Source organism: Lagenorhynchus albirostris, chromosome 14 (genome assembly GCF_949774975.1).
Source record: "Lagenorhynchus albirostris chromosome 14, mLagAlb1.1, whole genome shotgun sequence".
Taxonomy (NCBI): domain Eukaryota; kingdom Metazoa; phylum Chordata; class Mammalia; order Artiodactyla; family Delphinidae; genus Lagenorhynchus; species Lagenorhynchus albirostris.
In genome coordinates, this window is record NC_083108.1 from 62,037,451 (window position 1) to 62,160,070 (window position 122,620).

At 53.2% G+C, this 122,620-nt stretch overlaps 6 protein-coding genes across 14 annotated transcripts; 3 read left to right on the forward strand and 3 right to left on the reverse strand.

The window, feature by feature from the left end:
* Positions 1-2,355: 2,355 nt before the first annotated feature.
* On the forward strand, positions 2,356-15,605 carry GSC2 (goosecoid homeobox 2). 3 transcript variants are annotated; one of them, XM_060121215.1, is made up of 4 exons: positions 2,356-3,546; positions 10,933-11,008; positions 14,096-14,349; positions 14,868-15,605. In XM_060121215.1, the coding sequence occupies exons 1-4, from the start codon at positions 3,436-3,438 to the stop codon at positions 14,970-14,972; spliced, it is 546 nt and encodes a 181-aa protein (XP_059977198.1). In that variant the 5' UTR covers positions 2,356-3,435; the 3' UTR covers positions 14,973-15,605. The 3 variants fall into 3 exon arrangements, with proteins under 3 accessions (XP_059977198.1, XP_059977197.1, XP_059977199.1); XM_060121214.1 differs by lacking the exon at positions 14,868-15,605 and adding an exon at positions 8,259-8,367 and having other exon boundaries at positions 14,096-14,152; XM_060121216.1 differs by lacking the exons at positions 2,356-3,546; positions 10,933-11,008 and adding an exon at positions 11,026-13,994.
* A 2,509-nt stretch (positions 15,606-18,114) lies between these two features.
* Positions 18,115-27,809, forward strand: ESS2 (ess-2 splicing factor homolog). Of its 4 annotated transcripts, none has more exons than XR_009534759.1 (11): positions 18,115-18,266; positions 19,297-19,465; positions 19,557-19,658; positions 20,518-20,643; positions 21,426-21,595; positions 21,700-21,817; positions 22,094-22,227; positions 22,855-22,957; positions 24,390-24,499; positions 26,661-26,862; positions 27,271-27,411. XR_009534759.1 is itself a non-coding variant. In XM_060121278.1 (11 exons), the coding sequence occupies exons 1-11, from the start codon at positions 18,132-18,134 to the stop codon at positions 27,548-27,550; spliced, it is 1,563 nt and encodes a 520-aa protein (XP_059977261.1). In that variant the 5' UTR covers positions 18,115-18,131; the 3' UTR covers positions 27,551-27,809. The 4 variants fall into 4 exon arrangements, 3 of the variants coding, with proteins under 3 accessions (XP_059977261.1, XP_059977263.1, XP_059977262.1); XM_060121278.1 differs by having other exon boundaries at positions 26,747-26,862; positions 27,271-27,809; XM_060121280.1 differs by lacking the exon at positions 22,094-22,227 and having other exon boundaries at positions 21,734-21,817; positions 26,747-26,862; positions 27,271-27,809.
* Positions 27,810-29,499: 1,690 nt separating this feature from the next.
* On the reverse strand, positions 29,500-30,593 carry TSSK2 (testis specific serine kinase 2). The gene is given in 2 exon segments (XM_060121338.1): positions 29,500-29,538; positions 29,541-30,593. Coding segments are annotated over 2 exon segments (1,092 nt in total).
* Positions 30,594-34,818: 4,225 nt separating this feature from the next.
* Positions 34,819-36,095, reverse strand: TSSK1B (testis specific serine kinase 1B). The gene has a single exon (XM_060121002.1). It carries the CDS (start codon positions 36,093-36,095, stop codon positions 34,989-34,991), a length of 1,107 nt encoding a protein of 368 aa, XP_059976985.1. The 3' UTR covers positions 34,819-34,988.
* Positions 36,096-38,494: 2,399 nt separating this feature from the next.
* Positions 38,495-107,584, forward strand: DGCR2 (DiGeorge syndrome critical region gene 2). 4 transcript variants are annotated; one of them, XM_060121699.1, is made up of 10 exons: positions 38,495-38,754; positions 70,698-70,820; positions 85,507-85,632; positions 86,352-86,562; positions 88,312-88,388; positions 89,742-89,918; positions 97,055-97,258; positions 102,491-102,661; positions 103,373-103,609; positions 104,879-107,584. In XM_060121699.1, exons 1-10 carry the CDS (start codon positions 38,676-38,678, stop codon positions 105,133-105,135), a joined length of 1,662 nt encoding a protein of 553 aa, XP_059977682.1. In that variant the 5' UTR covers positions 38,495-38,675; the 3' UTR covers positions 105,136-107,584. The 4 variants fall into 4 exon arrangements, with proteins under 4 accessions (XP_059977682.1, XP_059977681.1, XP_059977684.1 ...); XM_060121698.1 differs by having other exon boundaries at positions 38,496-38,754; positions 86,343-86,562; XM_060121701.1 differs by having other exon boundaries at positions 38,497-38,754; positions 102,509-102,661.
* A 5,253-nt stretch (positions 107,585-112,837) lies between these two features.
* On the reverse strand, positions 112,838-113,494 carry LOC132532209 (protein FAM246C). The gene has a single exon (XM_060170513.1). It carries the CDS (start codon positions 113,492-113,494, stop codon positions 112,838-112,840), a length of 657 nt encoding a protein of 218 aa, XP_060026496.1.
* Positions 113,495-122,620: the final 9,126 nt, after the last annotated feature.

Sequence of the window (122,620 nt, forward strand, 5' to 3'; positions counted from 1 at the left end):
GCGCATGGACTTAGTTGCTCCGCGGCATGTGGGATCTTCCCGGACCAGGGCTCAAACCCGTGTCTCCTGTATTGGCAGGCAGATTCTTAACCACAGCGCCACCAGGGAAGTCCAGGAGGTCCTTTCTTAATCCTTCACTTAGGCTGGGAGGTAGCAGCCCTGGGGCAGGAAGGGGTGGGCACTTAGAGCCCTCACCCCACAGCTCAACCTCAGGAAGGTGTCCCTCTTGCTGAAGACTCCCTATCCCGGGACCCAGGCACAGCTGGGAGCCCAGCCCAGCATGGGGGCCAAAGAACCCTGAACTGGAGGGCCCCTGTGGCCCAGATCTGGCTGGGAACCACCACCCACAAGCCAGGTGGAGGAGGTGTGAACAGGATGGGATAAGCCAGTGCCCCAGGCTGTGAGGGGGCAAAGGACCTTCCTGTCCAAGGGACTACACGGCAAAAGCCACACAAAGGGCTTAGCTCAGACTGGGAAATAACCTGCCCGCAGGAGACTCCCAGCAAGCAGGTCCCATTCCTGGAGCTGCTCCTTCTGGGAGAGAGTTCCTCACCCCAGCAACCTCACACAGCACCTGGTGCCTGGGGCAGATCTGGGGGCTGAGGGTGGGCTTGAGGGTGCAAGGAATGTGGTTTTGAAGGACCAGGCTGTGTGTGTGCCCTCAGTGCTCACAGGAGATGCAGGAGAAAGGGCCCAGCAGCAAAGCTTCCCTGTTCACAGGCTGAGGCAAGCCACCTAATCTTCATTTCCCAACCTGTGAAATGAGGTGACACAAGAACCCACTCCAGTGGGCTATGAGGCTGGAATGATGTAATGTCTGTAAGGCACTTAGAACAATGCTTTGCACAGAGTGAACCCTCACAGGAGGCTGCTGGCAGTGCCCCAGGGTCCCAGGTAGTTCCTAGAGCGGGCAGAGCCCAGGAGCTGGGCCCTGAGGGGACTCAGTGTCCTGGAAATCTGACCTCTAGGAATGGCGTCTGCTCATTGACTGCACCCCAAGTCTTGTCCCCATCCCCTTTCACGAGGAGGAAGGGGACAGGCTACTCTGAACTGAAAGAAGGGCATGGAGACCTGTATCCAGGAGGGGGAGGGACCCCTCTCTTGTGCCACACAGCACAAGGTGGACAGCAGGTAGCCCAGCCAGAAAAGTTGGTTGAGCTGGGCCTGTGTCCCCTGGGGCTGTGAGCCTGGAGAATCCACCAGCCCCAGTGGACCACTGGTCCCCCACCCTGGCCCCGCCTGTTCACAGGTAGCTGGAATAAGTCGGCAGCCTCAGTTCCTGGAACTGAGACCTGAGGGGGGGGCGGGGTCTCTGAGCTGAGAGAAGACCAGCAAGGCTGGAGGGAAGTGAGCAGGTGGAGAGTGGCTAGAGAGGCAGGCAGATGCCTGGAGGGAGCTCAGCTGCATTTAACCAAGATCTTGAAGGCTGCAGGGAGGAGGCCGATGGCAGGGGACCTTGCCTTTGCAGCACTGGGGCAAAGGGGCAGAATGATGTGGGCAGATCTTTGAGCAGTCGGGAGACAAAAGAATCAACTTCCAGGGTGATCCCCCACCAACCTGGACACACAGGCCAGGGCCAGGGAGAGCCCCAGGAGGTGACTGGGTCTGCATATCAGAGGAGAGATGTGAGCTGAGTGTGGAGACTCCAGGTCACCATATGCTGCGCACAGCCAGAGCCTCTGTGCCCAGCTGGAAGCCACTCAGCCTCAGGCAGCCTTCACCATCTGGCATCGTCCTGAGCCTGGGATCATCACAAAATGTGCCCTGGACAATGGCCTCAGACACAGGCCAAGGGAGCAAAGGGTGAGGTGATGGCCAGTCCTGGGACAGGGCTTGGCCAACCTCCAGCCCCATCACAGAGGCCCTCAGGCAGCTGCCCTCCAGGGCCCCCCCGCCCCCACTTCCTTGAGGCCTCTCCTCACCCACTATTGCACAAGCGTCCTCTGGTTTTTCCATGTCCTTGTGTAGGTGATGAATGGCAATCAGAGCTTAGTACACACACACAAAGAGTCACTCCTGACAAATGGGTCTCTCTCCTTTTAGCCAACAAAGAGAAATCTGTTTTTCGGGTTGTGCCCTCAGCCTTCACAGCAAACACAATCTGAGCTGAGGATGCCAGAGTATTTTTCTCACTGACATTCTACTTCCTACGTGTTCTCAGATTCCCTGGACCAGGATCCTTTGTATAAGTCACAGAATCGGGGGGGTCTGAGGATCTCCTGCCTCCTTAAGATCTGGCAACAGAGCCAAGGAGAGAGATGCAGGCACAGCGGAGAACTAGCTGAAAAGGACAATGGGAGGGCCACAGAGAACACCTAGGATCGTGGACAAACGTAGCCTAGGCCAACAGAGTGGGTGAACCATGGAAAACATGGTGGCCCCTGGTGTGGCCTTGTAGCTCTTCTCTTCCCACGCCCATCTGGCGAATATCCCTAAGAGTAACCTCCCCTCTGCTCAGATTGGTCTAGGCCCTGACGCCTGACACTCCCCAACTGTTGTCACTTTTGTTTCCTCGGCCTGGCCAGCCACTCCCACTTATTCCTCCATTGGCTGGGCCTGGCCCGGTGGCCCCACTTGGCCACAGGACTGTCATCTCCCGAGTGACCTCCAGAGATGGGCCATCCCAGCGCCCCTGCTCAGCAGCCAGCAGTAGCTTGCCGCCCAACCCCCCGCTGAAAAGCGATCTAGGGCTCAAGCTCTCGGGCCAACAGGCCTGTCTGTCCCTGGCGGCCCTCCAGGCTGACCGCACCCTGGAGCCCCGCCTCCAGCCCACTATCCTCGCGGCCCGAGGGAACACCCCCCGACCCAGGGCTGTGATCGGGGAGGTAAAGAAACATCCGCGACCGGGGCCGGGGCGCGGGGCGAAGCTGTGCCCGCGTGCCCTCAGCTAAAGGCCGCAGACCTTCAGGGCGACTCAGCTCCCAGCCTCGGAGATCCGGAGACACTCAGGAAATTTTCCGGACCCGCTCGTGAGGGAGGAACCCAACTCGCCGGGGCGGGAACCCGCGACGCCGGCAGGGAGCTCGGGGCCTGACCTCACAGAGAGAGAACCGAGGAGGCTGGGGGGAGCGGCGCCGCTTACGCCCGGAATTCGTGCGGCGCGCGCTGATGGCGTCACTGCGCGCCCGGCCGGCGCAGGCCCGCGCATGCGCTCGGCCGGCAATCTGAAGGCCCCTCCTGCTCACTGCCGTCAGACCCAGGTCTTCGGAGTGGATCGCCTGTGCCCCGACCTCGTCTGCAGCCTCCAACAGTCAGCGCTCGGCCGGCGCAGCCACCATCGCCCAACCCTCCCCAACGTCCAACGCCCACGCTGGACGCTGCCACGGGCGCTCCTGACGCGCCTGCCTGAGGCTCACCCCTGTATCTTCCTCCCCGTGCAGCTTTTTGCTCTAAAGTCCCCAGTCTCAGCCACGGGAAAGGACATAGGGTCGCGGGATGGGACCAGGAGGTCCACCAGCCTCTCCACTGATGGCGCCGCCCAGTCCTCCACTAATGGCCTGCCTGGCCATCTCCAGCCCAGCCACCTGTTTCCAATCGTGGACTCAAGTAAGGCACGGTGACCTTGGCACATCCCCATGGAAGAGGCGCCCAGGGCAACCATATGGTGCATGCACACCCCTCTAAGTCCCCCACTCCCAGAGCCTGTCATTACCAACGCAGGAGAAGGAGTGGGGCCTGGGGCATGTCCCTCCAGAAGGCAGCAGTAAACACAGGTGGCACCCCTGGTCAGTGGGCCTCCTGCCAGGACCTTTCCTCCTCTCAGTCAGCCCCACTTCTCGGATGGGAAAACCCAGGCAGAGACAGAGGACCTCTCTGGGATCTATGGAGGCCCAGGTCTGCACAGTCCTCACCCTGCCCCACCTAATGAGGGAGCTGAAGATAAGCGGTTGGGGAGGCCGCAGGTGGCATCACATCAGCCGGCTCAGGGGTCCACACCTGGGATGGGATTCCAAGGGAGAGATGGAGGGTCTGCAAGCAGTGGCTCCTCCCTGGCCTCGGACAGCATCCTCTTGGTCTGCGACCTGCTTCCTGGCCTTGTGGGATGGGGACGGGTGTGTGCCTTGCTCAGTGGGTAGGCCGGCACCAAGTCCACAATGGGTGAACAGAGCCAGACGTGGAGTGCAGAGGGGAACAGGATGGGGAGGAGCCGGCCATGAGAAGGGAAGGGGTCCCTGAGGACAGGCAGGGGCTGTGCCCTGACCTCCCGCAGAGGCTGGCAGAGGTGGAGGCTACAGCCAAGACCCAGGCTCCACTCACACCTGCTGGGCCAGGTGCACGCATAACCCGTTGGCCTGAGGGACCGAAGGGTTCATCCCTTCCTCTGGTTCTCGGGACCGGGCTTGGCCCAGTCACCGCTGGGAAAACCGAGACCAGCCCGGGGCCTGGACTGCAGAGGTCCAGCGGCCGCTCCACCGAGGCGTCTCCCGCGTGCGCGTCCCGCTGACAATTGAGCGGCCAAAGCAGATTAACCCTCGTGCTAATCCCCGCTAATGGTTTCAGAATCCCCGGCGCCGAGCGGCTAAGCCGGCCTTTCTCCGCGGCGCGGCCGGCCCTCCCCGGCGGCCTCAGCCCGCGGCCGCGCGATGCTATCTCGGCCCCGCCGCGCTAATCCCCGCGCTCGCTTTCTTTCCGGGCCCGCTCGAGATCGGCCGATTGGCCCTTGATTACGGCTGCTATCGAGGGCCTCTTTGTGCTGTGGGCCCTAAATCCCCTAATTCCGTGATAAAGGAGGCATTAGCGGGCGTTTGCTGCTGAGAAAGGCACCGGCATGAAAGAAAGCAATCAGGGGAATCCTGATGGCCTCGCCTGTCCCGCCGAGGAGGGGGCAGGAAAGGGGGCCCGGGTGGGCGCTGCGGGGAGAGGGAGGGTGGGGGCCACTTCCCACCTTCATCCCGAGTCCGCCTTCCCCAGCCCCGAGCTGCGCCCAGGACCCCTCCCCGCCCCCACCCTGGCTGCCGAGGGACCCCGCCTCCCCTCTGGCCTCACCTCCGCACTTGATGGGACCTAACCCCCAAACCGGCCTTGGACCTTGCTGGACCTACCTTGTGCTCCGGCCTCTGACTGTCCAAAGCCCGTGGTTCCTCAGAACTTACCTGCAGATCCATTCCCTTGGCTCCTGATGCTCCTCTGCCCCCTCCTCACCCCCCGGAGTTCCTGCCCCCCATCTCTTGGCACTGACCAGCTTTGACCAGTCCTGGAAGCATCTGGGTCCGCTCTTTAGTCGGGGAAACAGAAGGGAGGGCAGCCGGGAGCGACTGGGATTGTGGAGGGAGCGTGTGCGGGGGGAGGGGGCCTGAGACCCCTGGCGGCGGGCAGGTGGGGTGCGCAGGGAAGGCCCCTCTGCAGAAGCCACGCTGAACCCCAGGATGGGGCTGAGAGCACCGGGCTGGCTGCGAGCTGGGCGCAGTGGCGGAGCTGACCCAGAGTCTGGGCAGCTGGAGGAAGGAGGCAGAGGCCAGCTGGGGCAGGTGGACAGAGGTGTCAGAGTCCAGGGGCTGGGGGAGCACGGAGATAAGGCAGCTGATCCTCTTATCCTGAGCGTTAGGAGCAGGGGAGTGCCGTGATTGGATCTGTATGCAGAGCGCACCTGAGCCACGACAGCAGGCTCATTTTGGGGAGGGTCTCAGGCCAGGAGAGTAGCCGGGAGTATGTAGAAAGGCCATTGTGGGGGCCCAGGTGGCCGGCATCTGCATTGGCACTGAGGGGGTGGCAGGACTGGTGAGATTTGGGGGTGGCAGTAGGGGAGTGTCCAGCACTGCATGCAGTTTGAGGCTGGGGCAGCTCTGAGGGCAGGTGGGTGTCATGGAGGCACATGGGTGGGTGGGCCACTTACCTGGGTGGACAGGTGTGCATTTACCAAGGTGAACGGAATTCTAGGTGTTGTTTACCTAGGTAGCGAGGTGGAAAGGCAGGCCGTTCACCAAGGAGGACCAGTGGGTGGGTGTGGACCAGCGGATGGTGTCGTGGACCCCTTCAGTGGTCAGCTCACCCATCCTGCGCCTCTGAGTGTTGGCGACCAATGGTGCACAGCTGCCTCCACCTTGGAATGTTGCCCTGGGTGGTGGAGCCACCTACACAGCAGACAAGGACTAACCGGCATAGGGACTAAAAGGCTGGTCCCTGCTTCCTCGAGACAGTTGAAAACTGAAGCAGCCTGTGTCTGCCCCAGTGCTTCCGTGGGGGTTTCCAAGGACCCAAATGCCTTGTCGCTTAACACTCCACCCCTCACCCGTGTCACCCTGTTCATCAGTTTCCCAGGAAGCAGGGCTCTCAGTGTGCAACTGGGATGGTTAGTCCCCCTATGCTTCTGTTGTGTGCCCCCAAAAAGAGATGTTGAAGTCCTAAGTGTTGGTACAAGTGTTGACCCTCCTTCTAGTTTATACCTGTTCATATCCAGTGTTTTCAGTTTTTTTAAAAATATATTGTTCAGAGTTTATCATTGTTATCCATAGGAGGATTAGTCCAAAGCAAGTGACTCTACCATTAAGAGAAGTGTAACTCTGCATACCGGTTTTTTTTGTTGTTTGTTTTTTTAGTTTTTGTTTGTTTGTTTGTTTTGACCATGCTGCGTGGCATATGGGATCTTAGTTCCCTGACCAGGGATCAAACTGTGCTAGGCATAATAATGGTCCCCTCGAAAATGTCTACATCCTGAGCCCCAGAATCTGTGAATATGTTACCTTACATGGCAAAAGAGACTTTGCAATTGATTAAGTTTATCATCTTGAGATAAGGAGATTATTTCTGGTGGGTCCAATGTAATCATAAGGGCCCTTAAAAGTGGAAGCGGGGGAGAAGAGGTCAGAATGATACAATGGTCAGAAAGACTTGACCTACTGTTGCTGTCTTTGAAGATGGAGGAACAGGCTATGAACCTTGAGAAACTGGGAAAAGCAAGGGGATGGGTTTTCCTTCATCTATGAAAAATATAACCTTTGCTGCATCTATGAAAGACCTACATCTATCATCATACTTAGGGCTTAAAGACTGAGTTGTTTCTCTCTCAGACTGGAAGCAAGGCAAAGATGTTTGATGTCTCAATTTTTATTCAATGATCTACTGGAGGTCTAGACATTTCAATAACACAAGAAAAAGAAATGAAAGCCTGGAAATTCCCTGGCGGTCCAGTGCTTAGGACTCAGCACTTTCACTGCCGGGGCCCACGTTCAATCCCTGGTCAGGGAACTAAGATCCTGCAAGCCATGCTGTGCCGAAAAAAAGAAAGGAAGAAAGGAATGAAAGCCATAAAGATTGTAGATGAAGAAGTAACACTAGCAGATAATATGTTCATGTGATATAGTCGTTTACATAGAAAACCTTAAAGTATATACAAAATCAAATTGAGGTCTATAAATTAATACATGAAATCAGCAAATTTGGATTGTATTTCCCCCAAAAAAATATGTTCTACAAAGGGCCAATAGGCACATGAAAAGATGCTCAACATAACTAGTCACTAGGGAAATGTAAATCAAAACCATAAGCTACCGGGAAGTTCCCTGGTGGCCTAGTGGTTAGGATTCAGCACTTTCACTGCGGAGGCCCGGGTTTGATCCCTGGTTGGGGAACCATCCCACGTGCTGCCAAAATACCAAAACAAAACAAAAACATAAGCTACCACTTCACATCCATTAGGATGACTACAAAATTTTTTTTTTTTTAAAAAAGGGAAAATAACAGATGGTAGTGAAGATGTGGAGAGATTGGAATTCTTGTGCTTTGCTGGTGGGAATGTAAGATGGTACTGCTGCTATGGAGAACAGCTTGGCAGTTTCTCAAAAGTTAAACATACAATTATCATGCGATCCAGCAATTCCATTCCTAAGTATCTACCCTAAATAAGTGAGAGCAGGGACTCGAGCAGATACTTATACACCCATGTTCACAGCAGCACTATGCACAATAGTCAGAAGGTAGGAACAACCCAAATGTCCACTGACGGATGAATGGATTTTAAAATGTGATGTATACATGCAATGGTACTCAGCCATAACCCCTGGTTGTCAGGGGCTGAGGGTAGGAGGAAATGGGGAGCTAGCATTTAATGGGTACAGGGTTTCTGTTTGGGATGATGGGAAAGTTCTTGAGATGATAATGATGATGATTTACAACATTGTGAATGTACACTTAAACATGGTTAAAACGGTAAATTCTATGCTATGTATTTTTTACCACATTAAAAAATAAAATAATAGAAGAGCAAAAGACTGAAATCACCAGACCCAAAGGAGTGTCACGATCCCTTGCTCAATTTCCAGCCAGTTCTCAGACCCAGACCTCGTCTGCTGAAGTCTCCTCCCGTGAGGAAGGATCCGGCAACACTGTGGAGAGTGTTTGTAGGCTTGATGCCCCTAATCCTCTGCAAAGGTACGTATGTCCCTTTCCTCAGGTAATTTTATGCTGGAGAAGAGGAAAACCCAGGCCATCTCAGAGCCATTGGATACAGTCTCCATGTTAACACTGGTCCCTGGGACCCAATGTGCCATCATGGCCTCTCCGTTGGATTGGGAATATAGAGAGGGCAGGCGATAAATGGAGTACTGACCCAACTCCATCTCACAGGGGACGCCGGGGGGCTCCTAACCTACCCACTGGCTATTCTCCAGTTTCTGAATGCATAATTGGAATAGACATATGTAACATTTGGCAGAACTTCCGCAGTGGTTTCTAATCTTTAGAGTAGGACCTATTTTGTAAGTGAGAGCTCCTGAACTGCCCCCTACCAAGATGAAAAAAATTCTTTCTCTTAGGAAGAATAGCAGAGTTGAATGTCATGGCTAAAGACTTAAAGGCTGCAGGTGGTGGTCTCTAGCAAACCCATGATTTAGTTCATTAGTCTAGCTCCTGAAAAAAATAGATGGATTGTACAACAGTTCTTTGTGATAAAACACTCAACAAACTTGAAATAGAAGGGAACTTCCTCCACCTGATAAAGGGCATCTATAAAAAAAATCCACAGCTAACATGATACATTATGATGAAGACTGAATCCTTTCCCTCTAAGAGCAGGAACAACATGAGAGTGCCCACTCTCACCACTGCTGTTCGGTGATTTATTGGAGGTTCTAGCCAGGGAACTTAGGAAAATGAAGCAGAAGGCACCAGTGTTGTAAAGGAAAAAGTAAAGATCTCTGTTCACAAATGACATTACCCTGTATATAGAAAACCTTTAGAATCCACAAAAAGCTATTAGCATTAATAAACAAATCCAGCAGGTTGCAAGATACAAGATCAATGTACAAAATCAATTGTATTTCTATACACTTGCAGTGAGCAATCTGAAAATGAAATTAAGAAAACCATTCCATTTATAATAGTATCAAAAAGAACAAAATACTGAAGAATAAATTAAAGAAGTAAAAAATGTATACTCTGAAAATTACAAACATTACTGAAAGAAATTATAGATGATCTCAATAAATGGAGGACATCCTATGTTCATGGATTGGAAGAGTTAATGTTGTTAACATGGCAGTGCTCCCCAAATGGATCTACAGATACAATCTCTATCAAAATTCCAGCTGGTCTCTTCGAATAAACTGATAAGCTGGTCCTAATATTCACAGGAAAGTTTGTGGGAACCAGAATAGCCAAATCAATGTTGAAAAAAAGAACAAAGTTAGAGAGCTCACACTTCCCAATCTCAAAACTGACTGCAAAGCTACAGTAATCAAGACAGTAAGGATAAATGTATAGATCGATGGAGCAGAATTCAGAATCCAGGAGGAAGTCCTCACATTTATGGTCAATTGATTTGCAACTGGAGTGTGGGGAACAATTCAAGGAGGGAAAGAATAATCTTTTCAACAGATAGGACTGGGACAACTGGATATCCAAATGCAAAAGAATGACATTGGATCCTCAGCTAACATCATACACAAAAATTAACTCAAAATGGATCAATGTAAGAGCTAAAACTAGAAAATTTATAGTTTATAAATGTAAACATAAATGTAAATTTATAAATGTAAAACATCAGGGTTAATCTTCATGATCTTGGATTTGGCAATGTCTCCTTAGAAATGACACCAGAAGTTTAAGCAACCAAAGAAAACAATTCAACTTATTCAAAATCTTAACATCTTGTGCTTCAAAAGACACTATCAAGAAAGTGAGAAACCACCTACAGAATCGGAGAAAATATTTGTACATTATATATCTGATAAGGAGAGGGGGATGGTGCCAGCTACAGCCTTGGGACCATGGCAGCTGCAGCCTGTCCCACTAGCCTTCCACTTACATCCAGAAAATGTGCCCAACCAGAATCCTGGGGAGTTTGACTTCAGTGCACTTAACGTGAGAGTGGGTGGGCTGAGGGTGGCAGGGCTGCAGGAAGTGCCCCAGCGGTGTGAGCTGGTGACTTGCAGCTGCCCCTTCCCTGGAGCATCACTGGTGGGAGCTGCCTTGGCCGAGAAGGCTGTGCACCCCAACCTCACTAAAGGGGGCCCCAGAACCCCTGGGCTAGAGTGGAACCAGCCTCCCCTCAGCACCCAGCCCCACTCCCTCGGGTGCTCCCCCACCACAATCACTGATTACATCACCATCACTCCAATGTTGCCTTTTTCAAAGTGTCCAATACATGCAGTCATACAGTATGTAGCCTTTTGAAAGTTGTTTACTAAATATGATGTGTGTGAGGTCCATCCCTGTTGTTGCACGTGTTGCTGTCACTCTGGGCTCCTCCCTGGTGTGCATGGACCCTGGACCCCGGCGTGTTCATCCATTCACCAGCTGATGAGAGTCTGAGTTGTTTCCAAGCTTTGTCGATAATGATTAGAGCTGCTCTAAACATTCATGGGCAGCGTCTTGTGTGAGCACAAGTTTTCATTTCTCCAGGGTGAATCCCAGGGATGGAATTGCTGATACATGCGGTAGGTGTAAATCTAACTCTGGCTGCTTTGTTTTGAACATCTCTTTCTCCTTCCTCTGTAGGGAGCCAGAGGAAGCCAGGCAGCTCCTTCAACACCCCCGCTGGGCATCTCCGTAGCTACATCATCTGCCTCACCAGGTACATTTCCTATTTCCTGTTCTATGACAGGTGACAATGTTGTTAAACTTCTTGCCACTCCACAACAAGGGTTTCCTTCCCTCCATCTTCCAGTACATTCTCCTCACCTTCCCTAAGACCCACCGTCAGTCTCAGCAGGTTCCTTCCCGCTCCCCCCGCCCCCCGCTGCCTGGTCACAAAGCCAGTGCCCATGGTTTAGGGTTTGTATCTGCAGCATTGCATTCCAGTACCAGGACCCGTCTGGTTACCTAGAGCCCATGATAGCCACCTCACACTCAGTGCTGAGGACACCACAGTCACCTCCTATTGTTGCCTCTCGCCGTTCTCACTTTCCGTCTCCTGCGATTGCAGTAGATGGTGGCTGGGACAGAAGCCACCGGAAGGCTGACTCACCCCTTGGTGGTGCTCCATACTGGCTGTTGACTGGTCCTTAAGCTGGAGCTGCTGGTGGGAACTGCTCTGCCTGTCCTCTCCTTGTGGCTGCAGGCACCTCCTCGCAGCGTGGTGGCTGAGCTCGGAGAACAAGCATCCCAAGATGAGAGAGAGAAACTGTGTCACCCAGCTGTAGGACCTGGCCTCAAAAATCACAGTGTCACTTCTGCTGCCTCCTAGTGGTTAGAAGCGAGTCACTAAGCCAGCCCACGTTCAGGGAGAGGGGATTAGATTTCACCTCCTGAAGGGAGGAGTGTCAAAGTATTTGCTGACATCTTTGAAATGCATCACAGTGGGCCGCTTATCACAGTGGGCCGCTTATCAAGGTGGACAGGTGGAGAGATGGTGCATCTACCAAGGTGGATAGGTGGGTAGGTGCCCCATTTATCAAGGTGGGGAATACCAAGCAAGGGATGGATTTTGAGATCTTGAGTCTGCCCCAGGCATGGTGACTGGGAGATGTTCATTGGTGGCTGAAATGGGACATGGAGCAGATGCTTAGGGAGATGAGTGCCTGGAGCAGAGGGAGAAGTCAGGCTGGCGGTATCAACTGGGGAGTCCTTGGCACAGAGGTGGTGTCTGAAGCTTCAGAAATGGGGAGGGATAAAGGAACAACCAGGGCCCAGCCTTTATGACCACTGACCCTGTAGCCCCCATCCTTGAGGAACTGACTTCGATGGGTAGTCGGCCCCCAGGTGCCTCTCTGATCTAATGGTGAGCACATGGTTCTGCGAGGGAAGTTGGCTGGGAGAGGTTTCCAGGGTCACCCAAAGGGACACGTGGGAAGAGATGGAAGCTCTGGGGCAGTGGCAGCCGTCTTGCGACCATGAGGTGGCCCACTCACAGATGTGGTGGCTCCTTCACAGAGCTTCCAGATTAACAGATCCTGGGCAGTCCTGGTGTCAGGACTCTTATGACAGTTGAGTCCGCAGGTTCTGTCACTTGAAGTCCAGAGTCCTCACTGACACCAGAGTGGAGTCAGCAAGGGAGCTTGAGGAAGGGTGTGTGAGGTGGGAGGAGAAGCATGAGACCGTGTGTTGCCCCCCTAATGGTACCTGCCATTCATGGAGGCCCCTGCCCAGCGGGGTTCTAACCTCGCACACAGTAACTGGTTGAGCCCTCCAAGCACCTGAGAGTTAGGTCACTATTATTATGCCAGTTTATAGATTGGGAAACTGAGGCACGGCGGGGTGGTGGCGGTGGTGGTGAAGGAACCTATCTCACAGCCAGGAAGTGACAGCTGGGGCAGAAGCCAGGCCGTCTGCTGCTCTGTCCTGTGAGCCACACAGTAACTTTTCAGAGGTCCAGAGAAGGCCTTCAGCAGAAGTCCTGGCCAGCTGCTTAGATGAGGACGAAATGGTCTTCCTGCTTAGATGAGGACGAAATGGTCTTCCTGGAATTTGGCAAAGTGCAGGTCACCGACAAAGTTGGGCAGAATGACCCGGAGGGATGGTGTGGACGGAGCTGAGGAGTGGGGGTGTGGACACAGGAGTCAGCTCCTGAGAAGAATGGCTGTGATGAGGGTGGGGAGGGGGTGGTAATGATTTGGGGTGGATTCTGGGAAGTACCGGAAAGCAGATGATAAGTTTCCCCAGAGCACATAAGTGGGGCCTCCGATGGGGCCCAGGAGAAAAGGCAAAGAATTGGAGGCCCAGGGCAGTGGGGCTGCGGGTTTGGTGATGAGCAGAGATAGCTTCCCCCCCGCAACCCCGTTTCCTCCACGAGGTTGAGACCCGGGCTCCTAAGTATGTGTGTGGAGGGGGCGGGGGAATTTGGGCCGAAGTGCGGTGGGACCGCGGGGTTGCCGAGGGTATTGGGCCCCATTTGAGGTTGGAGCTCAGGAGTTTGGGGGCCAGGAGACTGTGCAGTTTGGGGGGGGGTGTTCTCCAGACTTGCTCCTCCGCCTGGTAGGTCCCCGAAGGGGACAAGGAACCAGCCCTGGTCGCGGTGGCTACAGGACCAGGGCACGAGTTGGGCCACGAGGCGGCCCCGCGCCCAGGGTCTGCCGTGGTCCGGGCGTCCTCGGGCCCTTGCCCACGCCGCAGGGTTGGACAGGGAGCTGGCGGGCACTGGAGGCGGCCCTGCGCGCCTCTGCCAGCTCTGCGAGTCGGGGGCATGGACTCGCGGCGCAGGGCTTCTTGCGACCGCTCCCGCCCACCTCCGCCGCCGCCGGGGATTAGCACGCTCCTGGCCGCGCGGCGGGATTAACCCGCGTGGACGCGGCGCCCGGCTCGGGGATTACGGCGCGCCCCCTCGACGGATATATTCCCGCGGCGACGGCGACGGCGGGCGAGAGGAATGGCGGCGGCGCGGGGCGCGGCGGGCCGCAGGGGTCCCGGGCGGCCCTGCCCCTTCTCCATCGAGCACATCCTCTCCGGCCTACCCGAGAGCAGCCCCCCGGCCCGGGTCGCCCGCCCGCCGCCGCCCGCCGGCCGCCAGAGCCCCGCGGAGCCGCGGCAGCCTGAGGCGCCCGAGGCCGTGCCCTGCGCCTGCTGCTGCTGCTGCGGCCCTCGCGCGGCGCCCCGCGGGTCCCCGGAGCCGGCCGCCGGCCTGGGTGAGTGGGCACGGGGCGCGGGAGCTGAGGGACCCGGGGCGGCGCAGGGGGGTGCGGAGCCCGGCCCCCGGCCCGCGCCTCACCGAGCCCTCGTCCCGCAGGCGCGCGACTACCGTGGCCGCTGAGGCTGGGGCCCGCGGCGCCCTTGCCCTTGGCCGCACCCACCGGGGGCTCCGGGGCGCCGCCCGCCGCGGGCGGCCCTGGTTCACAGCGGCGCACGCGGCGCCACCGCACCATCTTCAGCGAGGAGCAGCTGCAGGCGCTGGAAGCGCTCTTCGTGCAAAACCAGTACCCCGACGTGGGCACTCGCGAGCGCCTGGCCGGCCGCATTCGCTTGCGCGAAGAGCGCGTGGAGGTGGGTGCCTGCAGCCTTGGAAGAGTCGGCCTCGCGTGGCGGGCGGAGGCGCACAGGCCCCGGGAAAGCAGGGGCGCCGGGTGGGTCCCTGGCAGCGGCGCCTGGGGATGGCGCGGGAGGAAGGGCGCGGGCTGGAGCAGAGGTCGGGCTCGTTTTCTTTTCCTTAGTTTTAACCCCCTACCCCCCGCTCAAGACAAATGAGGCGCGCGTTTCTGTTCCGGAATTTGGGGAACTTGGAAGAGCGCGAAGCTGTTGAAGGGGCGTCCCGGGCGCCGTCGGACGGAGGCGGGGGTGGGAAGGGGCGGACGAGGAGAATGCTCCGGGTGGGAAAGGGGTCCCAGTCCCGAGGCCCGAGCGCCGGTCCCCATCAGCAGCGGATGAGGGGCGGTGGCTCAGCCGCTGCGCGGGGCCGGCCCCGCAGCCCGCGTCCGTCCCGAACCCCCGGCCGGTGCACTTGGGAACCGCGCGGGACGCGGGTCCGGGGCTGGGCCTGCCTGAGCGCCCCTCCTCCTCCTCAGGTCTGGTTCAAGAACCGCCGGGCCAAGTGGCGACACCAGAAGCGCACATCGGCGTCCGCGAGGCTCCTGCCGGGAGCCAAGAAGCCCCCGAAGGAGAGCTGCTGACGGCTGCAGAGTTACTCCTGGGCTCGGTGGCACCTTATGGGGCCGGCTCAGGGAGAGGACAGACCTACCCTAATAGGAGTTGGGAGAGGACGCCAGCCTCTAACCTGGTGTCTGCCCAGTTGCCTGCGTCCTGGAGCTCAACGCGGGAGCCCCTCTGCGTGTGTCCCCGCGCCACCCGCCCCGCGGAAGGAGAGCGCACCGATGCTCCGTGCTCCATGCGCCTTCCCTCCCAAGCGCAAGCGGGCAGGAGGGCCGGGGAGACTCGGGGGTGGGGTGCGGGGCACAGAGCAAATCAACTTCCTCAATCCCCCACCACACCCCAGGAGGCACCAAGCCACCCCAGGACAGGAGCCACCCCTTGTCAACAGTGGCACCCAGCGTCCTCATCCCCGCCCACTTCCTGCTGGCCTCAGTCATCTCCTCAGCAGGGACGCAGCCCCCTTGACTGGCCTAGAACCCTCCAGAGGCTGGGCGGGTGGGGTCTCTGCGTCCTGGGGCTGGTGCCAGGGGCTTGGGCGTCCTGACCCGCAGAATAAGAAGGCTGGGTGAGGTAATCTCCAAGCCCCGTTCCTGCTGCTCAATCTTGTGAGTCTTGTGTGGATACTGAGAAATAAACAAGCTACTACAAGCTCTGAGAAAGCAGTCCAGACTCGAAGTCTTCCGTGGCTCCACTCCACACCCAGCCGGGACCTGCCCCTCCTCTCCTTCCCAGGGAGTGGGGGGCAGGCTTGTCACAGCCCGGTGAGTCCTCCGTCCCTGTGCCAGGGTGGGCCCAGCAGAGCAGACTGCCCCACAGATCGTGGCCCGGCACCCTGCACTGGCCTCTAGGAGCTGCCTCTTGGGTGGGGGTCCTTGGTTTCCTCACTCTGGGGTTTCCATGCAGGAGTGTCTGCCTCCCTCACAGCAGCCAATCTCTGCCACCCTGTGGGGTGGGACCAGGTTCAATTGGGAGAATCCCCCCCTCCACTGCCTTGGAAAATGCTGTCCCCTCCATCATCCTGGCCCCAGCAAGAAGGACAGCGTGAAAACAAGGCCTCAGTTCCCCAAGTTGGCCTGTATGGTGGGTGCGAGGCACCTAACACCCCCCTCACCTGGCGTGGGGACTTTGTTCTGCCTCCTCACAGGTCCTGGAGGGATGCAGGTGGGTATCTGGCAGGAGACACAGTCCCTCCACAAAAGGTGCAGAAGCCAGGGCAGCTCCTGGGCGGAACTCTCTGAGGCAGGTCAGCTCAGAGAACACAGAGCGCGAGGGGTCCCTGGGCAGGACAGCAGCTCTTGCTCACCCTCCAGGATGCACACTTCCTGTTGTCACAGAGCCCGTTTTCCTGAATCCTGGCCTTATCCCTGGAGACGGCACAGACTGCCTGTGGAGCTTCCCCACGGCTGGGACACCCTCATCCCCCTGGTCCCAGAAAGCTCGCCCTCGTTGGCTGAGTGGCTTTACGTCATGGTGTGGGGCACCCGTGATCAGTGCTCTGCTTTCAAGGGACCAGTAGTTATGCTGCACTCCTGGCTTTTCCCTCCTCTCCAGCTATCTTGGGCAGGCTTGCCCCACAGCTGCCTGTAACACAGGTGTCCTTGGGCCAAGCCCAGACTCTCCCCTCTCATATCCATTCTCACCCTGGTTTATCTCATCCAGCCTCAGGCTTGAGTCCCATCTCCGTCTCACATTTACATCCCAGCCCAGGGTTCTCCCCTGTGCTAGGCAGTTATGTCCAGCTGTCCCTTTGATGACTCCACCTGGAAGACCAGGGCTCCTCTAGGTCACTTTGTCCATGGCAGGCTGTTTCCCTGTGCATCCCCGGTGCGTGAGCCAGAGAGCTAGGGGCAGGCATCCTGACCCCTCTTCTCCCTCACCCACCAAACCCAGGCCAACGGCAAGTCGATTTTACCTCCCCAAACGTTCCCAGAATCTGCCTTCTCCCCAGCTTCGACTGCACCAGCCTGATGAAAATCGCTGTCATCTCTCACCTTGACCGTTGCAGCTGCCTCCAACTGGTCCACCTGTACCTACTCCGGTTCGTCTGTGATTCATTCTCCATAAAAGTCAGGGTGCAACTCTGAACATGCCTCTCCCCTGCCTACAGCACTCCCAGGGCTCCCACTGCTCCCAGAACAAAGACAGAACTCCTCGCCGTGACCCGTGACCCATGACCCACGAGCCCCGTGCAGCCTGGCCCTGCCTCTCTGGCGTCAGCTCCCACCCCACTGCTCCTTGCACTTTGTGTATCCAAAGGTCTCCTCCCACTGGAACTTTGCACATGCTCTCCCCCTCCACCTGTTCAATGCCTGTTCATCCTTTGGATCTGAAACCACTTCCTTCCTGGGGAACTTCCCCTGACTGCCCCCTAGGTAGGCTGTCCCCTAGGTAGGCTACCACCTAGGTAGCCTGGGTAGGATGCCTGCTAGGTAAGATGCCCCCTGGGTAGGATGCCCCCTAGGTAAGATTCTTTTTTTTTTGCACCTACCCGCTGCTGTGTTATGCTTGTTTGTGGGTTGATCTGGTTAGTGTCTGTCTTCTGCATTCAACTGTCAGCTCCACAAGGGGAGGAATCATACCATGGAGTCCCCACTGAATTGTACTGAATCGTTCTGGGGCAGAAATTGTTTGACATAATTTACAACCTTTTGGGAAGACATGATCTTTCGTGAGAAATGCTTAGACAATTTTCTTGTCCATTTCAATGAGGATTAGCCTTCTGGGAAGCCAACTCTGGCACTTAGGCACCAGACATTTCTTTTCTTGCATAAACTTTGAATAAAAAGTTTGAAACATATATAACCAAAATTTCGGAAGCGTATTTTTTTAAATAACATAGAAGCGTATATTGATTATTTGAGAGAAATTGGAATTCCAAGGCTTCCAATTCCGTAGTGCTTTAATTTTTCACGACTAGCGGGAGCAACACGCCCCTAGCCCCTACCGCAGCGCCCCGTAGCTCCCACAGCCCAGATACTAAAGACCAGAGCAGGGCGGGACGAAGACTACAACTCCCATAAAGCTCAGGGCTCATGGCGACGTCACACGGAGCGCGGGCCGGCCTTCGAAACGCGCGGCTACCCCATTGGTAGGGCTGTTTCAGGCGCCTGCGCAGTTGGAGCGCCCCGCCCCCCCAGCCTGCGCCGCGCCTGCGCCGCCGGGGCGGTGCTGGGATAGCGATGGAGACGCCTGGCCCTGCGGTCCGGGCCGTGCTGGTGCCCGCGGCGTCCGGGACCCGGAGGAAGCGCGCCGCCGGAGAGGCCGGTGCTCCGACGAGCAGGCAGCGGGTCCTGGACGAGGAGGAGTACATCGAGGTAGGACTCGGCGTGGACGCCAGCGATTTCCAGGCCACGTCCCTGCCCCGGGCTCCCCCACCCCGCGCTCCCCCCGGGTCGCTCCCTGGGTACCGACGCTCTTGTCCGCTCGCAAAGGTGGAGCAGCCCGAGTCTCTGCCCTCAGGATGTGGACAGTCGGGGGGACAAACAGGCACAGTGTGGAGCGAGGTGTCCCTGCTGTTAGGGAGCAGAAGGGGCGGATGTGTCTGTACGCCTTGGGGGGTGGCGGGTGTCAGGGAAACAAGGTTCTATTAAAGGGTAAGTAGGAATTTGGGAGGATGGCGATAAAGAGGGTTTCTTGGAGAGCGATAATGGCAAGTGTTAAGGCTGGGGGTCCTGGAAACGGGCTGCCACTATGGTAGCATCATTGAGCGGGTAGGCATCCCACCGCCCTTGAAGTAGGAGGAGCTGGCACGGGACTGGGAGGAAGTTGGTTAAGTTTAGGAAGCTCCTGAGATGTGCAGGTAGATGGCGTTAATGGGCGGCTGGGCGTACAGAAGTGCAGCTCAGGGGCAAGTCTGGCTGGAGGTGCGAAGCTGGGAATCTCCACCAGTGCTGGTGGTGGGATGACTGGCTGAAGGCATCCCGGTGAAGGATTCAGACTGGAAATAGGAAATCATGGGTGGAATGCAGGTGGCAACACGCACATTGGTCCAGCTGGTGTGGAGGTGGAGCCAGTGAAGGAGAATGAAATTGACCAGTTAGTGAGGGAGAGGGAAGGCTTTGAAAGTGCACCCAGTGGGAGTTCCCTGGTGGTCCAGTGGTTAGTACTCCATGCTCTCATTGCCAAGGGCCTGGGTTCAATCCCTGATAGAGTAACTAAGGTCCCACATCCCACAAGCAGCATGACGTGGCCAAAAAAGAAAAACAAATTACAGCACTACGTTCCGCCAAGTTCTGGGGATTCTTGGTCTGGACAGAGGTTGAGGGCCTCACACGTACCCTGTGGGCTGAGTGGCAGAGGAGAGGCAGATGGGAGCTCTGACTTATGTTCTGATCGCGCCTTTAGGGCCTCCAGACGGTTATCCAGAGAGACTTCTTTCCTGATGTGGAGAAGCTGCAGGCACAGAAGGAGTACCTGGAGGCCGAGGAGAATGGAGACCTGGAACGGATGCGCCAGATCGCCATCAAGTTTGGCTCTGCCCTGGGCAAGATGTCCCGAGAGCCCCCTCCGCCCTGTAAGAGGAGTCTTGTGGGGGGGCGGGAGGGGACTCCCGCTGAACTGTTGCTTCAGGCTCCCTCCAATCCCCATCCCCTCTCTTCCCCCAGATGTGACTCCAGCCACATTTGAAACCCCTGAGGTGCACACAGGCACTGGGGTGGTGGGCAGTAAGGCCCCAGGCCGGGGCCACAGCCTGGAGGACGGTGATGGTGAGTGAGCGCCCATTTCCCTCACGCTGTTGGGTTTGCCTGGGGACCTTGTCTGTGGGGCCCTGGGGTGCTCAGGGGAAGGCTGCTTCTTGTCCCTGAGGGTCTCTCCTTAAAGGGCAACCCATGGGGTCTAAGAGGCAGAAGATCTGGGTTCAGCTCCCAAACATGGGGGTCATCTGAGCCTCCAGCCCTCCTCCGTGGCATGGGAATCTCGCCTCCCCTCTTGCTGGCCTGCTCACTGTACCAACCTCTGTCCGGGGGGGCGTCATGAGCCTGGGGCGGGGGCTCCTTCCCTCACTGCTTCCTTCAGATGCCTCAGGGCCTCTGCACTTGCTTCTCCTGAGCTGGTCGCCCCCTGTGGGTGACTGCATGGCTGCTCCTTCTCTTCCTTCAGATCTCTGCTCAGATGCTGCCTATCAGGGAACCTTCCCTGACCTCCCAGCGCAGTCACTCACCCTGTTCTCTGTGATTTGCCACCTGGCTCTGTTTTCTTGCTGGAGGACACGCCAGTTTAAAAGGCGTTTCTGTTTGTTTACCATTTCTCCCTCCACAAAAGCAGGTCCTTTTGCTCTCGTCTGCATGCCCTGCACCTAGGGTGTGCCTGGGCCTCCGGGTCTCCAACACGCTTACTGGAGTGTAAAGATTCATCCTGACTTTTCTGGGAAGCCTTCCCCAGAAGGAGCATCTTGGGCCCTGTGAACAGTGTGCCGTGGGCCTCCTCTCAGTCGGTGCTTCATCAGGGGTGGACATGTGTGTGTGTAGATGGCCATGAGCTGCTCTCTACTAGCGTCGCATCCACAGCGTGCTCCGCTGGCACTGGTGCCCTGTGCGAGCACATGTGTGACGTTTTCTGCTCCAGAACCCAGCCTCCTGCCAGTCACAGCGCGTCCTGTGTGTCCTCAGAGCGTGGTTCTCCATTGCGATGTGGCTCGAGAATCACAGACTGTTGGCAGATTCCTTTCCTTTGAATCCCCCTTATTTTTCGGTAAATGCAGGAATCCCCTGAGTAACCTGAGCGTAGGCACCACGTAGTTCACGGTTGCAGGCGAGGGGACTGAGGCTCAGGAGGGCAGTAACCTCTGCAGGTCCCAGAGCTTTTGGTGGCGGGTCGGGATCTGAATGCCCACCTTTCTGACACTCGTCTTGACCTTTTAGGCACAGTGCTTTGCACGCTGCCTGGCAGGTGGTAGGGGGTGGAGTAGAGGCCCTCCCCTGTTGTCCTCACTGCATCTGCACTGCTGTATGCAGTGCTGCACCACCTCAGCGGGCTGCCCTGGCAGCGGCCAGGGCGGCCCGGGGTGTGGCCCAGTGCCTGTTAGGTGCCTACCCGCCCACTGCTAGATAATACAGGGTCCTTGCCATCAGGTCCGCTAGCAGGTCACGAGGCTTAGGTGACAGTCATCCCCCTGTAGCACAGATACCAAGAAGGGAGGGAATCAGGATAAGGGACAGGGGGACAGTCCAGGGTTTTGGAGGCAGGACCTACAGGACAGGCACTGTTTTGGTGTGGGAGGACCCCCTGTGATCGTGCTGCTCTAACGCCCGACGCCCCCTCCCGGCCTGAGTCAGAGTGCACTCTTCACTGCTATGCAGCAGCTGGGAAGGGCCCCTGGGGGCTCCCTGGGCAGCTGGGGGAGTTGATTCCCCCCAAGGGGGTGTTGTCTGGCAGTGTGGGTTCTCACAGACAGACCCACGACCAGAGGCAGGGTTCCTGGGACCGAGTGACTGCATGATGGTTTCATGTCACCTGCCCACACCCCTGCACAGGAGAGGCCACAGAGGAGGAGGAAAGGGAACCCCTTCCCAGCCTGGACGTCTTCCTGAGCCGGTACACAAGTGAGGACAACGCCTCCTTCCAGGAGATCATGGAGGTGGCCAAGGAGAAGAGCCGGGCGCGCCACGCATGGCTCTACCAGGCCGAGGAGGAGTTTGAGAAGGTGCCCTGGTGCAGGGTCAGCGGTACCCACTCGGGGTGGGAGTCCCCGGGGCCAGGGCCCAGGGCCGGGGGTCCTCCCTGACCCGCGCTCCCACCATGACGCAGAGGCAGAAGGATAATCTCGCGCTCCCGTCGGCAGAGTGCCAAGCCGTGGAGAGTGGCCAGGCTGGTGTGGACACCTGGAAGTACAAGGCCAAGAACTCCCTCATGTACTACCCAGAGGGTGAGCGGCGGGCCGGGCGGGGGCGCAGGCTGGGGCCGGAGGTTTGGATTGGTTTTTGGGAGTGTGTGACTGTGCCCCTTGTACTCTGGGCCTTTGGGGGTCCCGGTCCGTTTCAGGGCAGGCAGGTTCACCTGCGGAGTCTGCGCGGTCGTGTGGCTCCCCCAGCTGAATTCAGGCTGTGCTCCGTGGGGAACCAGCTCCTCTCCCTCAGGCCCTGAGCGAGGGGCAGGGGGCCTGCTCACCCTGACGCTGAGGTGATTCTGCTCCCACTGCCAGGCGTCCCTGATGAAGAGCAGCTCTTTAAGAAGCCACGGCAGGTGGTGCATAAGAACACCCGCTTCCTCAGGGACCCCTTTAGCCAGGCCCTCAGCAGGTCCCAGCTGCAGCAGGCCGCTGCCCTCAACGCCCAGGTGAGGGACCGGGCCAGCGGGGTGGAATGGGCATCCTCGCCTTTCTGGTCCTGGCCACCCCCATACGTTAGGACTGTCCTTGGGCTCAGCAGGGCTCGGTGGTGGGGGTGTGTCTGGGTCCCAATGTGGCGAGGTCTGAGTCTCTTCTTCATTTGTGGAGGCTTCAGTCAGACACGTTCTGTGGGTCAGGTCTGTCCCAGTTCCCGTGGGGTGGGCTGGGCTCGGTGTGGCGGACAGCAGAGGTTCCTGAGCCCGGATTTATTGCAGGGCAGTGACTCCGGCCGTCATGGCGTTGAGGAGGTGGGAGGTGGGGGGCCTGTTTTGGAGGCTTTTACAGGTGCCTTGTGGGAGCCATCAGAGCACAGTTGCCCCAGTTAGCATAGCCCCCCGCAGGGCCCTGAAGTCAGTAGCCCCTGAAGGTGACGCATGTCAGGTGTGGCTCGGCATGGAAGGCAGAGGTGTTTCCTTGCTTGGTTGCTGCTCTGATGGGTCCTCAAGGTCCTTGCAAGGGCCAGGGTCCACCTCGCTTCCCCTGGGTCTGCACCCAGGAAGGGGGGTGTGCAGCCTCTGCCCGTCAGCCAGCGGGGACGGCCTAGGCCCCTGACACCACCTCTCCTCTCGCTCCAGCACAAACAGGGCAAGGTGGGCCCGGATGGCAAGGAGCTTATCCCCCAGGAGTCCCCTCGTGTGGGCGGATTTGGATTCATTGCCACGCCTTCTCCTGCCCCTGGTAAGACACACGCCCGCTGGTAGGACGGCCTTGGGGGAGGTGGGCGGCCCATCTGGCCTGGCACTCCTGACACTCCCCTGGGTCTGCACCATGCCTCATGTGACTCAGGCCCAGGGTCCCATCTGTGCCAGGGCCGAACAGGGCTGTGGGTGGCTGGGCTCTCAGACAGGCCTGACCTGGGACGTGTGGGGCCAGCTGGACTAGCTGGTCTAGCTGGGTGGTTCCTGTGGCTCGCCCTGAGCTCAGCGGGACAGACTGGCCTGGTGAGCAGGCAGAGGGGATCTGGGGGGAGGCCAGTAAGTCCAGCGGGTGCTGGGCAGGCGGCCTTTTAAAAAAAATTTTATTTATTTATTTATTTATTCATTTATTTAATTTTTGGCTGCATTGGGTTTTAGCTGCTGCACGCGGGTTTTTTCTAGTTGCTGAGAGTGGGGGCTACTCTTTTTTTTTTTGGAGGGGGGCTACTCTTTATTGCGGTGCATGGGCTTCTCATTGCGGTGGCTTCTCTTGTTGTGGAGCGTGGGCTCTAGGCACGCAGGCTTCAGTAGTAGTGGCACATGGGCTTCAGTAGTTGTGGCTTGCGGGCTCTAGAGCGCAGACTCAGTAGTTGTGGCACACAAGCTTAGTTGCCCCACGGCATGTGGGATCTTCCCGGACCAGGGCTTGAACCCATGTCCCCTGCGTTGGCAGATGGATTCTTAATCATTGAGGCACCAGGGAAGCCTCTGGGCAGGCATCCTGCATATGGAAGCCAAGCTCAGTCTGCAGGAGACTGGGTGCACCTGGGCCTCCAGGGGCCATGCCTGGCTCTTGCAGGTGGGCAGGACGGTCCTGAGGGGTCGTACAGGGCCATGTGCGCTTCCCTCAGGCCACCCGCCTTGTGCCACTGGCCTGGGCTGGGTGTCCCTGTCAGTCTTGGGTAGCTTTTCCTAGTTCTGGGTCTCACGTCAGCAGGTGTGCGGTGCTCACAAATCTAAGCCCAGAGATCACAGCAGGCGCATGAGACTCGGGGTGGCCTCCTGGGCACACCTGCTCTCTTTCTGCGTCCAGTGACACTGGTGGGTGCGCCATGGCAAGGGCCTGTGGAGGCACCTCGGTTTTCCCAGGATCCTGGGAGGTTTGGGAGCCCTGGAAGGCCCTGGGTCTCCTCCCTGCAGCAGGGTCCTGTGACTGTCCTCCGGGGGCCCCCTGGCCCTGTGCTAGGATGGGGGTCTAACTCACCCAGCCCAGCTTCTCTGCGAAGCCCCCTACCCCAGGCTAAACCCCATGGTGCAGGGGCATGGGCTGGCCTTGATGTTTCCCTCCCAGAGGTCAGAAGTGCCGGGTTCTGGTCCTGGGAAGGAGAGAGGGCAGCTGCTGGCCTTGGTGCTTGTGAGCTGTGACCTGCATCCAGGTCCCAGGCCTGAGCTGGCTGTGGGCTCTCCATCCGCAGGTGTGAACGAGTCCCCACTGATGACCTGGGGGGAGGTCGAGAACACGCCCTTGAGAGTTGAAGGATCTGAAACGCCCTACGTGGACAGGACGCCAGGGCCAGCCTTCAAGGTGGGTCACGGTGGGAGCAGCACGGGTGGACGCAGGGCCTCCTGAGCACCCATAGCTCCGTGCACAGCGGATGGGCTGTACACCTGGGCAAGCACTGCACTTCCACGTAGGACCGGGCACTGAGGACAGGCGTGGGCGGGTGACTGGGTTGGGGGAGAGACTGGGGCGGGGGTGTTCGAAGCACCAAGGCAGGGAGCTGCTGGGGCCGCTGTGAGCCTGCAGGCCCGGAGGATGGGGCTGTTTAGAGATGAGGGGCGGTCTCAGGTGGGCTAGGAACTCCTGCTGTGCTGCAGCCTGAGGGCGGGAAGGGTCCCAGAATCCTAGTGTCCGTGGGATGCGGCTGTGTCCTCAGGAGGGCTGTGTCCTTGCAGAGAGAGGCCTCTGGTTACGGGAGAACCAGATCAGGCGCCCCCAGCCCGGTGTCATAAGCAGTCACAGTTGAGATTCACAAGGCCTGGAGCCCAGGAGGAAGGCCTTTTGTGGGCCAGAAAGGCAGGCGAGGGGGCTGGGTGGCAGGTGGTTTGTAGGGATGGGGTGGCCTGGGAAGGCGCCAGCGAACTGGCAGGCAGGTGGGGCCCCAGAGCGACATTGGGAAGGCAGGTCCCTGGTCTGCACACAGTTTGTGGGGAAACTGAGTGATGGGTGTGGTTTGTGGGGGATGTCCCCAGAGCCTTGCGCGTACTGTCGGGTGCTGGGGGGGGTTGCTGGTGGCAGAGGTGGGTGGTGCCACAGAGGCTGAAGGCTGCAGGGTCACGTCATCTGCTTTGTAACCCCAAAGAATGGGGCATGGAATTTGGAATTCACATAGGTCTGCAGAGGAGACAGGGTCACGGGTCTCCTTAAACACAGCCAGCACCGATGTGGAATGCAAAGGAAAAAGTGTCAGTCACTGTAGGGACAGAAACATACGATCATAGGAGCGACTGGCTTGGAGAGAAAGCACAGACCTGTGCGGCAGAAACCTGGTGGCCGAGGGGCGGGTGCTTCCCCAGTGCAGGGGTGATGCGTGGCCAGACAGCGTGCGCAGGGCCCGGGCACCTTGGTTCTCAGCCTGGGATGCGGCGACAGCCGAGAAAAACTTGCAGGGGGATGTGTGCCGTCAGGCGTTGAAGTGAGCCACCCTTGGCAGGTGGGTCAGGCCTGAGCCTGGTCCCAGCGCCCAGGCAGGATTTGGGGCACCGTGCTGAGTGTGTGGAGCTAGGGTAACAAGCCAGGCCCTCAGTGTGCACAGCAGGATGAGTTCCGGAAAGATGGAAAAGTTGAATGTTAAAACAGCAAATGTTAAACCTCAGAATAACATACCGGTCGACGTTTAATGTGATGTTGAGGCAAAAAGGCTTTCTAAACACGACAGCAAAGGGAGAAATCACGAAGGGAGTCGGGGCTGCATCGCGCTACGGGAAGATGACAACCCCGAGTACAGCGGAAAACATCAAAAGTAAAACTACAAGCAGATAACTGAAGAGAAATCTGAACGGTGTACGTTAATGTAGCCAACATAGATGAAACTCCTGCAAGTGAGAAAGGAAACAAAAAACCAATAGAAAGACAGGCCCAGGGACTTCCCTGGTGGTCCAGCGGTGGAGAGTACGCCTTACAATGCGGGGGGCGCGGGTTAGATGCCTGGCTGGGGAACTGGGATCCCACATGCTGCGGGGCAACTAAGCCCACACACCACAACTATTGAGCTCACGCACCTCAACCAGAGAGCCCGCGTGCTGCAAACTACAGAGCCCACGCACCCTGCAGCCTGCACGCCACAACTAGAGAAGAGAAAAACCCGCATGCCACAACTAGAGAGAAGCCTGTGTGCCACAATGAAGATCCCCCATGCCTCAACGAAGATCCCGTGTGCCACAACTAGGACCTGACGCAACCAAAAAGAAAATAAAGTTAAATAAACAAATCTTTAAAACAAACAAACAGAAAGACAGGCCCACGATACATTTCTTGAAGTTCTCTATGGAAACGCAGAGGCTGGTACACCCTGGCAGTCAGACGAAAGCATACTGAAACAGGCCCTTTTCCTGGAAGGGGGTCACAGGTGCCTGACCGGGCAGTGCCGGCTTCATGAAGAACCCAGGCGGGCCTTGGGCGGGTGGGCAGCTCAGGCTGGCTGGGGGCTTTCAGGGGCAGTGATGGTGGGCTGTTGGGACCGCAGGGGCCACGGGAAGAGGCCGGCGCCTCCGCGGCAAGGACTCCCTGGCTGGGTAGTGGCCCAGCCCCCCCACGCCTGCTGTCTTTTAGATCCTGGAGCCGGGCCGCAGGGAGCGTCTGGGGCTGAAGATGGCCAACGAGGCTGCCGCCAAGAACCGGGCCAAGAAGCAGGAGGCCTTGCGGAGGGCGACGGAGAACCTAGCCAGGTGAGGGTGGCCCGGCCCCTGCAGTGGGTGCTCTCAGGGCCGGGGCCTGTGGCCGTCGCTCTGGCTGGAGCGGTGCCCTCTCCGCCTTGTGCACAGCCTCCTCCTCCCGCGTACCTGCGGGGCGCCTTTAGGCCCGTCGTCCCCACTGAGCTCCTGTCCACCCCGTGGAGTCGGTGTTATCACTGCCCTCGGAGAGGGTTGGGGTCCACTGCAGCCCCTCAGCCGAGGGAGCCACACCCCTCGACTGCAGGCTCGGGCTCACTGTCTGGGCCAGGCCATCCAGGTTCCCACCCAGAATGATCACGCATCTCCCGGGAGCCTTCTTGTGAGGCCAAGGGAGACCCTGCTGCAGGGGGAGCCTGGTCGGGCCTAATCCTGCCTCTCACCCACCCCGTCCTTCCGCTGCAGCCTCACCCCCAAAGGCCTGAGCCCAGCCATGTCCCCAGCCCTGCAGCGCCTCGTGAGCAGGACGGCCAGCAAGTACACAGACCGGGCCCTGCGTGCCAGCTACACACCGTCCCCAGCACGCTCTACCCACCTCAAGACCCCAGCCGGCGGGCCCCAGACCCCGACGAGCACACCGGCTCCTGGCTCTGCCACACACACCCCCCTCAGCCAGGATCCGGCCTGCATCACGGACAACTTGCTGCAGCTCCCCGCCCGGCGCAAAGCCTCGGACTTCTTCTAGTCCGTCCTGGGCTGGGCCCGTGGGAGCTTCATGGAGCCCTCAGGGCAGCTCTCTGCCCAGGAGAGGACTATGGCTTTCTGGGGACCCAGGCCTGAGCCCGAAGCAGCGAGCATCCCAGGAGACCCAGGAGACACGTGCTGGGCTGGCACAGGACATGCCCTGTGGCCTTGGGGAGCATCCCAGGGCCTTGCTGACATGCTTTTCTATCAAACCCCAACCTGTTCCTATTTAATCCTCATTAAAGAATACCTAGAGCTCAGCGGGGCTGCCTCTCCGCCCTGTGGCCTGTGCACCCTGGGGTCACCCTCATGCCTGCATTGCACCTGCATCCTGCACTCAGGACTGCGGCCCTCCCGGGAGGAGGCTGCTGGTGGTGACCCTCGGAGGGTTAGGGTGTCCAGCCTTTCTTGCTGCTGCCTGCGTTGCTTCCGGTGGTGCCCTCAGGGCTGGGGACCTGCCTCTGAGCTGAGCTCACAGCCCTTTGGTCCGCCCTTGGGGAGGGCAGAGCCCTTGGCAGTTGTGCCCCAGGTTTTCCTGCATGAAGAGCTGGTCCCTGATCCTCCTGCCGCCAGGTTCACCCGGGCTCTGGGCCCAGGTCCACAGCCTCCCTGGCCAGGCCTGACCTGCGTGGTTTGCTGGTGATGTAGCTGCACAGGTCCTGCATGTGAGGCTGCTCCCGTGGGAGGCGCCTTCCCAGTGGCCTCAGCCATCACCTCCCAAGCACCTGGCTTCCAGCTCAGGTGGGCAGGGCCGTCCCCATGTCCCCTCCCTCCCTTGCTCGGGGCTTCAGGCCCTGCCTGCCACGTGCTGCTGGGTTGCCGGCCTCACTCCGTTGTCACCCCACCAGTGAGACCCCCATGTAACAGCAACCTGGGCCACAGTGTCACAAGCAGTGGGACTGGGCTCCACTTGGACCCGAGAGCGCTGTGGGCACCACGGGCGGGCACCTGCCTCCGGGCCTGAGGGTGTTGGTGCCTGACCCCGGAAGTCTTGGGGCCAGCTCCTCACAGGGAGGTGGGCTGGCTCCCAGACAGGCTCTTTAGGCCCCAGGTGGGGTCGGGTTGTGCTCAGAGAGGCAGCCTGGGGTCTGCTCAGATGGGAACCCCTCGCGCTTTGAGCACGCGCACCCTGCAGTGGGCCATCCTCATGCTCCCTGGAGGCTGCCTGGGCACCAGCTGGCCTGCGCTCCTCCTCAGGGAAGTCCTGCAAGTTCCTGGGAGCCAAGTCCTGGCTGTGCCCTGTGCCCCACCAAGGGGGCGGTGCTGGGACTGTCCAGGGTCAGGAAAGGGCCGCTTTGGGTGCTTTATTCTCCATAGAGAAGGGTGGGTTTGGCCCTGAGGGAGCCCCCAGCAAGTAGGGGGTGGAGGTCTGGGTGGGTGTGAAGGAGATGTGGGGCACTGTCCAGGCAAGGCCACAGAAGACCAGGTGCTGACCACCTGGCGGGGATGGGGGTGATGGCTGATAAAGCATGAGGGCTGCTTGGCGGGGATAGGGGCAGGGGGAATGCCACTGGAAGTTCTTGGCTTTGGGGTCTCCCATTCCCAACTGCAGGAATGAAGGGAGAGGGGGGTGTTGAGGAAGGGCTGCCTGAGTGGGGGCTGGGCAGGGTCGGGAGGCACGTGGGGGCCTGGCAGGCGGGCGGCCGCGGAGTCCTTGCCCATGAGGCCTGACCCCCACTCCAGATCCCCTGCGCCGCAGGGAGGGGAGTGCTGAGTCCTAGAAAAAATGACTCCTCGAGGCCTCTCTGCTGCATACACTCTGTGGTTTATTTGGTGGTCAGGATTTAACGTCTTTGCTACTAAGTGGAAGAAAGCTAATAGAACGTAATCAAAATAATGGTTTAATTGACGGATTTTACTCGTTCTTGCACCTGTGCCTTCTTCAGCTTCTACCTCCTACTTAGCTTATGGGGTGCTCACCATGCCATGCCCCCCAGGCCCTCTGCACCGCTAGGTGCTCGCCTTCCCCACCTCGGCTCCGGAGACGTGAAGTGATGGTCCTTCGCCCTGGAGGTCTCAGCCAGCCGGTCCTCCATCCTGTCCACGTTCTCGGGCACCACCAGCAGCTGGTGCTGGGTCTTGGCCCCCAGCTTGTGGTCGAACTGGTGCTCAGGCCAGTGCTCGGGCCGCGAGCCCAGCTGGGTGTCCAGTTTGCATTCAGCCCGGTACTTGCCTTCACCCTCCCTCTTGAAGGAGGCCAAAGACACGGTTTTGGGCTTGGGGGACTGCAGCCATGAGTGGCTGAGGATCTCGTCGATGCACAGCCGCCGGTTGACGTCCGGCTGCAGGATGCGGTAGATAAGGTCCTTGCACTCGCCTGTCAGGTTCTTGGAGCACGGGAAGTTGACGCGATGCTCCTTCTGGATGCGCAGCATCTTCTTGATGTCCGAGTCATCATAGGGCATGGAGCCACAGACCATGATGTAGAGGATCACGCCCAGGCTCCAGATGTCATACACCTTGGGCTGGTAGGGGATGCCCTGCAACACCTCGGGGGCCGCGTACGCCGCCGACCCACAGAAGGTCTTGCTGAGGATGATGCGCCCACTGCTGTCCCGCAGGCAGCGCTTGGAGAAGCCGAAGTCTGACAGCTTGATGTTGAAGTCCTTGTCAAGGAGAAGGTTCTCACACTTGAGGTCTCGGTGGACGACGTCCAGGTTGTGGCAGTACTTGACGGCTGAGGACAGCTGCCAGAACATCTTGCGTGCCACGTCCTCGTGCAGGGCCCCCCGGCACTTGATGAACTCGAGTAGGTCGCCCTGAACTCCGAGCTCCATGATGATGTAGATACGGCCGTCGCAGGTCTCAAAGATCTCGTAGGTCTTGATGATGGAGTGGTGGTTGACGGTCGCCAGGATGTCCATCTCCCGGGGAAGAAATCTCTCCACAAAGTCCATGGGAGTCTTCTTGCGGTCGATGATCTTGACGGCCACGTTGAACTTGAGGCGCTCGGAGTAGGCGGATTTGACTTTTGCGTATGAGCCCTTGCCCAGGTTGATGCCCACGATGTAACCCTTCTTCCTTAGGACTGCGGCATCATCCATGGTGCCAGGAGCGTCTGGCGCCACTGCCCTCTACATCCCCTCCCAACCTGGGCCAGCAGGCATTGTCCTCATTTGCACTGTGGGAAGCCGTCTGGCCGGTCTGGGCCTGCACTTGGAGGTGTGGAACACCCAGCATTGTCCCCCTACATGACTTCAGCCTGTGAAGTCATAAAGCCAGGCTGCCCGGAGTGGGGACTGGCCGGGGACAGGCCCTGGAGCCCTGGAAGTCAGGCTGGCCTGGCAGGAGTGCTGTTCCCTGCCTGCTGGAAGGAAGCTGGCGCCCAGGACTATGGTGACCCTCACTGCTCTTCCTCCTCGCTGTGCTGCACTGTCCCGAGTCAGGCCCAGGGGACCGCCCAGGTCCAGCCAGCATGTGGGTTTCTCTTTCCTGGATGTGGGGACTGACTCTGCAATGGCCTCTGTCCCATGAGGGCCAATTTCCTGACCCTTCTTTGAGGTGTGATGAGCACCCCCTCGGGGGCTGTGTCTTCGGAACCTGCCATGCTGGGGAGGGACTTCGCTGGTCCGGCCAGGCTGGTGGTGGTTCCAAGCCTGGGAGACAAGACCAGCTGTCCGGGGAGCGGGGGTGGGGTGGGGGTGGGTCAGTGCTGTGACGGCGAGCAGGGCGTGCTTGGGGCAGAGGGCAGCTCAGAGGCTGTGAGTGCCCAGCGCGGCGGCCCGGTCCCCAGTGGGCTGGCAGATGCACGTTCCGGGATGGGTGGTGGTGGTGATAGGTCCAGGCAGGGAAGGGCGTGGGGGAGGGAAGGCCGTTCTGAGAATGGCTGAGTCCCAGAGTTAGGAGGAGGTGGAGGAGAGGGTGGGGGGACAGCTGCTGCAGGTCCCGGGGCAGGAGCGGCCAGAACCCAAGTCCCATTTTAAGATGGGTCCTGGAAGAGCACATAGGGAAGGGGCTTTGGGGTGAGCAGAGGCTAGCGCCTGTGGCCAGGCACGGGGAGGCTGGACCAGGCAGGCCCACGGGGAGGGAGACCGGCAACAGAGGGAGACTGGGTTCTGGTGCGTTGGCCAGTGAGTGGGCGGGGCCTCAGGTGGAGCCTTGGTGCTGCGGTCCCAGGGGTCTTGGGGGACGGCAGCACCCCTAGCACTGACAGTGAAGAGCAAGCACCTGGGTGAGGGGGGATCCTGAATTATGTCGCTGGGACCTTTGTGAGCTGTTGGAACCCTGGGAGGGCACATCTTTGCATCTCAGACTGTCTTTACCCCTGGAAACAACGTGGAAACCCTTTTGTTCTTGCTTTGGGAAACGGGGCCTCCTGTAGCATCTCCTCGGGTGTTTCGCAAGCCCTGCTGTCCACTTGTCTGTCCTCTGTAGCGCGTTGCCAGGACAGGAGGCGTGCCGTGTGTGTGCTCAGTTCTCCGGGCGTTGGGGGAGAGGAAGTCCTGTTTGTGGGTGGGTGGGTGGGAGTGACTGTGGAACCCGCATGCAGGGGATCAGCAGGGCTCCCCCAGGTGCCGACAGGTGTGTTGTCCTGGCCGGAGCACAGCGCATGGACACACCTGGAGCGTGGAGAGCTCCCTGGCAGGAGGTCTGTGTGGAAGATCTCAGCGCAGGGCAGCCGGGTCCAGATGCCAGTGGGAGTGACTGGGCTGATGCCTGCCTTTCTCCTGGGGGATTTGGTAGAAATGACCAGAACTTCACTCCTTTGTGTCACAGAGGGGCCAGCTGCGAGGCCCCCAGGTCAGGCCCCAGAAGCCAGGCACCATCCCCACCTGTCTCCCTCGCCCCCAGGTCTCTGTCGGGGGCACCCTGCACGTCTGCCCTCTTGGCCGTCCCCACCACCTGCTTTCCCCTTTGTTGTGGGTTCTGCTCCTCCACACCCGCCCTTGCCCAGGACAGTGTGGCCTCCTTGGTTCTTGGGGGACATGGATGGAGGAGGCATGTGCCAGCGGACCTGCCAGGCGTGGAGCGGGCGGCTCTGCCCAGGATGTGCACGCAGGGGCAGGGGCTGCTGGTGCGCTGGGTTGGGGGGATGTTAGAATGGATGGGGGCTCAGGGTTCTCCTGGCTACGGGCCTGTGGGTCCCAGACCTGCAGACCCTGGGACGCCCCCCGCGGAGCTTTGGCCTCTATTTCTCCACTCCATGGCATTCGAGGGTCAGCCTCAGGCCCTGGGTGACATGAACAGAACCTTGCTTTTTTTGAGCCCGGAGGCCAGGGAGGTTGTTACCCACAGTATGAATGCCCTGCGGCTGGGCCGTGACACAGGGATATGGAGCTGTGAGGTCAGAGAGCTGGGGCTGGACTCAGGGAGGCTGGAAGGCTGAGGTCTGAGGTCAGGCCACACGGAGGAGGACGGGGACTGCAGTGCGTGTGATGGTCAGCGCATCAGCATGGTGAGGTCATGCATAGTGAGAGCATGCGGGGGCGGGAGGGAGCACGGTGGCCACATTGAGGGTCTTGATCCTAAAGCTTCGGGATCAAGGGGCTGAAAGGGTCTAAGCCCAGGCCATGTGCAGTGGAATAGCTCACAGGAGTAGCCCGGCATCTAAGGCCACCCGGCATCACGCACCTGGGCCTCTGCTCCGCACTGTGTGATTTCTGGCAGTTGCCCCACCCTCTCTGAGCCATCTCCCCACCTGTAAAGCACACAGTAGGTGCACCTTCCTGAGGTCCCTCCTGCCCAGGCTTGCCTCTGGGCTGGGCTGCAATGAGTCGCTCCCAGGCCCCCTTTCATCACGCTGCCCTCTGCCCCAATGACCTCACTGATGACGGAGGAGGTTCACAAGCCTCCTGGGACGTCCCCACCCCCGCTGGCCCCATGGGCTCTGGAATTCCACTCTACTGCTAGGCGAGCTGTGTGACTCTGGGCTCCCGGGTCCTCCAGGACTACTCTGCAGCGGTTCTGTCCTGGGCCTTGGGCACTCGTAGGCCTGCCCTGGCAGAGGCCCGCAGAAGGCTTTGTGTGTGGAGGCCGTGGCCCCTTGGCCAAACCTGGAGAGATGGGCAGGGCTGCAGGGCTGCGTCCACAAGCAGGGCTATGGCATATGGCAGGGGGCTGGGAGGCCAAGAGGAGGCCAGACCTGGGAGGACCTCAAGGGCTAGGTGTGGGGATCCTTCCCGCAGGCAGTGGGAGCCAGACTGGGTGCAGAAGGAGGGCTCTGGCCACCGTGGGCGGCGATGGGAGAACAAGGACGGGGGCCTAGGTGGTGGCTGAGCCTTGACACATGGGGATGCGCAGCTCTGGGGACACAGGATGTGTGGAGGTGGCTGTGGGGAGACGGAGGAGTCAGGCAGAGGCCACGTCTGGGGCACTCACTGGACCTCACGTCTCCCAAGACACCAGCAGGGGCGGAAGGAGAGGCGAGCCTGAAGGCTCTTGTTCTCTTTATGTGTTAAACCCACAGGTTCATGCAAGGTTATCAGGCGCACGTGCAGATCAGGAGGAGAAAGCAGCTGCCGCGGCATAACCAGGGTGAGGACAGCGTGAGAACCGGCACGGCGGGCCCCGCAGTGCCCAGCAGCCAGCGATGCGCACGCGGGCCTGCTCCCTCTGCAGATACCATGGCCGCAGGCCAGGCACGTGTGCGAAGGACGCCTGTGCCCTCCTGCTCGCCAGTGTCCACTTATCTGCTTTGGCAGGAGCGTCACCCCTGGGAGAGACTGGGACCAGAGGGGAACAAGATGTGTTCAGACCACACAGTGACTGCGGGACATGCAGGCTGGAGAGGGGCTGGCCATGTAGCAGGGCCCCTGCTGCCAGGGGATGCCCATGAGGCGGCATGACTCAGGGCGCTGTCGGGAACTGGGTGCTGGCAGGACATGGGGGACCCTGGAGCCAGAGCAGAAAGAGCTGCCCACGGGGAGGGGCTCGAGGGAGGCTGGTCTGCCTGCCTCTACAGGTTCTCCCCACCGGCAGCCTTGTGGGGCTGTTGAGGACCCAGGCCCCGTGGGAAAGGCCCCCGCCTCCCAGCCCTCCTCTGCCCGCAGCCACCTGCTCTTCGTGCTCCTCTCCAGACCAGCATCACACTCATGGGCCTCCCTCTTGAAGCAATGTCTTCCTTACTCAGCTTTGCTCCGGTCCAGGGCCTGAGGTCATGGTCAGGGCTGGGCACACAGGGCTGTGTTTGCCCAAGCGGGAGGTGAAGCGCAGCGCGGTCTGAGAGTTGGGGCGGGGGGAGTGCAGGATCCTCTCCCTGGGCGACCAAAGCCCGCAGGGCAAAGACACCGACCTCGGGGTCTGCAGTAATATAGTGATTTATTGCTTCTTTAGCCACATGAGTTACCAAGGTCAAAGGGAGGGGGAAGAAACTGACGAAAATAGCGGCTCATCTGGGACTGTCTTCCTTCTCGGCTTGTCCCTTGGCTTCTTTGGAGCTCAGGCTTGAGGCCATGAACTCTAACTCATTTTCTGCCGGCCCCCTGGGCCGCGAGAGCTGACTAGGTGTGTGTCTCTGAAGGCTGCGGGGGGGCCCCTTCCTTGATCTCCTTGCTGGGCTGCTTGCTGGTGAGGCCCATGGCCTCTGACTGCTTCAACACCTGCACTGCCAGTGCCTCCTCCTCAGGTCTTGTCTCCGCCCAGGCCTTGGGCCGGGCCTCTTCCCGGGTCTCCAGCTTGGTGGCAGACTTCTTGTCGGAGCTGGGCTCAGGAGTCCACGGGTGCTCGGTGGCCCGAGAGCTCTCCCCCTCCTTGTTGATGGCTGCAGAGGACAGGCCCCAGGCCTTGGGCTGCACCCAGCAGTGGCTGAGGATCTCATCTATGTGCAGCCGCCGGTTGACGTCCGGCTGCAGCATGCGGTAGATAAGGTCCTTGCACTCGCCCGTCAGGTGCTTAGAGCGCGGGAAGTTGACGCGATGCTCCTTCTGGATGCGCAGCATCTTCTTGATGTTGGAGTCGTCATACGGCATGGAGCCGCAGACCATGATGTAGAGAATCACGCCTAGGCTCCAGATGTCATACACCTTGGGCTGGTAGGGGATGCCCTGAAGCACCTCAGGGGCCGCGTACGCCGCCGACCCACAGAAGGTCTTGCTCATTGTCAGTCGGCCGCTGTCATCCCGCAGGCAGCGCTTGGAGAAGCCAAAGTCAGACAGCTTGATGTTGAAATCTTTGTCGAGGAGAAGGTTCTCACACTTGAGGTCTCGGTGGACAACATCCAGGTCGTGGCAGTACTTGATGGCTGAGGACAGCTGGTGGAACTTCTTGCGCGCATCGTCTTCCTGCAGGGACCCCCGGGTCTTGATGAACTCAAGGAGGTCGCCCTGGACCCCGAGCTCCATGACAATGTAGACCTTGCCGTCGGAGGTCTCAAAGATCTCGTAGGTCTTGATGATGGAGCGGTGGTTTAGCATGGCCAGAATCTCAATTTCCCGGGGAAGGAATTTCTCCAGGAAGTCTGTGGGGGCTTTCTTGCGGTCGATGATCTTGACCGCCACGTTGAACTTCAGGCGCTCAGAGTAAGCAGATTTGACTTTAGCATACGAGCCCTCTCCCAAATTGATTCCCATGATGTAGCCTCGTCGCTTGAGGACGGCAGCATCATCCATGGTGCTGGGAGCACCCAGTGCCCCTGAGGCTGCCCTCTACATCCCTGCAGGACATGGGCCAGCGGCGTCCTCATTTACACTGTGGACAGAGAGTCCTCTGGCCTGCCTCCTAGAGGCCAAGACTCTGGGGTGGAACATTCGGCATTGTCTCCCTGGTGACTTCAGTGGGTGAAGTCATAAAGGAGGACTGCCCTGGGGAATGAGGCTCTGGCCTGAACCACTAAGACTCGGAACCCTGGAAGGCCGGCCAGTGGGCTGCAGCAGACAGAAGGCCAGCTGAGCATGGCCTCATCCTCGGCTGGGACCCAAGGTAGCAGGGGGATGTGGGGAATGCATCGGTCAGCCCAAGCCTCCAAACCAGAGCCAGGCCTGCTGGTGGAGCGGCGGGTTTATTTCTGCAACCCGGGGTACCCCTGGAAATCCAGGGCAGGCAGTCCCATCACTCTGGGTCTCAGCAGGAAACAGGAGAGACACTCAAGTTAGGACTGTCTGAGGAGGGTTTAATAAGGGGATGATTTACCAACATGGAGCAGAGTGTAGAGAACCCTGAGTAGTAACGGACCGCTGGAAGAAGGGTGGTTGCTGGGACCTGGGAAGAGGAGTACAGGGAGGGCCGACTTGACAGAAGCAGTGATCTCAGGTGGAGGCCACAGGACCCCACGGGGTGGGGGGGAAACGTCCCTGACCTCTTCTCCCTCCCTGCAGCCCTAAAAGCCCTTGATAATGTCCACGCAGGCAGCCTGCTGGCTGCACAGCAAGGCCGAGAAGGGGGAGGTGGGTCAGGAGGGGCAAGGATCCTGGCCCAGTGGTCAATGCAGTTTAGGAAGCTGGGGCTCTGCCCGCTTGCTGTGTGGTCTGCTGGACTTTTCACTTTCCTGTGCTGCTCTCCTCATCCGAACCTTTGCTGGCCGGCTCTGTGGGGTACAACCGGCAAGGGTTTCTGCTCTTGGCTGTGAGTTCCCTCCTGGGGGTCTGACCATCCATAGCCCTGGCTGGGCTCCCAGGGCAGATCTGGGACTGGGGGCAGAAGGTGGGCCTGGACTCCTCTCAGTGCAGCAGCTTCTCCCGGGAATGCTCCCTGAGGATGTGCTAACAGGGCAGCATTGGACAGGGATCGCCGTTTCCACCAGCAGTGGGGCCCCTCTGCTGTGGGCCCCTGTTGTGTGCCACGCCCTGAGGGGACAGGAGTGGGCAGGTCTGGCCTAGCCTTGGGGTTGACTTTGGCCATATCCGTCCAGAGGGAGTGGGTGCCTCTCTCAGATGACCCTGAATGTCACAGGCTGGAATCCTGGGATGCTCGGGAGGACCATGCCCTGAAGGGGCTTGGGGTGACTGCTCCTGGAGAGTGATTTGGTGGGCTGGAGGTGGGCAGGGCAGGGCTGGGTGCCCACCAGCCTTGGCCCTCCCCCTTTTCTCTGCTCCCATCCCCACCCTTTTCCCCACCCTCTTCCCCACCCTGACACCCTGGGCAAGCACTTGTGTGCACAGCTGGTGGTCCTTTCTTTGGAGGACTTGCTCCTCTCTCGTCAGGGACACCCCACCTACTGTGTACCCTCCCATGGTGACAGGTGCGCGGCCAGCGCTCGGAGCGCTGTCCCTGGCGGCTTCCCTCCGTGCAGACGGGCCTGCTGTGGCTGCAGCTGTGCTGCGTCCTCCTGTCCCCGCTGTGCGGGCAGCGGCGTTCCTCCACAGGGGGCTTTGCTCCGTCTCTAGGATCTGGGCTTCCCTGTCAGCTCTCCTTGTGTGACCCTCCTTGAGGCTACTCCCTCATCCGTTTGAAACGTTTCAGTTGTATGTGCCCGTGAAGCCACACCTGCGTGTTCCTCACGAGGTGGAACCACCTCCGGAACCTCCTCAGGGTTAGGCCGGGTCCCTCCAGTTTTCCTCATCCCTCTCCGCAGCGGTTCGGCCTTTAAAAGACGACTTTGGGGCGCACTCTTGGGCCACTGACCGGACCTGGGGCTGCAGGTGCACGAGATGTTAAGACGCTAGGTCTCCCAGGGCCCTCTTCACCCGGTGCCCATCCCCACCCCGCCCACCGGCTCCCGTGCGCCCCGCCCCTCCATTCAGGCCCCACCCTCCATTCAGGCCCCACCCCTCCATTCAGGCCCCGCCCCAGGACCGCCCCTGCCCCTCCACGCCCCGCCCCTTCCGTGTCTGTCATCTCGGCCCCGCCGCTGAGGCTCCGCCCACGAGCCTTTCCTCTCTGCTCAGCCAATGGCACCTTTGACTCCTCGTAGTTCCGCCCCCGAAGGGCCCACCCCTCAGCCACCGCCCCGCCCTTGGGCCCCGCCCCTTCCGGCCACTGCGCATGGGGAACACGCAGGCCCCACCCCCTCTCGGCGCTCATTGGCCGGCGCGGGCGGCGCGGGCGGGGGCGGGGCGGTGCGGACCGAGCAAGACGGCCGCCATCTTGCGCGGGGCCAGAGTCGGAGCGCGCGCTCGTTCGCGGCCCCTGGATCCTAGTCCCGCAGCGTCCTCGCCTGGCCTGGCCCCAGCCCGGCCCGACCCTCGGCCCGGCCCGGCCCGGCCTCCCCGCGGGGTCGCGCGGCCGCCCCGGGGACGATGAACGGAGGATAAATGGTGCCCAAGGCAGACAGCGGTGCCTTCCTGCTGCTCTTCCTGCTGGTGCTCACGGTCACCGAGCCGCTGCGGCCAGGTGCGCAGTGGTGGGGGCGGGGGCGCGGGCGGGGCGGGGGGCGGGGGCGCTGGGACCCCTACCTCGCCGGGCCCTCACTTTGCGCTCGGCGGTCGACGGAGCGGGAGCAATGGGGGTCAGGCTGGGGGCCGAGGGGGCGGCTCGGGGCACCTGGAAGCTCCTGGCTGGTCACGGTCGCTCGGCCCGGGAGCCGCCGAGCCGGGCACCGGGGGTGTTCCTGGTCTGTGACCCTCAGATGCTTTTGGAGCCCCCGGGGGCTTGCGTTTTCTGAAGGAAGCCTGTGGTGGGGAATTGGGATCGCGGCAGCAGAAGGTCCTGGACGATCCTTATCTCTTTCTGATGTACCTCCTCCTCCAGCGAGAAATCAAGACCCCAAATGCAGGGCCGATTTATCTGTCAGGCACAGGAGGCCGGGGGTCCAAGGTGATTTTGGTGGACTGTAAAAATGTTTTCTTTTACAGTCAGCAGGAAAAACCCCTAAACTTTCAGGTTGAAGGAAATACTGTTAACATGCACATATAAATACATTCGTTTATATATTGGTGCAGTTGAAAAGTGTGGTTCTTGATTTTTTTTTTTAAATGTTGGAAGGGACCCATGAAGGCAGAAGTGTCCAGGGCTCCTTGTGTGGGTGCTGTTAAGACCTGGGTGTGTACAGCAGGCAGGGGAGCACAGCGGTGTGCAGCCTCCCCAGTCAGGCTCCTGCCTGGGCACGCTGCACCTCTTGCTGCCTCTGCCATCTGTATGGAGTGCTCTGCCTCCTCCCCAGTGTCCACTTGGTAGCCAGGACCCTGGCCCACACTCAGCTGGAGTGTCCAGCGATGCTTCTCTGGACGGTGGGGTGACTGGTTGTGGGGTGGCCCTGGTAGGAACGGAAGCCAGCACTTGTGGAGGAGAGTGCTGTATGGGCTCTTGGGGACCAGAGCCAATGGATTTGTGGGCTCTTGTGATTACGTTCTTTAGAAAACATGTTTATACCTGTGGAGAAGTGAGAGTCATCCCGTCTGACTTCTGGGTCCCGATTTTGCACATTATGTCAGTGGACTCTGAGGGGTGAAGCCACACGTCATACATGTCTTTCTTGGGGTGTCTCTGGTTCCGGGTCCAGCATCTCCTCCCTGGGTGGATGGATGTGACTGATGTCCCCAACTCCTTTTCCATCTGTCCACGTATCCTGCCAGCTGGCCAGGAGCAATTCAGAAAGTGTCTTGGCGTGGCTCCCCACCTGCCCATCACTAGGGATGCTCAAATGAAGAGAATATACCCTCCCTGTAGGAGTGCTCTTCAGGTGTGGAAGCAGAGTTGAGGTAGTGGCAGAGGTGGCTAACCGTGTGCCCCTGCAAAGCAGGGGGGACTTCAGGAGGCCTCACACTCAGGTCTGAGTTGGGGCAGGGGGTGGCTCTGGTTGAGGGAGCAAAGTTATACTATTCATTCCATGACTCCCCACATCAGAACTTTGCAACAGCCCTTGGTGGTGTCTTGAGTTGCCTTGCAAAACCTGGGGGACTCCAACTGGCTCCCTGCTTTTGGTTGGGCAGCAAGGTGGGTCTCACTCTGGGTCAGATGTTCTCCTTGGGTACCTGTATGTGCTGTGTCCTTCCAGGCAGGGTCTGCTGGCTGGCACCTGGGAGGGGGGCTTTTCTGGTCTTAGTCTGCATGCATTTTCTCAGAGTCCTGGCTTAGACCCACACTGGGGTGTGAGGAGGGAACCAGGCAGACCTGCTTCCCAGGAGGCTTTCTGCCAGGTGGAGCACTTTTGGCTCCCCTGATGCAGGCTAGGGTGTGAGGCCTTTCACAGAGTGGGACAACAGGAAAGTGCTGAACTTGACCTTCTGCCACAATGTCTTTTATTTTTTATTTTATTTATGTATTTGGCTGTGTTGGGTCTTTGTTGCTGTGCGCGGGCTTTCTTTAGTTGCGGCAAGCAGGGGCTAGTGTTCGTTGCAGTGCATGGGTTTCTCATTGTGGTGGCTTCTATTGTGGAGCACAGTCTCTAGGCACGTGGGCTTCAGTAGTTGTGGCACTCGGGCTCAGTAGTTGTGGCTCATGGGCTCTAGAGCGCAGGCTCAGTAGTTGTGGCGCACGGGCTTAGTTGCTCCGCGGCATATGGGATCTTCCTAGACCAGGGCTCGAACCCGTGTCCCCTGCATTGGCAGGCGGATTCTTAACTACTGCGCCACCAGGGAAGTCCCCACAATGTCTTTTATTTATTTATTTATTTATTTATATTTTTATTTTTTTCCCCCACAATGTCTTTTAAATGCATGTTTGATCTTGGTTGATTGAGGATGCGTTATATGCCAGGGGCACTCAGGTGATCCCTGTGGGTTAGATACTGTTGCTACCTCCATTTTACAGATGGGGGAAATGAAACAGAACTCATGACACCAGGTGGCTGGGATGAGGTTTCAGCCCTAGAAGTCTGGTCTGTCCGCCATCATGCACCCTTGGCTCTCTCCCTTCCAGCTGTCTATGTCCTGCCCTGTCTGTCCTTAACACCAGCTGTGGACCCCCAGGCCACCTCTGTTCCCCTGATCCACCCAGTGGTTCTCCAGGTGAGGGTGCAGAACTTTTTCCATCTGAATATTCTCATCTGAGGGCTAGAACCAGCCCTCTTCTCAGGTCCCTGCTGTGATCAGGCATCATGAATGACAGTGGTGTGTGTTGTATACTCTGGGGCTGTGGTGAGAAAAAAAGGGTGGGGACCTCTTCGAGGGGTGACAAACATGGAGGGGCATTTGGGGGCCACTGACTGCGATACCATCACAGTGACCTTTCTCCATCTGCATCCCATTCTCAGGGAATGCAGCATCAAGTGTTCTTTCTAAAACCGTGTTTTTCTAGCTTCAGTTACGAAAGGAAATCCTGCCATGGTTTTGGCCACAGCTCCATCCAGGATGACCCCACCATGTACTTGCCTTCACTGAGTGAGCTGAGGCCGCAGTTCTGGAAGAGCTTGTTTTCACCTGTTTGGCCTGATAGGGGACGCTGTCTTCCTTGTGCTTCTGGGAAGCTGGCTGGGAGAGGCCAGTGATGTGCATGAGGTCACACAGCTGAGGAGCAGCAGAGCTGGGGCACAGACCAGGATGTGTGTGGCGGGCTGGCTCCTAGTTCAGGGTTCTGTCCCTTGTGCCACTCGGGACCCCTCCTGCTGGCTGTGCCGAACTGACAAATCCTCAGTGAGCCAGCCAGTGCCTGTGGCCTCTGGAGCGGCACATGGGTTAGTGAACAGGAAGAGGGGGGATATTTCACTAGCAGATGTGGCCAAAGCTCACAGACGGAGCTGGAAAGTGGAGTCTGCCCGGAGCTTGCCAGGCGCCTCCCGAGTTTGGAGCCCCTGCTCAGCCCCAACCCACAGCACTGCCGAGCTTGTCCTGGTGACAGATGGGGCTTTGGGCCTAACACTTGGATTCTTTTTACTTGGAAAGTAGCATAATAGACTTTCCAATCTCACTAGCTAATGAATTGTTCTTTTTTTTTTAATAAATAAATATTTTGCTGGGGAATGGTTTCATACTTACAGAAGAGTTGCAGGGAGAAAATTAGTGCAAAGAGCCCTGCGCATCCTCTGCCCAGACCTCCCTGTTAGCATATTGCCTCATCTGCCTTACCCCCACTCTCCCCGCCCTGAGGGCATGTGTGTACGTGTGCATGTGTGTATATATGCAGGTGCACACATGGTTGTTTTCTGAACCATTTGAGAGTAAGTGGAAGATGTTGTGACCCTTCCCCCCCATCACTCTGGCCAGTGCTGAGAGCAGAGATGAATAGTGATGCCTCCCTGCCTGCTGCATGCTGTGTGCGGGTGCCGTGTCACCGTGGTGAAGGGGAAAGGCAGCACTGCAGCCAAAGCTTGCTTGGCCCCAGAGCCTGAGTCAGGGGTAGAGTTTCACTTGGTGGTTCTGGTCTCAGGAGTGAGGGGTGTGTGGCTGCTGCACTTTGGCACATGTGTGTGCACCTCTGTGGCTTCTCTGGCCCAGATTGCTGTCATCGCCGCCCTCCCTGTCCCTCTCAGGCCTGACTTCCCCCCACCCGTGAGCAGCAGCACTGACTGGGCTGCCCTGCACCGGTGGGGATCCCATAGCTCACACTGTCCTCTGCCTCCCTGGCACTGGGCACAGGGCGATACCTGGTAGTTGACTCTGAGTGCAGTGTGTCAGTGACAGCGTTTAGGAGCTGGGAGATAGCAGGGGCCCACTAAACGTCTTTTCCTCCAGCAGCTGCTGGGCTGCTCCCTTGTCCCTGTGCTTGGTGTCTGGGTGCTGAGGAGTTGGTGAGCGGCCCCTTCCCCTTCCAGGCTGCGGAGCAGGCCAGTGTGATCCCGAGAGCCCAATTTTGGACCGGTAGTTTGTTTGCCTGTCAGAGTGATGGGTGGCCTTGCAATGTTGTTATTGACCTGGGATGTTTCATGAAAGAAGTCACATCTTGTCCTGCAGCTCCAAGCTTGGCCCTGTCGGCCTCTGCAGGGCAAGTCCAGGGGAGGGTGAATGACCTGTGGGCCGTGGTCGGAGCGTGGTGACCCGGGGTCCCAGAGTGTTCTGGGGCTTCTGGGCATCCATCTGGGAGAGAGGAAAGCCAAGGTCTGGGGTTGCTTCCCTGGAGCTTCTGCTGGATCCAGGTGAGTCCAGGGTGGTGGTTTGAGAACAAGAAGCCTAGTGCTGCACTGTCCAGGGTCTGGCCCCACTCTGCTGCCCACTGTGTGCCTTCTCGTTGCCTCAGTTTCCTCATCTGTGACATGGACATAATAACAGAGTGTATGTACTTTGTGGAGATATGAGAATGAAAGCGGATTGGTATCAAGTTCTAAAAAGTGTAAAGATGTAAAGCAAATGCTCCACAGAAGCTGTGAGCATTATCCATGAATTGCATTCAGGGAGTGTAGGGCCCCCTGAGAGCGTGGACGTGCCAGCACACGAGGACATATTTCTCGGGAGAGCCCCCCGACTCGGAGGCAGGGAGTGCAGTGGCTGTGACCAGTGCCTGATGCTTCGTGAGCGCTGAGTCCAGCTGCCACCGGAGGTGGGGGGTGGCTTGCCCAGAGCCCCCCAAACAGTCACAGCCCTTTGGACAGGGCCAGGATTGTTCACGCTGACATGGTTTGCTCTTTGTCACATGCATGCTGGGTCTCCTGGGCCTGGTCTGGCACAGAGTGGGTGCTCAGAAATCAGTTATTGAACAAATGCACAAATGGCTGTTTATATTTTGACATAAAGAGCAACGGCTCCCTTTGCCAGCGGGCCTCGCAGCTGCCCCGGTGTGGGTGGCAAGGACCAGGGACTCGGGGGGGCCTGTTGCAGAGCCAGCTGGCCCGGGCCTCACGCTGTTGGGGGGAGGATCGTTCCTGCAGGCGTGAGCTGCCCTGAGAGGTGAGGGCAGGTGAGACTTCTCATCGCTGTGGGTCCTCACTGAAGAAGCTCACCAGCCACCCAGGCGGGGGCTGCGAGGGGCTGGGGGGGGCAGGCTGCCCCACCGATGGCTGTGCCCTCTGCCCAAGGACGTGGCCCGCCCTTCCCAGGCTGGCGCACTACACTGGCCTCGCTCGAGAGCCGACGGGTGTGGGGGCCGCACACGCTCGCCTCTTGCCTTCTCTCCCTCCTCTCCGCCTGGCGTGGCCATTGCTCCAGTCACCGGAGCTGGCTCTTGTCCTTCATGCCCTTGCCCCTTCCAATCCCTTGCTGTAGGCTGGCTTCCGGGCCCCTGGCTGCGAGCTGTCAGTCCAGTCAGCTTGTGGTCTGTCTTTCTGTCCTCAGCTGTTGACAGCTCCATGTTGGACAGGCGGGGGCTGAGAGCAGAGCCCTGTGTGGATGCTGTACTACAAGGGCCTCCGGGTCCACCTTGAGTCCCTGCCCTGCTGGGAAGCCTCCTTCCTCCCTGGGGACCCTCCTTTGCAGTTGGTCGCTGTGGGGAGGATTGCCTGGGGTTCCACGAGGCACTGGACAGGGGGCAGGAGCCACCGTGAGGGCGTTCCGGAGGGTCGGTCTGGAGATGTAAGGCTCTAGGACCCCCTGCGCACTTGCCACCGTGTCTACTGACGTGGGGGCCTTTTCATGTGTCACTCGCGACTTCCTAGGGTCCCTGGGTCGGTCAGTTACCCACAGAGCTTCATGGTCATATGAGATGGAACGGGAGGCCTGGAAGGGCCTGGAAAGGATGCGGCGGGCTCTGCAGCAGCCGTCTGGGGGTCTGTTGGCCACTTCTGGAAGGGAGACGTTCTTCAGATTCTCTCCTCCACCCCATCCGTGCGAAGGACGTGGGTCCAGACCGGTGTGTGAGCTGTGGAAAAGCCTAGCACAGTCTGGAAATACGATGGCGGGTTTTTTTTCACACTTATAAAAATTCATACATTATTTTATGTAAATGGAATTATACTTTTTTTTTTTTTTTGCGGTATGTGGGCCTCTCACTGTTGTGACCTCTCCCGCCGCGGAGCACAGGCTCCGGACGCGCAGGCTCAGCGGCCATGGCTCACGGGCCCAGCCGCTCCGCGGCATGTGGGATCTTCCCAGACTGGGGCACCGAACCCGTGTCCCCTGCATCGGCAGGCGGACTCTCAACCACTGCGCCATCAGGGAAGCCCGGAATTATACTTTTTTTTACAAGTTTTTATTTTTACTTTTCCATTTGACAGTGTTTTGGAGGTCTTTGTGGGTAAGTCCATACAGCTTTACTTCATTCTTTTTTTTTTTTTTTTTTTTTTTAGACAAGCCTTTCTAAGAACTTTCCTCAGTCTTGTTTTGCCTGCGGGGCCTTCTTCCGGGGCCTTCTTCCAGGCGACCTCTTATCACAACTTTTCCTCAACCCGAAGCTGCAATTTAGAGAGCTGCACAGTTGGAGATGGTGGCAGGTGCTGAGGATCTGATCTCGTGGGCTTGTCTCAGCCTAAAACCATCTGCAGCAGCTCCAGGTCGACTCCTGGTTTTTACATGTATTTATGCTATAACTCTAATTCGTGTGCTTATTTACCTAAATGACATAATTTCACCAAGGATAATTTAGACTCAGAGTGACCATTTAGAGGAACTTTGACATGAACAAAATTACTAGAGGAACTTTGACATGAACAAAATTACTCATTTGTGAGGTGCCTTACTGGCAAAAGCGAAAGCAAATCCTAAGATCCAATGATCTGCATGTTTTATTGGCATGAAGAAGCCTTAATTCCAAAAAGAATTAAGATTTCAAAGTATCTTCCTTCAGAGGAAGGCAGAGGGTTACCTCGTTCTTTTTCCAAAACTTTTTTAACTTTGAAAACATTTCATGCTTCTAGAAAAGTTGCAAAAATAGTACTGTGAACTCCAACTGTATACAGTTCACTTAAATTTGCCGATTGTGACATCTGACTCGTCCCACATCTGCACGCTTTTTGTGTGTGTGTGCGCGCACGTCCAGAGATGAAATGTATCTGCACACACAGACATGACCCTTCATTTCTAAGTTTCTTTCCCCTATTTCCTGAGAACAAGCCATTCTCCTGGAAGCACGTTTAGGACTGCTAACACGGGGGTAGTACCATGAGCCATATCCCCACTTTGCCAGTTGTCCCATTCACCACACATTTTTTCCCCCCAATTCAGGATCCAGCCCGGGATCATCTACTGCATTTAATCGTCATGTGCATTTAATGTTCTGAAATCTGGGACAGTTCCCTAGCTTTCTTTGTCTTTCGTGGTGTGGACTTTTTAAACAGTACAGGCTGGCCATTTTTTGGAATATTCCTCCTTATGGGTTTATCAGATTGTTTCCTCATGGTCAGATTCAGTTGCCGCCTCTTTGGCAGGAGTGATCCCCCGAGACATTGAGTCCCCTTCAGCGCGTGCATCCTGGGCACAGCTGGCAGCTTCTCCCAGGAATGGCCTTGTTAACTGTGGCCATGTGGTGAGGTGGCTTTGACTGTATTTCTCGACTGGAAAGGTGTCTTTCTTTCCCCCTTTGTGGTCAGCAGGTACTCGTTAGGGAGACAGATCACCTGGCCCTGTGTGGGGTTTTTTTTGTTTTTTTGTGGGTTTTTTTGGCTGCATTGGGTCTTCGTTGCTGCGTGCGGGCTTTCTCTAGTTGCAGTGAGTGGGGGCTGCTCTTCATTGGGGTGTGCGGGCTTCTCATTGTGGTGGCTTCTCTTGTTGCAGAGCACAGCCTCTAGGCTCATGGGCTCAGTAGTTGTGGCTCACGGGCTTAGTTGCTCCGCGGCATGTGGGATCTTCCCAGACCAGGGCTCGAACCCATGTGTCCCCTGCATTGGCAGGCTGATTCTTAACCACTGCACCACCAGGGAAGCCCTGGCCCAGTGGTTTTAAGCATCTATTGATGATTCTTGCCTGAATCAGTTATTGCTGTGATGATTGCTAAATGATGGTTTTCTCTTATTCCTTTTTCATTTAGTACTAGTCTACTGTAAAAAAGCTTGTTCTTCCTCTTTAACATCGGTATGGACTCATGGATTCTTCTTATTCAATGCATGATAGTCATTATTGTCATTCATTTTGGTGATTATATTGCAGTTGTTTTGGGCAGTGGGAACCCCTTCAGGCTGGTTCCTGTATCCTTCTGACATGGCCCAAGCGCTGTTGAACATTCCTCATTACCAAGCTCATCTTGTATCTTTCCTGCCCCCAGCATTTTTCCACGGAGCACTGGTTCCTTTTAGTGGGAGATGGTATTCTTGGAGAAACCAAGATTTTGGTGCTAGGCGTGTTCATCGCCAAGAGGACCTTGCTGCCGCTAGACCTTTCGGTCCAGCTGGGGCGTGTGTCCCTCTCTAGTGTGGGCGTATGGGTGTGTCTGTGTGAGTCTCTTTGTTTATAAGTTCATACTGTATCTTTAGTTCCAACCCAGCATCCCAGGGTCTTGCTTCCTTTCCCTGGTTCATATTGGTATCGCCCTTTTTCTACAGTAGAACTGGAGCTTCCGACAACATCAGTAGATTTACTATTTTCTTATTCCCACAGTGCACAGAAAACCATTTCAGGAGTGCTATACCTGTTACCACTACCAACAGCAGACAGACTGAGTTAGAGTTTGGGAATTTTTTTTCTTTTCCAGCTCCTTTTTTTTTTTTTTTCTTGCGGTACGTGGGCCTCTCACTGTTGTGGCCTCTCCCTTTGCGAGCACAGGCTCCGGACGCACAGGCTCAGCAGCCATGGCTCACGGGCCCAGCCGCTCCGGGGCACGAACTCGTGACCCCTGCATGGGCAGGCGGACTCTCAACCACTGCGCCACCAGGGAAGCCCTCCAGCTCTTTTTTTGTCTTTAGACTGATGGTATGTACTCAAAGTACTGAGTCCAAAAGCTATTTGGATTAATTCTCTTCTCTTATGTGTGTCTGTTAAACAGTTAGGTTCAAAACTGTATTGATTTGAAACCACATTTATTAAACAAATAATATTGAGAAAAGTATTTACTATAATCTTATTATTATACCAAGCTTCTATTTCATCACACTAATTGGTAAGGAAACATTTCTTTTTCCAGTGGGTTGTAGTATTTTCCTGGGTAAATTAAAGTATCATTTTAGGAGTAGATATTTATAGTTTTAACATGTCAACTCTCATTAGTATATATTGCTGTTTGCTTAAAATATTTTTTCCAGTTTTGCTTTTATGGTATGAAGAGAATTATGTATGTTGAGTAGACAACCAGTCAGCAGCAGTGGAGAGAAAGGCCAAGTAAAATTTATTACAATTAAATTATTTAGATTTTAGCATTAATAAATGCTATTAATGAATGTTTTTTATTTTGTTACCTTTTGTTACTGATGGAGTATATTAGAAATTACTTTGTGGGACTTTCCTGGTGGTCCAGTGGTTAAGAATCCGCCTTGCAATGCAGGGGCTGCCGGTTCAGTCCCTGGTCAGGGAACTAAGATTCCACATGCCGTGGGGCAACTAAGCCTGTGCGCCACAGCTAGAGCGAAGCCCACGCACCGCCTGCGCACCGAAATGAAGAGCCCGCGTACGGCAGCGAAAGATCCTGCGTGCCGCAGCTAAAACCCAATGCAGCCAAAAATAAATAAATATTTTTTTTAAAGAGAAGAAATTCCTTTGTAATACTAACTGCAATGTGGTGTCCTGGATTGGATCCTGGAATGGAAAAAGGACATTAGTGGAACAAGTCTTTTGCCTGTCTTTGAATTGGGTTGTTTTTAGGCTGTTGGGTTTTAGGAGTTTTCTATATATTCTGGTTACTAACCCCTAATCAGATGCATGATTTGCAAATGTTTTCTCTTACTCTGTAGGTTGCATTTTTAGTTTGTTGTTATTTTAAGTTTGATGTAGTCCCCTTTGTCTACTTTTGCCTTTGTTGCCTGTGCTTTTGGTGTCATATCCAAGAAACCATTGCTAAATCCAATGTCATGAAGCTTTTCTCCTATGTTTTCTTCTAGGAGTTTTATAGTTTCAGGTCTTATATTTAAGTCTTTAATCATTTTGAGTTAATTTTTGTATATGGTATGAGGTAAGGGTACAGCTGCATTCTTTTGCACGTAGATGTCCACTTTTCTCAGCACTATTTGTTGAAGAGACTATCCTTTCCACATTGTGTAACCTTGCTACTCTCTCAAAGATCATTTTACCGTATATGTGAGGATTTGTTTCAGGGCTGTCTAATCTGTTCCATTGGCCTATATGTCATTGTTTATGCCACTCACTGTTTTGTTTACTGTAGTTTTGTAATTTACTATGTTTTGAAATCAGGAAGTGTGAGGCCTCCAGATTCATTTTTATTTCTTAAGATTGTTTTGGCTGTTCAGGGTCCTTTGAGTTTTCACATTAATTTTGGGATGAATTTTTCTCTTTTGGCAAAAAAAAAAAATCATTGGCATTTTGATAAGGTTTGTATTGAATCTGTAGATTGGGTAGTATTGACCTCTTTTTTTGAGAAATTTATTTATTTTCTTTATTTTTGGCTTTGTTGGGTCTTCATTGCTGCACGCAGTCTTTCTCTAGTTGCGGCGTGTGGGCTTCTCATTGCAATGGCTTCTCTTGTTGCGGAGCACGGGCTCTAGGCGAGCAGGCTTCAGTAGTTGTGACTCATGGGCTCTAGAGTGCAGGCTCAGTAGTTGTGGCACACAGGCTTAGTTGCTCTGCGGCATGTGGGATCTTCCCGGACCAGGGATCAAACCTGTGTCCCCTGAATTGGCAGGCGGATTCTTAACCACTGCACCACCAGGGAAGTCCCAGTATTGACCTCTTAAGTCTTCCAGTCCATGAATATTGGATGTCTTTCTGTTTATTTCTATCTTTTTTATTTTTTTGGCTGCACCACGTAGCATGTGGAATCTTACTTCCCCAACTAGGGATTGAACCCATGCCCCCTGTAGTGGAAGCATGGAGTCTTAACCACTGGACCACCAGGGAAGTCCGTATTTGTGTCTTCTTTATTATATATATTTTTAAATAAATTTTTAAATAAATTTATTTAAAAATATATATATTTTTATATATTTTTAAATAAATTTATTGTATTTATTTATTTTTGGCTGCATTGGGTCTTCACTGCTACATGTGGGCTTTCTCTAGTTGCATCGAGCGGGGGCTACTCTTTGTTGCAGTGCGCGGGTCTCTCATTGCAGTGGCTTCTCTTGTTGCAGAGCATGGGCTCTAGGTGCGCAGGCTTCAGTAGTTGTAGCACGTGAGCTCAGTAGTTGTGGCTTGTGGGCTCTAGAGAGCAGGCTCCGTAGTTGTGGCGCACGGGCTTAGTTGCTCTGCAGCGTGTGGGATCTTCCCGGACCATGGCTCGAACCCATGTCCCCTGCATTGGCAAGCGGATTCTTAACCACTGCGCCACCAGAGAAGCCCCTTGTGTCTTTTTTAATTTCAGCGATCTTTTGTAGTTTGTTTACTAGTGTACTAGTCGTTCACCTCTTTGGTTAAGTTTATTGCTGAATTTTTTTTTTTGATGCTATTGTAAATGGAGTTGTTTTCTTAATTATCTTTTCAGGTTGTTCATTGTTAGTGTATAGAAGCACAACTAATTTTTGTGTGTTGCAACTTTGCTGTGCAACTTTGCTGAATTTGTTTATTTTGTATGCAACTTTGCTGAATTTGTTTATTAGTTCTAACAGTTTGTGTGTGTGTGTGTGTGTGTGTGTGTGTGTCATCTTTAGACATGACCTACAAGATCACATCAGCTGTGAAGAGAGATAATATTACTTCTTCCTTTCCAATTTGGATGCCTTTTATTTCTTTTTCTTGCCTAATTGCACTAGCTAAGGCTTCTAAAACTCAATCAAATAAAACAAGATTTAACTTGATAAGAAACTGCCAGATGCTTTTTCAGAGTGCTTGTGCTATTTTTTTAAAATTTATTTTAATTTATTTTTGGCTGTGTTGGGTCTTCGTTGCTGCACGTGGGCTTTCTCTATTTGCGGCGAGTGGGGGCTACTCTTGGTTGCGGTGCGTGGGCTTCTCATTGCAGTGGCTTCTCTTGTCGCGGAGCACGAGCTCTAGGTGTGCGGGCTTCAGTAGTTGTGGCACGCAGGCTCAGTAGTTGTGGCTTGTGGGCTCTAGAGTGCAGGCTCAGTAGTTGTGGCGCACGGGCTTAGTTGCTCCGTGGCATGTGGGATTTTCCTGGACCAGGGCTCGAACCTGTGTCCCCTGCATTGGCAGGCGGATTCTTTCTTTCTTTATCTTTCTTTCTTCCTTCCTTCCTTCTTTCCTTCCTTCCTTCCTTCCTTCCTCTTCCTCTCTTCCTCTCTTCCTCTCTCTCTCTCTCTCTCTCTCCCTCCCTCCCTCCCTCTCCCTTTCTTTCTCTTAACATCTTTATTGGAGTATAATTGCTTTGCAATGTTGTGTTAGTTTTTGCTGTATAACAGTGAATCAGCTATATGTATGCATATATCCCCGTATCCCCTCCCTCTTGCGTTTCCCTCCCACACTCCCTATCGCACCCCTCTAGGTGGACACAAAGCACTGAGCTGATCTCCCTGTGTTATGTAGCTGCTTCCCACTAGCTAGCTATTTTACATTTGGTAGTGTATATATGTCAGTGCTACTCTCTTACTTCATCCCAGCTTACCCTTCCCCCTCCCCATGTCCTCAAGTCCAATCTCGACGTATGCGTCTTTATTCCTGTCCTGCCCCTAGGTTCATCAGTACCTTTTTTTTTTTTTTTTTAGATTCCATATATGTGTGTTAGCGTACGGTATTTGTTTTTCTCTTTCTGACTTACTTCACTCTGTATGACAGACTCTAGGCTCATCCAACTCATTACAAATAACTCAATTTCGTTTCTTCTTATGTCTGAGTAATATTCCATTGTATACATGTGCCATATTTTTTAATCCATTCATCTGTCGATGGACACCTGGGTTCCTTCCATGTCCTGGCTATTGTAAATAGTGCTGCAGTGAACACTGTGGTGCGTGACTCTTTTTGAATTATGGTTTTCTCAGCGTGTATGCCCAGTAGTGGGATTGCTGGATCATATGGTAGTTCTGTTTTTAGTTTTTTAAGGAACCTCCATACTGTTCTCCATAGTGGCTGTATCAATTTACATTCCCACCAACAGTTGGCAGGTGGATTCTTAACCACGTGCCACCAGGGAAGTCCCATCAGGTGGCTCTTTTTTTTTTTTTTTCTTTTTGCCGTATGCGGGCCTCTCACTGTTGTGGCCTCTCCCGTTGCGGAGCACAGGCTCCGGACGCGCAGGCTTAGTGGCCATGGATCATGGGCCCAGCCGCTCCGTGGCATGTGGAATCTTCCCGGACCAGGGCACGAACCCGTGTCCCCTGCATTGGCAGATGGACCCTCAACAACTGTGCCACCAGGGAAGCCCAGGTGGTTCTTTTTAATTGCATTTCCCTGTGAGTGATGATGTTGAGAAGTTTTTCATGTCCTTTTTTTTTTTTTAATTTGGCCATGCCACACGGCATGCGGGATCTTAGTTTCCCAGCCAAGAATTGTACCCATGCTCCCTGCAGTGGAAGCACAGAGTCTTAACCCCTGGACCACCTGGGAACTCCTTTTTCATGTCCTTTTTAACCATTCATTTATCTTCTTTGGAGAAGTATTTCTTCAAATATTTTGCTCACTTGTATGAGGTTTTTTGCCTTTTCGTTATTTATATTTATTGTTGAGTTGTAGAAGTTCTTTTTGTATTCCAGATATACAAAAGTTCTTAGATGTGTTGCAGATATTTTCTGTCAGTGACTTACCCATTCATTTGCTTAACTGTACTTTTAAAAACATCTGTTTATTTGTTTAGTACACTAAAATTCACTCTTCCTGTATATCATTCTTTGAGCTTTGACAAATGTAACCAGCACCACACTCAGGATGCGGAACACACTTCTGTCCCCCCGTAGTTCCCTTGTGCACCTTGTGGTCAGTGCCTCCTCTGCCTTGAGGTCCCACCTGGCAACCACTTGTCTTCTGGTAAAGTCCAGTTTATAATAATTTTTCTTCTTGGTGATGAATGTAAGCACTCTTTGCCTAACGCAGGTTCACAAAGATTTTCTTATATTTTCTCCTAGAAGTTTCATAGTGTTAGGTTTTATATTTAAGTCCTTGATCTGTTTTGGGTTAATATTAAGGTATGGGTTGAGGTTTGTTTTTCTGGGGTTTTTGTTTTTGTTGTTTTGTTTGAGTGGTAGAGCACTGGGATTTTTTATTTTTTGAAGTATAGTTGATTTACACTGTTGTGTTAGTTTCAGGTGTACTGCAAAGTGATTCAGATATGTATATGTGTATGTATTTATAGTTACATATATGTTTATACATATATTTATATATATATTCTTTTTTAGATTCTTTTCCATTGTAGGTTATTACAAGATACTGAATATAGTTTCCTATGCTATATATAGGTCCTTGTTGTTTACCTAGTTTATATATAGTAGTGTGTATCTGTTAATCCCAAACTCCTAATTTATCCCTCCTGCCCCCCACCCCTTTCCCCTTTGGTAACCATAATTTTGTTTTGTATGTCTGTGAGTTGAGCTTCATTTTTTGATATGTGGATTTCCAACTGTTTCACTACCACTTACTGAGATATTATTCTTTCTCCATTGAATTGTCTTTGTACCTTTGTCAAAAATCAATTGGCCACATTAGTGTGGGTTTATTTCTGGGCTCTGTGTTCTGTTCCATTGAACTAGGTATCTTTACTGAGCTTTTGATCAAAGAAATTGTGAATTTTGAAGAAGTCCAATTTATCAGTTTTTTCTTTTATGGTAATCTTTGCCTACTCCATGGTTGGGAAGATCTGCCTCCTTACTAGACTTTGAGCTCTGTGAGGGCAGAGACCTTGTACTTCTCCTTCTGTTCTCGCTTGCATCCAGCACAGTACCTGGCCCCCAGGAGGCACAAGGCTCTGTTGTTTGAAGGAGCTAATGGGTTTGTCTTAAGGATTTAAATGTAAAAATGTATTCGAGGCACTTTATACACTGCTTGGCACATGCAAAATGAACTTTCAAGAATCTGATTTTGCTATAGCTGTTGTTTCTCTTGAGATGTACTGGCTATACTATACCATGGCTGTCATCAGAATATGTTTTGAGTGTTGTATGAAATTGCTGATCTATGTTACATAAGATGTGAGATAGCTGTCACTCCAGTTCTGCAAACCAGCAAGGCTTTCATCAGATTTCATGGTGAGATCAAAATGTTAACAGCCAAGTAAAAACTAAGAGTTCGGCACCATCAAACCAGCTTTACAAAAAATGTTAAAGGGACTTCTCTAGTGGAAAATAAAAGACCACAACTAGAAATATGAAAATAATGAAAGGAAAAATCTAATTGGTAAAAAGAAATACACAGTAAAAGTAGTAAATCAACCACATATGAAGCCAGTAGGAAGGTTAAAAGACAAAAGTAGTAAAATCACCTATATCCATCATAAGTAAAGGGATACACAAAACAAAAAGATATAAAATATGATGTCAAACCAGTAAACTTTGTGCAGGGGTGGGCAGTAAAAATGCAGGTTAGAATGCATTTGAACTCGAGATCAGCAATTTACAGTAATCATATCTATCTATGTATGTATATCTATCTAACTATATCTATATATAAACCTCGTGATAACCACAAACCAAAAACCTGTAATAAATACACACACAAAAAAAGAGAAAAGAATCCAAATATAACATGAAAGATTCATCAAATCACAAGGGAATAGAGCAAAAGAAGAAGAAAGGAACAAAAAAGAACTACAAAACAACTCAAAGACAGTCAACAAAATGGCAATTAAGTAGGTGCTATGAATAATTACTTTAAATGTAAATGGACTAAATACTCCAATCAAAAAACAGAGAGTAGCTGAGTGGATGCACAAAATAAGACCCATATATATGCTGCCTAAAGGTAACTCACCTCACATGTAAAGCCACACAGACTGAAAGTGAGGGGATAGAAGAAGGTATTTCATGCAAATGGAAATGAAAAGAAAACTGAGGTAGCAATACTTACATCAGACAAAATACACTTTAAAACAAAGATTGGAAGAAGTGACAGACAGGATATTACATAATAAGGGATCAATCCAAGAATAAAATATAACAGTTGTAAATATACATGCACCCAGGGACTTCCCTGGCGGTCCAGCGGTTAACACTTCACCTTCCAATGCAGGGGATGCGGGTTCGATCCCTGGTCAGGGAGGTAAGATCCCACATGCCTCAGGGCCAAAAAACCAAAACATAAAACAGAAGCAATATTGTAAGAAATTCAATAAAGACTTTAAAAATTCAGTCCACATTAAAAAAAAAAGTCTTAAACAATATATATATATATACATAGGAGCAACCTAAGTACATAAAACAACATAAAGGGTGACATTGATAGTAACACAATAATAGTAGGGAATTTTAACATCCCATTTTCATCAATGGAAAGATCATCCAGAAGGAAAATCAGTAAGGAAACACTGGTCTTAAACAACATTAAACAACACATTAGACAGATGGACTTAATAGACCTATATAGAACATTCCATCTGAAAGCAGCAGAATACACATCCTTTTCAAGTGCACATGGAACATTCTCTAGCATAGACCATATGCCAGGCCACAAGACAAGTCTCAGTAAATTTAAGAAGACTGAAATCATATCAAGCATCTTTTTCTACCACAAAACTATGAGACTAGAAATCAACTACAAGAAAAAATACAAAAAACACAAACATATGGAGGCTAAACAATATACTGCTAAACAACCAATGGATCATTGAAGAAATAAAAGTGTTAAATTCCTGGAGATAAATGAAAACAAAAACACAGTGATCCAGGGACTTCCCTGGTGGTCCAGTGGTTAAGAATCCACCTTCCAATGCAGGGGACGTGGGTTCGATCCCTGGCTGGGGAACTAAGATCCCACATTCCGTGGGGCAACTAAGCCTGTACACCGCAACTAGAGAGCCTGCGTGCTGCAACTACAGAGCCCATGTGATCTGGAGCTCGCGCGCCACAACTGGAGAGAAGCCCACACACTGCAACAAAAGATCCTGCGTGCTGCAACTAAGACCTGATGCAGCCAAAAATAAATAAAAAATAACACAATGATCCAAAATCTATAGGATACAGCAAAAGCAGTTCTGAACGTTTATAATGGTATAAGCTACCTCAGGAAATAAGAAAATCTCAAACAATGTAAAGAAACTAGAAAAAGAAGAACAAAACCCAAAGTTAGTAGAAAGAAAGAAGAAAGATCAGAGCATAAATAAATAAAATATAGAGACTAAAAAACAATAGAAAATATCAATGAAACTAAGAGCTGGGTTTTTGAAAAGCTAAACAAAATTGATAAACCTTTAGCCAGACTCATCAGTAAGAAAGAGAGAGGGCCCAAATAAAATCTGAAATGAAAAAGGAGACATTACAATTGATACCACAGAAATACAAAGAATCATAGAAGACTACTATGAACAATTATATGCTAATAAAATGGACAACCTAGAAGAAATGGACAAATTCCTAGAAATGTAAAATCTCCCAAGACTGAACCTGGAAGAAATAGAAAATATGAACAGACCAATTACCAGTAATGAAATTGAATCAGTAAGTAAAAAAAAAACTCCCAACAAACAAAAGTCCAGGACCAGATGGCTTCACAGGTGAATTCTACCAGCCATTTAGAGAAGAGTTAATATCTTTCCTTCACAAACTATTCAAAAAAATTACAGAAAGGAACACTTCTGAACTCATTCTGTGAGGCCAGCATCACCCTGATACCAAAACCAGACAAAGATATCACAAAAAAAGAAAATTACATTCCAATATCATTGATAAACATAGATGCCAAAATCCTCAACAAAATATTAGCAAACCGAATTCAACAATACATTAAAATCCCGGACTTCCCTGGTGGCACAGTGGTTAAGAATCCACCTGCCCAGTGCAGGGGACACGGATTTGATCCCTGGTCTGGGAAGCAACTAAGCCCATGTGCCACAACTACTGAGCCTGCGCTCTAGAGCCCGTGAGCCACAACTACTGAAGCCTGCATGCCCTAGAGCCCGCGTGCCACAACTACTGAGCCCGCATGCTGCAACTGCTGAAGCCTGTGTGCCTAGAGCCCATGCTCTGCAACGAAGAGTAGACCCCGCTCGCCACAACTAGAGAAAACCTGTGCGCAGCAATGAAGACCCAACACAGCCAAAAATTTAAAAAAATAAAATTTAAAAAAATAAACAAACAAAAAATACATTAAAATCCCCACGATGAAGTAGGATTTCTCCCAGTGATGCAAGGATGGTTCACTATCCACAAATCAATCAATGTGATGTACCACATTAACAAATTAAAGAATAAAAATGTCATCTCAATAGATGTGGAAAAACTTTTGACAAAATTCAGCATCTGTAATTTTAAAAAACTCTCAACAAAGTAGGTGTAGAAGAGACATACCTGAACATAATAAAGGCCATATATGCCAAGTCCACAGCTAACATCATTCTCAACAGTGAAAAGCTAAAAGCATTTCCTATGAGATCAGGAACAAGTCAGGATGCCCACTCTTGCCACTATTTATTCAGCAGAGTAATGGAAGTCCTAGGTACAGCAATCAGACAAGACAAAGAAATTAAAAAAAAAAAAAAAAAGGAATAAGGACTTCCCTGGCAGTCTAGTGGTTAAGACTCTGTGCTCCCAACGCAGGGGGCCCGGGTTCCATCCCTGGTCAGGGAACTTAGATCCCGCATGCCGCACAACATGGCCAAAAAAGAAGAAGAACGAAAAAGAAGAAATAAAAGGAATCCAAATTGGAAAGGAAGAAGTAAAACTGTCACTGTTTGCAGATGACATGATACTACACATAGAAACTAAGGACGCCACCAAAAAACTGCTGGAGCTCATCAATGAATTTTGTAAAGTTGCAGGATACAAAATTAATATACAGAAATCTGTGGCATTTTTATACACTAACACTGAACTGTCAGAGAAATTAAGAAAACAGTCCCATTTACAGTCACATAAAAAAGAATAAACATTTAAAAATGGGCAGAGATGTGAATAGATGTTTTTCCAAAGAAAACATACAGATGGCCAACAGGCACATGAAAAGATGCTCAACACCACTAATCATCAGTGAAATGCAATTCAAAACCACAATGAGATATCACCTCACAGCTGTCGGAATGGCTGTCATCAAAAAGACAAGTGTTGGCAAAGATGTGCAGAAAAGGGAACCTCCGTGCACTGTTGGTGGGAATGTAAATTGGTGCAGCCACTATGGAAAACAGTATGGAGAGTCCTCAAAAAGTTAAAAATAAAACCACCATATACGGTGCAGCAGTTCCACTCCTTGGTATTTATCCGAAGAAAATGAAAATACTAAGTAAAAGAGATATATGCACGCCTATGTTTATTGCAGCATTGTATACAATAGCCAAGATATGAAAGCAACCTAAGTGTGCCCATCAGTTGATGAGTAGATAAAGAAGATGTGGTATATATATACAGTGGGATATTAGGCATAAAAAGAGTAAAATCTTAAAAAGAGACAAAGAGTAAAAATTTAAAAAGAGACAAAACAAACAAGTGTAACAAAACAGAAACAGAGTTATAGATACAGAGAAGAAGCAGGTGGTTGCAGAGGGGAGGGGTGGGGGAAGGAAAGAAATAGGTGAGGGAGATTAAGAGGTACAAACTTACAGTTGCAATGTAATTGGTTCACAGGTATGAAATATACAACATAGGGAATATGGTCAATAATATTATAATAACTTTGCATGGTGACAGATGGTAGCTGGAGTTGTGATCATTTGAAGTGTATAGAAATATAGAATCACTATGTTATATAACGGAAACTAACATAGCGTTGCAGGTCAGTCATACTTCAAAAAATAAACTCAGAGAAAAGAGATCAGATTTGTGGTTACCAGAGGCGGGGGTTGGGGGAGGAGGGGGAATTGGATGAAGGCAGTCGAAAGGTAAAAACTTCCAGTTGTAAGATAAATAAGTGCTCAGGATGTAACCTACAACATGATAAATAGAATTAAGACTGCTGCGTGTTATATAGGAAAGTCGTTAAGAGAATAAACCCTAACAGTTCACGTCACAAGGAAAAAAATGTCTCTGCTTCTTTAATTTTGTATCTATATGAGATGATTGATATTCACTAAACTTAACTGTGATAATCATTTCACGATGTCTGTAAGTCAGATCATTACGGTGCACTCCTTAAACTTATACAGTGCTGTTTGTCATTATATCTCAATAAAACCGGGAGAAAAAATAAAAGTAAAAAATGTGTGGCATGAGTGTTGGATGAAGCTGCTAGTGGATGTTCCGTCAGAGGCGGATGCTGTTACTCCAGTTCTGCCCACCCCTTTGCCCTGGTCTCCCTCCCAAGTATACCCCCCCTCCCCTGCACCCAGCCCTTGTAAAGTGTAGACTTGTTGCTGGTTGCTGTTCGTTCCTTGAGGTGCTGTTGGTTCAGTAGAAATGCGTTGCGATCCTGCCTCTCCTCTCTGGTCCCGTCCTTTTCCTGGGGTCTCCCCTCCTCTTCTAGGCTCACTCATTTGCAGCTAGGCCTTCTTTCCCGAGCATCCACTGAGGAGACTCATAGGGAAGGGCAGGCAGAGCAGACCAGCCAGTGTCTTGGTTGGGCCGTGTCCGAGGAGGGAAGGTTGCAGGTGATGGTCACTTCACCTCCTGGATGTAGAACGTGCTTGTTATTTATGAGAAATCAACACTGAACTTCGGCCTTGTCACTTTATGCTGGGGGGGGCAATGTCCAGCCTTGTGACTCCTCAGCTGATGGGCGGGAGTGGCTGCCGCTCCCCTGGGGCAGGCAGGTGCCGGGAAGCAGGGGGCGTCTTCTCTCCCTCAGGTGGGCTGAGTGAGGGGGAGTCTGGCCCTGGCTTAGTGAAGGGTTTGAAGGTCACAGTGACTGGGGAGCCCCTGGTGGTAGGGAGGCACATCAAAGCATCAGTGGACGTATTTTGAAACCACCACAGGAGCCTTTTCATGTTCACAGTGCTTTGGTGCACCCCTGACTCTGTGGGTCCCGTTGGCAGACAGGCAGCCCTGGTCCCCTGGGGCTTTGTGGGGCTGACCTCTACGGAGGCGCTGCATTTCATGAGTCCTCTGACTTCTGTCTTAACAGAGAGAATATGGGTCAGAATCAGAAAATTTGGACCCAACCCTCTGAAGGACAATGGGTTAGTCACGCCCCACATCAGAGTGCAGAGCATCCTGGCGGGGCGGCTGTGATTCCTACCCGGATTCCGCTTAGCTGTGCTGGCTTCGGGGCTGGGGATCTGGGTCCTATCCTGCTGTACCAGCCCGACAGGGGACAGGTCAGGTGGGTCAGCCCTTCTGCTGAGGGAGCCAGGCGGCCGAGGCTGGGATAGCATAAGCAGCAGGGTGTCTGGCCTGCCTTTAAACCCCACTGGTAACACTTCAGTCTATAGTTTGCCCCGAGTCACACGCCTCCGGCTCGCTCTAGAACTCTGGGCCCTTGGGCTTGAGCGTCACAGGCAGCTGGTCTCTGAGCGCCTTGCGGCTTGAAGATCAGATGCCAGTGTCCCTCCTGCTGTGACCCTGGCGTCTGCCTGAGCCTAGGGATGCCCAGGCCTCCTGTCCACGGGGCCTTGACGGGGCACCGCACCGTTCAGAGCCCTGGGCCTGACCCCTTTCCCCGGGCAGGTCCCTCCAAGAGCATGTTCCTCCTCAGAGGGCCCCGGAGTCATTCCAGGGGATGGAGGACACACATGAAGCTGCGCAGCCGGCCACCTCCTTGGGGCCTCGTGTCCACCACCCGCAGGAGGGGATGGAGCCAAGCAAGGTGGAGTAGGGGTCTTGGCTGACAAGGGGCTTCACTGCAGTCTGGGAGCTGAGGCCTGTGGTTTGTCTCGGGACAGGTCCCTGGGGCCTGTTTCAAAGCTCATCTCCCTGTATATCATGCCAGGAACCTGCTGGAGCCGTGAAGTGATAGCGACTGGGAACCACTGGGAACGGGCCAGGGGTGCTACAGGGGGAGCCATGGGAATAGCTGAGTCAGGGTTCCCAAGAACATGGGAGGAGGGGCTGCCGGAGGAAGGCTGGAGGTGGCCCTTTGCCTCCTGAAAGGGCAAGTGGCACTTGGAACCCGTCGGGAAGGTGGAAGTTGCTGATGTAATCACAGCTGGTTCTAGAACGGCTTCCCAGGCCCTGCTGTCATGGGTGTTCTGGGGCTACTCCTCCGTGGCTCCTCACAGCGTGACCGTGAAGCCACTTGGTCCCTTTGGTTCATGTGTCCCGCTGGGCCCGGCCACACAGGGCTCCCTCCAGGGCACATGCCCCACCTTCCCTGATCGTGGCAGCCCAGTGCCTTCCCTATTGTCACTGGGGGTTCAGGCCCCTTATTCTCAGCCTCTGATCTCGGGACTCAGGTGAGCCCTCTGCAGGGGGCCTGCCTTGCAGGGTGACCCGCGGATCTGCATCTGACTTCTCTGCGTTGTCAGCACTTGTTAGCAGGGACCGGCAGCCCTCATGCCCAGGCGCCATGCCTTCTAGCCCTGCGCAGCGCTGCCCAGCACCCACTGGGCCCCACCCTGAGCTCTTTCTGGGGAAGCATGTGCGAACCATGTTGGGGAGGCCGGGTAGCCTAGGACTAGGCCTGCGGATCACTAGGAGCCTGGGCCGTGGTGGCTGGGGAGAGGGGGCCCAACCCGCTCCTGCACTTCTGGGCTGAGTTTTGATTTCCCAAGTGATGGGCTTCTGCTGTATGCCATCTTCCTCCCTTTCTCTTTTTTAATAAATTTATGTATTTGTTTTTGGCTGCGTTGGGTCTTCGTGGCTGTGCGCAGGCTTTTTCTAGTTGCGGCAAGCGGGGGCTACTCTTCGTTGTGGTGTGCGGGCTTCTCATTGCAGTGGCTTCTCTTGTTGCGGAGCACGGGCTCTAGGCGCTTGGGCTTCAGTAGTTGTGGCACTTGGATTCTAGAGCACAGGCTCAGTAGTTGTAGTGCAAAGGCTTAGTCCGCGGCATGTGGGATCTTCCCAGACCAGGGCTCGAACCCGTGTCCCCTGAATTGGCAGATGGATTCTTTTTTTTTTTTTTTTTTTTGCGGTACGCGGGCCTCTCACTGTTATGGCCTCTCCCATTGCGGAGCACAGGCTCCGGACGCACAGGCTCAGCGGCCATGGCTCACGGGCCCAGCCACTCCACGGCATGTGGGATCTTCCCGGACCGGGGCACGAACCCATGTCCCCTGCATCAGCAGGCAGACTCTCAACCACTGCGCCACCAGGGAAGCCCGGCAGGTGGATTCTTAACCACTGGTGCCACCAGGGAAGTCCCCTTCTATTTCTTTCTTTTTTTTTTTTTTTGGCCGCGCCATATGGCATGTGAGATCTTAGTTCCCTGACCAGAGATTGAACCCGGGCCCGGGCAGTGAAAGCACAGAGTCCTAACTACTGGTGTGCCATGTAAGTCCCTTCCTCTATTTCTTTGTGGGTAAATGGTGAGAGGAAATCAGTTCCAGACAATTTAGGCCATGTACTAAATTTCATACAGAAACCTGAGACAGCTCACTTTCCATAATTTAAAATGAGGCCGAGACTTGCTGACAAAGAAGAAATTGAATCTAGAGAAAGAATCTGTACTGCAGAGACATGACATTTCTACGGGGCACGAGTCCTCCAGGCCCCAGACATCACGTGGTTAAAGCAGTAGCTCTGGGCTTCTCTGGTGGTGCAGTGGTTGAGAATCCGCCTGCCAATGCGAAGGACACGGGTTTGGGCCCTGGTCCGGGAAGATCCCACATGCCGCAGAGCAACTAAGCCCGTGAGCCACAACTACTGAGCCCGCACTCTAGAGCCTGTGAGCCGCAACTACTGAGCCCATGCTCCTAGAGCCCATGCTTCACAAGAGAAGCCACCGCAGTGAGAAGCCTGTGCACACAACAAAGGGTAGTCCCCACTTGCCGCAGCTAGAGGAAAAGCCAGTGCATAGCAACGGAGACCCAATGCAGCCAAAGATTAAAATAAATAAATAAATAATTTTTTTAAAAAAAAAGCAGTAGCTGTCACCGTGTGGCTGGGGATTCTAGGACTCCAAGAGGTCGGATGATTTTCATGACAGCACCAAGGGGTCGTCTGCCTCTCTCTCTCCCTCTCTCACAGGTGCAGAGTGCTATTTCTGGAGGCTACCTGATGTGATGGCCAGTGGGATATGTGCTTGGGATTCTCTCTCTTTTCATTCATTCATTCATTCTCTTTCTCCTTTCTTTTTTTTTTTTTTTTTTGCGGTACGCGGGCCTCTCACTGTTGCGGCCTCTCCGGTTGCGGAGCACAGGCTCCAGACGCGCAGGCTCAGCAGCCATGGCTCACGGGCCCAGCCGCTCTGCGGCATGTGGGATCTTCCCCGACCGGGGCACGAACCTGCATCCCCTGCATCGGCAGGCGGACTCTCAACCACTGCGCCACCAGGGAAGCCCTCTCCTTTCTTTTAAAGGGTTTTTTAAAAATTGTGGTAAAATTCACATGACATCAGGTCTACCACTTTAACCATCTTAAGTGTACAGGTCAGTGTGAGTACATTGGCAGTAGTGTGCAGCCATCACTGCCATTCATCTCCAGAACTTTTTCATCTTCCCAAACTGAAACTCTGTCCCCATCAGACAAAAGCTCCCATCCCCAACCCCCGGCCCCTGGCAACCTCTTCCACTTTATGTCTCTGTGGATTTGACTGCTCCAGGGACTTTATGTACGTGGAGTCGTACAGTACTTGTCCTCCTGTGTCTGGCTTGTTTCACTGAGTATAATGTCCTCAAGGTTCATCCACATTTTAGCATGTCAGAATTTGCTTCCTTTTTATGACCCAGTAATATTCCATTGTATGGACAGGCCACAGCTTGTTTATCCATCATCTGTTGCTGGACACCTGGGTTGTTCCTCCTCTTGGCTCTGGTGAGTCATGCTGCTGTGAGCATCAGAGGACAGGTGTCTGTGAGTCCTGGCATTCAGTTCTCTTGGACACATACCTAGGAGTGGGATTGCTAGCTCCTATAGTAACTCTGTGTTTAAGCTTTTTTTTTTTTTTCCTTATATTGGAGTATAGGTGATTTACAATGTAGTGTTAGTTTCAGGTGTACAGCAAAGTGATTCAGTTATACATATATCCATTCTTTTTTCAGATTCTTTTCACATATAGGTTATTACAGAGTATTGAGTAGAGTTCCTTGTGCTATACAGGAGGTCCTGGTAGTGTGTATATGTTAATCCAGCCTCTTAATTTATCCCTTCCCTTGACCTTTCCCCTTTGGTAACCATAAGTTTGTTTTCTAAGTCTGTGAGTCTGTTTCTGTTTTCTAAATAAGTTCATTTGTATCATTTTTAGATTCCACATGTAAGTGGTATCGTATGGTATTTGTTTTTATTTGTCTGACTTACTTCACTTAGTGTGATAATCTCTAGATCCATCCATGTTGCTGCAAAGGGCATTATTTCATTCTTTTTTATGACTGAGTAATATTCCATTGTATATCTGTATCACATCTTTATCCATTCATCTGTTGATGGACATTTAGGTTGCTTCCATGTCCTGGCTATTGTAAATAGTGCTGCAGTGAACATTGGGGTGTATGTATCATTTCAAAGTATGGTTTCCTCCAGATATATGCCCAGGATTGGGATTGCCGGATCATATGGTAGCTCTATTTTTAGTTTTTGAGGAACCTCCGTACTGTTCTCCATAGTGACTGCACCAGTTTACCTCCCACCAATAGTGTGGGAGGGGTCCTTTTTCTCAACACCCTCTCCAGCGTTTATTATGTGTTTAACCTTTTGAGTAAATGCTTGGGAAGCTTGTGTTTACACAGTTTCTCAGCTTTAATTTCAATACAGTAAATATTGATAGATGTATCCCATATAAACAAAAGATGTTTGGTGTTCTCAGAATTTTTAAGAGTATAAAAAAGTTTTGAAATGAAAAGATTTGAGAACTAGTGTGAAAGAAGTTCGTGTTTTGGTGTTGTGGCCTTGCATGTACATGGTGAGGGCATGGATTATTTCAAAAAGCATCAACAATCCATTGGCTAGAGTAGCCAGCCAGGAGATAGTCATCACAAGAGGGGGCTGGGACAGGACCTTGGTGAACCCAGTAGTGAAAAGACGGGGAGACGATTTTTGAGCAGCTTTGTATGTGGCAGAAATTGTGCTGGATGCTTTGCAAGGGGACCCGAGAGGATACTGAGGAAGAAAGGAAAGGGAATGTTGATTTACAGCTGGAGTAACACCAGTGAGACCCTCGGGAATCCCCATCGGACACAGTAAGCAGCTGACTGTGTGTTGGTCCCCGCCCAGCATTCAAGGCAGGCTGTGCCACGTCCTGACTCTCCCTGCTCCATTGACCACACTAGCACAATCACCTGGAGGGTTGCCCAGCACAAAGTGGTGCTTGGCAAATATTTTTTGAATGAGCAATTCACATGTGTTAACCAGTGATTCACAGGTTGGATTGCTTTCTGAACAGCCCCTACACTGTGCAGGTGAGTCAGGAAGGGAAAGAACCTTCCCGGGGATATCAGAACTGATGACACTTCGTTAGCGACTTAAAGAACAGAGTAGTTCAGTTCGGCAGACATTCCGTGGACACGTCCGTGTGTTAGGTGCTGGGTATGGGTAGATTTATTTCGACACTTAACTCTAGAACAGCGTTTGGCAAACTGCAGCCTGCAGCTGGCTGCTCGTTTTGGTCTTCTTTTGTCTTACACGTTGCTGCATCTCAGTGGTTCACTCCTTTTTACTGCTGAGTAGTATTCCATGGTATGGCTCCACTGCAGTTTGTTTATCCATTCAGTTGTTCAGGGCATTTGGGTTGTTTCCAGCTTTTGGCTATTGCAAATAATATTACTCTGAATATGTCTCTGTATGGTCATATACTTCTCTTGGATAAATCCCTAGGAGTGGAATGACTGTGTCATATAGTACGTATATATTCAGCCTTTTAGAAACTGTCAAACTGTCTTCCACAGCAGTTGTACCATTTTTACATTCCCACTAGCACTGTAGGAGAGTTCTAGTTAACTCACATATTGTCAGCTCTTGGTATCGTCATTTTTCATTTTAGCCATTCTAATATGTAATGGTATCTCATTAGGACTTTAATTTGCATTTCCTTAATGAGTAATGATGTTGAGCATCTTTTTATGTGTTTTTGCCATCTGTATCTTCTTTGGTTAATTGTGCATTCTTTTTTTTTTTTATTTTTGGCCATGCCTCAAGGCTTGTGGGATCTTAGGTCTCCAACTAGGGATTGAACCTGGGGCCCTGGCACCCTGGCAGTGAGAGCACCAAGTCCTAACTACTGGACCGCCAGGGAATTCCCTAGTTAATTGTCCATTAAAATCTTTTGCCCATTTTAAGAATTGGGTGGGTTGTTTTCTTTTTATTGAAATATGAGAGTTCTTTATATATTCTGGATACAAATCCTTTATCAGATGTGTGATTTACAGTTCTTCTCTCCCAGTATGCGACTTTTCTTTTTATTCTCTTAACAATGTCTTTTGAAAAGGAAAGTTCTCTTTTTTTTTTTCTGTACGCGGGCCTCTCGCAGTTGTGGCCTCTCCGTTGCGGAGCACAGCCTCCAGACGCGCAGGCTCAGCGGCCATGGCTCACGAGCCTAGCCACTCCGCGGCATGTGGTATCTTCCTGGACCGGGGCACGAACCCGTGTCCCCTGCATCGGCAGGCGGACTCTCAGCCACTGCGCCACCAGAGAAGCCATGTTCAGATTTCTTAAAGTGGCAGCTGAGGTCATTGATTTGAGACCTTTCTTCTTTTCTGATATAGGAATTTTAAGCATTTAAAAAAACTTATTTGTTTGTTTACAGCGTGTTGGGTCTTTGTTGCTGCACGCAGGCTTTCTCTAGTTGCCGCGAGCAGGGGCTACTCTTCGTTGCGGTGCATGGGCTTCTCATTGCAGTGGCTTCTCGTTGTGGAGCATGGGCTCTAGGCGCTCGGGCTTCAGTAGTTGTGGTGCACGGGCTTAGTTGCTTCTCGGCTTGTGGGATGTTCCCAGACCAGGGCTCGAACCCGCGTCCCCTGCATTGGCAGGTGGATTCTTAACTACTGTGCCACCAGGGAAATCCCCTGATATAGAAATGTAATGCAATACATTTGCCTCTGTGAACTGCTTTAGTTGCATTTCACAAATTTTCATTAAATTAAAATGCTTTCTAATCTCCCTTTTCATTTCCTCTTTGACTCATAGGCTATTTAGAAGAATGTCAAGTTGTTTTCTATATAGTTGGGGGATTTCCCAGACATCTTTCTGCTGTTGATTTTTAATTTAATTCCATTGTGATCAAACAACACACTTAAATTTGAACCTTTATGAATGTATTGAGATTTGTTTTATGGCTCATATATTTATCTATTATGGTGAATGTTTTGTACGCATGTGAAAAGAATGTGTATTCTGCTGTAGTTGGGCAGAGATTTCTGTGAATGTCGGTTGGGTCCAGCTGGTTGATAGTGTTGTTCAGGTTGTCTGTATCCTTGCAGATTTTCTGTCTGCTTGTTCTATCAGTTATTGAGAGAAGGGATTGAAGTTGATTGTGAATTTGTCTATTAGCAGTTACAGCAGTTTTTCCTTCATTTGAAGCTCTGCTATAGATGCAGAGACATTTAAGGTTATTATGTCCTTTATCACTATTAAATACCTTCTTCATTTATCGTAATATTATTTGCCCTGAAGTCTCCTTTGTGTGGTATTAATACAGCCACCCCTGGGACTTCCCTGGTGGTGCAGTGGTTAAGAATCTGCCTGCCAATGCAGGGGACACGGGTTTGAGCCCTGGTCTGGGAAGATCCTACATGCCGCGGAGCAGCTAAGCCCGTGCACCACAACTACTGAGCCTGCGCTCTAGAGCCCACAAGCCACGACTACTGAGCCCGCATGCCACAACTACGGAAGCCCATGCGCCTAGAGCCCGTGCCCCGCAACAAGAGAAGCCACCGCAATGAGAAGCATGCCCACCACAACGAAGAGTAGTCCCCGCTCACCGCAACTAGAGAAGGCCCCCACGCAGCAACAAAGACCCAACACAGCCAAAAAATAAATCAAAAAAAATATATATATATATACAGCCACCTCTGCTTTCTTTTTTTTTTTTTTGTGGTACGCGGGCCTCTTACTACTGTGGCCTCTCCCATTGCGGAGCACAGGCTCCGGACGTGCAGGCTCAGCAGCCACGGCTCACGGGCCCAGCCGCTCCACAGCATGTGGGATCCTCCCGGACCGGGGCACGAACCCGTGTCCCCTGCATCAGCAGGTGGACTCCCAACCATTGCACCACCAGGGAATCCCTCTCTTTTCATGCATGTGAGCATGCCATATCTTTTTCCATTGTTTCATATTCACCTATTAGTGTCCTTATATAAAGTGGGTTTCTTTTAGACACATGTAGTTTCATCGTGCTTTTTTTACTTATGTAACAAATTCTGCCTTTTAATTAGGGTGTTTCGATCACCCCATATATTTATTGATCAGGCAAATTTAATTACAGTCTGCCATTTTGTTGTTTGTTTTCTATTTGTGCCAACCGTTGTTTCCTTTTCCCTTTGTTTATTCTTCCTTTGGGTTGAGTATGTTTTGTTCCTTTTGTCTTCCTCGTTGGCTTATTTGCTGTAGCTCTTGTGTTAGTTTAGTGATATTCAGCTTTAACTTATCACATTCATGAGACAGACCACTTTACCTGTAGTGTTAGAGCCTTTAAACGGTATGCTTTAGTTTCTCCTTTCCCGGCTTTTGTGCTGCTGTTGTCACAATTTTACTTCCACTCAGGTTATAAGCCCCACAATGGAGTATGTGTGCATTTGCTTTAAGTGCCTCCAGGTTGGCAGTCTTCTGTTTTTTCCTCTCAGAACTGAGAAGTGTTCCACCATCTTCCAGCTTGTGTTGTTTCTAGTGAGAAACCTGCTGTCATCTTTACTTTGTTTTTCTGTGCATCATGTCTTTTTTATCTGCTTTTAAGACTTTTCTCTTTATTGCTGGTTTTAGGCAATTTGATTATGATGTGCCCTGGAGTATTTTTCTCTCTATTTCTTGTGTCTGTGGTTCATCGAGCTACTTGGATCTGTGGGTTTATAGTTTTCATCAAATTGGGGAATTTTTCTGCCATTGTTTCTTCAAATATTTTTTCTGTTTCCCCTCCGTGTACATGTGTACGGGTGGCTTGAAGTGGTCCCAGAGCCACAATTCATTTTTTTCTAGCCTTCTTTTCTTTCTGTTTAGAGTTTCTGTTGTTTGTGCAGTGTGTTTGTATCTCTCACAGTAGGTTTCTTTCTTTGTGTCTTCCATATCTCTACTTAACATGTTTAATCTTTCCTCTAACTTCTTCAACATTTACAATACAGTTATAATAATTCTTAATGTTTTTATCTTTTCTGTCATTTCTGCCATTTCTGGATTGATTTTTTTTCCTCCTCATTTTGGTCATAATTTCCTGTTTGCATGTCTGGTAATTTTTTTATTGGATGGCAGACTATGAATTTTTTTTTTTTTTTGCGGTATACGGGCCTCTCACTGTTGTGGCCTCTCCCGTTGCGGAGCACAGGCTCCGGACGCGCAGGCTTAGCGGCAATAGCTCACGGGCCTAGCCGCTCCGCGGCATGTGGGATCTTCCTGGACCGGGGCACAAACCCGTGTCCCCTGCATCGGCAGGTGGACTCTCAACCACTGTGCCACCAGGGAAGCCCAGACTATGAATTTTGACTTTCTGAGTTCTGCATATTTCTGCATATTCCTATAAATATTCTTGAGCTTTGTTTTAGGGTGTGACTTGGAAACAGTTTGGTCATTTCAGCTCTTCGTTTTAATCTTGGTTAGTCAGGACTAGGGCAGCATTCAGCCTAGAGTTAATTTTTCCCCACTAACCAGGCAAGACTCTTCTGCATCTTGACCCAGTGCCCCATGAATTAGAAGTTGTTTCCAGTGTGGATCCTGAGAACAGGTGCTTTTGTGGCTCTGATGAGCTTCAGTTATTGTTATTGTTCCCTCTTACCCCAAGGATGGTCTCTCCCCGGCCGTGCCTGCTGATAGCACACCTGAGAGCCAGGGCAGGCGGGTGGCAGGAGCTGGCTGACCCCAGCCTCAGTCAGGCCCTTCGGTATCGAGTTACTCACTGTTTTGTCTGTCCCCTATTATAGTTGCTTCCAGAAACCACTTCCTTAAAGCACAGGTCTTGTAATGTCACTTACTGGTTAAATCACCTTTGCTCCATACAGCATGCGACCTGAAGTTCAAAATACCTTCCTCCCCCCCTTCCCCGTGGTCTCCGTTCGTGGCAGGCTCCCCTGTTCCTCCCTTCCTGCGCCATCCTATGCACTTTGTGAAGCCTCGGGAGCCCCGTGCCCCCACGTCATCCAGGCAGTGGCCTGAGGCCCTGGGTGGGGGCGGCCTCTCCCCCTGCATTCACCTAGCATGCTGGCACCTCTGTCTGGTCAGTGTCTGTGTCAGCCCTGCCCCGTGTGCTCAGAGGTGCAGGTGGCACCGCATCCTCAACGGCCTCTTGCCTTTGGTCCCACAGAGCTGCGGTGCAACCCAGGCCAGTTTGCCTGTCGCAGCGGCGCCATCCAGTGCATCCCCCTCCCCTGGCAGTGTGACGGCTTGGTGACCTGTGAGGATGAGAGTGATGAAGCCAACTGTCCAGGTGAGTGTCAGGCCGGGGGACGCGTGTGGTGGCCGCCCTCCCCTCCTCCCTCTCTCTTTCTGTGTCTCTTTTAAAAATGCATGCCCAGTGCCGCAGGTCCCAGTGTGGCCGGTTGCAGGGCCAGGGCCATGGGGGGCATGAGGGGGCCCAAGAGGCCACATTTGGGGGCACCGCGGCCCACAGCGAGCCCCTGTGTGGCAGCCCTGGTGACCGGCCGTGGCCCTCTTGCCATCCTGCCCACTTGGGCCCTGGAGACAGGGGTGGATGCCACACGAAATCTGAGTTGCAGCTCCTTTGCTCAGTTCTGCCCCCGTCCCCTCGATTAGGGTTGCCCCCAAGAGCAGCGTGTTCATGGCAGCCCTGGCTCTCAGCTTGGTCCAGGGTGTGTGCATGTGCCTGTGACACACACACATCACACACTCATCCGCTGAAGACCTGGGTGTCGGCTCAAGGTGTTGGACAGTATCTGCCTGTGAAGGTGACTGTTGAGAGGCGACCCCTCCCGGTCATCCTGGATCCTGTTCTGGCTTGGCTATCTCTTGCATGTCTCTGGTTGAGGTGTCTGTCTTTTTGGTGACATTGGGGATAGTGGCGGCCAGGCTGGGAGCCTCCAGGGCAGGCCCATGTCTGGGAGCCCACCCAGTCATTGAATATCTTTGTGGGTGCGGGGTGCAGGCAGGGTCTCAGCTGTGACCTCCCTGATGTGGTGAAGTTTAAGTAAATCCATGGAAAGTCCTAGACGTGCTAGGTCTGGCTGCTTTTGAACTTGGACTGCAGGACTTCTTGAGTGACCACAAGAGTTTATTTCATTGTCCTGCTAAAAGCCTGCTAAAATTATAACAAAAGAGTACAAAATATGTAAAACCACAGGGACCAAGAAAATGGGAAAAGATGACACAGTAGATCAGTAATTTCAGCAGTATTTTGGGGAGGTAGAAAGCAGATGGTGTGTCCTGGGCCTTCAGGACAGTCCCTGCCTTTCAGGGGCTGGAGCTGTCTTACCCAGACCCCCTGCCAGAGGCTTCTGGTGTTGTTTAGCCCCTGAGATGCATTCCTGTGACATTTGGAAGGTGGAAGGTAAGGGGCCCCTTCTTCCCCTGGCCACAGTGTGGGTGTGTGGGCTCAGACAGTGGGAGCGTGGCAGGGCTGCAGAGTGGTGGTTGTCCCAGCAGCATTTTCTGCTCAGCGGTGGGTGGCAGACTGGCCTGCTCGCTCTCAGCTGCAGCACAGAGGGGGCATTGACGGTTAGAGGTGGCCCATTTTCTTTGTGCACCCCCCAGCCTTGTCAGTTGTTTGAAAGCACAAATTCCCTTTGTGTTGGAAATACCTATGTGGTCCCTGCTCTCCTGAGTGAACCATGTCTGATACAAACGGGAATGTAAAAGTTTTACTGGAGAAGAATTCACAGCTTTATTAAGAGACATTAAAGAAGACTTGAATAAGAAGAGACAGGGTGTTCTTAGCAAGGAAGTCTCAGTGTGGTAAAGCTGCCTGTTCTTCTTATATTGATCTGTGGATTCAGTGTTCTGGGAAATATGACAAGTCAGTTCTAAAACCCGTGGAAGGATAAAGTTCTGACATCATTTGTCCACTTTGAAGAAGAGAAAGAAGCACACACCAGCCTTGCCAGTGCTGAGGCTTCCTTCACAGTTGGCTCAGGGATTGGCTGGTGAGACAGAAGAGCTGCCAGAAATGGACCAGAGAAACTTGATTTGAGACAGAAGTGGATTACCCGTCACTAGACAAAGGATGGAGTCCGAAAGGAATGCCATCAGATCCCTGATGAACAGTGTTGGTTTCAGGTTAATTGAAGAAAAACTCCTGGAAGACCGTAGAGGAGAATACCTTTATGACTTTGGTAGGGAAGTTTTTTTTAAGTCACAAAAAAATGTTAACTCTTAAATAGAAACGACCAGTCTTACCAGATTAAAATTAAGGTCTCCCCTTTATCAAAAAGCCCCAATAAAGAATGTGAACAGACAAGTACAGAGTGGGAAGCCTATAAAGGATTATAATCCAGCGTGTGTAGAGGACTCCTGCGGATGGACAAAAGACGGTGAGGCATGTCAACGAATAAGAAAAACGAACAAGAATGGTGGCTCAACACATAAAGAGATGTCCTACCTCATTTATTCAGAGGCGACAGTGAGCTCCCACTTTGCAGATACTTAGATTGGCAAAACTGAGGACGTCTGACAAACCCGGGTGTTGGAGGTCTTTGGGCTGCTGGTGAGAGGGGTGCACTGACACACCCACTTTGGAAAACAGGCATTAACCTGCAAAGCTGAACATCCTCATATTCTGTGATCCAGGATTGCCATTTGGGGGAAGCTCTGGAGAAATTTTTGCAGTGCTGTTCATACTAATGTACAGCTTGGAAACAACCCAAATGTGTGTTCACATAGCGGAGTATTTGACCCAGCGACAGCAGGTGCCTGTTAGGTTCCTGTAGCAACATGGAAACTTTTTTTTTTTTTTTTGCAGTATGTGGGCCTCACTGTTGTGGCCTCTCCCGTTGCGGGGCACAGACTCAGGACGCGCAGGCTCAACGGCCATGGCTCACGGGCCCAGCCGCTCCGCGGCATGTGGGATCTTCCCGGACCAGGGCACGAACCTGTGTCCCCTGCATTGGCAGGCGGACTCTCAACCACTGCGCCACCAGGGAAGCCCAACACGGAAACCCTTAAAGCAGGATGTAGGTGACAGGGCAAGTTGCCCCAAAGTACACACAGTACAGTAAAGACAAGCATAACTGAGCACCATCTCATTTTCAGATACATCTGTGTGTGGTAAACCAAGAGGAAGAAAGGCTGAACAGCCCAGATACACAAAACCCGGGCTTCCGGTTCCTCGCTGGTGGGAAGACAGAGGTGTCAGCCTGGGAGAAGCAGACGTCGGGGTGCAGCCCTGTAGCAGATGACCGACTTAGTGGGGGCTGGGGGTTCATGACGTACTTTATTACTAGGCTTTACATCTTACATAAGTGCTGCATGTACTCTTTGGAATGTTTCAGATATTAGACAGCCTTGTTTGTTTTTTAAGAGAAGCCAATGGAAGGAAAGTGAAAACTGATGTGGCAGAGAAAATGCAGCCGCGGGCCTGCTTGGGGGAGAGAACACCAGGAAATGAGCCAGTTTGCCCAGCAGGCCCTAAATGCCCAGGCTGGTGGGCATCTGGCTGGGGGTGGCTGGGCTTCCTCACTTCCTCACTTTCTCCACGGAGCTAGATGACTCTTCCATGGCAGACATGAAGCTTATTTTCCAGGCTTTGGCTGTCCAGTATGGTAGCCACGAGTTACGTGTGGCTTCTGAGTGCCTGAAATGTGGCCGTTTCCAACTAAGATGCACCACAACTGTGAAGTATACACTGAATATCAAAGAGTTAGTACAAAAAAGTAAAACACCTCATTAATACTTTTTAATATTTATTACATGTTGAAATTATAGTACTTTGAATATATTGGGTTAAATACAATTATTAAAATTAATTTCATCTCTTTTGAAATGTGGCTTGCATTATATTTGTTAGATAGCACTTGGACTTACAGTCTGCAGAATAGGAGGTACCAGGCCCAGCAGAGGGGAGCCATGGAGGTGGTAAACAGAGGAATTAAGAGAAATTCTCTATGGGGACAGATGAGACCCTTGACCATATCTTCTGCCCTGCTCCCCAAATGGTCTGTTTCCTCAGGCAGGGGGTTGCCGGAGTCTTTTCTGGAGAAATTGGTGCATCATGGATGAGGTAGAAGCGGTATCAACAAGCTGGAGGGTTCTCACCTTGAACTCACCTGAACCCTACCAGCACCTGGCCCACGAGTACCCACAGAGCCTCTGGCAAGCTGGACCGCCTTGCTCTTAAACATGAAAGACACCCAGTGCTCTCTAGACTCTGGAAGAAAACAGCCACGGGATGCTCCCTGGACTCTGGATAGAGCATCCTAGACCAAAAGGACCAGCACAGAGTGGCTGAGGTAGCTAACTCTGCTGTGTGTAAAATAGCAGTTAGATGTGGGGGCTCAGAACCAAGCTGCCTGGGCTGGTTCCCCGCCTCCGCCTCCTCCGGCTGTAGTCCTGTGGGCAAGATGCTTTTTGAACTTCATTGTCCTCACCTGTGAGACGGGGGATAATAGTGCCTACCTTAGGGTTGCTAGAGGATTGATGTACACAAGGTGTGCTTAGAGCAGAACACAGCACTCAGCAATCACTCACTATATGTTAGCTCTTATTTTATTAATTCAGGGAGTAAAAGAAAACTTTAGCAATATATTCTTCTTGTTTTTTTTGTGGCTGTGCTGCATGGCATAGCAATATATTCTGATGTCAGCAAAATGGCTGTCTCAGAAACTTCAGACGCCCATTCTGCCATGCATACATTCAAAAAGCAACTAGAAGATGGCTAAAATAACTTCATGGAAGCTCTGGAAAACGGTCAAAGTCTGTAGCAACCATGGGAACACCCAATCAGGAAAAAGCCACATTCAAGTGGTAGGAAATATCATGGCATTTTTACTCACCCTTGGCCCACTTCCTCCCCCAGTGGCACAGCACAGTCTAAAAGAAGCAACAACCCAATTCCAAATTCCTTGCCTCCAACCAGAGGGAGCAGAGTGACCTTATTTGCAACATTCTGACCTGTCTGGGGGCTGCCTGAGGGACTGATGTCTGTTTTTTCTGACTTGGAACTCAGATAGGGAAAAATTACATAGTTTGGATCTCAGCCAGCAAAAAACTGCAGAAAGTGTCAAGCAATGCTCACAAAAACTGGGTACAGACCTGCAGGTGCCTGGGGTAAGGGACTGTGGGTGGAGGAATACAATAGTACGTCCAAGACCCTGAGAAGCAGGTGACTGGCTCTGGGAAATTAAGACATTTTAAAGCAGGCATATATACTTAAGAATCAAAAGAAGTTCACACACAGGACCAGACACAATGCAAGTGTAGAAAAGGCCTAAGAAGACGTTAAGCCTTCACCCTGAGCTGTTCTCAAGGCTTAGAATAAACCCTGCTAATTAATGAAGGTCTTCCCCAATACAGAGCCAGTCTGCAAAGATTGGGAGAGGATTTATTCAAATGCCTGATTTTCAACAACAAAATAACAGACATACAAAGAAGCAGGAGAACACAGCCCATTTGAAGGAAGAAAATTATGTGGCAGATACGATCCCTCAAGAAACAGTGGGCCTCAGACATACTAAAGAAAGGCTTTAAAGCTACCATCTTAAGTGTGCTCAAAGAGGTGAAGGAAAATATGGACAAAAAACTAAACTGAATTGAAAACTTCACTAGAAGCAGGCTCCAACAGGCAGAAGAAAGACTAGGTGAGCTTGCAAACTGAACATTTGAAATTACTGAGTGTTTGGAACAGAAAGAACAAAGAAAGGTGAACAGAGCCTTGGGGACTTGCAGGATCACCCAACAACAACCAACAGAATGCACATCTTTTTACTCAAATGTACATTTAACATTCTCTAGGCTAGACCATATGTTAGGCCACAAAATAAGTCTGAACAAATTTAAAAGATTGAAATCATATAAATCACAGTGGAATGAAACCATAATAGGTATCAACAGTAGAAGGAAAACTGAAACATTCACAAATACATGAAAATTCAACAGTATACTCTTAAACAGTCGTGAGTCAAGAAGAAATCACACAGGAAATTAGAAAATATCTTGAGATAAATGAAAATGAAAAGAACAAACCATAGACTTCCCTGGTGGCACAGTGGTTAAGAATCTGCCTGCCAATAAATAAATAAACAAATAAATTTATTTAAAAGAAAACAACAAACCAAAACTTAGAGGCTGCAGCAAAAACGGTACTAAGAAGGAAATATGTAGCTGTAAATACTATATTAAGAGAGAGAAAGAGAGTGTCAGCTGGAGGGAGGGAGGAAGGGTCTCAAATCAACAATCTAACTTTACACCTTAAGGAAGTAGAAAAAGAAGAACAAACTAAACTCAGTGCTAGCAGAAGGAAGAAAATAATAAAGATCAGAACAGAGGTAAACAGAATAGAAAAACAATGGAGAAAATCAACAAAACCAAAGGTCAACAAAATTGACAAACCTTTAGCTAGATTGACTAAAGAGAAAAGACTCAACTTCTTCGTAGAAACACCGAATGGCTAATGATGCCACTGCTGTGGAAGGGCCCAGAGGCCGTGGGGGCCCTGAAATGGGGAGAAAAATAAAGTGAGTGAAGCCGGGAAAGAAAAAAGAGAGTAAAGACTCAAATAACTAAAATAAGAAATGAAAGTTGAGGGGACTTCCCTGGTGGTCCAGTGGTAAAGAATCTGCCTTCCAGTGGGGATGCGGGTTCGATCCTTGGTTGGGGAACTAAGATCCCACATGCTGCAGGGCAACTAGGCCCACGCGCCACAACTACTGAGCTTGCGCGCCTCAACAACAGAGCCCACCTGCTGTAAATTGCAGAGCCCACACACTCTGGAGCCCGCGCGCCACAGCTAGAGAGAGAAAACCCGCATGCCACAACTGGAGAGAAGCCTGCGTGGCAATGAAAGATCCCATATTCCTCAACAAAGGTCCCACGTGCCGCAGCTAAGACCTGACGCAGCCAAAAAAAAAAAAAACAAAAGTTGGGACATAGGGGCTTACACACTGTGATCAAATGGATTTATTCTTGGAATGCAAGGGTGGTTCAAAAAACTAAAATGTGTAATATACCACACTAGTAGAATGTAGGAAAAAACACATGATCTTCTTGATGCAGGAAGAGCATTTGGCCAAATTAAACATTCTTTCATGGTGAAACACTCAACAAGCTAGGAATAGAAGGAAACTACCTAAACATAATAAAGGAGGAGCTTAGTGGAGGAAGAGGAGCTGGGAGTCTACCATCCCCTCCTTAAATAAAGAACCATGACTTTCAGCTGAACTGGTGTCCCCCATACCAGAGACCCCCTGTTTTACTTTTTTAGTAAATCACCCGTGTTCTGCTAGGGTGAAGGAGGGGCAGGTTTCCTGAGCACACCATGCAGGGGTTGGGAGCTGGGTGTGTGGACTGCCTTCTCCCTGATTTTTTAAAAAATTAATTAATTAATTTATTTTTGGCTGCATTGGGTCTTCATTGCTGTGTACGGGCTTTCTCTAGTTGTGGTGAGCGGCAGCTACTCTTTGTTGCGGTGCACAGGCTTCTCATTGTCATGGCTTCTCCTGTTGTGGAGAATGGGCTCTAGGTATGCGGGCTTCAGTAGTTGTGGCACACGGGGTCTAGAGTGCAAGCTCAGTAGTTGCGGCACATGGGCTTAGTTGCTTTGCGGTATGTGGGATCTTCCCAGACCAGGGATCGAACCTGTGTCCCCTGCTTGGCAGGCGGACTCTCAACCACTGCGCCACCAGGGAAGTCCCTGCCTTCTCCCTGATTTAATACGAGAAATTTCATATCTCCAGAAAAGGCTTGAGAGTAGTGCAGTGAATAGTGCAGTGAACGCTCCTGTAGCCCTTACTTGCATTCATCAGCCATTAGCATTTTGCTACAGTTGCTTTCTCTATGTACATTTTTTTCTGAACCCTTTGAGAGTATATTACAGATATGATATTTACCCCTAAATATTCAGCATCTTCTGAGAATGAGAACAATCCACTCTAACCACAGTACAATTTTCACATGCAAGAAACTTACTATAACACTATTATCTTATATATAGTCCATATTGAAATTTTTTTCAATGGTCACAAAAGTGTCACTTAGAGGTTTTTTAAACTTTTAAGTCCAGGATTTAGTCAAAGGTTACATGTTGTATTTTCTTGCCATCTTGCTCTGTCCTTTAGTCAAGAGGTGTCCCCAGCCTTTTTATTTATTTATCATTTATTTATGTTTTATAAATTTATTCATTTATTTTTGGCTGCGTTGGGTCTTCATTGCTGAGTGCAGGCTTTCTCTAGTTGAGGCGAGCGGGGGCTACTCTTCTGTTGCGGTGCATGGGCTTCTCACTGGGGTGGCTTCTCTTGTTGCGGAGCACGGGCTCTAGGCGCGCGGGCGTCAGTAGTTGCAGCATGTGGGCAGTTGTGGCTTGCGGGCTCTAGAGCACAGACTCAGTAGTTGTGGCGCATGGGCTTAGTTGCTCCATGGCATGTGGGATCTTCCCAGACCAGGGCTCGAACCCTTGTCCCCTGCATTGGCAGGAAGACTCAACCACTGCGCCACCAGGGAAGCCCCAGAAAACTTTTTTTTAAATCATGAGTTCGTATTTGCTGTACCTCCGATTCTAATCTAGACTTCCTCCTCTCCTCCCCCATCTCATATTTGTACCTCCCTTTCCCATAAGAACGAACCCTGGTTCCCAGCACCATCTGTATATGTACTCATTTGGCCAATTCTAAAGTACACATAAAAGAGTTTTGGAATTACTGCTCTTGTACCACGACCAAGAACAAACCTACTAACTAAATTCTAGGATTTCTTCTCAGTTCTTTATGATGTTAGACTGTGTTGCACTGAGGGGGTACAGTCATTGTCTAGTCAGAAGCCACCGGATTCATTCCTGTTTTTCTTCTGTGTGATGTGTTAACGTCTGAATGTTTGCATTCAGTTTTAGGACTTTGCCTCCTCATCTTCATTTATTTTTTAATTGAGATATAAATCATGTACCATAAAATTTATCCCTTTAAAGTGTACAATTTCATGGGCTTTAGTGTATCCACAAGATTAACTGATTTTTTTTTAGAATATGTAAAACATTAGCAAGATTCAAAACTTGTAACTGTATAAAAACATACACTTAGAAGTTCTATTTCCCTTTACTTGTTTCCACCATATCCAATAGGCCGCTAGCTTGATTGGTTTCTGGCCTATCTTTTCTGAGTTTTGGGCATTTTTTTGATTACAAAAATAAGCAAATGTGTGTATATTTTACTATTTGTTTCTTTTTCTTTACCCTTTCTTACATAAAAAAAGTGTCTTACTGTGTGTACTTTTTGCCCTGATTTTTTTTCTTTTTTAATTCAGTAGAATATCCTTAAAATAACTCTGTATTAATTCATAAAGTTTTTTTTTTTTTAAATTCTTTCTTACTGTTATATTGCTCTCCATCTTAGGAACGTACCGTATTTTATTTAGCCAGTCTCCTATGTGTGGGCCTTTAGGTTGTCCTCATTAGTTTGCTATTAAAAATAACGTCACAGTAAGTAACCTTGTGCGTATGCGGGGTTATGGGGGGGGCTTTTTTGTTTTGGAGGGAGTTTTGGAGATGTATCATCAGTGTAAATTCTTAAATGTCGGATTGCTGGGTCTAAGGGTCAATGTATATAGTTTGCAAATTTCTTACTTTGCCCAGCTGCTGGCCTAGGATTTAGCTTTCTAGGCTCAAATAAATTTGGAGTGATTTACTTCTAAAATAAGACAATTTTGAGACTGACAAATGCTAAACTGGATGGTATACTGGGACAGTGGGCATAACCAGGCATTTTAGGACATGTGGTCACCTTCTCTACGTTATCACTTGTCCTTCTGTTTTCCAGTTGTTGTTGTTTTTTTTTAATAAATTTATTTATTTATTTTTGGCTGTGTTGGGTCTTCATTGCTGCGCGCGGGCTTCCTCTAGTTGCGGGGAGCAGGGTCTGTTCTTCAGTGTGGTGTGCGGGCTTCTCATTGCGGTGGCTTCTCTTGTTGTGGAGCACGGGCTCTAGAGTGCAGGCTCGGTAGTTCTGGCACACGGGCTTTTAGTTGCTCCGCGGCATGTGGGATCTTCTCGGACCAGGGCTCGAACCCGTATCCCCTGCATTGGCAGGCGGATTCTTAACGACTGCGCCACCAGGGAAGTCCTGTTTTCCAGTTTTTAGAACTTTGTCATTCTCTTAACTGTTCTGTTTGTCCTAGTGACTGCCTTTTTAAAAATCCTGTTACTGGACTTCCCTGGCAGTCCAGTGCTTAAGACTCAGTGCTTCCACTGCAGGGGCATGGGTTTGATCCCTGGTTGGGGAAGTTCTGTATGCCGCACAGGGGGGCCAAAAATAATAATAATAAAATAAAATCCCATTACTGTTGTTTTAATGGGTTTCAGAGAACAAGGTGTGTTTGTTCAATCTGATATCTTTAACCAGAAGCTTCAAAAATGTTATTAATCTGGGATTTTTATATCCAGAGAAGTCAATGATATATGAGGATAAAATAAAGAAATTGTAGATATGAATAGACTCATAAATGTTGCTATACCCTTTCTTAGAAAGATGTGATCTTGTAAAAGGAGAGGGTTAAGCAAGAAAGAAGATGACCTGGGGTCCAGGAAACAGGGTCCCAGTGCAGGAGGGTAGCAAAGTGGACCCGAGGATCACAGCCAAGCCCCAGCCCAGAGAGCGGCCCATTCAGCCTGGAGCTGGAAGGTAGGCAGGGATTCCAGGAAACAAAGTGGAGCCAGGTGGCTCTGACACAGTGTTTTGAGTGTTTAAAATTTTTACTGTTAGCCTTTGTTATCTGCTGTAGTAGCTGAAAAAATCAGTGGTTGATATACAGAAAGCTAAGAAAAATTTAAAACCGATGCAAATATTAACTCCAGGAAAAAAGAAAGTTGTTAGAGGATCGAAATAACCTTAGTATGCTATTTGGTTCACAAGTGAAGAATACTTACATTATTACATTATTCTACTGACTTTAGTTTTGAAATTGATGCTGCTCTGTTGGGAAGGTAAGAGTGTATGTGAGCTAATAATAAGCCTGTACCTGCCTGACCTTAAGTCAGTGGGTAACACTTAAAATTGATAACACTAGAAATAACAGGGTAAACCTATTATTCGGAAATATAGACATAACAGAAGAAATAAGTAAAAATAAGTAATTCTTTTTAAACTACCGGAAGAAGTAAGAAAAAATAATTTAAAAACTATCTGAAGAATTTTCTGTGGGAAATGGGATTAGGAGCAGGGGGCTGGGGGAGGGGAGGCAGGATTTCTATTTCATCCTGTGATGTACATACCTAAGAATTGAGAAGACCTTGAGGGAGGAGCCCCACTCAGGTCAGTCTGCTTCTGCCACAGCACTCCTGGCATCTGAGAGCTGTGGCCACAGGTGGAGTGTGCCTGGGACTGGTGGCTTCAGCTTCTGTCCCAGGCAGTAGCAGAAGGTAAAATGTCCCTTCTGTGAACTTGTGCCCTGAGACATTCATGGACCTATAGGAGCCGCAGGAGGGAGGCAGATTTTGAACTTGAAACTTACAGGGCTGTGTTTTTGCAGTTAATCTCTGTGTACCGCATATACTGTCCACATGGGTATAAAATGGGAAGACAGAGTGCTCATGTTGGCATGTCCCTGATGGAACAGAGACAGAGATGGTGGTCCCTGGGGCTCCCCCAAACCATCAACCTTTAGCCCAGTGAGATCCCCCTGAGCGACATGACTGGCCCCAGCTGTGGGGAAAGAGAATCAGTTTAAAGAACGTGTTCAGCGTAACGGAAATGCTATTAGTAACTGTATTTCCTGGCTCTCTGGTTTTAGAAATCCTGCGTTGGTTAGCAAGTATTGGTTAACTTAGAGACATTTGATTTTTGACCATGATTCTAAACCTGTTTGGTGTGAAATAGGACAGTGACATGTGTCCCGACAGCTCAGAACACTGAAGAGGCTCCAGTCTGTCCTGCCCTCTCCCTCATTCGGAGACGTTACAGGCTCATCTGGACAAGTTTTAAGTTTCTGGAAACACAAATTAGAATCACTCACATTTTGTCCTTTATTTGCACATCATCTTCTTTTCCGGCCACTTGCTGTTGGGAGCAGCAAGCAGGACACTGCCTGCCCTGACTACTGACTCAGATTCCCCGTTGGACTCGAGGCCTCCAGCTCTTGCTGCCCTGATCTCCAAGGGCACACGAGGGTCCTGAGGCGGGACACTTCTCCTCTGAAGCAGGTCTGTCACGGCCTTGCCTGCCTCCCCATCTCAGACATTCCCTCTTCTTCAGATTTTCAGTAGCGTTTCAGCCGGGTCTCCTCCTTGGGCTCCCATTCTGAAGTCGGGGGACGGACATCTGAAGAGAGAGGAGCACTCCTTCGGAGACGTCAGGGCTGGACTCAGGTTGGGTTCCAGGCTTGGACTCATCCCCGTCCCCACCACAGGGAGTGAGAGTGAGACCTCCCACTAAGGGGTCAGGGCCACCTGCTGCCGGGTGCCTGGGACAGTGCCTAGAGCTGCTCTGGGGCGTCTGCACCCTGAAACCCGCACTCTGGGGCTGGCCGCACACCCTCCAGCTGGCCGCCGCGCTGTCTGGGGCTCAGAGAAAACTCCTTGTCAGAGGTGGTCCTAAGAGTGCTGTAAGGCTGCTGATCCAGTGAACTCTGCCTTCCCCAGCCACCCTCACCTCTTGCTTCTGGCCCCCAGGACACTCAGGGGGCCTGTGTCTGTTGGTGGGTTTCGGTGGCAGCATGTAATGGACGCTGAATAATGAGTGATGAGGGGGTGGATGTGGGCGTTTGGATATGAAGGAAAATGGAGTAGAGAGGAAGGCTCAGAATTGCTGCCTGAACCACAGAGAAGCCTGCTCATCGCAGAGCAGCGTCCTCCACCGCCACCAGGCTTTCTGGTTACTTTACTGTGCTGTTTCACCTGCCCCCCCACCCCCTCCCCGGGCTGCAGATGGCTTCACTGCGGGCAGCATCCTGGCCACCTGGTGTTCGGTGCCCCCGGCAGAACCGGTCCTTTTCTTTCTCTCCCCTCTGCCCTAGATTCCTTGTCCCTCTGTGAGCAGTTTGACCGGTTGTATACCAGGTGCCCAGGTGCTGTGCTTGGTCTGGGGAAGAGGCCAAGACCAAGTGGAACCACAGGTCTTGCTCGTTTGAGCAGGCAGAAGGGAGGTGTGAAGAGCAGGCAAAAGGGAGGTGTGAAGTGCAGGCGTAGCGAAATATGCTTCAGCTACACCCAAGCTGGTCTTCAAGCTTGTCGCAGGCATGCCCGGTTTTGGCCTTTGCCCAGGCTGCGCCCTCTGCCTGGGAGGGCTCTGCTCCCCTCCCTCCTTATCCCTCAGCCCAGTGGGGATCTGCCCACTCCTCTGCCTGGCGCCCTGGAGGGACAGAGGCAGGGGCTTTGCATTGTCTCCTCCGGGGACCGGGAAGTGGTGGTTCTCAGACATGTGCACGGGGCACCCCAGTCCCAGAGAGCTGAAGCCGTCCCACCCCAGGGCAGTGTTTGAAGAGGGCAGCTTCTCTAGGTCTTTGCCTGGGGTCCAACTTATCTCAGGCACTGGGAACACATTTTATGTGTTAGAGTGATTGGCAAGCTGATCCCATCACCTGCCTGGGAAGGGACTATGGAAACTCCGAGGAAATACTCTACTGAGTAGTTAGTGGAAGAGGGACAAATCTGCTAGGGTCTCAGAAGGACACACATGTGCTTCTTCTACAAAAATTAGGAAATGCAGGCAGCTCCAGCTTGGAACCTTAGGAGTTGTGGTAATTAAAGAAATCGATTCACAGATGCTGAGCAGCCATTGAAAGTGATCTTCACTAAAGAATATGGAAAGCTGTTTATAGTCTTCAGCTTGCAAAGCAAATCATAAAATAGTGCTTGACGTGATCCCAATAGTTTTAAGGATTTGTGTAGAAAGGAGAGATTGGAAGGGCAGCAACCTCTAGAATAGTACAGTTTATCTGTTTCGTCTTTTCAAACTTTTGTATTTCTCAAATATTTTACATTGAATATGTGTTATTTTATAATGGGAAAAAATAAAGATGATTTATTAAATAAAAACAGTGTCAGGGAATTCCCTGGCGGTCTCCTTTCACTGCCAGGGCCCAGTTCGATCCCTGCTGGGGAATTAAGGTCCTCTGCCCCTGCCCGCAGGTGGGAGAGGTGGGGACTGCCCGTTGTCATGCCATGCCCCTACCACGCCCATCGCCCCACCTTGGCATGCGCCACGCCCCTCCTGGGCCACACTCCACCCACTACCCACCCCACCACCCCCGCCTGGCCTGAGGTTGTTGAGCCAGCTGCAGGCAGGTGTCTGTTGTGTCTGCGAAGTCGTGCAGACCAAGTTCATCGCCTGTGCTGACCCTGTACCGGTATCCTCCACCAGGCGCCCCCCAGCAGGCAGAGCGCAGAGGCCCCTCGGAAACATAGCCCCTGGCTCTCTCCTGCCTTGGGTAAATCTCCTCACTTCTCTGGGTCTCCTCTCTCAGACCTGCGAATTACTCTTGGACCACCACACGTAAAGCTAGCATTCTTCCTCACCCTGAGCTTTCTGGTCACACTTTAACCATGCTCCAGGCCTGCTGCACACGAGGGCCTGTGCCAGGTGCCCTGACCCTGGCCTTGAGGCTGAGAGAGGGGCAAGCAGACAGAGAGGGCCACACACAGCTAAGAGGGGAGGCTCCAGGTCAGTGGGGGAGCAGCCTGGACTCTGCAGAGAACCCCCTGGGGCCAGGGATGCAGGAGGGTGTTAAGCAGGAGTGGCTGACCCTGTGATGTGCTCACAGTAGCCTGTTAGAAAATGCAACTGAGAGTCCCCATTTCGTAGTCATAATGAAAAATGAAGACTGCCCAGGCGTAATTTCAGCAAGAAGCTCATGTAACCCATTTGGCATGAACGGCACGTTTTAGAGTTCTAAAGAAAACCTGAATAGATGGAATCTGTGCTTCCTCCTCCCTGCCCTCCCAATCCCCCCGCCATCTGACTGTACCGGGGTTCACTTTGGCGTCTGGCCCTCATGAGCAGTGTTGACAGCCACTCTCTCTCTGCTTTCAGAAGTGATCGGGGAGGCGCGTCCTTACCATGGGAAGGAGGCTGTGGATCCGAGGCCGGGGCGGGCTCGAGGCGGCGACCCCACGCACTTCCATGCCATGAATGTGGCGCAGCCCGTCCGCTTCAGCAGTAAGTTGCAGACCTGCCCTGTTCATGAACAAAGGCTCACCCCCCACGTGGTCCCTGGCTCTCCCATGCCACTTGGCTGTGCCGGGGTGTCCACCTAAAATAGCCCTTCAGGGCCTCTTTTGATGGGTGAAGCTGCACAATGACCTGCCCAAAGCCACCCAGCCCGAGTGAGGAAGCCATGACCTGAACCCAGGCTCTGGAACCAGGCTTCTTTTTTTTTTAAGAGATGGTTATTACCTTTGGGGGCTAAACTGTACCCACCCTTTTGTAGGTGGAGAAGCAGGCTCTCCCTCCATTTAAAAATTTTTTTAAATAACTAGTTATTTAATGAACTCTCTACAATATTAGGAGTTTAAAAGAGCAGAATAAATTTAAGGAAAATTGAAAGGCAGAAAAACCACAGCTGAAACCCCCTTCTGAGTAGACATACTTAGGTGTGGTGATGTAGTGGGAATGCTCACACTGCCAGCCTGAGGAGTTCTACCAGCTCATCAGCCACTTTACTCAGCGAACTCAGCGGCTGGTCTTCACTGCCCAGCGGCTACAGCCTCATACAACTGGGAGGCTTATGGTCTTGGAGGCAGAGCTCCCCTGTTGAGCCTCAGCTTCCCCCTTCTTGGGTGGTTTCTGAGCTGCTTAGATGCAGCATGTACAATTGCATTTTGGAGTGAGGATGCTAACTTGGGGGACAACTCCCCGCCGTCCTTCATGTTTCCTAGGGAAGTGCCCAACAGGGTGGCACCACTACGAGGGCACGGCCAGCTGCTACCGAGTCTACCTGAGTGGGGAGAACTACTGGGATGCTGCACAGACCTGCCAGCGCGTGAACGGGTCCCTCGCCACCTTCTCCACTGACCAGGAGCTGCGCTTCGTCCTGACCCAGGAATGGGACCAGCCCGAGCGGAGCTTCGCGTGGCAGGACCAGCACAAGTGAGTCCGGGGTGGGGTCCGGGGCCTGTGGAGTGCCAAGGCCTGCCTAGCATGATGGCCTCCAGGACGTGGCCTCTGGCAGCCCGCAGCAGCCCCGCCCCCTGGAAGCAAATGGAGATGGGGGTTTAGGGTAGGTGTTGCGACGAGGCAGGGTCTCTCAGAGGGGCAGGGATGGGCTGCCACCTTGTGTCACCTTGAGCCAGTCCTTTTTGTTGGTCCCCCTGTGTGGGTTCTGCTGCAACTGCAGGGGGTCTGGGCCTGTGTCAGGAGGGGCTGCTCCACATGGGGCTTCGTAGGCCTGGTTCGCGGGCCATGCAGGTAGGTGGGGCGATCCTTCTGAGAAAGTGGGCTCTGCCAGGCCCATGCTCAGTGCCTTCCATGGGCCCACTCGTTCAGTCCCCCAGACACCACAGGGCCCAGGGTGGTGACCAGGGCACGTATTAACTGGGGTGTGCCAGGTTCCAACCCAGGCAGTCTGGCTCTGGACCTGGCCTAGACCCCCAGGCTCCACAGCATCAGAGAGCAAGTGTGGAAACTGGCCAACTGCCGGCCTCTCCCAGGCCCAGCATTCAGGGGGCTTTGTTCTGGGGTCAGATGTGTGCTGAGGACCCCTTCCACACTGCCGGGGCCAGCAGTGGATCACAGGGTCACCATACTGCCAGTGCTCCCTCCGCATGATGGCAAAGGCTGCCACACTGCCATAGGAACGCAGTGACCGTGGCAGGTGGAGGCTCCACCGTTATGCCCTGTGAGCTTGGCAAATCACCAAAGTGAGAAAGATAACTCCCAGCTCGCTGGGTGGTTGAGTCCTTGGAAAAGGGAAGGGTGGGAATGTGCCCTCAGGATGGGCACATGCATGGTGGGGGCTGGAGGGGCAGAGTGGCACCCACGGCAGCTGGGGACCCACTGATGGACATCTCCAGAGCTGGGAGGCTGCGGTCGGGAGCACCTGCTGGGTGGGAGGCTCCAAGGGAGGCAGTGTGTGCTCATAGGGGTTGTCTTTTATTGAGGTGTAATTCACATGCCATAAAACTCACCCCTCAGAGCATACTACTCTTTGGTTTTAGTGTATTCACAGGTTTGTGTCCACCAAGAACTAAATTGATTTTACTTAGAATGTAAAAGCTTTATTGGTTCAGCTAATAAGAAGAGTCTTGGCAGGAGTCACCCGAGATAAAAACTTTTTCTGACTAGTGAGTTTATTATTTAGAATTTTAATGCATTTTATTAAAACTAAGTATCAAAACTTTCAAAAATCATTAATGCCTTTGAAGCTCAATATTTTAAAGGTCAATGTAACTATTAAAAATGCACACATTCAGGGACTTCCCTGGTGGCACAGTGGTTAAGAAGCCACCTACCAATGCAGGGGACACAGGTTCGAGCCCTGGTCTGGGAAGATCCCACATGCCGTGAAGCAGCTAAGCCCGTGTGCCACAACTACTGAGCCTGTGCTCTAGAGTCTGTGAGCCACAACTGCTGAGCCCCCGTGCCACAACTACTGAAGCCCTCGCACCTAGAGCCCGTGCTCTGCAACAAGAGAAGCCACCACAACAAGAAGCCTGTGCACTGGAATGAAGAGTAGCCTCTGCTCTCTGCAACTACAGAAAGCCTGCACACAGCAACGAAAACCCAATGCAGCCAAAAATAAATAAATAAATAAGTTTATTTTTTTAAAAAAAACATGCACACAGTGGTGCCTGCTTCCCCCTGTCCCACTGAGGTCTCCTGCGATCTGTCTTCCTGCAGGTTGTGGGTCGGCTACCAGTACGTCATCACTGGCCGGAACCGCTCCTTAGAAGGTCACTGGGAGGTGGCATTCAAAGGTAAGGCTTCCTGGTCCTTCAGAAGAGTTGTTGGGCTTGAACCTGGGGGGCGTCATCCTGACAAGGGCAACTATTGCTAAGCTCTCCACTCCAACCTTCTCCCACCCGGGTGCCCGGTGCGGGGCTGTGTGGAGGATTGGGCCCCAGACCGGGGGAGGCTGTGATGGCCCAGCCCCGGTCAGGCCCTTCCGCCAGACCCAGGTGGGGCTTGGCCTCCTCCGGAACCTGTGGTGGCTTCTGCCTTGGCCATTTCTAGACTGTCCACCCTCGTTTCAAAGTCCACAACTTTAATTGGAGCATAAAAATGAGCAGAGTGTGCAGCGGACATGAACTCAGGCCAGAGAGGGAGGGACAGGCTTCCTAGAACAGGGAAGGTCAGAGTTAGGGTCCAAAACATCCTGGAACCGTCACGCAGGTGGAATTAAAATAGATTATGTGAGTGTGAGTATGCATGTGTGAGCGTACATGTGTGTTGCTTTAACTACCGAGGTGACGTCAGGAGCCATGTGAGCAGCTGCGTTCCCACCCGCCCGTGGTCACCCCTCCTGTCCCATTGCCCGGGTGCTGGCAGGTTCCTCCACCTGCCACCCGAGCCACATGCTTTGCCCTGTCCCTCCCTGGGCCTCTCCTGTTAGGCTGCTCCTTGGGCCTCTGGCTTGAGCTTGGGGCCAGTTCCTTTTCCCAAACACATCCCAGTCCTGCTGTTGATGTGTCTCTGAGGACAAGTGAGGGCTGGTGAGCCTGGGGATCCCGGGCTGCTTGCTCTGTCACCTCCCTGTGGAAAGTGAAGGGACGTTGCACTCGGGCAGAGCTCACTTGTCTCCCAGCCTGGGGGACCTTGTGGCAGGTGGGCGGCCGTGTCTCCACACAGACCGGTCAGGGCCCCGGGCAGTGGCCCCCCCTCAGTCCTCAAAGGTCCTGCTGGAGCATCCCTGACCTGTACTCCTGGAGTGTGAGTGCCTGTTCCTATTTCCCGGTGGAGTAGTTGATTCGGAAATGGCCATTAGGTTTCCAGGCTCAAGAGTCATAGCATGCCTGAAGAGGATCATTCTAGTAGGTTCTCACCTGCCCTAATCCCAGCTCTTGGGGTGAATCCCTAACCCCAGTAGAGGGTGCCAGCCTTTAGGACAGTGCGGATACTCCTGGGCACACTTGTGGTCCTGACACTGGTCGAAGAGAGTCCACAGCTTCTCACTGGCTGAGTCCCTCTGAGGAGGAAGGGGCGTCTTTCTCCTTCCTGTGGGCACTGCCGTCCTTGCAGGGCCTCTGACGTTGTAGTAACGTTTCTAAGTGTGCCTGCCTCCCTGCTCCCTGGCCTGCTGCCATCATGCTGTGACGCTGTCTGTCCCGCAGGCTCCTCAGAGGTGCTTCTGCCCCCGGACCCCATCTTCGCGGCGGCCATGTCAGAGGGTGACGGTGTGTTCTGCGCGCAGCTGCAATGCTTCCACTTCCCCACGCTCCGCCACCACGACCTGCATAGCTGGCATGCTGAGAGCTGCCACGACAAGTCCTCGTTTCTGTGTAAAAGAAGTAAGCGCACATCTGACGCAGGCGGGCATCCCGTTTGGCCCTGTAGGCTGGGCCCCAGTGTCATCCCTGAGCCCTCATCTCCCCCCAGGACAGAGGCCCTGCCCACCCCGTGTCGTTAGGAGTTGGGATGACTGTGGTGACCAGAGGACCTGCCACATCTCGTGGTGTCCTGGAGCCTCGGACTCTCTTAGTCACCTCCCCCTGCTCTCCGCGGGTCCTCCAGAGGCCCTCACTCTGCTTCTCTGTCAGCCCCATCTGGGCCGCTGCCCTCCAGCCTGTGGTGTCAGGTCTGTTCTGGGCCCTCTGCCAGCTCGCTCGCCCACATTCCACATTGAGGTTCTTCCAGCCTCAGGGCCATGCTGTGATTGTGCAGCCCGAGGGCAGGGCTCCCTCATCTGTCCCCTCTGGGGACCATCCCTGCCTTCGCTGCTGATTTGTCGTGGGTCAGGGTTTCACAGGGGCCAGAGCCTGGTTTTGGACTTGGCCGTTGGTCAGTCCTTGCACGGGCACCATCTCATCACATTTATAGGAGCTTCGTGACAAGTCCTCCCAGTCGGTGGGCTCCTCTTCTGTCCTCAGCCATCCTGTTGCCTGTTCTGGACCTTTTCCTCTTCTGTATGAATTTGGGGATCAGTTTTCTGAACTCCCTTATTAATTGTCTATTAGAGAATAGACTTTCTGTTTAGACATTTTTGTGTTTTCTTTCAAATCTTTTTTCTCTTTTAAAACTTCTTTACTTTTTTTTCCTGGTGTTTCTTTTCTTGCAGCTTCACTTAGAAGTGGTAATAGTGAGCATTCTTATCTTCCCAACCCAAAAGGGATGGCTTTTAGTGTTTCAGCATTAAATGTAAGATTTTCTCTAGGACTTAGAAAACCAGATACCTTTATGAGGCTAAGGAAGTACCCATCTAGTCCTTGTTTGCTGGGAAGTTTTACATTACAAAAATGTATTGATTTTTATATTAATCCTTTTTCTGCATTTATTGGGAGTGTGTGGTGTTTCTTCTTTACTGTTTTACATTACTGCTTTGTTTATATTACGTGATTTTATCATTTACTCTTTGACATTAATAGATTTTCTCATTTTGAACCGTCCTCCTGGTTTTTGTATGTTTATTGCCAGCTTTGGTTTGCTGATATTTTATTTAGGATTTTTGAAACTGCTTTAAGAAGTGAGCTTAGCCTGTTACTATCATTCCTTTTCCACGTGCTCCTTGAATAGTTTTTGTTATCACATTTATATTAGGTTTATGAAATGAGCTGGGAAGCATTCTCTTTTACCAGCCTCTAAGTCAGTTTGTACTAGTTGGTTATAATCTTGACCTTGTTTGATAGACCAACCTTATAGGAGCATCTGGGCCCAGGGGCTAGGGAACTTTCTAACTTGTTACTTAGATATCATTCCACACTTAGGGAAAAGTTACTAGAATGATACAAGGAACTTCCTGTCATACGCCTTCTACACAGAATCACCAGTTATTTATATTGTGCCACATTTGCTTTATCATTCTCTTTTTGACTATTTTTCCTAAATCTTTTGAGAGTAAATTAGAGATCCTGTTCCCTTGAGGCCTAAATACTCAGTGCGTATTTCTAAGAAAAACAGCATGTTCTTATATAACCACAGCACAATTATCCAAACAAGGACGTTTGATCTAGATGCAATACTGCACAATAAATACTACACAACAAACACCGCACAACAATCTGCAATTTATTATTCTGGTGTTCTCAGTTGTTTCAATAACGTGCTTTACGGGTTTTCTTTTTCTTGGCCCAGGATCCAGTTCAGAATCATGCATTGCACTTAGTTGTGGTGTCTCTTTAATTTCCTTTTGGTCTTTCTGTTTGAGTAATTTCTGTAGACCTGGCTTCAAGTTTACTAATTCTTTCCTTGGCTGTGTTGAGTCTACTTGTGAACCCACTGATGGCTTTCTTCATCTCTTTTTTTTTAACATTTCATTTCTAGCATTTCTGTTTGATTCTTACGGTTTCTCTCTGCTGAATTTCCCATCTTGTATGTTGTCAACTTTTCCACTAGAGGTTTTCGCATATTAATCCTACTTGTGTTAAATTTTCTGTGTGTTACTTCCTTCTTCTGTGTCATATCCTTGATGATCGTGTTGTCTCTGGAGTTTGGTATTTCCTTCTGGTTTGTCGTGTGCCTTGTCATATTTTGTTGAAAGTCAGCGCCTTGTATAGGACAGTGGAGGGGAGTCCAGTCATTTTGGTGCCTGGAAATAGGCTGGCCTTTCTTCTGTGTGCCTTGGGTATAGTGGGTGGAGGGGTCTGTCTCAGCAGGAGTCAGACTGGGCTGTGGCTACCTTTATGCATCTTGTTTGCTACAGGGCTCTTCTTAGTGTCTGTTCCAGCCTCTGCTTTAGGTTTTCCCTTTGGGCCCCTCTTCAGGGCATCTGTCCTCAAGGCCTCCCGGCGGCGTGGTCTCCTCAAGTGCTTCCCCACCTCCAGCTGGGGTTGTGGAGCCAGCAAGGGGCTTTTCAGCGGTGCCATGATGGCTCCAGGTGTGCTCAGATTGGATGTGGTTGGTGTGGGAAGCTGGAGTGGGCTGGCTAGAAGCCAGCCCATCCCTAACCATTTAAAACCACTAACACTTCTAAAGTTTTTTCATTTCAATAGTGTTGTATAAATTGAACCATATTGCTATGCATCCTTTGGGGATTGGCTCTCTGCCAGCACAGTTCCAAGTTGTTACACGTGTGTCTTGTCAGTACTTTGTTCCTTTTTATTGCTGAGTAGCATTTAACCAGTCACTCACCTGTTGAAGGACAACTGAGCTGATTCCAGTTTTTTGTTTTTTTTTTAATATTTATTTATTTATGGCTGTGTTGGGTCTTCGTTTCTGTGCGAGGGCTTTCTCTAGTTGCGGCGAGCGGGGGCCACTCTTCATCGCGGTGCACGGGCCTCTCACTATCGCGGCCTCTCTTGTTGCGGAGCACAGGCTCCAGACGCGCAGGCTCAGTAGTTGTGGCTCACGGGCCTAGTTGCTCCACGGCATGTGGGATCTTCCCGGACCAGGGCTTGAACCCGTGTCCCCTGCATTGGCAGGCAGATTCTTAACCACTGTGCCACCAGGGAAGCCCCTGATTCCAGTTTTTGACTGTTACAGTTAAAGCTGCCATAAACATGTGCACACAGGTTTTTCTGTGAATGTAAGTTTTCCCTTCTCTGGGAGAAATGCACAGGATTGCAGTTGCTGGGTTGTATGGTAGTTGCATGTTTCATTGTTTATGAAACTAGTGAACTTTTTCAGAGTGTTTACATTCCCACCAGCCATGTAAGAGTGACCCAGTTTTCTCCACATCGTGGCCAGCACTTGTGATTTTCACTATTTTTAATTTTTAGCCATTCTGATAGGTATGTAGTACTATCTCATGGTTTTAGTTTGCATTTCCCTGAGGCTAATGATGTTAAACCTTTCCGTGTGCTTATTTGTATATTTTCTTTGGTGAAATATCTGTCCATGTCATTTGTCCATTTTCTAGTTGGATTGTTTGGGTTTCCTACTGTTGAGTTTTCAGAGTTCTTTATGTATTGTAGGTTCTAGTTCTTTGGCAGATGAGTTTTTTACAGGTACTTTTTCCTATTCTGTAGCTTGTCTTCATCCTCTTCACATGGGCTTTAACAGAACAAAGGTTTTTAGTTTTGCTGAAGTCCAGTTTAACAATTCTTCCTTCTATGGGTCACTCTTTTGGTGTCAGGTCTGAAAACTCTTTGCCTAGCCTTACATTCTGAAGAGTTTACCCTGTGTTGTGTTCTAAAAGTTTTATAGTTTGTATTTTACATTTGAGTCTATAATCCATTTTGAGTTAATTTTTTAATAAGGTGTGAGAATTAGGTCAAGCTTCATTTTTTTGCTGTGGATGTCCAGTTGCTCCGGCACTGTTTGTTGAAAAGCTGTCTTGCCTTCATTGCATTTTGTGCCATTGTCAAAACTTAGTCAAGCATGTTTGTGTGGGTATATTTCTGGGTTCTCTATTCTGTTCCATTGAACCTTCTGCATTACCACACTGTCTTGATTACTGTAGCTGTATAATCAGTGTTGAAATCAGGAAGTGGTTCCTCCTACCTTATTCTTCTAGGTCAGGATGGTTTTAGCTGTTCTAGAGCCTGTGTCTTTTCTACCTAAATTTTAGAATAAGCTTATCTGTCTATAAAAACCTTGCTGGGATTTAGATAAGAAGTGCATTAAACCTATATAGGTCAATCTGGGGAAATGTACATCTTTACAATGTTGAATCTTCCAATGCACGAACATGGTATGTCTCTCCATTTACTTAGATATTCTTTTATTTCTTTCATGAGCATTATGTATTAGTTAATGCTCATTGCTTTTATGCCCTTTCAATGGGCAGAGCTAAGACGTGTGTGTGTGTGTGTGTGTGTGTGTGTGTGTGTGTATACATGTGCGATTTTTAATACTGATTTAGTTCCTTTAATGGCTATAGGCGTATTCACATCTCCTAGTTTTCTTGAGTCAGTTTCGGTAAGTCATGTGTATCTAGGGCATTGCCCATGTAATCTAATCTAAATAATAGCTTATGATTTTTTTGAAGCATTTGTATGTCTGTCATTGTGCTCTCCTTTTGTTTCCTGATATCATTTACGTACTCTTCCTTTTTCTTGATCAGTCTCACTGGAGGTTTGCCTCTTTGATTCATCTTTATGAACTCCCGGCCACAGGGTTTTTATACATCTGGTAGCTCAGTCTTGTTGGTGCTCTTGCTCAGATCTTTTTTGGCTGCATGATACATCAGTTTTTGAAAGAGACATGTTATAATCTCTCACTATGGATGTTGATTCATCCATTTTTCCTTGATACTCTCTAATTTTAGCTTTATCTTTCTTGAGATCGTGTTGTTAGGGACATAAGCCATTATAATTATTATATCTTCCTGGTGAGTTGAACCTTTCAATCATTAATCGAACCTTTTTTACCCATAGTAGTTTTTGTTTGTTTTACTTAAAGTCTCCTTCTTTTCCAGTGGTAGCTGTAAAATGGTGTTCCCCTGACCCCTCCTCAGGCTTGATTAATTTGCTATAACAGCTCACAGAACTCAGGAAACGTGTCTACCCACTAGATTACTGATTTATTGTGATGAGGAGACACATAAGGCGAGGTCCCCAATGAAGTAGCTCTGTTCTTGGGGAGCTTGGTGCCCAGCACAGCGGCCTGCAGAATGGTCTGGTTCCGTGTCATGGAAGCTTTCCAAAAAGGCCAGAAAGCTGTCCTTTTGGGTTTTTATGGAGGCTTCATTACATAGGCATGATTGATTAAATCGGCCGTTGATGATTGATTCAACCTCCACCCGCCCCTACCCACCCCTTCCCCAGAAATCAAGGGATGGGAACCAAAAGTTCCAACCCTCTGATCACAGGGTCGGTCCTCCTGTCAATCAGATTCCAAAAGTCACTTCATCACAGAACAAAAGACTCCTGTATCACTCTCTGCACTTAGGAAATTCCAAGCATTTGTGAGCCAGGAACTGTGGGCGAAGACCAAATGTATATGAGAAGTGTATGTTGGTCATCTGAATGACCAAATATATGTTTCTTCTAAATCACACTGTCACATACTTCTGTGAAACTCCATTCTCTTTTCCTCTCTTTGCAGCATGAGTACTGTATACATTAGATCTCTTAGTGTTAAAAACCCAACACTGCACAGTTGTAATTGCTTTACCATCTGCAGCCGTTTCCTTTGCCCACTGCAGCTTTGCTTCCACACACTTCTTTCACTGTCACTGGCACATACATTCCAGGTATATTACCTTTCCATATGTTATGGGCCCAGCACTACACTATAGATATATTATTTTATACAACTGCCTTTTAATTAAGTTGAGAGAATAAAGGAGGAAAAAATATGCATTTATACTGTCTTATAATTACATAATTGCCTTTTCTAGTGCTTTTCGGCTTTTTGTATGGATTCAGATTACTCTCTGAAGGTCACCTGCTTTTTGCTGCAGAGCTTCCTTTGGTGTTTCTTATCCTGGGAGTCAGAAAGCACAAGTTCTCTCAGGTTTTGTTTACCCGGGAAGGTCTTCATTTTCGAAAGACAGCTTTGCTGGATGGAGAACTCTTGGTTGACAGCTTTTCCTTTGAGCACTTAGAATTCATTATCCCACCGCCTTCTGGCCTCTTGGCAGGAAATCTTACTGGGGTTCACAATAAGTATTGTGTCATTTTTTCTTGCTCTTTTTAAGGTTTCCGTCCTCTCTGACTTCCCGCTTTCTCCCTGTGCCATGTCTGTTCTTTGTGTTTATCCTACTTGAAGTCCGTTGAGCTTCCTAGATGTGCAGGATTCTGCTTTGCAGCGAATGTGGGCGTTTTTGTCCGTTGTGTCTCCACATGGTTTTCCTGCATCTCCAAGGGCTCTGCTCATTTTCTTCATCCTTCCTCCCTCTGTTTGAGCAGGAACACTTTTATGTAAGTTTCTTGCCCTGCACACTCCTGATCATGTGGGTCACACAGATTTGACTCCAGTCAAGTGTGGCACAGACCCAAGGTGTGGCATCTTCTGCGAGTTTTCCTAGATGTCCCTACCCCACTGAGAGACCAGAACATCTCCTCCTCGTGTCCCTGAGGAGAACCACACCCCTGCCTCAGCCCTCATGCCCAGCATTGGGCGTGTCTCCTACCCGCTTCAGGGCCTGCTCCTTCACCCCCTCTTGTCTCACACCAGCAGTTCTTCCTCCTCTGGTACCAGTCGGCTTTGTGCGAATTCACTGTGTGTCTCAGTTCCAGTGGACCGTCTCCCAAGGCTCATTTGAGATACATTCTGATGCTAAAAGGGCTGATACTCGTGATACCTGCATTTTATAATGGAGGGAATCTCACATGTAATGCGCTTAGGCACTTGAAAGCAAGCGCTTCTCCCCGGGCTCTCTGTCCCTGCTGTCTGCTCGTGGCCAGGTATGCTGAGCAACGTGTTGTCCTGACAGTGTGCCAGGCGGTCTCTCAGCCCCTCCCTGTGACCACGGGCAGACCCACCACCCTGGAAGGGGGTGCTTCAGATCCATCTTGCCAACTCCTCTGCTGTCATGTTGGCCCAGGCCCGGGTGGGGAGTCAGGGCTCCTCTGGCTGGTGACCCACATATCTCTTCCTATTGCAGGTCAGACATGTGTCGACATCAAGGACAACGTTGTGGATGAAGGGTTCTACTTCACCCCCAAAGGGGACGATCCGTGCCTGAGCTGCACCTGTCACAGAGGGGAGCCCGAGATGTGCGTAGCTGCCCTGTGCGAGCGGCCCCAGGGCTGCCAGCAGTACCGCAAGGACCCTAAGGAGTGCTGCAAGTTCATGTGCCTGGACCCAGGTGAGATGGCGAGCTCGGCCTTGCGTGGGGCTGCGTGTTCACATGGCAGCTGTGACCAAGGGCTGTAGGCCTGTCTTCTCTCCTGGTTACACTCAGAACTGGCTTCCGTCGTGGTCCCCATTGGAGCGCTTCCTGTTTCTGAGTGTGGTGACGTGGAAGGTGATGACAGTTTCTGTTGCTTGCCATTATCAGTCTTTACTGTTAGAATCTTTAAGAAAAAGATTAAATATTACCCACAGTTTTGACATAAAACTCCTCCCCACTCGGTGGTGACTCACGGTGGACGCCAGGGGCCATGTGGTCTCTGGGTGACCCTCCTCCTTCCACTTCTGATAAAAGAGCAGCGGGTGGGACTGTCCTTTCAGCCCTTAGCACAGCAACTCACGCATCTGATTGTTCTCCACGCCAGAGCAGCTGGCATCTCCCTGTGAATTCATGACCTCAAGAGAAATGTAAATCAGAAGCATGAATTTCAATGTGAGCGACACGGGCTTGTGGGCCCCACAGCGGACGGCTTGGGCAGGACCTATGGAGGGAAGCTGGAGCCACATGTGAGGGCCACACACCGAGAGCCGTCCTGCTCCCCAGGGCCATCAGGGCAAGCCAGACAGCGTCAGGCTGGCTGAGGCTCGGCGGGCCGGGTGCTCTGGCGTGTATCCCAAACCTGTGTGGCTGGCTGTGGTGCATGCAGAGGCCATGTTTGCGAGGAGCCAGCAGGGGACATGGAGCTGGGGTGCGCTCAGGCCTCCCCATCCCACAGGGTAGATGGTACCCGCTACTGAAGGGCACATGCCTGCAGATGTCTGACAAGCCAGTTGGGTGCCTGCCAGGTCTCCTGTGCCCCAGCCACATCACTCCAGCCTCCAGCTTACTCACCTTCCACGGGAGTCAAATGCTGGCTTTCACAAGTCATTCACCAGGATTCCTGGTTCCGTTTCTCAGGAGTTGACTTCTGCTGCCTTGACTCTCTGTCCAGGCTCTGTAAGAATGACCAAACATATACAAGCGTGACTCATCTGTGGGCATGCATGGCCCGTGGAGCCCACCCAGCTCTGAGGACTTCTCAGCAGACCACGGCCTTCAGGGCATCTGGGCAGGATCAGAGCTGCCACAGGCCTCTCTCCAGTGCAGCCAGAATAGGCCAGTCAAGGCCTCACCCTGCCCCACACTGTGGCCTTGCTTCTGCAGCCTTCTGACTGCCTCCCAGGCCAAGCATCCTCTTCTGGGAACTGCCCACACTGCACCAAGGAAAGAGACACCAGGAAAATATCTCCTTCAACAAGGCTAGGACGTCTGCTCTCACACCATGTTCGGGGTTGTATGGGAGGTCAAGGGCAATGTCAGAAAAGGCATCCAGACCAGAAGGGAAGAAATGAAATCATTTCTTGTTGTAGATGATGTGATTGTCTGCGTAGAAAATCCTAGAGGATCTACAAGAATGTTGCTAGAATTAATAAATGTGTTTAGTTTAGCAAGGTCTCCAGATACAAGGTCAATATGCAAAAATCCATTATGTTTATATATACTACCTGTAAAAAGTTGGAAATTGAAATTTTTAAGAAAAGTACCATTTATTAGTAGCACCAAAAACCATGAAATACTTAGGTACAAATCTTACAAAATATGCACACCGTCTGTATGCTACAAATCGTTAAGACACTGATGAAAGAAATCAAGGGCATAAATGAAATAAAAGGTTCATGGATCAGAAGACTCAATATCACTAAAAGGTTAATTCTCCCCAAATTATCTATAGATTCTATACAGTACCAACCAAAATTCCAGCAGGGTTTTTTTATAGACATTAACAAGTTGATTCTAAAATTTATGTGGAAAGGCAAAGGAATTAGAATAGCCAAACCGGTTTTTAAAAAGAACAAAGTTGGAGGATTCATAGCACCAGATATAAAACTTACTATATAGTCATAGTAATCAAAACTGTGATTTTTTAGCACAAGAATAGACGCATAGGTCAGTGGAACAGAATAGAGAGTCTAGAAATAGTCTACACTTATGTGGTCAACTGCTGTTTAACAGAGGTACAAAGACAATTCAATGAAGAAAGGATAGTCTTTCAACAAATGGAGCTGGAACAATTGGACATCCATAAGCAAAACAAAAAAATTAACCTTACACTACACTTCTTGCAAAATGGTCATACACCTATGTAAAACTTTAAATTATAAAATTTCTAGAAGAAAACATACGTTCTTTTATTTTTAATTTTGGGATATAGTTGATTTACAATGCTTTAGTTTCAGGTGTACAGCGAAGTGAATCAGTTAAACATATACATATATCCACTCTTTTTTTAGATTCTTTCCCCACATAGGCCATTACAGAGTATTGAGTAGAGTTCCCTGTGCTACACAGTAGCGTCTTATTAGTTATCTATTTTATATATAGAGTAGTGTGTGTATGTCAATCCCAATCTCCCAATTTATCCCTTCCCCCCAACATATGTTCTTTTAAAATTAAGTCTTTTAAAAGAAAACAGGAGAAAAATCTTTGTAACCTTGGGATATGCAACATTTTTAGATCAAAAGCATGGTCCACAAAAGAAACATTGATAAATTAGACTGCATCAAAATTGAAAACTTCTGCTCGTTGAAAGACCCTTAAAGAATTGAAAAGATAAACCACCAACAGAGAAACACAGATCGGACAAAGGTCTTGTATTCAGAGTATATAAAGAACTCTCAAAACTCAATAATAAGAGAACAAACCACCCTGTTAAAAAATGGGCAGAGGCTCTAAAATGACACTTGACCAGAGCAGATGCACGAAGTCAGCCAAGCACCTGAAAAGATGTTCAGCGGTCATTCAGCTCATTCAGGAAACAAATCGACGCTGAGCAACGGCCTCTCCTTCCGTCCTACGCTGGTGCCCGGGCTTGGGGCCGAGAGGTGTGAGGTGCTGGCCGTGCACCAGCCGGTAGCAGAGCCTGCATCAGGGACCAGGCACCCGCCTCCGATTCCTGCTGAGCTTCAGCTCCACCTGCTTCCTCCACAGAGACTGGATGCTGTCGTTGGCACCGAGCCCAGTGGGGCGCCAAGCTCCTCGTGGTGGCCTGGGGAGGCCTGGGCAGGCTTAGGCATCAGACCAATGGTCAGGCCAGCGGCCTCCGGGGCCCCTTCCATTCAGCAGTGTCTGCTGCAGCATTATGTGTCTTCTGTCGGGGCCCAGGGCTGGCCAGGGACCTGCAGCCTGGACCACAGCAGGCAGCCCCGCCTGGCACTGTCCGGACCCCATGGAGGGACCTGACATGTTGAGGGCCCCCGGGGGCCCCTGGCTGGCCTCTGCCCCCTGGGACAGTACTCTTTTCTTCATGTCTGACTGCTGGTACCTCTTCCTGGTGAGTACCGTGGATGACGGTCAGGGACCTTGGCCGTGTCCTTGGGCTTATTTTAGGACTGAGCAGGAATTAGTCATTGCAGAGGCCCGCTGCTTTAGTTACCCCCCGACCCTGGGGTCTCTGAGCTGGCCACCAATTAACAGCAGCCCCGTGGGCTGACAGACCTCCTCCCGGACGGGGATGAAATGTTCCCTTGAGACCGGCATCAGAACAGCAGCTAATTAATGAGAGGATGTTTCCTTTCACACACTTACTCCAGTGTTGTCAGCAGTAAATGCAGCTTTGGGGGAAGCTTTCTGGCCCCACGGGAGGAGGGCCAGTATGAGCCTGGCCATCCAGTTGGCACCTGTGTTGGCTGTGAAGTGTCTCCTCAGGGCTGGCAGTTGGGGACTTGCCCATGTGGCTGTTGCAGAAGTGGACACAGAGGCTCCCATGGCTCAGGTCACTCCTGCCCAGTGAAGCTCCCTGGCCTCCACGCTGCGTCTGGAGGCAGGTGTTCCCAGATCCCCCTGGTTCCGATTCTGTGACTCGGCGGAAGTGGCAACCTCATGCAGGCGAGAGCCCTGGGAATGCCTGACACCGTTCTCTCCCTCTCTGCCTTGCACCAGCACCTCTCCTAGCAGCGCCCAACAAGCCTGGTGTGTGCCGGGCAAGTCAGGTCAGACCCTGAGCTAGTGGCCAGTGGGATGTTGAGTTGCATCCCCGGCCTCTGCCCACCAGGTGCCAGAAGTGCCTCCCCCGCCTGCTGTTGGGGACCGCCAAAGGTATCACCAGAAGCTGCCAGTGTCCCCGGGGGTGCAGAGTCACCCTGGTGAGGCCCCTGGACACGTGCGGTCAGAGGCACAGGGCCCTTAGCAGAGCGCCCTGCAGCTGCAGCCTCCACAAGCAGAGGACTTCGGGACGCTTGGCTGGTGGGGCGGGGTTGGTGCTCACCACGGAGCTGCTGCCCAGGCACTAGGCCCCCACCGCTTCTGCCCCAAGACATCTGGGTGCAGGCCGGACTCTGGCACCCCGAGGAAGCTGCTGTGGGACCCTGGGCCTCCACCACGGAGCTGGCCCAGAGCAGGCCCTGCCCAGCCTTACTCGGGCGGGCGCTATGACCCGATGGGGAGAGGAGCGTGAGTTGGCGGCGGGGTTCCCGTGTGAACACTTTCTCCCTGGGTGACCCCTCTCCATCCTACGAGACCGTGAGTGCGCAGTTGAGTCCCTGGCGGTGGCCCCCAGGCTCCCCACCCACAGAGAGGGTGGGCAGGAGGGTGGGCGTGGGGAGGTCAGGAATCAGAATAGCCAATGCGTGTATGTTTAACTGAATCACTGTGCTGTACACCTGAAACTAACACAACATTGTTAATCAACTGTACTCCAATATAAAATAAAAAGGTAAAAAAAAAGAATCAGAACAGACACTGACAGGGCTGAGGGTAGACAGGGGCTGTAAACAGGGACTCTGGGGTCCAGGGGAAGCTGCACCTGCATCCTCTCTGGATCACCTGTGGGGTCCAGGTGACCCCAGCCTCCACATGTGAGCACTGCTGGGTGCAGGGGAGGGGCAGAGAGCTCTGGGCCCCCCGTAGGACTGAAGCCAAGCTCTGAACTCAGGTCACTGACACAGCCCTGCTGACCTCAGCTCCCCTGCATCAGGGAGGACCTGGGTGCTGCGGCCGGATGCACAGTCCTGCTCAGCACCCCGTCCAGCCCCGAGTGGCTTCTGGGGCTCAACCCCAGCAATGGGGGCGGGTGGGGAATGGGGTAGCGACAGAGCCTTCAGGAGGGGCTGAGGCCGGGCTGCAGCATCCCAGTGGCTGTGTGCGGGGCCTGGCACTAGGAGGGGTTAGGAGGTACACTGCCTGGGGGGCCAATCCCCCTCCTGAGAGCAGCTCTCCCCGTCCGCACAGACGGCAGCAGCCTGCTGGACTCCATGGCCAGTGGGATGCGTCTGATTGTGAGCTGCGTGTCCTCCTTCCTCATCCTGTCACTGCTGCTCTTCATGGTCCATCGGCTGCGCCAGAGGCGCCGGGAGCGCATTGAGTCCCTGATTGGAGCAAACCGTGAGTGCCCAGCCCTGCCTCCCACACAGTGGCTCGGTGGCGGTCCCAGGGCAGGGAGGAGGAAGACAGGGCTGCCCGGCAGCTGTGCCTTGCCTGCTCCTGCTCCCACTCCCAGGCTGAGCCACACGAGTGTGGTGGGAGGGGCGCCAGCCCTGGCCCCCCAGGGTGTGTGGGCACCTGCCGGGGCAGCCTGCCCGCTAAAGACGTTGGACACCCGTGGCTGGTGGCAGCTTAGGGAGCATGGTCCACCCTCCTCAGCCCACGTTCTCCGCCACAGCTTGTGCCTGCGTAGAGTTTCTGAGATTCCCCCTTGTCTCAGTGAGCAAGCCAGGAGGCTTCCCAGTCCCTGTGGGGAGGGGGGCTGAGGATCATGGTGACGAGGGACCACAGCTGCTGTGTTAGGGCCCCAGGGCCTCCGAGGGCACATGTGTCAGGTCTGAAGGCCCCGCATCACGGTGAGCCCTCCTGGAGATGGAGCTGCAGGGTGGGCAGCACGCCGAGGCCGTCGCGGGTCACGCCCAGATGCGCTGAGAGCCCGGGTTCTGCGGGCCGGAGCTGGTGGGTGGGTGGGTGGGGCTCCCAGTGTGGATGGCAGGTAGCAGCCGGGCACAGGCGTGTGACTGTCGGAGTGCGGGGTGCCCTGGGCCTGGACGTGGCAGGTCCAGCCCAGGAGTGATGGCTCCGGGCTTGTTTCTCTCTCCAACCGCCCAGTGCACCACTTCAACCTCGGCCGAAGGATCCCTGGCTTTGATTATGGCCCAGATGGGTTCGGCACAGGCCTCACACCGCTGCACCTCTCCGACGATGGGGAAGGCGGTACTTTCCATTTCCATGACCCTCCGCCTCCCTACACCGCGTACAAGTACCCGGACATCGACCAACCCGATGACCCGCCGCCACCCTACGAGGCCTCCATCAACCCGGACAGCATGTTCTACGACCCTGCAGGTGACCCCCAGGGCAAGGGAGCCATGGGTCACAACCAGTTGGCATGCGGGCCAAGGCCCTGTGGCCCCCCAACTTCTGCCTGGCCTTCTGCTTTTGCTTGGTTTTCCCTTTAAGATGGTCCCACCGTCTGGGGTGGGCACACTCTTCCCAGGGTCGCAGGTGGCCACTGGCAGTGGTCTCCCTGCCCCTGCCTCCCTCCCGGGAACTCCTGTTAGTGAGCACCCCTCGGGGCCCCCTCAGCAGGGCCCTGTGGGGAGTGGGGTGCCCGGACGCTGGGCTGTCAGGCATGGTGCACGTGTGGTGAGCTGAGGAGACACCCCCTCGGCATGCCCTCCTGTCCAGCGGCCACTTGAGTCTGTTGTTCATCTGATACTATGGAAAATCATTCCTCACAGGTGAAGCAGAAAGAACAGCAGGTGTCCTGCCCATGGCCTGACCTGTCCCTGTCCCTGGTGTGCACGCAGGTGTCCCATCCTGATTCCCTGTGTGTTACACACACATGCACACGTAACACAGCAGGCTGGGCTTTGCAAGGCTGGCACTGCTGTATTCTTGGTCTGTTCCTGTCAGTTAGTCCCGTCCTTTGTGGTCTGCACCGGCAGGAAAGCCTTGGATTTGACCTCTGTCCTTGGGACACTGATTGTCACAATATGCTGTCCAGGGGGCCAGGGTGGGTAGGACGAGGGATGCTTCTGGGAGTGCGAGTTCCAGATGCCTCCGTAGACCAGGCTGCAGGGGAGCAAATGCTCCCCGGGGCAGGATGGCAGGACTGCTGGGCTGGGGGTGTCGGCCAGGGGAGCGGCGGTGCTGGGTCCCTGAGCCCCGAGCTTTCAGAGAGCACCTGCAGGAATAAGGAGGGGCTGCCACCAGGTCTCCCTCAGACCAGGGTGTTCTGCAGACCCCCAGACAATTGGCCGGGGCTGCCTGCTCTGGTCCATCTCCTGCACTTGCCCCCGTGTTCCAGCCCATGTCTAATGCATGTGAGCCCTGCCTGGACCCCCAGAGTCTGAGAGGGTTTCCCCCTCCCCTCCCTTTGATCTGCTGACTCAGTCAAAGCGTGTCCCCTACGCACAATCATGCTTTGCTCACGGCTGTACCCCTGCTCCAGCCCCACACAGCCCACTTGCATGGCAAAGGTGCGGGGTGAGCACGGTGGAGCCCCGTGGGGCAGGCTTTCGCCTGCCCGGCAGTGTTGGTGGGAGCAGGCAAGCAGGAAGAGCATACCCTGAGCCAGGACCACCCCCTGCTGACCTCCATCTCCTCCCGCAGATGATGACGCCTTTGAGCCAGCAGAGGCCGCCCAACTGACCACAGGGGATGGTGGTGGTGAGGGTGCAGCGCCCCGGCGCCTGGAGCAGCCCCTGCCCACCCCCAGGGCCTCTCTGGCCGAACTGGAAGACTCAGCCGACAGCAGCAGTGTCCTCCTTGTGCCCCCTGACCCCGCCCAGAGTGGCAGTGCCCTGGCCACAGAGGCGCTGCCGGGGGGCGGCCGCCACAGCCGAAGTTCCCTCAATACTGTGGTGTAGAGGACGGCGGGCCCGCGGCCCAAATGGGCAGGGAGCACCTGTTTGCCGTCGAGAAAAACGCTGATCCCCTTGGGAGACTTGAGGGGCCCCTGAGTGAGCCTGGACCCAGCTGCACAGCCACACCCCTGACGGCGGGCACACAGACACCACACCAGCCCCCAGGGCGCCAGCACCTGCCCGAGGGTCTTTGGGGGCTTCAAACACACGCGTAGCTTTGGGTCACTGTCTTTTTCTTTTTAAACGGCAGAAGGATGACAGAGTTGGTGAGACCACATGTGTCAGGAGCAGGGAACAAAGGAGGCGCCATACGCTCTAGTGGGGCTGGACACTCCAGCTCTGATGGACTTGCTTGCTGCCACGCGCCCTCCAGAGGAGCCCGGGCTGCTGCGCACGCCTAGCTAGACGCCGCTAGATAGACGCCTCGAGAAGGCGCGCCCGGGTGGCGGGTGTCTGAGGACTGTCAGTGCAGTTGGGGCAGATGGCCTTGGAGGTTGCCGCAAGGGCTGCTCTGGGGGTGGTCCCCCAGGTCCAGTTGTGAACATCCAGCTGTGGGGGCTGGGGGCTGGCCTGGTGCCCGAGGTGCCCAAGGCCCTGAGGAGGGCAGTTGGGAAGGAGGCTGGACTCTGTACTGTCTTTCCAGCTGGGCTCCGTGAAGCTCAGTTGCACACCAGGAGGCCTGGGCCCCACCCCAACCATTCTCTCCCCGGCAACACAATGCGTGGCCCGCCCTGGGCAGCTCTGGGGTCGGGCTGGGGCCTTTAGTCACGCATGAGTGTCCTGGCCCTGGATCCTCCACTGGGGCTGGCTCCTGGCTGCTGCCCTCTGGAGCCCCCACTCCTGCTGAATTTGCCCCTGGACCTGGCCTGCCCCCACCCCACCTTGTTTGTGCCATAAGGGTTGTGTCTTTGGGGGGAGGGATGGCTGAAATTCACATCCTGGGCTGTCCATCTCCCAGAAGTCCACTTCCTGCCCACCACCGCCACCACTGGAGCCACGTGCCCAGTGGCCGCATGCCACCTTCCTGTCCCCAGCAGCAAGGTGCTGGGTGTCTTACCCTGGGGGGCCTTTGACTGAGGGTCACTGTTACCTGTTTCTGGGCAGTGGTCTTGTCTCCTGACATGGGGTTTTTAGCATTTCTGAGGTTTGGAGGTTAAGCGGGTTTTGTGCGATTTTTAGCACATTCATATCTTTTCTACGTTGAATGTCTGGATCTTTTCTTTGTTGTGTGCATGTGTATCTGTGTGCGTATGTGTGTGTATGTGTCTAAGTGTTTGCAGGTGGTGGCGGTACACAGGGACTCAGGCCTGGGGCCCCCCCTTTCCAGGGCCAGCCACGGCGTGCTGGGCGGCCCCAAGGCGTGGCCCTCAGCTGAGAGCAGGGAGCCCTTCCCTGGCCCCTCGTGCCCTCCTAGACCAGCAGTGAGCGGGGGATGACTTGAAGTGGGTGCTCTGTGGTGACAGGCCTCGCTGGCACAGTCCATTTCTGGACACGTTCTCACAGTCTCCCGTTGGGGACCGTTTTGTTCTTCCCGGGGCAGCATGAGCTTCTCAAGTTGCCCACAGACCAGGGTTTGGCCCACAGGAGCCAGAGTGCTGCAGGCAGCCCCACGCGGGCAGGCTGCGTGCTGAGCAGGCCTGCACTCCCCCTGCCAAGGGCTGGGACTGTAGCGTGGCTGCACTGGCTGCTGAAGACAAAGCAGAACGTGTGTCCTGCCTCCACTGTGTTCTGGGCACTGAGCAGCTGTCACAGGCCTTGTTGGTGCTAGGTGAGGGTCCTGAGCACTCCTGCTTTGGAGTGGGCTCCCCCGTGGAGCCCCAGAGGATCCTGTCCCCAACAGCTCAGGGTCCCTCCCAACCCCCATGTCTCTGGCCCAGGCCTCAGACCCGTGTGTACAGGGCAGGGCGTCTGGCACTAGATGTGTGGGATTGGGGACTGAAGGACTGCTGGGCCAGTTGGGCATGTGGGAGTCACTAAGGGGGTGGCCCGGAGCAGGCTGTGGGGGCCACAGATGGGGGCCTGCTTCTGGACAGGCCAGGGCTCCGGGGTTGCTCAGCCCACGTGCAGCACTGTTTCAGGCCTTGCCTGCTGCCGGCAGTGTCCCCAGGAGCTAGTGCCCCAGGGGCTGAGCTCCACTGGGGATGGGGGTGGGGGAGTAAGGGGAGAGGTTGGGTCGGCCTTCTGCCTAGGCCAACCGTCATGAGATCTGGTTGTGCTCCGTGGTCAGGCGAATCCCAACCAGCCCTGGCTGAGAGTCTTGTGCTCCTGTGAGAGCTGCTGACCTGCTTGGTGGGGGTGGGTGTCTATAGGCCGTTGTCTCAAGGCCTGTTTATGTTTTCCTTTCACTAAGGGTTTTTAGTTTGGGTTTATTTTGGTTGGGTTGGCACTAATTCTTAAGATGCTGTGAGAACCGTTTCATCCGAATGCCAAATAAATTTGTGTTCTGGAAGAAGTGTGGTCCGTCCTCGGTGCGGCCCCAGCTGGAGCAGGAGGCTCCAGCCAAGTTGGGGCCGAGGGACAGGTGCAGAGGTGGCTGTGTGGAGGAGTTGGGCCACCTCTGGAAGCCAGGGCAGGCGTGGCGTTCTGAGACACCTATCCCTTCCGTTCTCTGAACGTGGTCTTTTCAATTATTTCTCAGTTCCTGATGTGAGGAAAGAGGGCGCCCAGGGGACTCAGCCTCGGGTGGGTCCTCGTGCTGGGCGGGCAAGGGGTTGGTTTAGGAAAGGCACTGGTGCGGCCCCTGGGGCCTTGGGGAGGCGGCCCTCGGGCCTGAACGCCTGCGGGGCGGCGGGCGGTCCGGGCAGCACCGCGGACAGCGCCTTGGTCGGGGGTGGGAGGTTGGGGCGCGGCCCTCGCGCTTGGGAAGGCGCGCCCGCCGAGCGCATTCCGGTGCGTCGTCGTCTCTCCTGGCCACTCGCGGGGCGGGGAAATCGGAACCCCGCTTTCCAAGAGAGCGACTGGGGCTCGGGCCACAGCCTGGGGTCCGCTGGGCGCCAGGACCTCCGAAACTGCTGCGGAAGCCGGGGTCCCACCGGGGCGGGGCGGAGCGGAGGAAGCAGTGGCTTCCCAGACCCTTTGGTCCGCAGGGGTGCGCTGGTAGGAGAGAGGCTGTGGTCTTGGGTCGTCCTCCCCACCCCAGGCCCCCAAGTCAAGGCACTGGAATCCAAGGTGCCATTTCTCTCGAACTTCGTCCTTTCTGGTGGCCTTGCCATGTCACTTCTGGTCTCCAGACTCCATTTCCTCGTCTGTAAATGGGCATAATAATAGCATCCCCCCACCCAGGAATAGTTGGGGTGTGGGGGGGTCCGTGAAAGCGTGCAGCTTGGGTCGACGCCGGCGTTTGTTGCTGGCAGCCGTCCCTGCCCCGAGATCAGAGCGAGTGCCTGGCGAGCTCCAGCTGTCTCCCCACTGGAGGCGCCGCCCCTCCGACCCTCCCCGCGCCTGGAGCCCCCAGGACTCAGCCACGCCCCTAACTCACCCCGCTGGTAAATTCGCCAACCTCGCTGGTTTCCTCGGCCCGCGTCCTCCGCCACTTACTGCTGCACCATGCGGTCCCTGGGCTTGGTGCTCGCCTTCCTCGACGTGCCGCTGGTGGTGCGCGCCGACTCGGAGGGTGAACACAGGACCCTGCCTTTCTGCTCTGCCTTACCCTCCCCGGACGCTCCCTCTTCAGAACTCTTTAGGCCCTGCCCCTAGTTGGGGGGGTGCGACTTTTGGGGAGGAGAGGTTGGAATTGGGGCGACAGGAGAATAGGGTCTGCCTGGCATCCACTGGCCAAAGCCCTGTGCTCCCACCCTTGGACCCCGGCTGGGATGGCCCTCAGGGCCCAGATGGCCTGCGTCAGCCCAGTCCCCTCCCACCGTCTGCAGGTGCCTGGTGCTACGACTCCCAGGACCCAAATTGTGGTGAGGACAGAGTGTTGTGTGAGGCTGTGTGGCATTGGTCTGTGTCCTGTGTCCACTGCACTTCTGTGGTCTCTGCGGGTTTTCTGTCTGTAGTCCTGGGTCACAGCGATTGGGAGCCCACAGTGTGTGTATGATTGTCCCCCTCTGTGTGTGTCCGGATCTGTGGCTGCTGTGCTCTCCAGTCCTGTGTGTGCCAAGCTGCTCACATCAAGCGGGACCCATAAGTGTGCCATGTGGCCAGCCCACATGTGAGCAGGTCGTGGAGGTCCCCAAAGTTGGCATGTGGCCGGGTGCCAGGAGACTTTCCCAGGCCCCTTCCCTGTGGCGCAGCTGCCTGCAGGGGCTGTACCTGTGATGGTGTTGCAAACACTATGTCCAGGCCAGGTTTGGGGGGGTGGCAGTTGTGACCTGTCAGGTGGGTGCTCTTCCCTGGGTGTGTGTGTGGGGGGAGGGCCACCTTTGTGCACCCCCATGTCTCAGCCCCCCAAGAGACCTAGACCTGTTCCCCCAGGCCCCACCCACTGGAAGAAGATGGCCCCAACCTGTGGGGGCCCAGGCCAGTCCCCCATAAACATCGACCTTCACTGGGTCCAGCGGGACCCCACCCTTGGACCCTTCATCTTCCAAGGCTATGACTCAGCACCTCCAGGCCCGTGGACACTGGAGAATCATGGTCATACAGGTCAGCACCCTGGGTCAGGCTCCCCCTCCCACAGACAGGGACAGCAACCCCCTGCACAAGGATCAGGATCCCCACGCAGGAGATGAGACACCCTACAGAGACCAAGGACCCCCCCACAAGGGTCAGGAACCCCTACAGATGGATTAAGAGCTTCTACATAAGAATGGGAACACCCCCACAGAAATTAAAATCTCCATAAATGGCACAGGAAGCTCCACACACAGTGGTCAAGACATCCCCCAATGGAGGTCTGGAACCCCCACATAGAGGTGCCAGGAACCCCCTACCAGTAGCAATCAGCCATTGTCCCTGAGGACCAGAAGTCAGGGCGTACCCAGAGGTCAGAACTGGAGTCAACCCCCAACAATCCCATAGCTGAGGTGGATCAGGACCCCCGCCACGGGAGGCTGCCTTCTCCCCTCCGTGCAGGGTCAGGGGTTTCCACTGCAGTCTGTGGAGCCCCACTTGGCCGGCCAGCAGAGGGGCCTGGACACCCAGGGTGTCATAGTTCCAAAGAGGCCCAGCCAGGGCGCAGACTGGCCTGAGGGGGTACCTTTGCTCGCACCTTGTGCCCTAATGGCACAAGGGCAGCTGAGGGGGGGAAAGAGAGGGTGTCATTTGTTCCTTCCCCCTCAGTGCTCCGCACGGACACTGGCCCGCAGAGCCTGCTGGAGATGCAGGGCGCCAGGCTGCCACCACCAGCCTAGCATGCCCTGCAGCTGCAGTTCCACTGGCGGGGTCCCCGGGCGAGCAGGCTCAGAGCACAGCCTGGATGGGCAGCACCGCCCCATGGAGGTGGGCCTGGTCATGGGGAGGGGTGGTGGGAGTGCCCCATGGAGGCCAGGGCAGCCTGGTGGGAGTAGCTGGGTACCTCCCGTAGTCTGTGTCTCCCCAGATGCACGTGGTCCATATGAACACCCGGTACCAGAGCATAGGGGAAGCCCGAGGTCACCCTGATGGTCTGGCAGTGCTGGCCGTGCTCTTGACGGTGAGGGAGGGGCCGTGTGCCTCCTGCAGGGAGGGGGGCTGCTATGTGACAGCCTGCTTTCAAGAAAGGGGGTCCATGAGGGTCTGTAGAGGGGACAGGTGGCCTGTGTAATCTTGGGTGGGCATTGGGGCCCCTAGAGGCTTTATAGGATGAACGGGTTCTGTGAGGGGGTTTGGCCAGTGAGAAGTCGTGGACCTGCAGGGTCAGTGGGGGTGGCCCTCCCCCCAGCAAACCCCCTTTACCTCTCTTCCCACTTAGTCTCCCCTACACCCCCCTCAGTGTTCCCCCCTTTTAAGACCCTCGCTCGAGCCCCTCTCACTTGGAGCCCCCTTCCGAGGATCAGGACTCTGACAACGCTCGGCCGTCTGTCAGGCCTGAAGAACGTGTCTGCGCGCGGTGAGGGACGCGGTTCCCCGCGGCGGGGCGGGGCGGCAGGACACCGGGAAATTGGTTCCAACCCGCCGCCGTCTCTCTCCCAGGGGCCTCCGTGAACCTGGCGTCCGCCTTCCCGCCGGCCTCGCTGCTGCTGGGCGCCTCTGGCCTCTCGCGCTTCTACCGCTACGCGGGGTCGCTGACCACGCGGTGCTGCGAGCCCGTGGAGCTCTGGACGGTCTTCGAGGACACGGTCCCCATCGGGAGCGCGCAGGTACAGCCCGCGCCACCCCCCCAGCCGCCCCGCCCTCCCGTGCGCCGCGCCTTGACCGCCTCAGCCCCACACCCTCAGGTGGCCCAGTTCCGGATCGTGGCCCAGGCCAGGCCCCCCGGCTCCCGCCCCGCACCTCTCACGGAGAACTTCCGGCCGCAGCAGCCTCTCTGTGTACGCAGGGTTGTAGCTTCCCCCAGCGCCTCGGTCCGCGCGGCAGCCCCCACCCCGGCCCGAGGCACGGGGCTCTCCTGGGCCTGGGGCTCAGCCTGTGGCTCTGGCAGGGGCCCTAGGATGTAGACACGGCCACCTTCCTGCAATAAACGACTCACAGAGTGACCTTGGCCTCCTATGGCTGGGAGGAGGGGGGGCGGCCTGGGCGCACCGCAGCTCCTACGGAGGCCTCCTGTGCCACCCTTCCCGACCCCACCACAGCCAGTCCCAGACCCCATCCAGAACCCCAGACCTCCCCAGATCCCTCTCGGGGAGAAGGCACCCCCACTCCCATCCTACACGTTATGCCTGAATCCCCCGATGAGATAGAAGGAGAAACTCCACCTGCTAAAGCCTAAAATTACTATTTTATTTTACAAACGAGCTGGCTGACCACCCCAGACACTGTGTGGTTTAGTGATGCCTCCAGCTGCCATTTCCCAGAGGCCAGGAGGTGAGAAGCTGCTGGATCCCAGCTCTGCAGCACAGAGTGGTGGGTCCTGGTGACAGGGACAGTGAGTGAAGGGCTGTCTGTAACAGGTGAGACCCGACCCAGGCGACACTCTGGGAAGATGGGCTGTGGAGTCTGATGTAGGTTGACACTGGAGAGACACTGCTGTCGGGTGACTGCCTGCCGTGACGCTACTTAAGGTAAGTGGCTTTCGTGTCACTGTCAAAGCAAAGCTGAGAGTCCAGGGGGCACTGACCAGATGCGCTCTGTCCAGGCAACGCTGTCCAGTAGAGGGTGGGCCCGACTGTCAGGGGAGTGAAGCTGGCTAGAGTTAGGCTGCTGGCCAGGGCCCACGGTAGAATGTGCTCTTACATCCAAGTGACACTGTCCTGAGTGAACCTGTGTCCAGGTGACAGTGTCCCAGCAGCCCACGTGTCGCCGGTGTCTGTCACTTGGTGTGTGGGTCACACTCTCCACCCCAGTGCATGAAGGTCCGACCTCCTCCCTTGAGACCCTTCAAGAAAATACACTTGCAACCACCTCCCCCAGACAGAGGAGACCTTGGGCTCTCCCGCTGCGCTCACTGCCAGAAGGGGACATACCCCTGGCCCGAGCCTTACCCCGCCGGGACTCCGGCTCCAGCTGCGCGGAGCCAGCCGTTCTCCCCAGCCCCTTCCGATACCAGAGCGCTAGCCAGCGGCGTCGGAGGACCCTTCTCGCTCCAAGCCCCGCTCCAGGAGCCACCTGGCCGGTCCCAGGTAGCAAAGCCCCGCGGCCGGCGGCGGCGCGCCAGGTCCTCGCCCCGGGCTCCCTCCCCCTGTGCTTAATCCCCGCTGCCCTGTGGGGTCCCCGGCGGCGTCTTCTTGAGGTTCTTCCGGGCCGGGGCCCGGCTAGCGCCGCCGTCGGCCGGGCTGTCCGAGGCGTTGTCGGTGGGTCTCGCGCTCGTGGCCAGCGCGTTCACGGTGCCCAGCGCCCGCAGCAGGGCCAGGCCGCGGAGGCCGCGGGGCTCGCGGGGGGCGGGCGGCGGAGGCGGCAGCAGCGCGCGCAGGGCGTCCAGCTCGGCCCGCAGCTCCGCGCGCAGCACCTCAAGCCCCACGCCCAGCTCGGCGCGCACGGCTGCCAGGCCCTCCTGCAGCTGCCGCTCGCTCACCTCCAGGACGCCCGCCGGGTAGGTGGCCCCGCCGCGCGGCTCCCCGCACCCGGAGCACACGGAGCCGCGGCTGCGCGCCTTCTCGGGCTCCGCGGCCCCCGCGCGGTCCACCAGCCGTGGCAGTCGGGGCGCGTTGGCCCGCGCCGCCGCCTCAGCCCGGAACTGGCACCGCAGGCGCGCCAGGCGGCCTGGGGCGCGGGCTTCGTTGGGGCTCGGCCTGTGGGGCTGCGGCCCGGGGTCCGGCTGGCGGCCTACCGCGCGCCGCAGCGCCTCGCTGGCACCGTACGCGCTGCGCGCCTGGGCCCACGGGCGCCGGGGCTCTGCCGCCATCCGCGCCGCCGCTGCCTCCACCGCCGCCTCCAGAGCCCGGCCGGGCCGGAGCCCCAGCCCGTAGCCTAGCGATCAATGGGGCCCGGGAGACGCTTCGTGGAGAGGGCCTCCGGGACGGCTGTGGGAACGACCAAAGCCTCGGGGAATCTGGCCAGGGGCCCGCGGAACCCCCGCAGGGCTGAAACCTGGGCGAATGGGGCCCCGAGGAACCGGGGGAACGACGCCAAAGGCTTGAGTGTGCAGGACTTGCCCGTGGTGCTGCGCTGTCAGTGGGTCCCAACAAGGGGCTTGAACAGGCTTCTGGGCAGAGGTGATGGGGACGTGGAAGCACTCAACCTCAAGTGGGGAACCGAGCTCACATACTCTGCTCAAAGCCACAGTCCCCATCACAGTCAGGGGACAGCAGGTGTGGTCACTGCCTGAAGCTCTCCTCACTGGCTGGGGCCACCTCCTCCCATACCACAGTCCAGGCTGCTATCTCTGCACTGCTCCCCTACAGCCCACACACAACATGCACTTCTGCCCCTGAATTCAAGATCCCCATTGCTCTCTGCTGGACCCCTGCCTTCAGGAGGCTGCTGGAGGTCCAGCCCATCCCTCACTGCTGTCTGCGCACTGGCCCTGTCCTCTTCCTCCTCTAACCCAGTGACCGTCTTCACCCCCTAAGCCTTTGCCTAGGCTGTTTGTCTGGCCTGGAATGTGCCCCCTGCTCCCCCCTCGACTGGCTGCTCCCACTCATCCCACTTCTCCAGGGCAGCCTTCCTTGACCATCTCACCCCCTACCAGGGAACTCAGGCCCCTCCCCCACAGCACCCTCGCAATCATGATTAAATGGCTCTGTTCTCTGTCCACCTCCATCCACAGTAGGATCCCGAGTACGGGCCCAGTGGTGCTGAGCGGGTTGGATGTTGGATGAAGTCCTTGGGTGAATGAATCTGGGGCTGAGAGTCCCGGGTGGGGCCACCCCACCCCTGGCCAGCTGTGCACCTCCTTTGCCTGGCATTCAAGGCCCTCACGGCCATCCCTGCTGGCTTTCCTGTCCCTCCCACCTTACCACTGCACCCCATTCATTCTCACCCTGGTGCCTTGCCACACGCACTGCCGCCTGTGCCCATCACAGAGCCGTGGGCAGTGTGCTGTGGGCCTCTCTGGAAGGCAGTATCCCCTGCCAACATGTTGTGCTCACGGCACCCGAGGGGCTAGTTAGGACTCTGGGTGCCCTGGGGCCTCCCCAGCAAATTGTGGGGAGGGAGGGCCTGGTGTGGATCCAGGCTGGGCTGGGAGGGGAGATGGCAAGACAGCCACTGGAGCCTGTGTCCCCAGGGCCCACCGGGGCCTACCCTCTCTGCAGCTCTGTGCCCATGTGTGCGTGTGTGTGTGAGATTAGGCGTGCCGTCGACCCTGTTCTTGGGCAGCCTTGGCCCCAGGCCACTGTGAAAAGGCCTGGATCCCCTCGGTTCATTCATTCATTGGAGCCTGTTGCTCTGGAAGGTGCAGGGAGATGGGAGAATTTGGTGCTCTGTCAACCCCTCTGACCCTCCATTCCTGCTGAGTCACCTGGCTCCTCAGGACCTCCAGCCTGTGGCTCTGCTGCTCCCTAGAGCCTTGTTAACCATACCTGCCACCACCCTCCCCTCCATAGTTAAAGTACGACTGACACAAGAGCCCTGCATTCCTCTCCAGGCCTGCTGGAGCCCGGCTGTGTGACCCGAGGGCTCTGCCCTCTCTGAGCCTTACCTGTGAAACGCAGGAGGCCCTCAGGTCCCCAGGAGGGGACGGCAGGGAGGCCGAGAGGGTGGGAGCAGATGTGGGAGGGACTCCAGATTTGCTGACCAGCAGTTAGGGATGTGAGAGCCAGGAGGGCCTAGAGTGGGCTGCCCAGGCAGCCTGGGCCTGGGGAAAACAGAGGCCAAAGGAGGGGGTGTGATAGGAGCAGAGACAGACTGAGAGGGAGGCCCTGGGGACCCCATGGGTCCTGAGGGGAGTTGCAGATGTGTTGGTTGGGACGAACAGGCAGGGGTGGTCAGCACGACTGATCCCCAGAGGTCAAATTCAGTGAGGATCAGGAAGCAAGGTGTGGTGACCCTGGCCACATGTTCATCAGTGAAGCCAGGGCGCAGGTGAGGCCTGCGGTGCGGAGCCAGGTTGGAGTGCCCTGGCCGGAGCTGGCTGGTCAGAGCCAAATGGCTGTTGTCCCTTCAGGGGACAGAGCTGCTGGGTGGGGGGCTGCACACAGGCCTGCTTTCTAGGTCCTCCCAGAAGCTCCTCACAACCCTGGAGCCAGCCTGCCAGGGGGCTCCCTGTATGGGGGGGCTGACAGGCCCAGCTCCTCCGCAATCCCATCCCTCTCTGTGTGCCAGGGGCCAGGCCAGCCGTTTCTGTGGGAAGCCACCGACCCCCCTGGGCTGTCCCCAGCCGGGCTCTGTGCCTTCAGGCCAGCCCTCCCACCAGGCAGGTTGGGCAAGTAGCTGCTCATTAACTCAGGGAGGAGAGACCGCCCTGGGCTCAGCCTCTGCCCAGAGAAGGGGGTGGTCACTCCCTGTGACTTCCCTGTGGTCACCCTTGCAGTCTGTTGCAATTAAACCCTGGCAGTCACCTAGGCGGGAGGTTTTCTTTCCCAGAGCCTGAGGGCAGTCGGAAGCCAAGACGGCATTGCATGTTGGAGGAGCTCTGGTGGCCTTGGGGGGTGGGTAGGGAGCAGCCATGTGACTGCAGCCTCACAGTCCTCAGGGGAGCATCTGGTAATGCAGGTCCCCAGGTCCCCAACCGCATGAGGTAGAGGGGGTGTGGGTGCTGAGGGCACAGAGGTCTTTGTCTTCTGCAGTTGAAGCCCCACCAGGTTCTTGGCAAAGCGGGGGATGTGGCGAGGCGGGTAGCAGTCCTGAAGCCGGTGGGATCTGAGGGCCTGTGTTGGGGGTGGGTGACACACCAGGCAAGGGCCCAAGGGGGACAGGACCTCTGTGCAGGCCACCCACCGGGTGGGATGGGGTTTAGTTTTGGAGCTGGTCCTGGAAGGGGCGGTGTGGCCCGGGGCTCTAGGGTAGGGGCTGTGCTCTCCCTCTGGCCAGACTGGCTGGGCCTTTGGAGGGTGAGCAAGCCGTCTTGGCGGGGGCCTGGACCGCGGGCCCTGGGCTGTAGGGAAGGGAAGGCTATGGTGCCCTTAGGCCCCAGAGTGCAGGCCACGTTGTGGGACCTCGGTGGACTAAGCCGGCAGGTCTGGCTCGAGCCATTGCTCAGCACAGTTCTGGGCAGCTTCATCCTGCCTCACGGGCCACTGGTGGTCCCTGTGACCTCGCCTGTCTCTCCCCACCCCACCCCCACCCCTGTCAGAGCCCCGGACGAGTCTCTGCTGGCCAGGAGATGGTGAGGGCGCAGAGGCGACAGAGGCAGGAGGGCGTGCAGTGGCCAGGGGAGGCCTGAGTCCTGAGGTCCCTCCTTTAAAGACAGGGTCAGAGAGGGGAAGTGACTCACTCTGGATCCTGGTGCTGGAACGGGGCTTCCTGTGGGTGCTGGACTCGGGCACACCTTGCCCCTGAACACCCCCTGTCCATCAGGCCCTGGAACTGTGCCATGGCCTCCTGGTGGCTCTAGCTACCCAGGCGTTCCCTGGGAACTGTTCTGGGTCAGGTGGCTCTGTGGGGGGCAACTCATTACCCGGTGTTGACCTTGCCTGACCTCAGTAATGAGTTCATTACCTGGTAATGGCTTTGTTTGCCTCGTCCTGGCGTCAGCAGCCTGGAGTAGCTCTGATCAGTCTGGGCTGGGCCCCTGGCCCCCCAACCTGCCCCAGGTGGGGCATCAGGCATGCCAGCATCTGTGTGTGCCCCGAGGGCCCAGCCTCGGCTCTCAATGGGACAAGCTCCCCAACCTTGGGCAGCTGAGGCCAGTCACCACTCTGTGCATCACCCTTCCACCCACAGATGGGGCAGAGCGGGGAGGGCCACCTCGGATGGGCACGCTGCCCATGCAGGGGTCCTCGGGGTCCCCCTTCTCTTGCCAGCTGAGCCGGGGTCTCTATTCGACTGGCCCCTGGGATGGACCTCGTCTCATCATTCCTGGTGAACAGGACTGGGCCCCATCAGGAGCCCCTCCACCTCCCTGTGGCCAAAGGTCACCTCTCTGCCCTCATCTTTGATCTCTTAGCACTGACAGAGCTGGCCGTGCCCTTCCACTCACACCCTCCCGGCCACCCCAGACCCTGGCGCTTCTTGCTGCTGCACTGGCCCCCCAGACAGAACCACCACATCCCCACTGGCCTCACTTCTCCAGTCCTTGGCTTTGGCCCTGACCCTCTCAGGCAACCTGTTAAACCTACGTCTGGGGACTTCCCTGGTGGCGCAGTGGTTATGAATCCGCCTGGCAACGCAGGGGACACGGGTTTGATCCCTGGTCTGGGAAGATCCCACATGCGGCGGAGCAGCTAAGCCCATGTGCCACAGCTTCTGAGATCTAGAGCCCGTAAGCCACAACTACTGAGCCAATGTGCCACAACTACTGAAGCCTGCACGCCTAGAGCCTGTGCTCTGCAACGAGAAGCCACTGCAATGAGAAGCACACATACCACAACGAAGAGTAGCCCCCGCTCACTGCAACTAGAGAAAGCTGGTGCAGCAACAAGGACCCAATGCAGCCATAAATAAATTAATTAATTAATTAATGTTCCTATGAGGGAGGAGTCAAGATGGCAGTGTGGGAAGACGCAGAGTTAGCATCTCCCCACAACTAGGGTGGCTGCCGGGCGCTGGTGGGGGACTCTGACCCCCAAGGAGACGGGAGGAACCCCAAAGTGAACCGGTAGAACATAAGTGGAGGCCAGGCAAGATCAGCGCCCCTGAGGCTGGAGAGATCAGGACAGGCAGGCGGGAGGGGCCCTGAGGGAGGAGCAGGAGAGGAGCGGAGGGTGTTAACCCCACCCATTTGGGCATGGGGAGCCTGCCGAGCTCCCAGGCTGGTCCCCTGCCCTCCAAGCTGCCTCCAGGCTGCGTGGGTCCTTGGGGTCATAGGAGGGAGGACAGGGAGATCAGGACGCAGGCAGGAGAGGAGTGGAGGGTGATTGCCCTGCCCACTTGAGTCCAGGAAGTCTGCTGGACTCCCAGGTGAGGTCCCCTTCTCTCTGAGACCTAGGTGGGGGGCACCCTGGGCCCCTTCTGTTCCTTGAGCCTAAGTCCCACCCCCCACAGCCCCCAGGGCCTTTTCCAGCCTTGTGAGTACTGGCCCTGCCCACCGCCCAAACCTCACCCTTGCTTAGGCCCCGCTCTGCACATCCAAGGCCTTTCCTCCCCCCCACACTTTTTTTTTTCCTTTCCCTCCTCCTCTTTTTTACTACTGTGGTACTGATGAACCTTCCAGTTGTTGATTTATCTGTTTTTTAATTTTTACATTCTTTCTAACATACCTATTAGTTTCCTAGTCTAATTTTATTTTTTGCTTTGTTATTTTTCTTTTTCTTTGTTTTTTTTTTTTTTGCCTCCCCACGGGGCTTGCAGGATCTTTTTTTTTTTTTGCGGTACACGGGCCTCTCACTGCTGTGGCCTCTCCCGTCGCGGAGCAGAGGCTCTGGACACGCAGGCCCAGTGGCCATGGCTCACAGGCCCAGCCGCTCTGTGGCACGTGGGATCCTCCCAGACCGGGGCACAAACCCATGTCCCCTGCATCGGCAGGTGGACTCTCAACCACTGCGCCACCAGGGAAGCCCGGGGCTTGCAGGATCTTGATTCACAAGCCCAGCGTTGGGGGGATGCTCCTGCAGTGGGAGGTCCAAGTCCAAACCACTGGACGAACAGAGAACCTCAGACCCCAGGGAATATTCATTTGAGTGAGGTCTCACGGGGTTTGTCATCTCAGCACCAAGACAGCTCTACCCAATAGCCTACAGACTCCAATGTTGGAAGCCTCAGGCCAAACAACCAGTAAGACAGGAACACAGTCCCACTCATTAAAAAAAAGAAAAAAAATGAGATGGCAAAAATATATGTCACAGATGAAGGAGCAAGATAAAAACCTACAAGATCAAATAAATGAAGAGGAAATAGGCAGTCTACCTGAAAAAGAATTCATAGTAATGGTAGTAAAGATGATCCAGAATCTCAGAAATAGAATGGAAACCTGGATTGAGAATATACAAGAAATGTTTACCAAAGATCTAGAAGAACTAAAGAACAAACAAACAGAGATGAACAACACAATAACTGAAATGAAAACTACACTAGATGGAATCAATAACAGAATAACAGAGGCAGAAGAAAGAATAAGTGAACTGGAAGACAAAGTGGTGGAAGTAACTGCTGAGAAACAGAATACAGAAAAAAGAATGAAAAGAATTGAAGACAATATCAGAGACATCTGGGACAACACTAAATGTACCAACATTCGAATTATCAGGTTCCCAGAAGAAGAGAAAAGAAAGGGTCTGAGAAAATACTTGAAGAGATTATAGTGGAAAATTTCCCTAACATGGGAAAGGAAATAGTCACCCAAATCCAGGAAGCACAGAGAGTCCCATACAGGATAAATCCTAGGAAAAACACACCAGGACACATTAATCAAACTAACAGAAATTAAATTCAAAGAAAAAATACTAAAAGCAGCAAGGGAAAAACAAAAAATAATGTACAAAGGAATCCCCATAAGGTTATCAGCTGATTTTTCAGTGGAAACTCTGCAGGCCAGAAGGGAGTGGCAGGATATACTTAAAGTGATGAAAGAGAAAAATCTACAACCAAGATTACTCTACCCAGCAAGGATCTCATTCAGATTCGATGGAGAAGTCAAAAGCTTTTCAGATAAACAAAAGCTAAGAGAATTCAGCACCACCAAACCAGCTTTACAACAAATGCTAAAGGAACTTCTCTACGCAGGAAACACAAGAGAAGAAGAAAACCCACAAAAACAAACCCAAAACAATAAAGAAAATGGTAATAGGAACATACATATTGATAATAACCTTGAATGTAAATGGGTTAAATGCCCCAACCAAAAGACACAGACTGGCTGAATGGACACAAAAACAAGACCCATATATATGCTGTCTACAAGAGACCCACTTCAGACCTAGGGACACATACAGACTGAAAGTGAAGGGATGGAAAAAGATATTACATGCAAATGGAAGTCAAAAGAAAGCTGGAGTAGCAATACTCGTATCAGATAAAATAGACTTTAAAATAAAGACTGTTAAGGGCTTCCCTGGTGGCACAGTGGTTGAGAGTCCGCCTGCCGATGCAGGGGACACAGGTTCGAGCCCTGGCCTGGGAAGATCCCACATGCCACAGAGCAACTAAGCCCATGCGCCACAACTACTGAGCCTGCACTCTAGAGCCCGCAAGCCACAACTAGTGAAGCCCACGTGCCTAGAGCCCGTGCTCTGCAACAAGAGGAGCCACCACAGTGGGAAGCCCGTGCACTGCACCAAAGAGTAGCCCCTGCTCACTGCAACTAGAGAAAGACGTGCACAGCAACAATGAACCAAAGCAGCCAAAAATAAATAAATAAATATTTTTTAAAAAGAAGAAAAATCTCAAATAAACAATCTAACTGGGCTTCCCTGGTGGCGCAGTGGTTGGGAATCTGTGTGCCAATGCGGGGGACACGGGTTCGAGCCGTGGTCTGGGAAGATCCCACATGCCGTGGAGCAGCTAAGCCCGTGAGCCACAACTACTGAGCCTGTGCGTCTGGAGCCTGTGCTCTGCAATGGGAGAGGCCGCGACAGTGAGAGGCCCGCACACCACGATGAAGAGTGGCCCCCGCTTGCCACAAGTGGAGAAAGGCCTCGCACAGAAATGAAGACCCAACACGGCCAAAAATAAATAAATATATTTATTTATTAAAAAAAAAATCTAACCCTACACTTAAAACAACTAGAGAAAGAAGAACAAAGAAAACCCAAAGTCAGTAGAAGGAAAGAAATCATAAAGATCAGAGCAGAAATAAATGAAATAGAAATGAAGAAAACAAGAGCAAAGAGCAATAAAAGTAAAAGCTGGTTCTTTGAGAAGATAAATAAAATTGATAAACCCTTTTCTAGATTCATCAGGAAAAAAAGGGAGAGGACGCAAATCAATCAAATTAGAGGGGGGACTTCCCTGGTGGCACAGTGGTTAAGAATCTGCCTGCCAATGCAGGGGACACAGGTTCGAGCCCTGGTCTGGGAAGATCCCACATGCTGCGGAGCAACTAAGCCCATGCCCCACAGCTACTGAGCCTGTGCTCTAGAGCCTGCAAGCCACAACTACTGAAGCCCGCGTGCCTAGAGCCCATGCTCTGCAGCAAGAGAAGCCACCGCAATGAGAAGCTTGCGCACCACAACAAAGAGTAGCCCCCTCTCACCATAACTAGGGAGAAAGCCCACATGCAAAAAGGAAGACCCAATGGAGCCAAAAATTAATTAATTTTAAAATAATAATAATAAATAAATAAAATAAAATTAGAAATGAAAAAGGAGAAATCACAACTGACACTGCAGAAATACAAAGGATTATAAGAGACTACTACAAACAACTATATGCCAATAAAATGGACAGCCACGAAGAAATGGACAAATTCTTGGAAAGGTACAATTTTCCAAGACTGAACCAGGAAGAATTAGAAAATATAAACAGACCTATCACAAGTAATGAAATTGAAACCATAATTAAAAATCTTCCAACAAACAAAAGTCCAGGACCAGATGGCTTCAAAGGCGAATTCTATCAAATATTTAGAGAAGAGCTAACACAGATCCTTCTCAAACTCTTCCAAAAATTTGCAGAGGGAGAAATACTCCCAAGTTCATTCTATGAAGCCACCATCACCCTGATACCAAAACCAGAAAAAGATATCACAAAAAAAAATTATAGACCAATATCACTGATGAACATAGATGCAGAAATCTTGAACAAAATACTAGCAAACAGAATCCAACAGCACATTAAAAGGATCATATACCATGATCAAGTGGGATTTATCCCAGGGATTGCAAGGATTCTTCAATCAATGTGATACACCACATTAACAAATTAAGGAACAAAAACCATATGATCATCTCAGTAGATGCGGAAAAAGCTTCTGACAAAATTCAACACTGATTTATGATAAAAACTCTCCAGAAAATGGGCAGAAAGGGAAACTACCTCAACATAATAAAGGCCG

Coding starts and splice junctions, on each gene's coding strand:
- GSC2 (XM_060121216.1), top strand. CDS start 13,739: ATGGCGGCGGCGCGGGGCGCGGCGGGCCGCAGGGGTCCCGGGCGGCCC. Junction 13,995..14,095: donor GGAGCCGGCCGCCGGCCTGG/GTGAGTGGGCAC, acceptor CTCGTCCCGCAG/GCGCGCGACTACCGTGGCCG. Junction 14,350..14,867: donor TGCGCGAAGAGCGCGTGGAG/GTGGGTGCCTGC, acceptor CCTCCTCCTCAG/GTCTGGTTCAAGAACCGCCG.
- ESS2 (XM_060121278.1), top strand. CDS start 18,132: ATGGAGACGCCTGGCCCTGCGGTCCGGGCCGTGCTGGTGCCCGCGGCG. Junction 19,466..19,556: donor CCGAGAGCCCCCTCCGCCCT/GTAAGAGGAGTC, acceptor CTCTTCCCCCAG/ATGTGACTCCAGCCACATTT. Junction 22,228..22,854: donor CCGCTGCCCTCAACGCCCAG/GTGAGGGACCGG, acceptor CTCTCGCTCCAG/CACAAACAGGGCAAGGTGGG.
- TSSK1B (XM_060121002.1), bottom strand. CDS start 36,095: ATGGATGATGCTGCCGTCCTCAAGCGACGAGGCTACATCATGGGAATC.
- DGCR2 (XM_060121698.1), top strand. CDS start 38,676: ATGGTGCCCAAGGCAGACAGCGGTGCCTTCCTGCTGCTCTTCCTGCTG. Junction 70,821..85,506: donor TGATGAAGCCAACTGTCCAG/GTGAGTGTCAGG, acceptor CTCTGCTTTCAG/AAGTGATCGGGGAGGCGCGT. Junction 89,919..97,054: donor CTCGTTTCTGTGTAAAAGAA/GTAAGCGCACAT, acceptor TTCCTATTGCAG/GTCAGACATGTGTCGACATC.
- LOC132532209 (XM_060170513.1), bottom strand. CDS start 113,494: ATGGCGGCAGAGCCCCGGCGCCCGTGGGCCCAGGCGCGCAGCGCGTAC.